The 144,179-nt window shown below is 39.7% G+C and overlaps 1 pseudogene; it reads left to right on the top strand.

Annotated features, from left to right (window-relative positions):
• The first annotated feature begins 24,934 nt into the window (after nt 1-24,934).
• On the top strand, nt 24,935-139,293 carry LOC100599004 (annotated as a pseudogene).
• Nucleotides 139,294-144,179: the final 4,886 nt, after the last annotated feature.

Here is a 144,179-nt window from a genome sequence, read left to right as displayed (position 1 = left end):
TTTGGGGGACATATATTTTCAACTCCTTTAGGTAGATACCAAGGAAAACAATTGCTGGATCATATGATAAGAGTATGTTTAGTTTTGTAAGAAACTGTCAAACTTTTCCAAAGTGGCTGTACCAGTTTGCATTCTCACCAGAAATGAATGAGAGTTCCTTTGCTCCACATCCTCACCAGCATCTGGTGGTGTTAATGTTCTGTATTTTGGCCACACAAATATATACATAGTGGTATCTCATTGTTGTAATTTGCATTTCCCTAATGATAAAGGATGTGGAGCACCTTTTTGCATGTTTATTTGCCATCTGTGTATTTTCTGTGGTAGTGTCTGTTGAGGTTTTTGGCCCCTTTTCTAATCACGTTGTTTGTTTTCTTATTGTTGAGTTTTAAGAGTTCCTTTTATATTTTGGATAATAGGCCTTATCAGATATGTTTTTGGCAAATATTTTCTCCTTGTCTGTAACTTGTCTTTTTATTCCTTCACAGCATATTTCACACCACAGAAATATTTAGTTTTAATGAAGTCCAGCTTATCAATTATTTCTTTCATAGATCATGCCATTGGTGTGATACCCAAAAAGTCATTGCCAAACTCAAGATCACCTCAATTGTCTCTTGTTATCTTCTTCTAGGAGCTTGTGTTTTACATGCAGGTCTGTGATCCATTTTGAGATAATCTTTGTAATGGTCTGTGTCTGGATTTATTTTTTTACATGTGGATGTTCAGTTGTTCCAGCACCACTGTCAAAAAGACTATCTTTTCTCCACTGTGTTGTCTTTGCTCCTTTGTCTATTAGTTGACTGTATTTATGTGGGTTCATTTGGGGGCTCTTTACTCTGTTCCACTGATTTGTCCATTCTTTCACTAATACTACACTGTCTTTATTATTGTCATTTTATAGTAAGTCTTGAAGTCTGGCAGTGTCAGTCCTCCAATTTTGTTCTCCTTCAATATTATGTTGGCTATTCTGGATCATTTTGCCTCTCCATATAAACACTAGAATTTGTTTGTCAGTATTCACAAGATAACTTGCTGAGATTGTGACTGAGATTGCATTGGATCTATAGATCAAGTTGGAAAGAACTCATATGTTTACAGTATTTGGTCTTCCTATTCGTAAACGTGGGATGGCTCTCCATTTATCTAGTTCTTCATTGACTTTTTCACCAGAGTTTTGTTATTTTCCACATACAGATCTTGTATATATTTTGGACATATAGACTTTATGAAGCATATTCCCTTCTATTCCAGTTCATCTGAGAGTTTTAATCATAAATAGTTGAACTCTATCAAAAATATTTTATTCATCTATTAAGATAATTAGATGATTATTATGTTAGTCTATGAAAAGAGTAAGTTGCATTGATTTATATTCTATGATTGAGCCATCCTTACACTCCACATATAAATTCTACTGTAAGCACACATTATTCATATTTTAAAAATATATTTTGTTTTGAATTTGTGCAACAGTGATCATAAGTAAAGGGAGTATTTTCTTTCATTGCAGTAGTATTTCCTAATCTTAAAATCAAAGTTTTACTAAGTTCAAAAAAGGTGGTAAACAGTTTTTACTCATTTTCTGGTTTCATTTTAATTTGAATAACCTAGGATTATCTATTTGCAAGTTTAGTAAAACTCGCCCATGTAAACATCTGATCCCTTTATTTTTTTTCCTTTCTTTCCTATAATTGTCTACTAAAATTCCTTAATTCCCTTTTATCATGGTTTAGTGATATAAGTCCATTTTAATTTTTTTAGTTATTACCTTTATATTTTCTTTCTTTCTCTCTCTCTCAATTGAGACAGAGTCTCACTCTGTCACCCAGGCAGGAGTGCAGCAGTACAATCCCGGCTCACTGCATCCTCCACCTCCCAGGTTCAAGCGATTCTCATGCCTCAGCCTCCTGAGTAGCTGGGACTAGAGGTGCATGTCACCATGCCCAGCTAATTTTTTTGTATATTCAGCACACGGGGTTTTGCCACACTGGCCAGCCTGGTTCTCAAACTCCTGACCTTCACATGACTTAACAATGTCTGAAATTAATATTTATGTTATCTTCCTGAACCATATAGCCTTTAATCTTCCTTTACACCAAGGATGCCCAACCCCTGAGCAGTGGACCACTAACTAGTCCGTGACCTCTTAGGAACCGGGACATATAGCAGGAGGTGACATGCAGGTTGGTGAGTGAGTGAGCATTACCACCTGAGCTCCACCTCCCATCAGATCAGCAGCAGCATTAGATTCTCATAGGAGCGTGAACCCTATTGTGAACTGCACATGCAAAGGATCTGGGTTCTGTGCTCCTTATGAGAATATCATGCCTGATGATCTGACGTGGAATAGTTTCATCCTGAAACCATCCCCTCCACCCCACACACTGGTCCATCTGTGGAAAAACTGTCTTCCACAAAACCAGTCCTGGGTATCAAAAAGGATGGGAACCACTGCTTAACACCAAACCCTCAACTTCCATCATGATCACTACAAAATATTTTGCTTCTACCTTAATTTTAACTGTCACTCAAATGAGCTTCATTTTTACAGTCAATGCTTTATTTTACAGTCAAATTTACCAGTGTATTTAGCAACATCTTAGTTCTCCCATTGCCTCTTGATTCTAACTCCTTCTTTTGGAGTTCAATTTCCTCTCTCCTGAAGTATGTTCGTTAGTAGTTCTTACAGCAAGGGTCTTTTATAGGCAAAAATTCTCTGTTCTTGTTAATCTGAAAAATGTCTGTATTTTACCTTTTTTCTTGTGTTATATTTATCTTGGAATACAATTCTAAGTTAACCGGTATTTTCTCTGAAAACTTTCAAAATATTATTCCATTTTCCTCTGCAGTATCCTGCTGATGCAGTTATCAATCACCAGGCAATTGGCCTTTTCTTTCTGCTTGCTGTTATAGTTTTGTCTATGCTCTAGACGGTTCTGCAGTTTTCACCACAGTGTCCATATTTAAATTTTTTTATTCTTTAAAACATGTGCTCCTTCAATATGAGGATCGATATATTTCTCCAATTCTGTAAAAATATCAGACATTGGCCCAGGCACGGTGGCTCATGCCAGTAATCCCAGCACTCCGTGAGGCCAAGATGGGCTGATATCCTGAGGACGGAAGTTCGATACTGGGCTAGCCAACCTGATGAAACCCCATGCCTACTAAAAATACAAAAATTAGCTGGGCATGGTGATAGATGCCTGTAATCTCAGCTACTCAGGAGGCTAAATAAAGCAGGAGAATTGCTTGAACCCGGGAGGCGGATGTTGCAGTAAGCCAAGATCGCGCAACTGCACTCCAGACTGGACCATAGAACAAGACTCTGTCTCAAAAATAAATAAATATCAAACATTATCACTATTCAGTGTGTGTTGGGCCATCTCATACTCTCCTCCATGTTCTTAGCCTCTCTTCCATACTCTTTGTTTCTCTATCTTTTTATCTTTTGGGTGAGCACCCCGGGTAACTTCCTCAATTCCATTTTTTTGTTTGTTATTCATCTCTTAATTGTAACTAATATGCTATTTAAGCAATTTATTAACTTTACAATTTTTATAACATTTTTATTTCTAGAAGTTTTACTTGCTTTTTTCACACCTACATCTTTTCTATACTATCAGTTTATTATGATTTCTATTCCTTCATTAAGCTCTATAAGCCTTTTAAATATATTTATTGTGTAAAATCTTTCAGATTATTCTATTTTATCTAATGACGTACTAACTCTCCTATATCTTGCATCAGATAATTTTTTCTCCTAATGCACTTAATTTTCTCACATAACATAATTTTCATTGTGAGCTCATTTTCAGAGAGGGTAGCATTTTCTAGGATGTCTCAAGGCCTCTGATTTATGTAAGTACCTATATAGAATGGTTTAACATTTGCTTCTCTGAGGACCTGAAAATTATCTGAACCAGTTTTATCAATAATTTCTTGATTTATGGCTCCAATACTATAATAGTAAAATAAGCTAAATTCAGGGATTTGATGTCTTGCAACTGACTTTTTACCTCACCAAAACTCTAGGTACCCAGAAAGCTTCTTTGATGCATCCTTGGTTTTCCTAAATCTCCTTTCTGTAAATAAGACAGCTGTCCAAGCCTCTGCTTTATGCAAGAGCTCCCCGCAAGCTCCCTGCAGCCTAAGCCCATATTTCCCGTTCTCCTGTAACTCTGGCTTTATTTTGCACTTAGATATATTGCTTTTTAGGTTCAGTTTTGATTATGTTGTTGTTGTTTTTATTCAGTGTGTGTGTATGTGTGTGTGTGTGTGTGTGTATGTGTGTGTGTTTATGGCATCAATTTGGTTCACTTTGTTGCTTTAAGTTTCCATTTGTATGCCTTGTTAAATACAGCAGTTAAGATGCTTTAAGTCCTAGTTCTCTAGTTATGAACTTTAGGTCTCAAACCCAGTCTTGATAGGAAATATCCCACTTAGTCATTCCTCACATGACTCATCTAATTTGAAGACACGCTTAGAGAAAAGCAAAGCCAAGTACTCCAGGTGACGGCTGTAATGTTCCTTGACTTCTTTGAATCTCATTTTCTTTGTACTCTTCAGTGCCTATGTTTTTCAACTCCTTTAAGAAAATTAATGTTTTACAAAGAGTTACTGTTCTTTTTTCATTCAGAAATATATCTTTGTTGCCTCATTCAGTCTGATGCACAATCACTGGACATTTCCATTTCCCTTTTGTATGGTTACCTGCCTAATTAAGAGCACTTCAAGACCCAGAAGATAGGAGATGTGCTTCACAGAGGGACCAATTAAAGGATCATTTTTAGTGTTTCATTGAAAATACCATCAAAAATTAAAATGATGATCTAACCTCATATCCAAAAGGAGGTTCTATTTTCAATATTCCACTAAAGTATGATGCCCTTTGGTCACCTTTAGGGGAAAAAGGCCTTTGTTAATATCAAATAAGCAAGAAAAAACTATGTATTACATATACTATATATTATGGATGCATATATATATAATACCTTGTTTTGAAAGTAAAGTTGCTGTGTAGTCTACCCAAAGACAGAAGTAAGCTGGGTTGTGAAGTAAGGTATGTAAGAAAAAGATCAGTGTGAAATAGGCAGATCACTCTACAAATCTATTACTCTTCAGTATGGTAGTGGAAGACTTTGTATTTCAGAAAAAATTTCAGTGGCTTCATCACTTATTTTATTATTTGCTTATCTTTAACCTTTTAATATTTGAATGAGGTCATTTCTTGGTAAAATATAAATTATTTGGTTCATCTTCTGCAAATGAATAATCACTACGTATTACGGTAAGATCAGATAAGAACTTTTCTTTAAAAAATATCTTTTTAGTGCTCTTTAAGCATTCATCTCCCCCTGCCATCACCACATCAGTATAGAAAGTGCAAATTGCACAGATACATAGGTTGTCCTGACTCACATATCCTTCTATCTGCCCACCTACATTTCCTTTTACTAAAATATCAAGTTCTTGCTCAGAAAACCTTAATATTACTACTGCCATCAAAGACTTCTAACATCATCCCTTCGCCCATGCTTTGTTCTAGACACAGTAGAAAAGGAATTAAATTTAAAGGCATAGTCAAATGGAAGTTGCGAGACAGGGTGGGCAAAGGAGAAAATCGGTCACCTCTCTCATCCTCTACTCATTCATTTGCCTCTCCAACTCCATTTGTATTTGTCTCTCTCCTATTTTTTTATGGGACTACAGGTTTATTAACAGTGACTTTAAAGATTAAAAATAGACTGACTTTGGCTCTCTAGATGTACCTCACTTACGAGCTTTTAATGTTTGCAAAGAAAACACAGATTCTTTACCTAAACATAGCAAAAACTATATTGCTAGAATATAACCCTATTGTTTAATTATTCAACCATTACACTCTTCCCAAAAGAGTAGCTCCTTGCATATATTTTCTAGTAGCAAAGAAATTCTCGTTGTTGATTTAGCAGGTGAAAAGCATGACAGTTATTATAAATAATATAGAAATCTTATATCCCGGATAAACATACAAGGTAATCAAATTCCTAGTTTGAGTAACATGTCAGAACTCAACATCCAAATGATGTTTTTATCTCCTTTGAAGTAGTCAGCTTGGAATGTGCATTCACCCATTCTCACAGCTAATGCTATCTTTGTTCAGAACATTTTTGGAGCTTCTGTTTCAGAACTCTTCTCATGCCTGGTACACCCCATTTTGAGTAGCCTCTGTGGTTGCAAATCACCACCACAGAAGAGTGGTTCTTGTTCCCTTTTGTTTTTAAGATATAAAAGTTCACTTTGGGAGGCCGAGGCGGGCAGATCACAAGGTCAGGAGATCAAGACCATCCTGGCTAACACAGAGAAACCCCGTCTCAACTAAAAATACAAAAAATTAGCCGGGCGTGGTGGTGGGTTCCTGTAGTCCCAGCTACTCAGGAGGCTGAGGCAGGAGAATGGTGTGAATCTGGGAGGTGGAGCTTCCAGTGAGCCAAGATCGGGCCACTGCACTCCAGCCTGGGCAACAGAGTGAGACTCCATCTCAAAAAATAAAAAATAAAGATATAAAAGTTATTTTGAGCCAACTGAGATAGGTGTTCATGTTAAATAATATATTTGGTTTTGCTCAAATACCAGATAGTGAGGCTACGAAGTAGCGGGAACATTTCCCTAATGTACCTTATAAATTGATCCTGATGTTACAATGAATTTCAGATTTAGTTGAGGTAACAACAGCCTCATAGCAACAAAAACAGATCCTTCCCTAGCAAACCCTCTGAAGGGCAACACTCCTCTTATTTAGCAGCTTAAGTACGGTTGCATTTCTTGTGTGAAATTACTTTTTGTACATGGCTCATATGTTCTTTCTCTTTAAAAAAAAGTTTCAAGAAATTTGCTGAAGATATTTTTATGTTTGAGTTGTATAGGATTTTTTTTTTAGATTGCTTTCAAAATAGGCTTGGGCACTATTCAGGGAAGTTAAATGTTTTCTGAGGGAAATACAGAATGTAATTATTAGAGTTTTATTTATTTGAGAGTAGGTTTCCTTGGTCTCATAAAGCATGCAACTATTTTTTTTATTTTAAGTCTTTCATTACACTCTTCCAAAGCTTATTAGCATATCAGAAGTCCTATGGAAACTTCAAAATTATTACTCTGATGAATACTGAACATGTTTTCTAAGTTCTCCCATTTAAGATCTGTAATTCCACATAAGCCTACTTTGATCAAATTTAGCATTTCTAATTCATATTTGGGGAGCCGTGAACACCTTTTTTCAGCTTTCTTGAAGTATCATTGACAAATAAAAATTGTATAGATTCAAGACGTATAATATGATACATACATACACATTGGGAAATTATTTTCACATTCAAACTAATTAATATATCCATTGCCTCACATAGTTTCCTTTTTGAGTGGTAAGAATACATAAGATGGATTCGCTTAGTAAATTTCCAGTATATAATACATTATTGTTAACTATGGTCACCGCCCTGTACATTAGGTCTCCAGAATATATAGCTGCAAATTTACACCCCTGGATTAGGCAAATATTTGTATAATACTCCCTTTCTGCAGGCAGAGAGGTGGAGTGAAGTAACAGGAGGGAGAGTGGTCTTGGAGTTAAGGGTATCAATTCTAGTCTTGACTGATCTTTTGGGTACCTGGCTTAAGCAGCCTCAGTCCATTTTTCTATCAGTGATGCTTAATAGCCTGTAAAGATTGTGGAAATTAAGTAAAGTGACTTTTGAAAACATTGTAGAATCAGGTTGCAGCAGGAGACAGACCCCTAGAGCTCTGAATGGGGAAATCTAAAAATACCATGATGAACCGATAATTAGAGTCTACCTGCCTTTTAGTCTTTGACTAATATATGCATATATATTTCATACCTTATATATGTCTATATATATACACACACATATGCACACATATATGATAGTATGTAACTTATTTACACATGCATTTTTAAAATCTGAGTGTGTGTGTGTGTGTGTGTAATGAGAAAAAAGATAAGAAAGCTATCAGTGAGTTGGAATTTTTTTCATCTTTTTTGTTTATCTGTATTTTCTAAAATGAACCCACAGGACGATGAGTAACTAATTCTCATAATAATAAAACACTCCATGTAAATAGGAGGACTGTGCAGAAGTGACACCAGAACGTAAGTCTATTTCCAATATCTACTTGCCCCTTAATGGGCTGCAAAAACTATCTGGCACATATGGTCCTGGGCAGCACATGATGCTTAGCAAAGTTTTCAAATCAGTCAATTGTCCATATAAAATTTGATTAAAAGGTTCATCTATTATGCTGAATTCAAGGTCATTTATCCCTGTGTAACTGGAAAACAATGAAAATAAAATACACAGACTGAATTGCTCCCATCATTCATATCTGTCTGAGCTAATTAAAAATAAATTTTTCCCATTGTTTTGAACTCAGAAAAATTAAGACTCTTGTTTTTTCTCCATGCATATAAAGGTTGCCAACTTTTAAAAAATGGTGTACTTAAATCTTAGAAAGCCTGGAACTAGATTTAGTGTCTCATTTTTCCATCCTTATTGTCATTGCTCAATGCTAAAATGTTCTTTGGAGAGCACACAGAATGAAAGACCACATCCATTTCCAATAACCTACAGGAGGGCAGGAATTACTATGTGTTTTTGCAAAGGGCACAGTGAAAGAGAAGTACTTTTGAGTGAATTACTGTGAAAAAATATTGCAGTATGTGAGGACTTTGGTTTGACAATTTTTGACTGGAAAATTACAAGGTATCCATGTTATTTCTTAAGGTATTTATTTTCTTCAAATTAGACATTGGTTCAAATACTCTTTATAAATGACATTGCTTGGAGATATGCTTTTTCTGGGGGAAAAAAAACACTAAAATGTGGCCTGGCATTATGACTGTCCTAATGGTGTCCATTAGCTTTGCACTCCAGAGTTTAATAAAAAAATTAAAAAAGAAAAGATTTTTCAAAAACTTTCAAACAACCTGGTGTGCAAGGAGGTGGGAGGGTGGTTGAAGGATGGGGAAGAATAAATGGCTCATGCTGTTTGTCGATATTATTTTAGCAGATTTTCCTAAAGAAATTATTTGAGCTCATTCTTAGCCTTCAAGTCATCATTTGGAAAATACATGTTGCGTTTTAATGGGGCACAGAATTCCAGACTAATATGTAACTCCTTATATTACAGCAATTTTTTTTTAAATCTTAGTTTCTGTAAATATCATACATCTATAAAACTAGTGTTTTGGGAGCCACTAAGTCCAAGAGATCTTGCCTAAGGCCACTGTGGTAGGCAGAATTTTTGCTCCCATGACCTCTTCCTTTGGTGTTACTCCTGTGAATTTATCTGCATTGTTACAAAATTACATGGCAGATGTACTTAATGTTATTAATCCATTGAACTTAAAACATAGAGGTTGTCTTGTATAATCTATTCACATGAGCCCTTAAAAGCGGAGATGTTTTCCTGGCCAGTAGCAGAAGAGGAAGTCAGAGACTCAAGGAACTCAAGGAGCTTGCCCTTTGTGGTCTGAAGAAGAGGACACATGTCAAGTAAACAAGGGTGTCAGTCCAACAATGGTAAAGAACTGAATTCAGCCAACAACCTGAATGAGGCTGCAAATGGATTTTTCCCCTAAGCCTCCAATAAGTGCCCAGCCTTGCCAACATCTGAGTATAGGATGCTGCTGAGCCACACTGTCCCTTAATGTCTGACCCACAGAACTATGAGATCGCAAATGGAGGTAAGTTTATACAAAGTGCTACAGCATCAACAGAAGACAAGTACAGTCACACAGTGAACAAGGGGTTGATTCAGCAACGTGGGTCAACCCTAGGCTGTGTGACTCTCGAGCCCACACTCTTAGCCACCATGCAACACCACGAACTGCTCTTCTAAGTGGGTCGGCACACACCACCACCCACATGACTGCCCACGGGTGCCTCTCACAGCCAGTGCCACTGTCCCGTTATGTGGCCAAAGGCATCAGTGCAACTGACTCCTCAGGGAACCCCGAATGTCCCACACCAAGGCACAGTCACATGCTCGTGAGCATCCAAGTCACTGCTTTTGACTACCAAGGCAGCCCTAGTTCCCTGGATGTTTAGCAGTACCCACAGTGCCTTTGCTGGTAGCTACTATTGCAGCTGTGGAAGGATTCAGGACTCCTCACTCAACCCCAGTATTGGACATTGTAGCTTCTCCAGAATTAGGCGATAGTTCAGTCTTTGGAGCATAAAGGAAAGAACATGGGCTGTCATATCCTGCTGTCTTGGTTCCCATCTGGACTCTACCCTTTGCCAGCTATGTGACTTGAAAAAGTTACTTAACATCTCTGACACTATGTTCCCACCTAAATGGGAATTTTTACCTCCAAAGGGGGGATAAAAATGGTTCTTCCTCAAAGATCTGTGGGGAGCACTAAACGAAACACACAGAGGTGCTTAGTGCAGCTACTGGCACATAATAATGCAGTTATATGGCTTTATTTTCTTCCTGCCAGTCACCATTAGGAACATTATGCCCCTTGCTCTTTTGCTCTCTATTCAGTTAGTTAACCCGGTCAAAACTCACACCCCCTGACTACCTTAGAATGTGTTTCACCTTTCCTTTGGTTCAGTGACTCCCAAACTAACTTGATTTTGAGAAACATCTAACATACTTGTTAGAAGTACAAATCCACAGGCTCCCCTGGAACTTCTGTTTCAGGAGGGCTAGAATAAGCTCAAGAAATCTGCATTTTATCAAGGCCCCACATTAGTCTTACAAGCTGTCATAGTTAGGGAATCAGATATACATAATCCTGAGCATCTGTAGTCATTGATGCTGACTGTAGGGAAAGACCCATGTGCCAGGGTATCCAAGAAAGCCAGGAACTTTCTGGTGCCACCGCGGGATGGGCACTGTCACAGGATAGTGAGATCTCATAAGAAAAAGACAAGCATCCCCCAGCCGAGGGCAGAGTTTGCAGCAGCAAATTTATATGACCCTCTTCTTAAGGAATTGTCCTCTCCACCCCACTTCCTGTCATATAAAGTCATTAAAGTTAAGGTTCACATTATGTTGGGAAGAACATAAAGCAACAAAGCACTAGCCATGGCACAAAGCGAATGCTCAGTAAATGGCCACTGGCTTACGTAAATCTTGATCAAACGTCAACTTAGTGAGTGACAGTCTAGAGGTGCTGCTCTACTCGTCTGCCATGTGGTTTGTTGGCTGCATGAGGTTGATAAAAATCACAATGCTAAGCATCTTGGAAGTGTGTAGGCCCCCAGGGTCACGGATAAAGGTGAATTTATGTGAAACTAATTAAACATAAGCCCTAGCAAGGTATTCACACAGTCATTCATTTTTATAAAATTTGCAAAAAAAAAAAAAACAAAACGATGTTTTGTAACTCTTTTCCCGAAATTCTACAAGCTTCAATTTCCATAAAAACCTGGATTTACCACTGCGGCTCTTCAAAAGGGGGCTTGGAACTGCCAAGAGCACCGGGAGGTAGAATGCTTTGCTTCCAACAGCCAACGCCCTCCTTGCAGTAGTGGAGCCTCTCAACACCAACAGGTTATGTTCCCAGGGAGACAACAAGCTGTGATCCCTGGCCTCAGGCCCAGCTGATGCCCTCGCCCCTTTGTGCCTGGCCGCCAGTACAGAGCTCCCCTCCCTTGCCAGGGCCCTGAAGCATGGAGGAGTCAAGGAAGACCTTCTGCCAGCCCTGCAAATCAAGCAGACCCCTTTACATGGCCCCAGGGGTTGGGATTTCTCATTACCAGCCCCTCCCACACACTCCAGTTCCACTTCAGGCCCAATCTGGGCTCTGCCACTCCATCCCCAACTCAGTGACATGCTGCTTAACCATAAACAGCAAAGTGGCAATAAAACATGCTGATGCCTTTTGCCCAACACATGCTCAATAAACACTCTGATTTAATTTGAAATATTTGTTTTAAGTAATTTGTGGATTTTAGCTATTGGACTAATATCACTCACAGAAATGGATTGTAATTTACTGCTGTTTCTTCATTTTTTTATGACTACATAATTAAAACCTACTGTTAGCTAGCACTGTGGAAAAATGTTGGTGTTATGCAGTATGCATTTCAATTGGCTGCACAACCACCATATCTTCTTCCAGTGACCCTGCTTCTCTGTAGTGATGTGGGTGCATAATTCTCAGACTCCATTAGGTGGCTGTAATCCATGGCCTCTCAATGAATCTACATTCTGATTCTCCGATTGTCAGCCCTGCCGATGCCTCAGAGTGAAGGACCATGAACTAAGGGCATGAGGGCTTGGGGAAGTTGGGCATAAGTGTGAGCAGGAAACATAAAGGAAGCACAGAGCGGTGCTGGGGTCTTTCTCCTCTGTTTGTGCTCCCTGCAGCTATTGTGGCTGATGACTCTTTTACAAAGATGTACACATGGGAAGGCAGCTGTTCCCTTGTGATGCTTTTCAGAGGAAAAGACAGAGCAGTCACGTGGGCAATGGAATGAAAGAGGACTTCAGATTCTTAATAGGAGAACTGCCATCCCATTTGATAGGTTCTTTTAGTCAACAAACTTACACTAACAGGGCTTGGCACTGGGGCACAGGGTTGCAATGAATAATACACAGTCATTGTCTTCAATAAGCTCACATTCTCATGGGGCAGTCAAATATCATATAAATCACTGTGTTTCACCACCATGGGTTTTACTAGAGACAGAAGGAACTATTTGATATAATGGAAAAGGCTTGAATTTGGGAATGAGAGATATGACAGTTCGAATCCCACTTTTGCAATGTGTTCAGCTCTGTCGCCTTTGGAAAAGCTACTTCATCAAAGAACTTTAGTTTCTTTATTGAAAAATAGCAACAAAACACTACTTTGCAGGTGCTGGGAGGCTCCATGGCTGCAAGGAGGAGTGGCTGCCGGAAGCATTCTGCTCTCCCTGTGCTCACTCATACTAGTTCCAATCCCTGCTTTGAGGAGCTGTGATGGAAAATCCAGGGAGGAAGATTAGAAATGACAGAGGTCAAATGTTTGGTACAACAGCAGCACGTGATAGGAATTTGATGAATGATAGCTATCATGGTTGACAACTATTAGGAAAACAAAACACCATTTTTCATGTCCCTGTACTATTTCAATAACCACAGAACTCCAGTCTCTTCTCCCTCTGTGCCTCCTTAGAGTATTCCAAGTGAGCTCTTTCTACAATGCAGAGCTGATCTCATAAAGCTCTATTTCAAACACTTAGTAGCTCCACCCCTCGAGAAAGATCCCATCTCCTAGGCAAAGACTGTGGGCACCAACACATGTCCGTTGCAAGCCCCTCTGGCTCACTGACCAGCGCTCTCCTGTAAACCTCTGCCCCTTTCACAGCCAGTCCCCCTACCACATCGTCTTTTCTCTTGCCTCTTGGTTTTGGACATTCTGTTCCCTTGGCCTGGACTTTCCAATCCAACCATGTTCACTTGTGCAAATCCCTCTGAGGAGCCACACCCCAACCACCTTCATGCCCCACTTGGATCCTAAGTGAATCCCCAACTGCCCTTTCCCATCTATTCTCTAGATTGCAGCGAGGCTGCTTTGCACACACAAAGCCCATCATTGGCACTCTCTTTCTTAAAACCTTCAGGGGCTCTCCTGCCATCACACTTGAATCAAAACCAACCCCCAACCAAGGCCTCCAACGCCTGCCTGATCTGACCCTTCACATCCTCCCCTTCTCCCTGTGCTCCAGCCACACCGACTGGCCTGCAGCTCCTTGAACCCTGAGCTCTTTCTCGCTTCATGGGCACCAGCCCCTGCTGTAGATAAATGCTGTCTTGCACTCCGGTCCTCTGCAGAACACCCCCTGGTCAGTCTCCTGGCTTGGCTCAAGGCCACCTCCTCTGGGGACACTTATCCAATTCCCCAAACAAAATCATGGCCCTTTTATTCTTTCTTATGTAACCTGTTCTTTCCCTTCACAGTATTAATTACAATCTGTAATTATTCTTTATGTGTTTAGGTATTTGTACGTTTTTTACTTAATGACCTTCTTTCTCTCTAGACTGTAAATTCCATGATGACAGGGACTTTGCTCCAAGCAGGGAGCCCAGATCCCTTCACAAATATCCATGAAGCAGAAGCTTCCATGCAGACCTCCTGAAGGCCTCTTTTCCCTCTACCCACACGTCAGCTAGGGCCTGCTGGCCTCCTCCTGTACCCAGCAATATGATACACTGTTTTGTAGCATTTTATTTATATGGCCAAATCTCCCCAAGAATGTGAGTTTTTTCCCAACACCCCCCCGCCAAGATGGAGTCTTGCTCTGTCACCCAGGCTGGAGTGCAGTGGCGTGATCTTGGCTCACTGCAACCTCCACCTCCTGGGTTCAAGCAATTCTCCTGCTTTGGCCTCCCAAGTAGCTGTGATTACAGGTGCCCACCACCACACTTGGCTAATTTTTGTATTTTTAGTAGAGATGGGGTTTCACCATGTTGGCCAGGCTGGTCTTGAACTCCTGACCTTGTGATCCACCTGCCTTGGCCTCCCAAAGTGCTGGGATTACAGGCATGAGCCACCGTGCCCAGCCAGATGTGAGCTTTTTGACACCAGAGTGATTCTTCTGTGTGTTGCCAGCATAGCAAGGCCTATTCCCCCAATTCGTGTCCAGCATAAAAAATAGCTAGTAAAGGTAAAGTGCTCCTAAACTTACAGAGAAAAACATTAACAGCCCTGCCTTCAGATAGCATCGTGGCTAAAACTTCACTCTAACTTCAGAGTGGAAAAGATAATAAGGAAGGGATAGAGTGAATGCAGGTATACCAAATGGAAGGTCCCTGTAAAAATCCAGAGGAAATTCAGTTAACATAGACAAAAGAGTGCTGATACAGATAATAATAAAATATGAGACAGATTTGAGAGATGTTTTGGAGAAAAAACTGACAATATTTGGGCAAAACACAGAGAGAAATGAGATGTCAAGCATGGCTCCTCAGGACCGGGCTCACAAACTTGAAGGATGGTGGAACCACTCACAGAGATCAGGCACCGTGCAGGTCTTCATGGGGCACCATGCAGGTCCTCATGGGGCAGCACGGAATGAATCACAAGGTGGGGGTGCCATCTAAATAACCATGTGTGTGAATGATGAAGGGAAGGGACTCTTGGGGATCTTCTCTTGGAAAAGTCATTTCACCTATCTCTCTCCTATTGTTCTGAGGCAGACAAGGGGAACAGCTGATCACTCAAAAGTCATTTCTATTTGGCTATGAAAAGCAGTGATTTGAGAACAATGTATACTTAAGCTGTTCTTTCTATCCCAAACACTCCTCTGTCTCACTCCCTTCTCTGCAGCCTGAGACCAGCATGGAGATAAAAAATAAGGTTCTAAACTAGATGATCCACTGAAGCAAAGAGTTAACTGTACTTTCAAAGGAACATAAGGACAAAACCAGATTCTCCTTGGTGTACAAAGAATCCAGGTGAATTGTCATGGGAACAGTCAATGGATGTTAGATTATTTCTAGCTACCTTTGGTTGAGTACTTGCTGTGTGCCAGGCATTTCATGTACATTGTCTATCACCTTCACACAGAACCTACAGGGATGGGAAGAAAGATTCCGAGACAGTGACTTACCCGAGGCTGCCCAGCTAGTGAGTGATAGAGCAGGGGTTTGGACTCAAGTCTGCATGACTCTGAAGCTAATCTTTTTTTAACCCTAGTGAATTTCTAGGTATTGAGTGAGCAGTACTTCAGCATTGACCCCCATATGCAAAACAAGCATTTCCAGGTGGTTAAACATATATAAGGTGAGGCCCTCGGGCACACTACAGAACAAAGCTAATTGGGCTCAGCAGAGATCAAAACCACGACCTTGTCCTTATTTTATCTTTCTGCCACTGGCGTGCTTAAGGCAGACAAACACTTGCCATCAAATGGCTATAAAGCGTTTTATTTCCCTTCATATTGTGTAGGTTGCTCATTTATTAAAAGAACTCAGCCTTTCAAAACAAGCCACTGGCAAGAAGAGAGAAAAGGGATGTTCCTATAAATTATCCAGTGGAAAAGCTTTTACAGCATTTGACCAGGACTTGAAAGGTGGGAGGTAGGACGCTGGAAATCTACCCTGAAGATGTGCAGAACCAGCGGCAGGTCCTGGTCCTCAGGAATGGGGGGTCGGCGCGGGGAGACGGGGGGCGGTCTCTGTTTGTCTTGCTGCGTGCTCACACTGCCACCTGCTGGCATAGCCCACATCTCCACTTCCCCAGCTCCTGTCCACCTGGAGACCCTGACAGATTGCTCACATTTTAGCATCTCCCTTCCTCCTTGGAAGGTGTCATACTCAAGAGGAATTTTTATTTCTAGCCAAACACTCTTTTTAGCCTGAGAGCAAACAGCTAGTGGGAATCCATGTGCAAGGGAACTCTGTGTGAGGAAAACAGAGAGGGAGGGGAGCGAGGAGGAGTCTATGAGCTGGTGGCTGGGAAAACCTGCTGCACCGGTGAATCCAGTTGTCATTGTCAGAACCTTCAAGGCTTTTTGGCCATGACTCTAAGAACAAAACCTCCCCAAATCCCTTTTAAATACAGTGGGGTCCATTCCTCCCTACATATTTTCTTTTCCTACAAGCACGGAGTGCGTATCTAAGGGCGGGGTGGGCTTCCAGCTTGAGCACACAGCGCCATTATTTGACGAGACCACAGGAAGCAGCCTTCATTTTAAAAGAATTTCAGTCTTTAACTTTCATTCACTCACAGCATGAAAATAAATCACTGTGCTTGAGGATTTTAAGAATTAAAGGCTTAGATATTAAGCTGCTCAACGGCTGATCTTCAAATACCTATTTCCATTAGCTATTACGGTTTTTAACTTTTCTTTTTCATTATTTGTATTCGCTTCATGAGGCATTATGTAGATGCAGCAGACTGAAATGATTTTCTCTCATTCCAAACTAAAGAGGATGATGAACTCCATTCCTTTGGGGTAAGTTTGGAATAAAAAGGTGGGCTACAGAATATTGGAGGTAAAAGTCAGGGATCGATCTGGTGACTTGACTCTCATATATGTAAGGTTCAACAACTCAATAATAAATAAATTTAAATCATTCCCTGATTCTACTTTCCAAAGGAAGACACTGAATGCTTCACTGAAAGATTCTCACTCGCCCAAATCTCCAGTTTCTTAGTAAGGGAAGATAACCTGGAATTTCTCTTAACCTTTGTCTGGTTTTCAGATCGTCTACGTCATTCACTGCATCTACCTCCTGTCTTCTGCTTTCTCATGCAGAACTGAAACATATATACCCCTTCCCCAGGTGGTCTCGTTTACTTCCATGGCTTCAAGCACACCTGAGTGCCAATGATTCCCAGGTCTGCATCCTCAGTTCTGAACACTCACCCGAGGTCTAGACCCACCTCTCGAGCTGCCCACTAAATATTTTCTCCCTGAATGTCCCACGAGCACCGGAAGCTCATTGTGTCTAATCTCAAGTCTTGGCCACCCTGGCCCCATCTTCCAAACGTGCTCTTTTCTCATATAACAGCCCCAGTTAATGGGAAGACTATTCACACAATCATGTAAACCCAAACCCCAAATATCACCTGATACCCCCACGCTTCCCATATGATATTGATCATGAAGTTCTTTTAGGTCTACTACCTTTGTCTCCAGCTATACTGACACTTCAGCCCTTTCCAAATGGACTGTTGAAATAGCATTGCAACTACCTACATTTCCCCATATTCAGTGATCTCTTTTTCATCCTTCACATGCAAAAATGTAAAACGGATCATATTCTTGACAGCAAAATTCTGTATGCTAAATTGGACTTTATCAAAATTTAAAACTTCTGCCCTGCAAAAGACCCTGTTAAGAGAATGAAAAGATAAACCATAGACTGGGAGAAAGTATTCGCAAATCACACATCTGACAGAGGGCTTGTATCTAGAATACATAAATAACTCTCAATGCTTACAATTATAAAAACAAACAATCCAACCTAAAAATGGCCAAAGGACATTCACAGGCATTGCAGAGAAGAAGATACACAGATGGCAAAGAAGCACATGAAAAGGTGTTTAACACCATTTGCCATCAGAAAAATGCAAATTAAGACTACAATGAGATATAACTACACCTATCAGAATGACTAAAATTAAGAAAAAATTGGTAACATCAAGTTCAGGAGAGGATGTAGAGAAACTGAATCACAGGTGAGAATGTAAAATGGTAGAATCACTCTGGAAAATAGTTTGGCATTTTCTTTTAAAACTAAAAATAGACTTACCATACAACCCAGCAATTGAACTCTTGAGCATACGTCCCAGAGTAATGAAAATGTATTTTCACACAGAAATTTGCACATGGATGTCATAACTTTATTTGTAATAGCCAAAAACTACCCAAACGCCCTTCAATATGTGACTGGTTAAACTGTAGAGCATCCGTGCCATGAAATACAACTCAGCAATAAAAAGGAATGAACTCTTGATCCACACAACAACCTGGATGAGCCTCAAGAAAGTTATGCTAAGTGGAAAATGCCACTGTCAAAGAATACATACTGCATGATTCCATTTATGTAACGTTTGTGAAATGACCTAATTATAGAGGTAAAGAACCATTAGTGGTTGACAGGGGTTAAGGATGGGGCAGGAAATGGGTGTAGCTATAAGAGGGTTACACAAGCGAGTCTTGTGGTGATGAAAGTTACATAACCTGATTATGATAGAGGTTATATGATACTACACATATAAGAAAATTGCATGGAGTCCAGGCACAGTGGCTCACGCCTGTAATCCCAGCACTTTGAGAGGTCAAGTTAGGAGGATGGCTTGAGGCCAGGAGTTCAAGACCAGCCTGGGCAACATAGCAAGACCCTATCTCTAAAAAAAAATTATATAATAAAGAAAAAGAGACTTGCACAAAGCTGCACACACACACACGTGATACAAATGAGTGCATATATTTACCTGCCAGATCTAAATAAGCCCTATGGATTATACCAATGTTAATTTCCTGTTTTTTATATACTACAGTTATGCAAGATGTTCACATTAAGAAAGGTTGGGTAAAGAGTGTGTGAGACCTCCTTGTGCATTTTTTAACATCTTCCTGTAAATCTGTAATTATTTTTAAATAAAGTTCTTAACTGATCATGCCACTCCTTTCTTGCAGTTATTTTTAACTCTCATTATTCATAGAATAAAACACATTCATCTACTCATAACATAAAGTGTCCTCCATTCCAAACCTCATTTCCTATTAAGAGTTCTGGTTAATTGTTAACATTGCTATCTTACATCTCTTTATTGACTATGCTAAAATGTCCACCATTTTTTAGACAATGTTGGCCTTTACTTCTAGGATTATAGAAAATATACTCATGCAACCTGAAATTTCTCAAATTTGCCAGAGTTGGACATTTTAAGCATATTCAACAGTCATTTAGTAAATCGCTGCATGTCCAAGCCAAATTAATCTACCAAATAGTTATCCATTCTGGATACCATAGTTTTTATATAATTTCTCCAAAAGGAAAGGAAAGATGAGGTACTGTGGTAGGGGCAATAGCTGAGTAAGAGCTGTGATAGCACGCAAAGCAAAAGAAAGGGTAAAAGGAGTCCACAGACGCAGAAAATCCCCCTTCGCTGATGAATTTGCTCATTTCATAAGCCCAGTGTATTCGCTTCCTAAAGCTGCAGTAACAAGTACCACAAGCTAGGTGGCTAAAACAACAAAACTGTATCACAGCCCTGAAGTCCAAATCAAGGTGTCGGCATAGGTTGTTCCTTCTGGGGGCTGTGGGAAAGAATCTGTTCCATGGCCCTCTCCTAGCTTCCAGTAGTTTGCTGGCAATCTTTGGCATTTCCTGGCTTGTAGAAGCATCACCCCAACCTCCACCTTCTTCTTCACATGTTGTCCCTCCCTGTGTGTGTCTCTGTCCAAATTTCTCCTTTTTATGAGGACGCCAGTCATTTTGGATTAGGGGCCACCCTACTACGGTATGACCTCATCTTAATTACATCTGCAACAACTCTATTTCCAAATATGATTACATTCTAAGGTATGGAGAGTTAGGATGTCAACATAACATCCTAATTATGATGGAAATTTTGGGGGGGTGTAATTTAACCCATAACACCCAGGGAGCTCTAGTAGCCAAGAAAACTCCATCCTTCTTCTGTTTGAGTGAATACAATAGCTACACGTCACTACCATTACCTGTATTAGAGGGTGCACAGGGCCTGATGTGGAAACTGGCTGGGAATTACTGCGAAGATTCTTATGCTCATCATGTGAGAAGACATTTAACAAGCATTCAAGTGTGCCCGACGCTCTATTAGCAGATATTTGACAGCTTGCCGAATACGCAGGTCAGATCATTCTACAATCAAGCTGCTAATCACATGGTAATCATATTCCAGTGTATATAGTTGACTCACCTTGGCTCAGAGTCATAAATTATCTATAAAAATTTTCACTGTGAAAAAAATACTTTTGCAAACAAACCATAGTTAGTGATTAACTTTTATAAGAGCCAATTTACTTAATCCAGACATTGTAACCAATTGTGACCAGGTGTGAGAAGCAAGGAATATGGCTATTCAAACACTGCCTGGGAATTATTTAGTGACTCTTTGGGGTGGCAAGGTGTCATGCCAGACTCCTATTAACTTCAATAGGGGTGGCACCAGGTTCAAGTGGCCAAAGAAGAGACTTGGAGCCAGTAAATGAGACCTAGAGTTTTATTAGGGGTAATTTACATAGAGGGGTGGTCCAGTGGCAGCAGGCTGAACAGGAGAACCATAGCCACTTGCAGAAAGCATGCAGTTGATATAGCATTTTCACTTAACACCCTTCCCCTAACAACTTCCACCTGGCAACCTTCATTTAACCTAAAACAAAGGGCCTCAATCCACTGTACGGCCCTCGTTCCTTGAGACAGGGGCTTAGATATTCCCCACACGTAAGGAATAAATATCTGCTTTAGCCACCCCCAGATTCCTTAGCTCCGAACTCTGAACACACATTCAGTTGCATCTGCCATACAGGGTCATTCTCAAGGTATGCTTAAGTTATTGCCGTCAGGTGTTGTCTGCCATGCAAAAAAGAGAATAAAATAGACTCTCTCCAAAGTAATCCTCTGTACAATCCTTCATTCCAACAACCTAACCCTTTCAAAGTAGATGAATCAATCTAAACAATTCCTGGGCACCCTATTTGAAACTGTTGTCAGATAATTCCTGATATCTGATACCTTCTGGAACCTGGCACATCAGTCTGAACCTCCAATTTAATATCCTGTCTGTGTGTAAGCATGCATATAAAATGTATGCATATAAAATGTATACATATATGTATCACATTACAGTGATAACATAGAATCTCATGGTTAAGAGACACAAAGTATTCAGAATTATCACTTAAATACCCACATTATATCAACAAGAACAAGAACAAGGCCTAGATTCCCTTCAATACCTGCCTTCCTCCATTTCTATGCATACAAATGTATGCATATATGTATATGTATACCTATAAAATGGATATGTACAGATAAAATTATGCAAACACACATATAAACATAGCCATTGCATTTTCATTTAATCTATGAAGCAAATGTAAATCTTTTTTTAATTAATTAGCACTCAAATTTTGTGTCAATATTTGATAGGAGACTACTCGTTCCCATCTCTGTCTTTTCACTGAATTCTTCTTTATCCTTCTGTCAGGTTTACGGTTCTAGAAGAGTGCACTCCATATTCACTAATCATAAAGTTTGGTAACTTAACAAGGTGTAAGTTTCTCCCAAAAGCCAGGTCAATTAAAAGCTGCAATGTGTTATTGTATCAGCCAGAAAACTTTATATAAACTGGAATTTCTGGTCTTTCTAATAAATACTGCAAATCTAGAAACACTTAGCCAAAATATATTACCCTTAGCAAACTAACGCAGGAACAGAAAAGCAAATACTGCATGTTCTCACTTATATGTGGAAGCTAAAAAAGAACTTATGAACACAAAGAAGGAAACAACAGACACTGGGGGCTACTTGAGGGTGAAAGTAGAGAGAGGGGAGCAGAAAAGGTAACTATTGGGTACTGGGCTTAATACCTGGGTGATGAAATAATATGTACAACAAACCCCCGTGACGTGACACATGTTTACCTATGTAACAAACTTTCACATGTACCCCCAAACCTAAAATAAAAGTTTAAAAAAAGAAAGAAACCACTTAGCCAGCACAGACCTTCATGGATTTTTCTTTACTCACCAAGCTTTAACTGAGAAAAAAAATTAAAGGTTTCTGATTGCAATTGTAACACTACTTTTTATATTGTGAAGGTCTTAAGAAGAGGGAAGGAGAGATTGCAAGCCAGGTTGATGAGGCTGGTAAGCGCTTCGCAATGAACTCAGTCAACGGCAAGAGCAGTCCAGCCTCCTGCCCAGCACTCCCGCTTACCCCACCTGGGTGTGCTGGTAGCAAACATAACTTGTGCTATCGATCTCTACAGTCGTTTTAAAATTCCTTTTAACTTTCAAAATTTCAATCCTGATTAATGTTTTATAAAACCATTGGTTTTAATTACTGCGATTCAAAACACTTCTGTATGTTCCTTGCCCTTGCTTAAGTACTTCAATGATGGTTGAAATGAGCAAAACTAAAAAGGAAGACACTAAAAGAATCTAGAACAGAGCTTCTTCAAATAGAGGAAACGATAATGTCATTACTCATTTAGCTATTTCTCTTGGTTCTACTTAAGACCACATTATTAAGCCTACTTAAATAAATGAGATTTGGCATGAAATTTATAAAATACTTAAAACAGTAGAACAAAATTGTGTAAATTTAAAAAGAACCAGAAAGCATCTCTTAAGGTTACAACAAAATATTTGGAATTCAAATGCATTTTGATATACCCCAAAAAAAGCAATCGCTTTCTAGTTATGCACATTACTGTGATTACATAGAATCTCGTGGTTAGGAGACAAAAAGCACTCAGAATAATCACTTACATACTTACATTATATAAACAAGAACAAGCGCAAAACCTAGATTCCCTTCTATACCTGTCCCCCTCCTTATCTCAGCCAGTGATTAATGCAACGCTCTGAGCTTGTGCTCATAATAGATACTTGCAATGTTTACGTGCTTCTCTCTCTCTGCCCCTCATTGCTCCCTGATAGTCAGGAGGCAAATGCTAAAGTCACGGCTTGACTGGAAGATTTGTACAACCAAACTAGTGTCGTTGTAATAGAAAATATTTTGCCAGATCTAAAGCATTGGGTGAGGAAGATAAAGATGTACTTTTATAAACATTTTTATTAATTCAACAAACATCTGAGCTCCAACTGCATGCCAGGCCTTTTGTTGGGTTCTGGAATTATAAAAATAAATAGGACATGACCTCATATATGGAGAAATACCATTATCATGGTCATGAAATTCAGAAGGCATCAATGAAGATGGTTTTGTAAACATCTGAGAGAATGGCTTTTTATAAAAAAAAAACTGATTAAGAGAGATCTGTTTTACTGTTTATTTCTTTCCATGCAGATTTCTCTGTAGCAATCATGGGCTGCAGACTGAGTCATCTATTTTCCACTGCATTTGATATAGAATTATCTGTGCTTTTTAGAAACACCCTTCACCTACTCCAGAAGTTTAAATTTGTATCAAGATGTTACATAAAACATCCATTCATTTAGGACAGAGTACGAGTGAAAAATTAGAATACAGGGAGGTTTTGTGGGAAGGTGTCATATGAGACAGAACTTGGCTTATATACAGTAAACAGACTTGCAGAGATGACAGGAAGTTACATTCCAAGGAAAGGAAAGAGAATCATGTGAATGACATCATTGTGTCATGCATGGTATAGCCCAGTCATGGATCCCGGAGCCCACTGAGAGCTCCTTGAGGAAAGAAGGAAGCAAACAGGCCCAAGTTAGGAAAGAGATTGAAAAACCATCAGGAAAGAAGGGATTGCCAAGTGAGGGGCTCAAGTCCAAATCTTAATTCTGCAGAGCAGGCTGGCACTAATGCCCAAGAGATCCAATCTGAGGGAAGTGACATGGATTCTTTGCACCTATGTGGATGTCCAAGTCATAGAGGAAGATGGTCTAAGTCTGTGAAAAAGATAATGAGTGGGAACGATTTTGTATTTTAGCCATGGAAACCCACACACATTCCACATTATGAGAATCAGGAAGAGTTTCCCTCCTCTGAGTGGGATTGAACCACTCAGTGGAGGGGCGGACCCAAGTTGCTCAAGCTGTTCGAGATGAAACCAAGAAAAACCTTAGGAAAGGGGCATGACAGCATTAGTATGTACAAGCAACTGACCAAGTATGTGTGAAAAAACAGCAGCCACTGTCGAAGTCATAATGTTATCACTAACATCATCATCATCATTGTCATCATCACTAATGCTTACAGAACATCTACCAGTTGTTAGGCACTGCTGAAATCACTTTACATAATACAAATCACTTAAACCTCACAACTCTATTAATAACTTCTTCACAGAGGAGGAGACTGAGGCACACACAGGTTAAGTAACTTGCTCAGGATCACTACCTAAAACATAATAGAGCCAGGATTCAAACCTCAGCCGTCTTGCTCCACAGTCTGTGTGTGAAACCCCATAACCTGCCATGGTCCCCCCGTATTCTAACAGCATCATTTGTCTTGACTTCACCGTCACATCCTCCCTCTAATCTTTATGCCTGTATCCCCTGGATCTCTGCCTCCTGCTGCCACTTAGGCTAGCAAACAGTACTTTGCACACGTTAATGAAACTGTATAACTTGTATTCTGCAGCCAAAAGAACCAGAAGGGGCCCAAGGCAGGGTGGCAAAAGGATTGTCAGCTAGACTGAGAGTCCACCAGCTGAATGACTAGCACAAGCCCAGTTTTTCTTTCTATGTGCTACAGATGCAGTAAAATCGCAACAATGGAGGTAAACAGGGTCTGCAAGCAAACCGATGAACACTTTATCTTTGTCAGTGAACATACCACGCTCTCTTCAACACTGTCAAACTACTGTCCTACTTGCTAGATGTAGTAGTCTACTAGGGATGCCGTAACAAAATACCCAACTGGGAGACTGAAACAATAGAAATGTATTTCTTACAGTTCTGGGGCTGGAAGTCCAAGATCAAGATGTCAGAAGGTTTGGTTTTTCTTGAGACCTCTCTCCTCGGCTTGCAGATGGCCATGTTTTCACCGTGTCCTTACATGGTCTTTGCTCTGCGTGCGTGCCTCTCCGGTGTTTCTTCCTCTTCTTCTAGGGACACCGGCTCTATCAGATGACAGCCCACCTGTAAGAGCTCTTTAAGTATCTCTTTAAGGCCTTATCTCCAAATACAGTTACACTGGGGGCTAGGGCTTCAATGTATCAATTTTGAGGGAAGACAATTCAGTCCATAACACTGGAGTTAAGTTGTGCGACTTCAGAGCTCATAAACCGAAGGCTGCTTTTCATGGATGGTTGAAGACTTCTCTAGAGAGAGAGCCCTGGGTGAGTCTGTTCTGCATCAAGGAACTCAGAGGCTGAGATACTCACACAGGCTCTCCAGCCACACTCATAGATCCAGGACACAGGGTAAGTCTGGGGCCTAGGAGTACACTTCTGCCACAAACCCAAATACAATATAAGAGCTCTCCAGCAATCTCCTGCATGCCTTTCCATATAAATAAACTACATCATAATAATACTACTCTAGTGATGCAAGTATTCCTTACAGGGAAAGGAATACTAGTTTTCATCTCTTAAAACAGCACTGATTGTTATATTTTATAAAATGGTACAGGAATGTAGCATAAAACTATGGGGAAAAATCTGGTCCCTACACTCATGAATTTTATAGTTCATCAGGGAATATGGTCATAGTGATCTTCTCTAGCACATCCACTTGCAACTAGCAGAGGAAAAAAGCATACATCTGGTGCTTGATACAAAACAATATCAAAGAAACTGTACTGCTCGCAAATGCAAAGCACTTTTTTTAACGTTTATTTTAGGTTCAGGGGTAAATGTGCAGGTTTGTTATATAGGTAAACTCATGTTATGGGGGTTGTTGTACAGATTATTTCATCACCCAGGTACTAAGCCTCATACCCAATAGTTCTTTTTTCTGTTCCTTTCCCTCCTCCCACACTCTACCCTCAAGTAGGCCCCAGTGTCTGTTGTTCCCTTCTGTATGCATCCATGTGTTCTCATCATTTAGCTCCCACTTAGAGAACAAGCAGTATTTGGTTTTCTGTTCCTGTGTTAGTTTGCTAAGGACAATGGCCTCCAACTCCATCCATGTTGCTGCAAGGAACATGATATCATTCTTTTTTAGCTGCAGATTATTCCACAATGTATATGTACCACATTTGCTTTATCCAGTCTATATTCATGGGCATTTAGGTTGATTCCATGTCTTTGCTATTGTGAATACTGCTGCAATGAACATTCACATCGTATGTCTTTATGGTAGAATGATTTATATTTCTTTGGGTAAATACTCAGTGATGAGATTGCTGGGTCGAATGGTAGTTCTGTTTTTATCTCTTTGAAGAATCACCATACAGTTTTCCACAATGGATGAATTAATTTGCACTCCCACCAACAGTGTATAAGTGTTCCCTTTTCTCTGCAACCTTGCCAGCATCTGTTATTTTTTGACTTTTTATTAATAGCCATTCTGACTGGTGTGAGATGAGTATCTCATTGTGGCTTTGATTTGCATTTCTCTAATGATCAGTGATATATATATGCTTGTATGTCTTTTCTTGAAAAGTGTCTGTGTCCTTTGTCCACTTTTTAATGGGGTTGTTTGTATTTTGCTTGAAAATTTGTTTAAGCTCCTTATAGATGCTGGATATTAGACCTTTATCAGATGTACAGTTTGCAAATATTTTCTCCCATTCTTAGGTTTTCTGTTTACTCTGTTGATAGTTTCTTTTGCTAGCAAAGCACATTTTTTTCTTTGCACAATAAACGTAAACTTTTTGATAGGCTTCCACTTTTATAAGCCTAGAAAGGGAGCAGAGATTTTTAAATGCCATTTAATTGTTTAAAATGGCATGCTCCCTGTATTTTACAGGTTTTCTACTTTTGCTTTTTCTCACAAGGGTTCCTTAAAACCTAGCTGCAGTGGACAGCGGCCTGACACAGGAAGGATGGCGGACAGTGCACACAAAGTACCCTTCAAAGCCAAGCGTGCAATGCAAACGAGCCTCTTATCTGTGAGGAATATGCAGCTCACTCTCCATTTTCATTTATCCAAGATCAATCATCGAGCCCTTGAAGGTCACTGGAGATAAGTGGTGGCAATGCTGTGGCATGTTTTCCTTTGAGCAAGACACCGAAACAAGCAAAATGTCTTTAAGATTCAAGAGTAGACCTAAAGCACAAAAAGTCCCTTAGGGCCAACAGCAAATAGATTAGCCATGGGGAAAATGTTGGTAACAAATTATACATGTAGTTAAATGAAAAAGCTAAAGGGTAATGCAAACTTAAGGTTGAGAAAGGGAACTCAGAATTGTTAGGGAATTCCCAACTTTACGTTCCATATTAGTTTAGCAATGTGACTAACCTGTAGGAAATATTTAGCAATACAGCCCGTTTTATAAAAGTGAATCATCCTAACTAATTTTTCTGAGCCAGATTCCTTTTAACTCACCTGCTCAGCGCTAGCCCTTGGAGTTTGGAGTCTCCCCTTTCCAAACCATTCGTCACACACTTCTGCCAGAGCAGTCTTTCAAAAGAGTGTGACCAATCACATTACTTCAGAGATGCCACTGACACATACAACACTTTTGAGCAAATTAGAAAGATGGCACCTCCTTCTCAAGCTAAAAGGAAAAAATATACATCCATGTATATGTGTGTGTATGAGTTAGTGTATGAATGCACAACTTGAACAGCCCTGCCGTTCTCACCTAGTCACACATCCCTAGCATGCTTAGAAGCAAACATCACTGGTGGCATGCACAGAAGATGTCTTTATGCATGTGCATGCACACACACACACACACACACACACTCCAACCCCACGGTGAGATGCTATGGGAGATTCAGAGTGGGGTAGGGGTAGACATTAGACCACCTACAGCAACAGACAGAGCAACCTGAGGGAATGCAGAGCACTGACAGTACTGGGCATGTGAGTGGGTGTGTGAGGGCTTCTATTGGGAGAGTCTCTCCTACAACTGTAGTACTCGCCTGAGACCCCTGAATCTTCATCCCTGCTCACCTGCTCTTGAATCAGTTACCACAGTGGCTCTCAAAATGTGGTAAGGGGCCCTAGCAATTCTCCAATGTGCTTTTAAGATACCACAAGGCAGAAACTCTACAAGCCAGAAGAGAGTGGGGGCCGATATTCAACATTCTTAAAGAAAAGAATTTTCAACCCAGAATTTCATATCCAGCCAAACTAAGCTTCATAAGTGAAGGAGAAATAAGATACTTTACAGACAAGCAAATGCTGAGTGATTTTGTCACCACCAGGCCTGCCCTAAAAGAGCTCCTGAAGGAAGCACTAAACATGGAAAGGAAGAACTGGTACCAGCCACTGCAAAAACATGCCGATTGTAAAGACCATCGAGGCTAGGAAGAAACTGCATCAACTAACGAGCAAAATAACCAACTAACATCATAATGACAGGATCAAATTCACACATAACAATATTAACTTTAAATGTAAATAGGCTAAATGCTCCAATTAAAAGACATAGACTGGCAAACTGGATGAGGAGTCAAGACCCATCAGTGTGCTGTATTCAGGAAACCCATCTCATGTGCAGAGACACACATAGACTCAAAATAAAGGGATGGAGGAAGATCTATCAAGCAAATGGAAAACAAAATAGGGCAGGGGTTGCAATCCTAGTCTCTGATAAAATAGACTTTAAACCAACAAAGATCAAAAGAGACAAAGAAGGCCACTACATAATGGTAAAGGGATCAATTCAACAAGAAGAGATAACTATCCTAAATATATATGCACCCAACACAGGAGCACCCAGATTCATAAAGCAAGTCCTGAGTGACCTACAAAGGGACTTAAACTCCCACACAATAATAATGGGAGATTTTAACACCCCACTGTCAACATTAGACAGATCAACGAGACAGAAAGTTAACAAGGATATCCAGGAATTGAACTCAGCTCTGCACAAAGTGGACCTAATAGACATCTACAGAACTCTCCACCCCAAATCAACAGAATATACATTTTTTTCAGCACCACACCACACCTATTCCAAAATTGACCACATAGTTGGAAGTAAAGCTCTCCTCAGCAAATGGAAAAGAACAGAAATTATAACAAACTGTCTCTCAGACCACAGTGCAATCAAACTAGAACTCAGGATTAAGAAACTCACTCAAAACCACTCAACTACATGGAAACTGAACAACCTGCTCCTGAATGACTACTGGGTACATAATGAAGTGAAGGCAGAAATAAAGATGTTCTTTGAAACCAACGAGAACAAAGACACAACATAACAGAATCTCTGGGACACATTCAAAGCAGTGTGTAGAGGGAAATTTATAGCACTAAATGCCCACAAGAGAAAGCAGGAAAGATCCAAAATTGACACCCTAACATCACAATTAAAAGAACTAGAAAAGCAAGAGCAAACACATTCAAAAGCTAGCAGAAGGCTAGAAATAACTAAAATCAGAGCAGAACTGAAGGAAATAGAGACACAAAAAACCCTTCAAAAAATTAATGAATCCAGGAGCTGGTTTTTTGAAAAGATCAACAAAATTGATAGACCGCTAGCAAGACTAATAAAGAAGAAAAGAGAGAAGAATCAAATAGATGCAATAAAAAATGAAAAAGGGGATATCACCACCGATCCCACAGAAACACAATCTACCATCAGAGAATACTACAAACACCTCTACGCAAATAAACTAGAAAATCTAGAAGAAATGCATAAATTCCTTGACAAATACACCCTCCCAAGACTAAACCAGGAAGAAGTTGAATCTCTGAATAGACCAATAACAGGTTCTGAAATTGTGGCAATAATCAATAGCTTACCAACTAAAAAGAGTCCAGGACCTGATGGATTCACAGCCGAATTCTACCAGAGGTACAAGGAGGAACTGGTACCATTCCTTCTGAAACTATTCCAATCGATAGAAAAAGAGGGAATCCTCCCTAACACATTTTATGAGGCCAGAATCGCCCTGATACCAAAACCTGGCAGAGACATAACCAAAAAAGAGAATTTCAGACCAATATCCTTGATGCACATTGATGCAAAAATCCGCAATAAAATACTGGCAAACTGAATCCAGCAGCACATCAAAAAGCTTATACACCATGATCAAGTGGGCTTCATCCCTGGGATGCAAGGCTGGTTCAACATATGCAAATCAATAAATGTAATCCAGCATATAAACAGAATCAAAGACAAAAACCACATGATTATCTCAATAGATGCAGAAAAGGCCTTTGACAAAATTCAACAACTCTTCATGCTAAAAACTCTCAATAAATTAGGTATTGATGGGATGTATCTCAAAATAATAAGAGCTATCTATGACAAACTCACAGCAAATATCGTACTGAATGGGCAAAAACTGGAAGCATTCCCTCTGAAAACTGGCACAAGACAGGGATGCCCTCTCTCACCGCTCCTATTCAACATAGTGCTGGAAGTTCTGGCCAGGGCAATCAGGTAGGACAAGGAAATAAAGGGTATTCAATTAGGAAAAGAGGAAGTCAAATTGTCCCTGTTTGCAGATGACATGATTGTATATCTAGAAAACCCCATCGTCTCAGCCCAAAATCTCCTTAAGCTGATTAGCAACTTCAGCAAAGTCTCAGGAAACAAAATCAATCTACAAAAATCACAGGCATTCTTGTACACCAATCACAGACAAATAGAGAGCCAAATCATGAGTGAACTCCCATTCACAATTGCTTCAAAGAGAATAAAATACCTAGGAATCCAACTTACAAGGGATGTGAAGGACCTCTTCAAGGAGAACTACAAACCACTGCTCAATGAAATAAAAGAGGATACAAACAAATGGAAGAACATTCCATGCTCATGGGTTGGAAGAATCAATATCATGAAAATGGCCATACTGCCCAAGGTAATTTATAGATTCAATGCCATCCCCATCAAGCTACCAATGACTTTCTTCACAGAATTGGAAAAAACTACTTTAAAGTTCATATGGAACCAAAAAGAGCCCGCATCGCCAAGTCAATCCTAAGCCAAAAGAACAAAGCTGGAGGCATCACGCTACCTGACTTCAAACTATACTACAAGGCTACAGTAACCAAAACAGCATGGTACTGGTACCACAACAGAGACATAGATCAATGCAACAGAACAGAGCCCTCAGAAATAATGCTGCATATCTACAACTATCTGATCTTTGACAAACCTGACAAAAACAAGCAAATGGGGAAAGGATTCCCTATTTAATAAATGGTGCTGGGAAAACTGGCTAGCCATATGTAGAAAGCTGAAACTGGATCCCTTCCTTACACCTTATACAAAAATTAATTCAAGATGGATTAAAGACTTAAATGTTAGACCTAAAACCATAAAAACCCTAGAAGAAAGCCTAGGCAATACCATTCAGGACATAGGCGTGGGCAAGGACTTCATGTCTAAAACACCAAAAGCAATGGCAACAAAAGCCAAAATTGACAAATTGGATCTAATTAAACTAAAGAGCTTCTGCACAGCAAAAGAAACTACCATCAGAGTGAACAGGCAACCTACAGAATGGGAGAAAATTTTTGCAACCTACTCTTCTGACAAAGGGCTAATATCCAGAATCTACAATGAACTCAAACAAATTTACAAGAGAAAAACAAACAACCCCATCAAAAAGTGGGAGAAGGACATGAACAGACACTTCTCAAAAGAAGACATTTATGCAGCCAAAAAACACATGAAAAAATGCTCATCATCACTGGCCATCAGAGAAATGCAAATCAAAACCACAGTGAGATACCACCTCACACCAGTTAGAATGGCCATCATCAAAAAGTCAGGAAACAACAGGTCCTGGAGAGGATGTGGAGAAATAGGAACACTTTTACACTGTTGGTGGGACTGTAAACTAGTTCAACCATTATGGAAGTCAGTGTGGCGATTCCTCAGGGATCTAGAACTAGAAATACCATTTGACCCAGCCATCCCATTACTGGGCATATACCCAAAGGTCTATAAATCATGCTGCTATAAAGACACATGCACACGTATGTTTATTGCGGCACTATTCACAATAGCAAAGACTTGGAACCAACCCAAATGTCCAACAACGATAGACTGGATTAAGAAAATGTGGCACATATACACCATGGAATACTATGCAGCCATAAAAAATGATGAGTTCGTGTCCTTTGTAGGAACATGGATGAAACTGGAAATCATCATTCTCAGTAAACTATCGCAAGGACAAAAAGCAAACACCACATGTTCTCACTCATAGGTGGGAATTGAACAATGAGAACTCATGGACACAGGAAGGGGAACATCACACTCCGGGGACTGTTGTGGGTTGGGGGGAGGGGGGAGGGACAGCATTAGGAGATATACCTAATGCTAAATGACGAGTTAATGGGTGCGGCAAACCAACATGGCACATGGATACATATGTAACAAACCTGCACATTGTGCACATGTACCCTAAAACCTGAAGTATAATAATAAAAAAAAGATACCACAAGGTCAAAACTATTTTCAGAATATTTAGACATGTTTTTCCACTGTCTCTCCTGAGTGTACAGCAAAAATTTTTTGATGTTACACAATGTGTAATGACCTCATCACTCTAAGGGCTAATGGAATGCGTGCTCCTATGTTATAAAATTTTCAGTGTTAATTCTAATACAGTAAATAGCAAAAGATATAACCTATCTAAACAAAAGCTCTTGGAAATTCTCCATCATTTCTAGGATTGTAAAGGAGTCTTGATATCAAAAAGTGTGTGAACACTGAATTAGCGTATGTCCACAGTGCAACTGGCACCCCCTGAGATGCAGCAGCCACATGTGGTGGTCATGATCACTCCCCTGCTCAAAGCTTGCACTGGTTCAGAAGTAGGGAGGCAATGTGGAATCATTCTGGTTTTAGAGACAGACCTATGTGCAAACCCCAGTTTGACCACTTACTAGTCATGTGACTAAGACAAGTTACTTAATCTTTCTAAGTATGGAAACCTATCATCTCTTAGAACTGGATTTTACATCCTCCCCATTCTTCGTCTATAACTATTGATTCTCAACCAAAAGAAACAAACCCACAAAAAATCAATAGCCAAATGAGAAATAAGTACCAATTTTATCAATAGTTGGGCAAACGCCCAAAACCCAACTCTTGAATTGGAAAATGAGGCCGTGAGTTCAAGCTAGGCTTCCTCCTCCTGATTCTCTGAAATCTAGAATGATCAGCTTTCTGAGTAGACTCCTAGTCTATTTACAAGCTGCCTCGACAGCAAGCCCAGCTGGTCTTATCCACGCAAGTACAGAGAAGACATACATGGTGGCACACTGCAGTCAGAAAAGGTGCAAAGGTCAGCAGAATTTCAGAGTCCTGCAATTCTGTCCCCTGGAGAAGTATGACCCAAGGAACATTTCAGATACTGACCTATGGTATTAGCTATGCTCCTACTGGGAGTGATGAGTAACTGGTTAGTGGCAAAAATATCGGCCTAGCAATGGAAGGATCTTTTATTCTCTTTGACTGTAACAACTACGGGACCTGGCACATATCAGTCACTCAGGAAGTCATCATCAGTAGGTGCATATACTGGAATTAATAAGAAAAGAGTCTGAAAAATCAGAGCCCCAAAAGTTTTATAGTCTCTGTTTTCTGCTCTTATTTATGGGAGCATAGGAGACATTGGAAGCTATGAAGGCCACCTTCTTCCAAAGCAAGTTTCCCTCCGTAGCATTCCTCCAGCCTCTGTGCACTCGAAGACATGAGGTGCTCAGCAATCTTGGAGGCTTCCAATTCAGTTGAATGACAGTTCTTTTTTACTTGAAAATTCTACCACAATATCCAACACCATGGTCACTTTCATGATACGCAAAGAAAATCATGGCTTCCAAATTATTTGGCTAAAAAAAGGGACTACTGTCTTCTGTTATTAGCATGGTCTCAGGATTGTCACTGAAGAGCCAGGAAAAGATGTGAAATATATAGAATTCATTCAAATACATGTAAGTCCCAGCCCTGTCAGTGAGGGAAGATGAGAAAAAGAATTAAGGATGGACTCTAACTTTAAATTAGTTCACTGACTACCATCTCGTCAAAAAGCAACTTGGGTAGGAGTTACAGAATTTTATTTACCAAGATCAAGCAATAAAGGTGCAATATATCACACAAGAATTAAGAAGGCCTTAATTCGAACTCCTGGGATCTAGGTTGCAAAACAATTGGAATTTACATATCAGAGCCTTGGGCAAATAATATATTTAATCGTATATTTTATTTAATCTAGTATATCCAACATATTATCATTTCAACACAGCCATAAAGATAAACCTCCCTTAACGTCTGCAGCTCCTACTCTTGCCATAACCCCAAATCTCTGGTCAATTAGCCTTCTCAGCCAGTTGAAAAGTAACCCTAATTCACTCACGATGGTAACCCTGTCCTCAGTGGGTGAGGGCTTTTTAATGCCAGGAATATTGGGAGATAAATAGTGGTGACAAAATAAACAAATCCATGGTATCGATATTTTTAAGTGGCTTAAGGAATCTGATACATCAAAGCATCTGGCAGATTAGTCTGATGATTCCAATTTATATATAAATAATTGATTTTTAGATATGATTTTAAGTTAAAAGGTAAAAATGATTTGCTTATGTTTGTATATACTATTAGAATATATCAAAGAACTTGAGATTTATACTATTTATAAATGTACTAAATTAACTAGAGCATTTTAGGTACTTAGAGATGAATAACTTGTTAAGTGTTTGGCTCTTCAGAAAAGCAAGTCCATTAAAGTTTAAAATGTTTAAGGGAGCAAAATTAATCAAGTTAATTAATAAACTCTTTTAAAGTGATTGGTAACATTTACTAGATTTATAAATAGTAATTATGAGTTGAGTAATCATTGTTCAATTGAAAATATTTTTAGTTGGTAATTTTAATACACCAAATTCTGATTTAGAAAACAAAAGTAACTGCAAATACTCTTCTCTGTGAACATCAGCCCCAGTGCCACTAAAATTCGAATACATGACCTCTCTGACCCTGTGTTTCCTTTGATTCTGGGGTCTCAGCATTTGATCTCTGCAGACCAATAATCCTGATCCCTAAGAGTTAGCTTTTCAGAAGGAGGAAAAATCATTTACACATCAAATGTGAATCTACTTCCTTACTATATTCAATCTCCAGGAATGGACTCATAAAATAATAAAAGCCCCAGTTCAAATTAATATCTGGTATTTCATTCCATTATCAAAAACCATGACCACATAATCTACTGGTTGGTAGAAAGGAAAGTCCTTCTCTGTTTGAACTTGAGCTCTGTGTAGATCAAGTTATGGTTGTCTGGATCGCCATCTGTATTAATCAAAATTAATACACAGAGGTTCTCTCACTCCATGTCCATTTAATTTTTTAGAAAGGCTAAAACACATGGTTGCAGAATCAAATATAAATGTTTACAACTGGAGTCCAATATAAGCAGGGCTGATGGAAGATGGAACTTAGACAGAGGAAGGAAATGTACAGAATGTGGTAGGAATGGTAACATCCTAAAATGAGGAGTTAAGAGATATAATTGAGATATTATTGAAGCTAAAGAACCAGAAATAAAGCTTCAAGTACATTATTTAAAGTTATAAAAGTAACTGGCTGGGTGCAGTGGCTCGCACCTGTAATACCAGCACTTTGGGAGGCAGAGGCAGGTGGATCACCTGATGTCAGGAGTTCGAGACCAGCCTGGCCAACATGGTGAAACCCCGTCTCTACTAAAAATACAAAAAATTACCCAGGCATGGTGGCAGGCACCTGTAATCCCAGCTACTTGGGAGGCTGAGGCAGGAGAATCTCTTGAATCTGTAGGCAGAGGTTGTAGTAAGCCAAGATCATGCCATTGCACTCCAGCCTGGGCAACAAGAGTCAAACTCTGTCTCAAAAAATATAAATAAATAAATAAATAAATAAATAAAATAAAGTTATAAAAGTAACAATAAAAGAACTAAAATTATAAGCATACATTATATGTAATACAAATACACATATGTATATATCTAAAAACACTAGAAAGAAAACATGAGGAGAGAGTTGTGTGTAAGCCACCTTATCTTTCCTGTCAAAGAGGAAATACATGTTATTACATAATATATATCTAAATAACTACACACTATATATTATAAATCAAGAAATATTACCTGGAGGGCCACTGCCCAATATAGTAGCCACCAATCACATGTGGGTATTGGGCACTTAAATTGACATCTGCTACAAGTTTAAAATATACAACTGATTTCAAAAACAACATAAAAATGAAAACTATCTCATTAATAATCTTTATATTATGTGTTGAAATAATATATTGGATATACTAGGTTAAATTAAATATATTATTAAAATTAGTTTTATATGTGTACTTTTACTTTTCTGGTGTGCCTATAATTTAAAATTATATATGTGGCTCACATTAGATTTCCATTGGACAGGACTAATCTAGAGTTTTGGCACTAAACATCAGCACTAAAAATACACGTAGTTACAAGAATTGGCCTCAAGGAGCCAGAACTGAGGGAAGAAGCTACACGGGACTGGAGCCAGTTGCTTTTCTCAGAAACCCTTTTGTAATGTTTGAATCATTATCTTAAGCATACCTTTCTTTGCAAATTTAAAAAGATTAAAATGTCATAAATGTAGAAAGCAAATAAGGCCATAAAGGTAAAAAGAATAATAATAATTGTGATGAGAGGGCAGGAGAGGGGGTGGGAGGGAACGTGGCTGTGACGGACATCATCCACGTGCAGGACAGAATCACAGAGGCCGCCCTGTAGGTCAGCCTGGCAGCATTCAGCATCCTTGTGGGCTGGCCCATGTCAGTAGCTTTCATGAACAAAACACAGTCACCCAGGCCAGGTGCAGTGGCTCACACCTGTAATCCCAGCACTTTGGGAGGCCGAGACAGGCAGATCACTCGAGGTCAGGAGTTTGAGAGCAGCCTGGCCAATATGTCAAAGTCCAGTCTTTACTAAAAATGCAAAGATTAGCCAGGTGTGGTAGTGCACGCCTGTAATTCCAGCTACTCAGGAGACTGAGGGAGGAGAATCTCTTGAACTCGGGAGTATGAGGTTGCAGTGAGTCTAGACTGTGCCACTACGCTGCAGTCGACGGAGGAACATTCTGTCTAAAAGCCTGAGTGACAGACCGAGACTTTAAAAAAAATAAAATAAAATAAAAACACAGTCACCCAGCCTCATTTCAGTTTCATCTTTGTCAGGCCCAGCCTTGGTCTCCAGTCCTGGCTCTTATAATGACCTTTCTCTCCACCCCACGGCCCAATAGTCACATCTTCAGCATTGTCCTAGAAATCATGTCATTTCCAATTTCTAGAAGGTCCTTGGCACCCAAAGCAATTGTGAGGTCCTGAGTCAACATCTTCCTCCTATAACCTCTTTCTCTTTTTCCTGTTTTCCCAAAAGGAAACCCAAGGCTCCTAAAAGTACTTTCTTAAGCAAGTTCTCAGTTGTAGAGAGCTCTGAGTCCCTAACATTTGGAACTTTTACTGTTTTCTCACATGTTAAACACTGTATCCCGATGTCTAAAATAGTAGGAAGGTCAATCCACACAGAAAATGCATTCGTGCAATAAAAATTTATGAGTGCCTACGGGTGCTGAACACTGATCCAGGGAGCGGTACTCCAGGTAATATTTCTTGATTTATAATACATAGTGTGTAGTTATTAGATATATTATGTAATAACATGTATTTCCTCTTTGACAAGGAATGGCAATGAACAAGACATCATCTGCTCTCTTAGAACTTACCTTTTAGTTGAAGAGACAGATAAAAAGTAAACAAATATATACATAACTTTAAGTAATACATGCTTTTTATATTTTTATAATTTCATCAGAAAAATATGTAGGTTAATGAGACAGAGGGTGATGGGGTGAGGGGCAGAGGTGTCTATTTTAGAGATTTCTTACTGAGGAAGTGTGATTGGAGGGGACAGTGAATGGAAAGGACCTAGCTACGCAAAAACCTGTAAGGAAGGTAAGCAACATTCCAAATAAAGGGTGGCAGTGTCACAGGACTTCAGACGAGAATGGACTCAGAGTATACAAAAGCTGCACGAAGGCAGGTGGGGCTGAGAAGAACAAGTGAGGAGCAGAGTGGAGCCAGAGAGGCACAGAGGCAGCCTGCAACGAAGGGTTCTGTGGGCCCTGGTGAGGACTACAGATTTTATTCCAAATACCATGGACTCTAGCAAGTTTGGAGCAAGGAGTGAATTGACAGGACTTTTGACTTACTGACTGGTTTTCTTGTAGAATTATAAGTAATTAGTAAAATAAATAAATTTTTTTTAAAACCCTTCCCTTTTTTCCTTCTTTACTTTCAAAGTTAATTAAATAAGAAGCATTAAGCCAGGCACAGTGGCTCATGTCTATAATCCCAGAGTTTTGGGAAGCCAAAGTGGGATAATCACTTGAGGCCAGGAGTTCAAGACCAGCCTGGGCAACATAGCAAAACCCCATCTCTACAAAAATAAAAATTGGCTGGGCATGGTGATGTACACCTGTAGTCCCAGCTACTAAGGAGGCTACAGTGGGAGGATGCTTGAGCCCAGGAGTTCAAGGCTACAGTGAGCTAGGATTGTGCCACTGAGACCCTATCTCTAAAATAAAAAGTAGTAAAAAATAAGAATTATTAAATCAGAATTCATTATTCAGAATAAATTTTGAATTACCCTGGATCAACAAACAGACAGCTGACACTTATAGGACTGTCATTTGTCACTGCTGTATGCCCTTTGCAGGAGAACTTGGGTTTCGTACCTAATGTTTTCCAAGTTAAGTTTTTACTGAGCCCTTTCTACAGAGCAGTACTGTGCTGGGCACTTGTTTACAAGACCCCGTCTCATCCTCAAAACATCCCTGTGATTAGTAAAATTACTCCAGTCCATATTTGAAGAAACAAATGCAGAGATTAAACTACTTGTCTCAGATTTTATGTCAATAAATGGCAGAGCCTAGATGCACACAGCTTTTCTGATGCAAAGCTCCACGCTACACTGTTTTTTATGGCTCTCTTATCAGCCATAATAGGTTTTTCTAGCGTTTTAAAGGACAAATATCAAAATGAATCATCTATTTCAAGTTAAATAGTGGTTAATTGTTGTCAGTTCCTGACAGTAAGTTAGAGATTCAGCAACGTAGAATAATTTGCTTGCAATTATGCAGTTTGGTAGTGGCCAAGCTGGGATAATTATTAGATCTTTCCAAATGCTCCCGTTGTTATTCAAGCCCATCTTTGAAAATTCAAAAGCAGAAGGACATAAATTAAACCTAAGGAGGAATCTGAGTTTCAAAGGAATAAAGGTTAATGAAGCTGTAGATATGCTCACAAAAAAAGCAGTTGCATCCACAAAAACGAGAATATTCAAAGTGTGATGCTAAAGCAGAGATGTGGGAGAGCATATTATGAAGTAGAGGCAGCAACTGGGTGGGCAGATGGACATGCATGAGCAGGAAGCCTGGTACCACCCCAGGCTAGTACGTCAATTCAACTGAGTAATCAACGTTCCTACAGATTAGTCATTACAAACTGTTTACCGGGACAAACTGTGCTTTAAATTGATTGCATGCTTATCTTGTGTATTACCTGTAATTTTTCAACAAGATTTGTGTCATATTGACCAGAGTATATCAATCTTGAAAAAGCTGATAAAGGCCGGGCGCGGTGGCTCACGCTTGTAATCCCAGCACTCTGGGAGGCCGAGGCGGGCGGATCACGAGGTCAGGAGATCGAGACCACAGTGAAACCCCGTCTCTACTAAAAAAATACAAAAAATTAGCCGGGCGTGGTGGCGGGCGCCTGTAGTCCCAGCTACTCGGAGAGGCTGAGGCAGGAGAATGGCGTGAACCCGGGAGGAGGAGCTTGCAGTGAGCCGAGATTGCGCCACAGCACTCCAGCCTGGGCGACAGAGCGAGACTCCATCTCAAAAAAAAAAAAAAAAAAAAAAAAAAAGAAAAAGCTGATAAAAAAGTATATTTTATTAAGATTTATAAAAATAATATATTGCATATGACAACTGCTCATACAACTCTGTTGAAGCATTGCCACTGAGGTAAATGGAGAGAAAAATTCTATTACAATACTACATGCTTTACTGCACTAATATTTTCCCATTGATTTTAAGCTGTATTGAAAAGCAAACTGGACCCTTCAGGAGTCATTTGTTGCAGCATTTGAAAAAAGCATTGATTTTAACATGGGGGCATATAATCAAGTTTTAGAAACATTCACATTGAGATGAGCTCTGAAAGGTTATTTGTCAGTGTTTCATTTGTCCAATCTCTGAATATTAAATTTTTAAATCTTTCTCCCTTATCCTCTATCTCATGTCTAAAGTAATTTCCTTTAGAATTATGTCATTATTTTAAAATTACCAACTTACCATGTTTCTTATTTCATCTTTCACATACGGAATTAAAATAACTAATAAGGTAAAGAAATATGGAGAATTTTTAATTGCTTAAATTATAATGGCTTTGATGACAAAAATAATTATGGAATAATTAAGAATTTTAAATGACCCAAGGATTACGTCTCCATGTATCTTTTGATATTGTCATCATCAACACACAGCCTTTCACAGAAGGGGAAAGAAAGTGTGAAAGACTGCACAATGGGTTTTGTGACATGGCCTTAAACCAGCTGCAAGGAATGAGAACTGCAGTCTTCCTGTGTACCCAGGAAAAGGAAATGGAATTTATTAATATCTAGCAAGTTTCTAACACAAAAATTAAATTAATAGAATTTACACAATAGTAAAGTGCTCAGATTCCCTTTTATTACTTATAAAAGTAGTTCAGTGTTTCATCCCACAATCCATTTGCCTGTGTATAGTTTATTTTAACCTTATGAAGAAAACTCAGGGACAATGGCACAAAAGAAAAGCCTTTGCTGATGACATTCTGAGAGAAAAGTAAACCTCTGAATCTATGGTTCAACTCATCTCAGGAAGCAGTTTTTTAAAAGCCAATGAAGGCCAGGCACAGTGGCTCACACCTGTAATCCCAGCACTTTGGGAGGCCAAGACAGGCAGATCACTTGAGCTCAGTCATTTGAGACCAGCCTGGGCAACATGGTGAGACTCTGTCTCTACAAAAAATACAAAAATTATTGGGCATGGTGACACATACTTGTAGTCCCAGCTACTTGGTGGGCTGAGGTGGGAGTATGGCTTGAGCCCTGGAAGTGGAGGTTTCAGTGAGCCAAGACTGTGCCACTGTACTCCAGCCTGGACACAAGAGCGAGACCCTATCACAAAAAAAAAAAAAAAAAAAAAAAAAAAAAAAAAGCTGATACAGTTCTGGACACATCGAACTTAACTAGTATCAAGTCAAGCCCAACCACAGACAGACAGTCCCCACCCCTACCCACAACTCCCATTCTATAGTTAAATTTAGAGAACAGCATCCTCTATGTTCACCTATGCTACTGCAGCCAAGTCCAAGGCCAATTGGAACATCTAGGAAAAAAAACTAAAATATATGCTGACCATTTCCTCAAATCTATGATATCCCTGGATTCACTTAGCAGAAAGCAGAAGCAGCACAACCTGGTACCATCAACAGGAGTGCGCATGGTATGCACAAAAGAGCTTCTAATTTCTACCCTGGGGCCTACTTTCAGATCACATCAGTGCCTTTGCCCACACTAGTAACAGTGCTCTGTGAAGACTGGAATTCAGTAGTTAATTACAACTTTTATAATAAAATGTGCAATGCCATAATGGGCATGCTGCCTCTTCAAGTAATGCGTCCTCCCTCACCAGAAGCGTCCAAATCGAGAGTGTGACTGTCTGATAGAATGCTATAAAGGGCCTCATTAAGGAGTGTGAAGGTTAAATGATACCCAGAGTACCATCCAATGCTCAGATTTCAAGGTTCCATGCATTTAAATTTCTCTGCCGTAAAAAAAAAAAAAAATTTAAGGGTGCTTATTTACCAAGCCATACCTTCAGCTCTGCACCATCAGTATCCTTGGTTCAACAATTATGTAGGAAATTCACAAAACAAACAAATCAAAACTTGATTATAAACTACAACTTAAATGAGTGTTTTGTTTCTCTTGCTTCAAATTGTTTTACCAGCTACCACTTTCTGGTAAATAAACAAATCCAGAATACTCCATTTAAGTTATTTTCAACTCAAAATAGCATTCTATTTTGCCACCCAAGGGGAAGTAGAAGGTTAGTTATAGAGAGACTTGGAAATGAAAACTGAAAGTACAACTGTGGTGAACAATAGTTCTGAAGGCATGGTCTTTTAAATTATGCTTAAACATCCACAATTACTGATTTTTTAAAACCTGTGTATATCATTATACCTAGAGTATGATAGATTGAATCATCAGGTTTTTAATGATTAAACCAGGTTAAAACTAGAAATAATAGAAAAACTTGATCTGAAATAAAAGGACCAGCAGTTTCAGAAGGCTAGGGACTACGTCTTGTTAGCATTATTGGAGTTAATAATTCCAGGAGGACAAAACATAACCATGACTCTCAATTAAACTTAGTGTTTCTTGCTGACTACACTCTGCATGTTGCAGTTTAAAATGCTTGTTTCTTATCTAGCAAAACATCTGCTTTTTGGTGCTAAAATCAGGATCCTGAGGGAAGCAGTGATCTTCCCCAAGGCAACTTGATTAATAGTGGCTTCCAAATTTTAGTTAGAAGACATTTTGATGAAAGCAGCAGTACCAAGTAATTGTTTCCACAAATTATCTTGATACACATTTCCTTTCTCTCCAGAATCTTAGGCAGTGGGATCTGGAGATGCACTGTTTTTCTTCTGCATAGCTCCTGCTCCTGTAGTTATCTACAAAGTTAGCGGGGTTTGCCGAACACCCACACATCTGAGCTCTGTGCTGCAAAACATCCGTATCCACTGGTCCCTGGGAGTTTGTGAAGAAAAATCATCTGAATGTGGAGAAATAATAAACAAATGAACATAATGTGTAAAACAAGGACTAAAATGTTTGCCCCGAGGAGTTAATCTTATTGCAATAAAGTAGAAGAGAAAGAATAAAACTGTGTTCTCAAATACACAGATGTGGGTGCTTGGGAGCTGGACAAGAATAATAAGCATAATAAAAATTATCATTGAGGGTGAATAATCTTTATGCAAGATGAGTAGAAAGTGCTTCAAGGACAAACAGGGTTACCGGTTGGTTTTATAAATACTAAAATTTAAGGATGAGCATGGTGGCTCATGCCTGTAATCCCAGCACTTTGGGAGGCCAAGGCAGGCAGATCACTTGAGGCCAGGAGTTTGAGATCAATCTGGCCAACAAGATGAAACCCTATCTCTACTAAAAGTGCAAAAATTAGCTGGGTGTGGAGGCAGGCACCTGTAATCCCAGACACTCGGGAGGCTGAGGCACAAGAATCACTTGAACCCAGGAGGCGGAGATTGCAGTGAGCTGAGATCACGCCACTGCACTCCAGCCTGGGCAATAGAGGGAGACTCTGTCTCAAACATAGACAAATAAATATTAAAATTTTATTAAAGTTTTATTAAGAAAGTAAATGTAAACTATCCTATGGCCCTTATTTGTGGAGCTTTTCATGAGGTCGTAGTGCTTATTATACACTTCTTACTTCTCCTGTGTGTTTGGTGTTTCCTGAACTCAGCTGCTCAGATTCCTGTGTTCAGTGAGTTTTCTTCAATTCTCATAACTAAGGTGTCTATGGATACTCAAACAGGATACTCTCTGTTTTGTAGGGTGGCTGCAAGGTAGTAGACATTATTGATTGCCTATATGGTAGGCACTCCCTTCTTTCTTCCTGACAAAGCTTGAACCAGAAAAATTCCTGTTGCCAGAGGAAGATCTTCAATCCACTCTAGTTCAAAGTAAAGCTTTTTTCAATTACAGCTGATACTGGCTTGAAAATATAAAATAAATTATTAAAACACATCAGAGGAGGTGCATAAAGAAAACAGGGAAATGGGAAGGAAAGGGAAAAGGAAATGGAGAGAAACAAAGGAGAAAGAAACTATAGAAGTCTGCTGAATTTGGGAATTAAAAGGCCTGAATTCCTGTCCCTGACACCTCCTGGCCGTGTAATCAAGCGATCCTCATCACCATCACCATCATTATCAGAGCTAGGATTTATACAGTGTTGACCATGAGCTCATTTCTTTACACAATCCTCATAGCAACTTTAAAAGTAAGATCCTATTACCCCACTTCATGGATGGAGAAACAGATTCAAAAAACAATCAGCCCCGGGTTTTACAACTAGGAGATCTCAGAATTAGGGGTTTCCCTGGTCTGAAAGTACATACATGATTTGAAAGCATCCCCCCTTTCCACAATGGTGGGATACCTCCTAAATGTAACCTCTCAGAACCTCAGTCTCTTCATCTAGAAAGGAATTATTATAATTACTTCTATAGTCACATGAGGATGTGTATTAATTGTCTTTTGCCACAATAACTTAATGGTATAAAACAACTCTTATTTGCTATTTCTCCACGGTCTGTGAGAAAGCTAGGCAGTATGATGATCTTGGCAGGACTTGATGGGGTGGTTCTAATGGTCTGAGCATGAGTTTGGTGGTCAGCTGGATATTGGCTGACCTAGGATGGCCTTGCTGGAATGATTGGCTGTGTTGCACGTGGCCTCTCATCTCTAACAAGCAAGCCTAGACTTGTTCCCATAACACAGGCAAGGCTTGTAAGAGAGGAAAGAATGCAAGTTCTCTTGAGTTCTGGGGTCAAAACTGGCACATCACTTACACTATATTCTGTTTGTTAAAATAAGTCTCAAGGCCAGCCCAGATTCAAGGACCAGGGAAATTGACTTCAAAATCACCTTGTAAATGGCATGTATAGAGGGAGGAGTGTAGAATTGGGGCCATTGTGCAATCGCTCTACCATAGGAGGTATGTCAATATGCTTTATAAATTGTCAACTGCCACTCCACTGGCTCTCTGTCTAAAAATCCACTCTTACTGAAAAGCACCACTGCTACTAATCCAAGGACAGCTCGTTTTCATTGCTGTCATCTCTTCTAGCTGAGCTTGTGAAAAAGAGCTAGAGAAAGCCATGTAATGAAGATCAGTGTATCGGGCTTTTCTCATGCACCCTGAATTCAGATGAGATTTTCCCCTATGCCCTTACCTTGAGACTTTATCCACACTTGCATTCCACTAAATTAGGAACTCTTCTAGAAATAAAAATTAAGAAGAAAAATTTCCAGCTTGGTGTTATTTATTCTCAGCCTTTCTGAAATTGTACATTCCATCATTATTGTATCATGCTTCCTTTCTAAAGCAAAATTCCAAATGCTAGATCCCAAATTCACAGTTTGAAATGCTTTAAAATCACACTCTAAGTCCCTAAGAAAGATGGTCTGAAAGGGCATCAAATGAATATCAGCATTCAGAGTAAGCCATGAAAGTTAATGTGATGTGGACAAAAGGCTGCCGTAACCTGAAACTCCAGGGATTATGTCTTTTCTGTCTCAGAAATATTTATCTGTATTTTTCAAGTCCTCCATGAACCATATTCAGATGAGCTGCAAGAGGATGTCAACCCTTTATCAGGACATCATATAAGCTCCTTAGGCCAGTTGCTCTCAACCTTGGCTGGCTGCACACTAGAATTACCTGATCAGCTTTTAAAAATCCCTATGCTAAGTGGCACCCCTGGATAATTCATTCAGAATCACTGGGAATGAGACATAGCATGAGCATTTTTCAAGCTTCCCGAATGATTCCAACGTGGCCCCAAGACTGAGAAACATACATGGGGCCCTTGCCTCCCTGCCTATAAATGGAAGGCTTCATACTGGATTCCAATTTGTACTAGGTTTCAACTCTATTTCTCTCTTTGAATTGCTGACAAAATAGCTTGACTATTTTTCATTAAACTCTTTTGAGGCAGCATATACTAGAAAGAACCTCTGGAGTCAGAGCTGTGGCTAAATCCCTGATTAGTTATTTATTAGTTATACGATTTGGAGCAAGTGACTTAACCTACTTAGTTCCTCTTATCCTTAATTTCCTCCTGAGTCAAATGGTATAATAATTTCTACCAAACGGGGTAAGTTATAGAGAGTAAGTGAGATAAAGTGTCTAAAATGCTCCACAGTAGACAATCAATAAATACCCATTTCTTTTCCCCTAAGGATTCTTAATTAAGCTGTTCAGCACCCTCAGGTGGCCTGCTGTTGACTGTTGAAGAGGAAGGAAGGACATTCAATGTGTATTACATGCATCTGTACATAGTGACAGAGTCCAGTTGTCTGCTTTTACAAGCATCAGAAAATCCTGCTACGAATTTTCTTGGGGCAAAATATCATTATATATCTGCTTGCTAGGTCTCACTCCACAGGGAGTCAAAATGTTACTTGCTCTTTGTCCAGACACATCAACGATGGGGTCTTTTTTTTTCTCCATCAGCCCAACAGGCCTGATGCAGATAACGTATGGGGCAAAGACCACATGAGGATTTATGGCCAAGGACTCAGCCAGCCTCCCTCTGCACCAGACCAGCTTGCCACAAAAACAAAAGAACCAAAAATGACTGAAGAGAAAGGCAATGTCACTATTTCAGCTACAAGAGCAGCAAAATCATCTCTGGGTAGCGGAATTATTTTTATTGCTAATCGTAAGTCTCCTGGACAGATCCGTAAGTACACTTCTGCACAAAGGAGTATCATCAAATTGCTGTCGTTTTTTAGCGACAGCAAAAAACCCACAAAGCAAATCAGCCTTTTTTTTCCAATCTTTACATTGGTAACAAAGAGATAAATTTAGATTTTCCTAAAATGTGCTAGTGGATGTTGTATCTCACATTGATCTTATTTCTCAGGGAATTTGGCCCTCATCTCCACTTAAAGATTATGTATCTATTTGTTTATGTTTATCGAATGTCTTCACCATCTCACTTAGAGATCGGCAAACTATAGCCCATTGGCCAAAGCAGGCCTACCACCTGTTTTTGTAAATAAAGTGCTGTCTTAAATACTAACACTCACTCATTTACACATTATCAGTGGCTGCTTGCCCACTGCAATGCAATGACAGAGTTGAGTAGTAGTTTTGATAGACTGGCCTGGAAAGCCAAAAGTATTTACTATCTGGCTTTTTACAGAAAAATGTTGCCAACCCCTGCTCTAGACTATAAGCTTCATAAGGACAGGGACTTTGTATAAACTCAGTGACCTGCACACAGTAAGGATGCATTCAATAAACATTCATTGCATAAATAAATAATGTTAAATAAGTTAATCAATTCAGCCACAAAGCTACTTTTCTGGTACAGGTCTTCATAAAAAGGAAAAGCAGACATGTGTGCCCAATTTAACGATCTATAAAGCTGAAAAGATCCTAAAGATGGACAAAGACAAACCCTTAATATTTCAGCTGAGGAAATTGAGTCCCAGAAAGCTGAAGTGATTCTGCCAAGGTGAACCCAAGGAGAAGAGAGAACTATTCCAACAGCAGATTTGTTTTCCCTTCAATTAATAAGGCACTCTGTGAAGTCAACCTATTCCCAGGAGGGCCAAGGGTTTAAACACGACATGCATGCAATAATAATTACCCTTGTTTGAAACTTTCATTTCTGGCTTATTCCCTGAAGTTCTTTAAATGCTCACCGTCCCAATCCATTTTCATAAATTTGGTTAGGAAATGACATGCATGCATTAAAGAACAAAAAGTACAGCTTTAAAACAAACTTTGTTAATTAAACAGGCACCCAGAGAAAGTTCCAGTGCACACTGAATGATTCCTCCAGCTACCACTATCTGTTTGGAGAAAAATTTATCCAGATCTGATATCCCAAACAGCGCCCTGGTTTAAATTTTTAACTATCCACCTATTCCCCAAAGGGCAAGATAGAGAATAACTTAATTCTGCCAAATCATACTAAAAGGTAGATAAGGATTGCCCAAGTCAGCTTAGTTTCTCTGTCATTTGCCAGTACTAGCTGAGAAAGAAACGCAGGGTGACTTGGTGTCTCCAATGCTCTAAGGCAATTTTTCTTATGTCATAATTTATTTTTCCTTAGAAAGGTTTTTATAATTCAGTCCTGTACAGAAAGGGTCAGGGACAGAAATAAATCAGGGAACAAATGCATGTTAGGACTGCAAGCCCTAAAGCCCTCAGTTGCAGCTCATTTTACTCATTTAACAATCATGGAGTAGGCCCCTAGTCTGCCAGCCTCTGTGGCAGAAACTGGGAGAAATGAAGAGGCAATAGCCACTATCCCTAGACCCTAGAAGAGCCACGCTTCATATGAGAGATAGACAAGGAAGCAGTTACAGCACCACGAATCCTGAGTCCTCTGAGACACATGCATGCCCAGAGTGCCTTGGAGCACACTCGGGGGACACCCAGGCCTGACTATCTTGATGGTGGAGTTAAGAGTTCACCATTTGAAAAAGCAGGGGAAAAAACTTAACCATGAAGTTACATGTTCAAAGACCAGGAAGTGAGAGAGAATAGGACTTAGTTAAGGGAGTGAAAACACTTCTGTATGTCTGGAGTCTTGAGTGGGAAGTGAGCTTGGAACAGAAGGCCCAGACCTTTAAGGTTCAACAATGTACTCCGTACAGCAAGCACTCGCTCTAAGCCCCGTCTGTCTTGGGTGCTGGGCTAGGCACCAAGAAATGCATTTTATCTTTAAAAAAAAAAAAAATAAAAATAAAAGTAAAGAGATACCCTGGATTTTAATCTTCCATACAACAGGGACCTCAGTAGTTTTCTACTCTAATTGTCCATCCAATGCAGAAATCTGATTCCAATACCCTAAATAAAAGAGTATCTGGTCTTAGTTTGAACACTTTCAATGACAGGGAACTTAATGGCCTCAGAAATCAGCTTATTTGAAAGTTCTTCAAGTTGAATTGGAAATCACCTCCCTGTACCTACTTCCTGACTTCAATAACACATTGGCTATCAACTCTCTCTGAAGAAAGGCCCAAATCATGGTAAACAGAGCCCAGAGATCAGATTCCAAAATGTATATGGTCTCAACTTGATGATCACGGTGTTGAATATACCACCAACTCCATTCCAAGATGCAGTTTCCTTCTATCTCTCCATGGGACCCAGGCCGTACCAGGACCAAAGATCTCCTGAATGAGGATGCATCCCTAGGGAAGGTAGGCATCTGAACCCTGAATTTCTTCATGCAGTGGGGCAAGGAAGGCCAGGGGAGCAAATAAAAAACAGATCTTGAACAAAGCAAAATATGGAAGCCAAAGCACATAACACCACAAGTAGGAGCTAAACAGAGAAAGTCTAGGAAGAAGCACAGTCATGACCCAGCAGTCCAGCTTCATAACTCAGATCTGCAGGGCATCAGGACAGCCTTGTACAGCATGACAGAGACAATCATAAAGCCACTGTAAGTTATATACCAGAAGGGAATAGGTACAACCCTTGAGTCAGAAAATATAACATTACCCAGTGGCAGAGAGAAGGCAGAATTATGCAAATCCTGCTTACTTTCCTCTTCACCATTAAGAAAAATGAAGATGACTCTGCAGAGAGTAGAACACACACTGTCAACAAACAATGGAAGAAGCCAGGGATGGATGAGAAGACACAAGATCCCATAACAGCTGCTTTATGTGAGTTCAAGGACCTAGCCCAGATAAATTGATTCCAAGACACTGAAAGAACCTGCAGATGTTATCAGAGCCCCAGAGCTGCAAATCTCTGTGAAATTATAGACAACGAGGGCAGAGTCAAAGACTGGAGCTAGGTTAATACTGTCTCAGTTACCAAAAAGAGAAGCATCTGCAGTCTGTGGAAATGGGAAATTATAGACTGAGAGGCTATAGTAAGAATAGGTCAACAAAAACAGTTCAGAAGCTAGTATTGGAGTGAGAGGGGCAAGGAGTCATGATTAACGCATACAATTAGTTAACAGTGTGACAAATAAGTTACTGCCGAGAGCAGATTGTGCTCTCCATGCCAGGCACTCTTTTAAGCACTTACTCCTCAACTCTAAGAGGTAGATGCTATTATTACCCCATTTTACAGACAAGACAACTGAGACACAGACGTTAAGTCTTAATATTGCATAGCTAGTAACTGAGAGAGTCAGGATTTGAACCACTATAAAGTGCTGCCTCCCAGAGCAGTTCAGAGGTTGGTGTGGAGATGACCTTGAGGAGGAAGCAGAAATTGGACAAAGTTGAAGAACTAACAAAAATTGGAGGATGAGATTGAGGTAGGAATTGGCAAGGCAGGTAGAGGACATATAGGAGAAGCTCCTGGCTGGAGCTCAGGGGCACGTTGAGGACAGAGAGGAATATGGTGGGAAACCTGAGGCCAGACTCAGAGCACCTCGAATGGGACAAAGAAGGGATTGGCTTTCAGTTTCGTTCTCAGGCACTTTACCGTTTCATTTAAGCCTTTCAATACAGAATCATGGTGTGGAGAAAGAAAAAACAAAGTAAGCCTTTCAAATTTGCTCCTTATACCCAAGATCTCTCTTCTTATCTTTTTTTTGTTGCAAAGAATATAAATCTCTTCAAGGTATTTTTGGTTGCAAGGAATGTAAATCTCTTCAAACATGCACATGAAAAAAAAAAGATTCTGAGAGAAACTTATTGGGAAAAATCCAAGGTCAGGAAGAGCAGTTGAGACTCACGGTGGCCATGAACTCAAGGCTGTCTGTCAACAGACGAAGCCCTGTGACCTTTCACTTGGCAGTGCTCATGTAACCTGTTATCTAAAACTTGAAAGCTCAAGTTACATGTGTGTCTATCATCTCCCCATCTAGACAAGTATTTTCCAACTTCTTTGACCATGACCCACAGAAAGAAATACATTTCGCATCACCACCTAATCTACACACATATATAATCATAAGCACCATTTGATCCCCAGTAACATACAGTCTAGGACCTTTACTCATAACCACTGCTGGCTCACTGCCTGGCCTGTTGATTGGTGGCTATACTGACTTCCTAACACCTTAGAATAAAATAATAAAAGTTCAGACAAAATAATATATAGAGATTACCTTGTCCAGTGACTTTCAATATATTCTTTTAGCAAATAACCCTTTTTTCCAAATGAAATGTTCAGGGTCATAGATTTACTTATGACCTTTTCACGGTCTTGCTAAGAAAATGTTGAAAGGCACTGGACAAGGTAATCTCTACAGATTATTATACTCAGTGCAAAGAAGACGTAATTGTTTTATTTTCTGCAATGGGTTTGAATGTCTGCAGCCGTCAGACCACCAAACTCACCCCGCCACACACACACACACACACATTTCACACTGGGTAGGTGGGCAGAAAATAGGAAAAGGCAAAAATCAAGATACATTTCAATTCAGTAAACTCAGTGTGATTTTGACTGACTGAGCCTTTTTTGTTTTCTCCTTATTCCCAGGGCCTCTCCAAGATGGTCTCTGTGTGTACAGGGCATACATGTGGTCTTGGCATCGGGGCTGGGATGGTGAAGAATGAAGCCCCTCCTTTCCACCAGCTCCTTATCTAGTTCTGGGGTGTGTACTGGCCGGGGTCCACACAAGGTATGGTTGGTCAGCCCTGCAACCCCACCCTGGGCATTCTGCTGCTTCCACTGCTGCTGTCTATGTGAGATAGAGCTCACAGACTGTGCTTTCTTGACCTGCTCAGGCTCAGGATCCTCCCTTCTATCTTGGCCCCATCTCAGTTCTCACCAGCTCTGCAGTGACCTAGCGTTTGGCAGTAACTCCTCTGCAGTCCTGATCCCAATGCTCTACCCTGCAGCCTTGGCTACACAGCCACCCACACGACCCCATCCCCTCCCACTGGATGACACCTTCTGGCACGTTTCCCAACCAGGCTCCCTAAAGAAAAGGTCCTTCAGTCTATAAGATAAGGGAACTACAGTCAGGCCCCCACTCTGCCAAAACAATCAGCCATGCAGTCGAGCTATGGATACAAGTTAGTCTCCCAGGCCTCACACAGGAAGCGACAACAAAGCCCAGTTTGCCTCAATCTACTACCTCCATCCCCTTACGTGGCTTTAGCCAGGGCGGTAAAGGGGAGCACATGTGCCTCACTGCCTCCTTCCCGTTCCCCTCTCTCCCCTCTTCTTCCCACAGTTCTTCAGGCTGGAAGGGGCAGGTTTTCTTCTTTCCTCTTTCTCCTTGGTTAGAACATTGCCCTATTCTTTCCTCCCATCCTCCTCTAGAGTTGTAATGGTGAACACAGTGTGAAGAGACAGTAAAGAAGAAGGTGAGAGAGGGAGAGAGCCCAGGTTTAGGTCCATAAGGAGACCTACATTTTAAAGTGTTTCAAAAACACCGTATCCATTTTATTCAAAACAGATGAAAATGGAGGTCCTTCTGTTGAAGCCAGGATAAGGGACTCAGAACCCCATCTGCTTGTTGGGTCCCCCTTGCTCTTCTCAAGGCCCCTAAGGAACATCTAAGGAATCCTGATAATTTACTGAAACACATCAGGACAACCACTGATATCACCTCGGCAAACGTTCTCCAAAGGAACTTTCTGTGGTAGTGAAAATGTTTTATACCTACACCGTCTGCTATGGCAGCCACTAGCCACATGTGTCTATCAAGCACTTGAAATGGCGCCAGTGTGACTAAGGAACTGAATTTTTAATTTTAATTAAGTACCATATTGGACGGTGCAGCCTAGCCCATTTATTTTATAAATAGGACCTTGAGGCCCAATATCATTCCGTATGCTAGTGACAGAGTTAGCATGAAGATGCAGGTTCCATGTTCTCTGCTGCTTTCTTCTTCAGCTCTCAGGCCCAGGTCACTGTTAGCCCAGTGCCCATCTGGCTGCTTCCACATTTAGCAAAGTGCACCAGGATTTAGTTATAACAAGCACTATTGTGCCATGAAACTCAGTTTGGCTTCAAACTGTTTTATGTGTGTGTGTTTTGTTTTTGTTTTGTTTTGTTTTGTTTTGTTTTAGAAAGGAACTTGACCCCGCTAGAACCTCATCCAGGGATAAAGACCTTAAGAACACTGCTATAAAAATTCCAAAATAGTATGGTCTCAGCTATAACAATATCTGGAGTAGTGGCCCTCATAGATCTAGTATTTTGAGTTTCCATAAGTGCAGGTGAATTTCTTCATCTCAAAATGTGCCTTCCTGACATGGCTTGATGACTACAGCAAAATGGCACAACCTAGTGAGAGGACATTAGGTTAGGAGACATAGGAGAGCAAGGAAAGGCTTTTCACTAAGCAGCTGTGCATTCTTAGGTGGGGACTTTGCCTGTGCTGGACCTCAATTTCATTTTCTATTAAGCATACACTGCAATACTTCCTCCTCCCTTCTCTCAAGGATGTTAGGAAGATAAATCAGCAAAATACATGAAATGTTCCACGTTCCTAAGAATAAAAGCACTCTATAAATTTTCTAGCATCTCATTATTTAACACAAAAACCAAGCTCCCCTGAATGTAAAGTAGTTAAAGTCAAGCTTCTTGTATCACTTTATACCAAAAATTACTACACCATTAACACACCATTAACCACGGGACTACACTGGTGTCCATTTTAACTAGAAATTCCATGTTGGAGTCATTCTTTTACTGTTATTTGGTAGAAGAACAATGACTCAAAATGACAGAAGCCAAATTTCTATACGATTTTCCATTTCAGGGAGTGATTGAAAGCATTAGATTTTTAAAGGACACTTTCATAATGTGTGCAGATGCTGACTTGCCAGCTAATACACTGAAAAGCTTAAAGGAAATAGGTTTGGTATAGGATATCAGGAAAACGCAAATATAAACTCAATTATCTTTAATTTTTGCTGATACAGTAACAACAATAACAATGACACTCTGTCCTGTTACATCCGAAGATGAAACTGCAGAAACTCAGCTTTGGGGTATGTTGGTCTCACCCCAAATAACATTCCTTTGAGCTATGGGCACACCCATGTCAGCCAGGGGGCTGAAGAGCAGGGCACCATTGCCATATGGAACAGAACAATGGAATCTATCACCTCAGTATTCATCAGCATTATCTTCCTCCATACTGAGACTTAATCCACAAGTATCCTGATTATTTTTATCTAGTTTGGAGACTGAATTCACTTATAGGAGCTTTCTAATTGGATGCTGGTTTCTCAGAAGCAAAGAAGTAAAGACACAAAAGGTAAATTCCAGTAATAAGATGCCTTTTAACCACAAAGTGTCAATACTGATAGAGACTTTTGGGATTATTTGGTGTACCTCTTCATTTTATCAATAAAGTGATTTGGCCAATGTTACACGGCTATGTAGTGGCAGAGAAAGGACATGACCTTGGAGTTAAGGGAACAAACTGTCCTGGTTTGCCCAAAACCAAGGGAGTCTTGGGACATGGAACTTTTTGTTTTTAAAGCAGGACAAGCCGAGGCAATCTGTCTATATTTGCCTGGGACTGAGATGTTTCCTAGGATATGGGACTTTTGTGTTAAAACAGGGAAAGTCCCAAACTGGGAGCAGTTGATCACCCTAAATCCAGTGCTCTCTTCACTACATAAATCTTCTCCTTTTTTACCAGTCTCATAAAATGTTACAACTTCTACCTCAGATTAATCCCAGCAAGAGCCCAGGGATAAGAAATGGAGTTTGATAGTTATTGCATTGCTGCATCCCCTCTAAGAGGATAAAACTTTATCCATTAATTATAACACATAAATCATCAAAATCAGAGCCTCAAGAATCACTATATATTTTTTAAAAATGAATTTGGGGGTTTTTAAATAATTATACTTTAAGAAAAACTCAAAAGGAAGCAAATGAGTATCATGAAAATGAGCATTAGGAAGCCAGTCCTTGTTTAAGTAGCAAATTATCATTATATGTCCGAACTAATCAAGTTGTCACTGCTAAGAAAAGAAGGCCACAGTAGGCTCACAAAGTTATGCTAATTATCCTGAGAGTCAATTCAGAATGCAATCATTACTCAGGAGGCACTCCTCTGACTCTGTAATTGGCCTACAATTCCTGTGATTCCAGGGAAGACTTCAGAGTCTGTGTTTAAAACTCTTACAGCACTTCCCACAAAAGGGAGCTGGAACTGCTATTTCAGGTGCTTTGAGGGGCTTTGGGATTCTGGGTACATGAGATCTCCATTAATAACAAAGTCAGTTTTCTTCCCTTAACATCCATCAACAACCTCACAAAACCAGGCTATTAGGGATATTTGGCAGGAAATTGTTGCTGGACTGGACCAATCCTATATCTAGGAAGTAATAGATTAATAGATTAACTAACCAGACACTTTGTTGGGCACTTCATACACAGACATTCATATCCTCACGACCATTCTTCTAGGTGATTGTCATTATCCCACATTTATAAGCGAGGAAGCTGAAGCTCTGTGTACCCACTCACTGGCTCCAAGACCACAGAGCTAGTGGGTGGGAGAGCCAGTTTGAGTTTGGGTCTCTCTAGTCTCTTTCTGTGAGTTGATGCCTTCCCTGACATATCATCAGAGAAGCTGCTCAGCATCCATGCTCTGAGAAGGTTGGGTTTGTATAGGATAACTTGTATCATACTGAGCGTGTGGATGCAAGTCTCATGGGTAAAGGGAAAAGTCAAATTGCCCTACTAAAAGAAAAGGAAATTGCACCTTACAGTTAAAGAGAGAAAAGGTTAACATATTTGCCAAAATCCTACACACTCACTAAAAAAAAAAAAAAAAAAAGAATAAATCAATTAAGGCATTTTCCAATACAGCTACAGTTAACAAACTATAAAACACAATGAACTTAATTTGATCTGCCATTTAAAAATCTCTTCCCCAGTTATGGGTGGCTAATGTCCCCAAACAAATTCCTACAGTCCAAAAGGACAAGTACCTGCAGTCCAAGGAACAAGATCTCTCGTCCCACTGAAAGTAGTTCTCCGGACATTTAGACTTTTAGGGGAAATACAATAAGAGACAACAAGCAAATTGTAACTCACCAGGTGACAGGAATGGAAACCTGGAATATATGCTTTCCTGAAAACAGCTTATAACCTTTGGCTTTCCTCCTTTTTTATTTTCTCCCTTCAAAAACAAAACGAAATAAAACCAAAAAGAAACTTCCAGTAATTTCAGCTGGAAAATGAACACTCCAGATCGCTCTCCTTCTCAAGGATGATGATGATATGATTCACCACCTCCTTGCCTGGTTTGTATCAGTAAAAAACATCAAGTACATCTTCTCGATATTTTTAAAGATAAACTTATGATTCAAAGGGCGATGCTGCACACAGCCAAAGGTTTCAATGCCCTAGCTCTTAATAAATCCCCTTGAGTCTTTGAAGCTTTTACAGCATGAGCATCTAAATAGCAAGTCCTCAACCTCATGGGATTAAGCACTATTCATTTCCAACCCAGAGTTTTTGTCCTGTTAACTTTTCCATTTGTGCGTTGGCCAGGTGTTTCTTGCCTCCTTTGTCCCAGCAGAGCTCTTGGGATAGACTTCTCTGTCATCATTCAGTATCTCCCTCCCTGCAGGGGGTCCACTGGTGAAGACAGGGCCTTTGAGAAAGCCAGGAAGCATGTCCAGAATTCCTACAAATTCTACCATTTTGTACAGAAATTACATGGCTATTTTTAAAAACAAGATTTGAGAATTACAAATCCAGAATTTTCAGGAGTTCTCACAGGACAAAATTGAAAGCAAGACAGTGGAGGGAAATTTCCTACACTCTAAATAATTGGAAGTGTAATCTTATAAAAAGATAATTTAAAACTGATTCATCTTACTTCTAAAAGGGCTCAAAGAAAAGCTCTTAAAAAGCAATTCTCCCCAGTCCATTGCAAATACAATTCACATCTCAATTCAGTTAAAACAGGAAGCTTCAGAAATTTGAGTCTTACAATGGAACATTGTGCTTCTACAAACTTCAAAACGTTTGCACCAGGATGGAAAGTTCTTTGTGTATGGGAATTCGTCTGACCGAAATGACCAGAGAGAAGTGGGCCTGTGTAGCTTTGAGGATGGGAAGGAGGTGTATGAGCAGTTCCCATGCCTCTGTGTGGTACCAGCTGCTCCTCCACCTCAAACCCAGGGCCCTGGTCAAGAAGCTCCTCTCTCCTACTTTGCCAGCTTGTTTTTAAGCTCATCCACTAGTTTATTTGCAGTTCCCCTCAAGGTAGGTAGAGGAAACAGTACAAGATAAAATCAAAGCAATCATTGCTGCTGCTTTTGAGTAACTCTGATGAAAGACTTACTACATGAGAGAGGCTGTGGTCAACACTATCTACAACAGGGACTTGGGATTATATGTGAATTTCAATTATTCCTACTAAATCTATCTCCCTCTAGTCTGACTGCTAAGTCTCCAAAAAAGACAACCTGTTCCCTTCAGAGTCATGATCTCTGATGCTCTCAGCTCTTCTCTTTCTGCTGACGAGAAAACTGCTGAATCATTGGCCTGTTTTCTAGGCAACAAGACAATCTGGTTGCAAAATTCCTAAATCCTGAGAGTGCATCCCCTCTATCCCAGTCCAACAAAACGGTGGTTCTTACCTCCTTCTTTGTCCAGAGAGAGAGGACACTTATTCTTTTAAGCACCTTATTAACTTTCTCATCATTTTTTGTCACTAAGGAGTCACTGTACACCCCTGGTACTAGCACTTCTTCAAAAAATAGTCAGAGCCAAGGAATGCTAAGGCTTCCTGGAACCATGCAGGGCCAGGATTCTACTGTTTAGAAGCTGGCCAAATGATCATCAATTATTCCCAGGCCCTGCATTGATGATCAACCCTTTATTCACATCTAGCAATTTCCAATTATCTGTCCAAAGGGCTGTCTAGGTCCATATCTGAAAACACGAAAAGCAAGATGTGGAGAGGAAGCACAGAGAATTGCCACAAGCACTAGGCTGGGAGTCAGAAAATGACATTTGTCAAATGGTAAGGCAAAAATCTGAACTTAAGTCCATTTAGCCCTAAACCCCATGATCTTAACCACAATTATCCTACTTCCTATATTAGTAACATGCTAATGTTATCACACATGAACTGTACGCTGAGTGCATGACTGGGCATTGCTATATCCAATTTTTAGAGAAACTGACTTAGTTAAGTGCCAGTAAGTGGTGATACCGATATTTGAGCCTAGTTTGGTCAGACTCCAAAACCAGCTGTGGCACCATTCAAACATCCAATGAGCAGAGGCAGACTGGAATGAGAGAAGGGAAATAAGACTCTAAATAGCACCTAGGGCTCTAGAGGATCAGTGATGACTAAGCCAGAGCACAACTGACTATGCTGGGAGAGGTATGGAGACAATGATGGTGGTGGCAGCTGCAGGCTGGGAGCAGATCAGCAGTGCTTCTGTATTCTATGGCATGCCTTGGAAACTTCAAGAAGCAAAGAGACATTCCACACTCTCAAGGAGCTACAGTGGGAAGAAGCTAGAGCAGACTCGATTGGCATCAACAGCAGGAGACTATGCCTAGGCAGCAGCCTGAAGCCAGGAGGAGGGTCAAAGCAAAGCCAGAGAGGCAGCTGTTTTGGAACACATGGGGCATGTCGGGTGGACAGGAGGTTGGTGTAGCACCAGGCAGTGTCTAGACCCAGCAGCCACAAGGCAGTGGACCATAAACTGCATCACATTCAAAGTCAGCATCCAACAAAACACAAACCAGTTAGCCTGGTTAAAAGCAGAGGCTAGAGGAGAAGGAAAGTGTCAAGACCCAGGAAATCTGAGTAGGAGCTCAAACTAAGGGGGCTCTCGACAAGAACAGAACCCCTGACTCCCAACAGCAAGCATAGCCTGACAGAAAGAGGCTCCCTGGCCCCAGGGAGGCCTCCAAGCAGACAAGAAGCCAGTGATGAGATGTGTCTAACTTAAAATCAGATGTGTCGCCAGGAAGCTCCAAAAAAACAAAAGGGCATGCCTTTTTTCAGCGATTCATCTCTTAAAGGTCATTATCTTGGATATAATTGAAAAATTTAAATACCAAATTATACATAAAAGCCTGCCTGGGATGCAAATCAGAATAGCGTAGAAGGTTAATCTCACTCCTTTTGCCAAAAATCGCATTATTAATGGTGATGTGTATAAAGCATTGTGGTGCATGACCTAGAGCCCAGGAGACCCGCAGAGTCTGGGAATAAGCCCTAGAATAAACCTCTGCTTTCTTTTCCCTACTTTAGCCCAGCCTCCATTTCATTCCCTACTATCTCCAGCCCCCAACCCTCAGACTCTCCACTTAATTCTGATCAGAGATCGTAATTTGAGTACACAGGTAGGCAGTATAGCAACTTAAATATTAAGAGGGAAAAGAGCAGGAAGGCACTATCTCATGTCCCAAGGCAATGACCTGAAAGGCAATGAGAGGGGTGCAGGTAAAGGTTGAGTGCACGGACACTGGCTCAGACAGGAGCTGATAGCCACCTTCTTCAGCAGCAGACATGGGATTTCTGAATCATAAATCAGCATTTATCCTGACCCCCTTGGATGTGTGGGGAATTAATTGGACAGAGAAAAAAGATGCTTTCACTGGCATTGAGGAAACTTCAGTTTTGTAAACCTTTATGGGCATTTATAGTTTCAAAAGCTTGTCTCAGAACTGAAGTCCAATGTCAGGGCAAGGCAGAAAAGGACTGTTCATTCCTAGGGGTACAAGTCTCAAAAATCTTTCTTCTCCCATTTGCTCCACACTGTGCCCCTTCTCAAATGGTACAAGAAAGTTCAAGGGAGCCGCAAGGAAAGTCTTAGCCTAGAGCTTACACTTGTGACCAGGACACTACCCGGCACTTCTGGGGTTACAGACTTTATCCCAATCATGAGTCATGGTCCCTTAGGATCACTTGAGGCCAAGCGTCTGGGAAGAATAGCAATAATAACATGTTATCATAAAGCCTAAAATACCACCAACTATGAAATGCATTCTGGTTTCAGAGATAAAATATGACAGAATGGCCTATGGTCATTATAAAATGATATTCATTGTAAAACTCATCTCAATTTCAGAGATACTAAAATGGAAGAAAGTGCATCTTAGCAACTATGAAATTCAGCAATACCACCTATGGTTGGTACTACTAAAGTTAAAGATGTTCTTGTGAAATACCTTCATATCTTCTAAAATTAGGTAAGACCATGTGACTGGTTTCAGCCAATGAATATGGGCAGAAGTGAATGTCACTTTTAGCCAACGTATATAATTGTCAATGTTTGACTCTCCAGAACCCTCCTCTCCTGCTGCAGTAATATGGAAGCACATGGTGGGTAGACATGGATCACAAATCACTAGAGAAAGATGGAATCTTCATCAGCTTGGATCTCTTAGAAACTTCAGTGAGAAGAGTCCCCCTGCCAATCCAACACTGCCATTTTTTTTTTAATGGAGTCTCATTCGCTCTGTCACCCAGGCTGGAGTGCAATGGTGCAATCTCGGCTTACTGCAATCTCCGCCTCCCGGGTTCAAGTGATCCTCTTGCCTCAGCCTCCTGAGTAGCACCTGCCACCACACCTGGCTAGTTTTTGTATTTTTAGTAGGCAAGGCTGGTCTCGAACTCCTGACCTCAAGAGATCCATCCACCTTGGCCTCCCAAAGTGCTAGGATTACAGGCGTGAGCTACCACGCATGGCCAACATTGCCATTTTTTAATAGTGGTAGCAAAAAATACAATTTTGTTATTTTGGCCGAGCACTGTAGCTCATACCAATAATCACAGCACTTTGGGAGGCAGAGGCAGGAGGATTGCCTGAGGCCAGGAGTTCAAGAACAGCCTGGTCAACGTAGCGAGACCCCATCTATTAAAAAGTAAGAGTTAAAAATTGTTGTTACATTAAGCACCTGAACTTCTGAAGCTGTTTGTCACCACAGCATAACCTAGCCTCTCCTGACTGAAATTCCATCTTGCATTTAAATAAGTCATTAGCTTATTTGTCTTTAAAACTATACAATAGGGCAGGCAAGGCATGCACTATTCTCATTTTAAAGATAAAGAAGTTGAGGCTCAAAAAGATTGACTGAATTGCCCAAAGTCACATAGCTAGCATGGACTAATGATTTTGGCACTAGGATTCATGTCCTCTAACTAAAAGAGTGAGCCTCACAGTGTCCCATCTGTCTCTGTCGTCTCCCCTGCAGCTCCAACTACTTGCTCCATTGCTTGGATGAATTGACATATAAATATACTTACCTTCTTTGGGCAAATGGATTTTGAATCTCAATCTCTTTCCTTTAAGCAGCAGAAAAACATTCAAGAACCTGGCCAACAATCAGATCTAAGACTTAGAAGAAGGCTGGGCTTGGTGGCTCATGCCTGTAATCCCAGCACTTTGGCAGACTGAGGCAGGCAAATCACCTGAGGTCAGGAGTTCAAGATCAGCCTGGCCAACATGGTGAAACCCTGTCTCTACTAAAAATACAAAAAATTAGCTGGGCGTGGTGGCAGTTACCTGTATTCCCAGCTACTTGGAAGGCTGAGGCAGGAGGATCACTTGAACCCAGGACACGGAGGTTGCAGTGAGACCAGATCATGCCACTGCACTCCACCTTGGGTGACAAAAAGAAAAAAAAAAAAAAAGACTTAGAATAAGAGTGACACCTCAGGCATGGCTGCGAATGCTAAAGTAATGTACGTGTAGCTGACCCAAGAATTGATAAGTTCTATAAAGGCAGAGAGATAAATGCCAAGATGAAGAGTATTTTCACAATCAGTGGGTATAGTAAGGGACGAAGGGAATGAGAGAGAATATAAAGAAGATAAATTCTTCATGTTCTTCATTTCACCTCGGTTTCTTGAAGATGCTTTACATTCTGAGTGGAAAATTTGATCCAGTCTCTAGTTGCTATAAATTTGGCAGCAATCACATGATCACACCTAGGAAATTCTAATATCTTGTGAAGACACGTAAGGCAGGAGACTCCCTCAATATGAATAGGCAGCCTCCTGGGGCTCCTGACCCCATCACTCACTCAGATTACATTCTGTGCCTAGAACTCCAAATTATACAGATGGAAATGATTTCCCTGAATCAACGATGTTACTTCATTTCTCAACTAGAGAAAGGAGCTTACCTAGAGTCAATTCCTGAGGCCAAAATACAAAACCACCAGCTGGTGTCAACAACTGGCTTCTGCAGTTTGCCCTTGGTGAGTGCCCCCAAGTAGTCTAATGTTTACATTCAAGAAAAGAAAATGAACTTCATCATTTTTATAATGCTCTTTTTTATCACACTCTGTCAATCAAAGGGCTCTGAGCCCTGAGCATAATGCCCTCCCACAGCAGTGGTTTCGCTTAGAGTCCATGCTTGGTTAAGCACCAATTGTGCTTATGAAACTGTCAGTGTGAAACTGTCCACAGGACAGGCATATTAGGAGCCAGAGTTGTGAGCATGACTCTGACAGCCCCTCTGAAATTCTAAGCAAAGAAATGCTTATAAAATTACTATGTTTCCATTTCCCTTGTCTGATACCCCAGCAACTGTGGCTGCCTTCAGTAACTCTGCTCTATAGACATCCGCATACAAAAAGAACGCATTCTGAGTTGTACACAGCTTCCCTGGGATGAGTCCACAGGATTTGGTTAATGCTGTGACTTTTCTTCTTAGAATGGCAGTCTTTCCCCTTATTATTTTTTGGCAAGATAGTAAATCTGGTCACCATGGAGCCTAGGGGATTCTCTAGGTTTATAAGAATGGATATTTATGTTGTTTTTTGTAGTAAATGTCCAGTAAGGCAGAAATCCTGCCCAAGAAGATTCTGTACCCTTTTCCTCTTATACAAAGTACTATTTCCACAGCAAAGCTTTGGCTATCAATTCCATAGGTAGAGTGCAAGATGATCTGCAGCTATAGAATCCTTGAACACTGGTGTTTAACCTCTTAGGAGTCTCCAGCCCCTTCAAAAACTGGACCTCTCTCCAGTAAAATGTACACAGGCACACACAAAGGCTGTTTGTAATTTCAGGATCTTCGCATTCTCCTAAAGCCACCCATGTCTTCCCTGCTTTGACCCTACTCTTATCTCCCCTTCCCCAAGAAAGGGGAATACCCATGCAGCAGATGCCAGCTCACTCCATCTGATGGTTTTGCCCCCTTTCTCCAGGTAATTCATTACCTACCACAACCAAGGGCATTCTCCTTAATTCCTCTGAAACTCAGCTCCCTCAAAAAATGGGAACCATAATATGTGTCCATCTACCTTATGGGATATTGTGCAAACCAAAAATGGGAAGAAGCATAAATACACTCTGAATTATAGATTAAACATTGCATATCTGTGCAATATTGGTGAAGAGTACATGTGTCAGCTATAATGGGCTCTGGTCCATTCTGTTTCCGGCCTCTTCCATCTACTTTTTTCTGAACATACCAAATTGCTGATATGGTTTTTTTTCCCTGAGGGCTTCTGGATTCACAGTGCATGCCTTTGAAAATGAGGATATGTGTGAGGGGAACTACAAGACTGTCAATTCTTTAATGACAGTGTATTGGCACCCAGGGAACAGCAAACGTTGCTGCAACCCCAATAATTCAGAAGCCTCCATAAATCATCCTGATGAGAAAGAAAAGCAAAAGCAGCAATAGTGCTTTCTGCCTTCTAGAAGACACAATGAATGGTTTAAAGGTTTCTTTAAGGGTGAACTAGTTTTCCAATAACCTATCCCTCAATACCACATCCCAAGCTGTCAAGTATAAGCAGAGACCTCAAAGTTAGGACATAGGGAAAAATAAAGATGATAAATACTATTCTGCATATAATAGAGAACCCAGAAATAATCCAAATACTTATAACCAACTAATCTTCTACAAAGCATACAAAAACATAAACTGGGGAAAGGACACCCTATTTAATAAATGGTACTAGGGAAACTGGCTACCCACATGCAAAAGGATGAAACTGGATCCCTATCCCTCACCCTATACAAAAATCAACTCAAGATGGATCAGAGACATAAATCTAAGGCCTGAAGCCATAATAATTCTAGAGGATAACTGATATGCTTTGGCCCTGTGTCCCCATCCAAATCTCATCTCGAACTGTAATCCCTACATGTCAAGGGAGGGACCTGGTGGGAGGTGACTGGATCATGGGGGTGGTTTTCCCCATGCTGTTCTGGCGATAGTGAATGAGTTCTTATGAGATCTGATGATTTTATAAGTGGTGGTTTCCCTGCTGTCTCTCTCCTGCCACTTTGTGAAGAAGTTGTCTGCTTCCCCTTTGCCTTCTGCCATGATTGTAAGTTTCCTGAGGCCTCCCCAGCCATGTGGAACTGTGAGTCAATTAAACCTCTTTTGTTTATAAAATATCCAGTCTCAGGTATTTCTTTACAGCAGTGTGTAAAGGAACTAATACAGTAATCTTGGAAAGACTCTTCTGGACGTTGGCCTAGGCAAAGAATTCGTGACTAAAACCTCAACAGAAAATGCAACATAAATAAACAAACAGGACCTGACTAAACTAAAAAGCTTCTGCACAGCAAAGGAAATAATTGTCAGAGTAAACAGACAATTCACAGAGTGGAAGAAAATATTTGCAAACTATGCATTCAACAAAGGACTAGTATCTATAACCTATAAGGAACTCAAACAAATTAGCAAGAAAAAAATAATAATCTCATCAAAAGTGAGAAAATGACATGAAGAGACATTTCTCAAAAGAAGATACACAAAAGGCCAAGAAACATGAAAAAAATGCTCAACGTCACTAATCATCAGGTAATATGGCTTAGCTGTGTCCCCACCCAAATCTCATCTTGAATTCCTGTGTGTCATAGGAAGAACCCAGTGGTAGGTAATTGAATCATGGGGGCAGGTCTTTCCTGTGCTGTTCTCATGATAGTGAGTAAGTCTAACGAAATCCGATGGTATTATAAGGGAGGAGTTTTCCTGCCCAATCTCTGTCTTTGCTTGCTGCCATCCACATAAGACATGACTTGCTCCTCCTTGCCTTTGCCATGATTGTGAGGCTTCCCCAGCCACATGGAACTGTAAGTCCAATTAAACCTCCTTTTTTTTGTAAATTGCCCAGTCTCTGGTATATCTTTATCAGCAGCATGAAAATGGACTAATGAATCGGGAAAATGCAAATTCAAACCACGATGACATACAACCTTACTCCTGCAAAAATGATCATTATTAAAAAGTCAAAAAACAACAACAACAGATGCTGGCATGGATCTGGTGAAATGGGGACACTTATACACTGCTGGTGGGGATGTAAATTAGTACACCCTCTGTGGAAAACAGTATGGAGGTTCCTTCAAGTACTAAAAGTAAATCTATCATCCAATCCAGCAATCCCACTACTTGGTATCTACCCAAAGGAAAATGCATTATATGAAAAAGACACAGGCACGCATATGTTTATTGCAGCACAATTTACAATTGCAAAGATTTGGAACCAACGTAAGTGCCCATAAGCCAATGAGTAGATAAAGAAAGTGTGGTGTGTATATATATATATATATACACCAGGGAATACTACTCTGCCATAAAAAGGAATAAAATAATGTCTTTTTCAGCAACTTAGATGGAGCTAGAGGCCATTATTCTAAGTGAACTAAACCAGGAAAGGAAAACCAAATACCGTATGTTTTCACTTACAAGTGACAGCTAAGCTGTAAGTATACAAAGGCATACGGAGTGATATAATGAACTCTGGAGACTGAGATGGGAAGGAAGGGATAGGGGTGCGAGATAAAAAAACTACATATTGGGTACAACATAACACTGCTCAGGTGATGGGTGAGCTAAAATCTCTTAATTCACCACTATATAATTCATCCATGTAACCAAAAATCACTTGTACCCCAAAAGCTATCCAAATTTCTAAAAAATATTCTAAATAAAAAATTATCCTGCATTTGTCTTATCCTTTTTTGCATATGAACTGCTTTAATAGATTAAGAGTATTTATTTGTACAAATTTTTTATTTATTAGGGTAGGCTAACTGCTGTAACAAATATACCCCAAGATGTGTAACAACTTCACATGCAATTAGAGTCTATTTGCCCCCTCAGATAAAAAGTTCAGGGTATTTCCTGTTTGGGTTCCACAAAATTGTATGGGGCTCCAGACTGATGGAGGCTCTGCCATCCTCACCATATGGTATTTTGTCCTAGCATCAATATGTTGTAGGGAAGGAGGAAAAGAGCAGATAGAATTAGGTTTAGGAGATTTAATGGGGCAGACCTGGGAGTGAGGCACAGCTCTTTCTCTCACATTCCATTAGCTACACTGAACTTTAAGAGAAACTCAGAAATGTAATCTAGCTATATATCTCGGGAAAAGAGGGAATGGATTTTCATAGCATCTAAATCTTTCTTCCCAGAAGTCATTTAAAATTAATTATTTTGAAATCAATTTCTGACCATTATTGGGGGCCATTATTCAGCCTGCCATGGAGCACTTGAAGAAACTCCAGTCAAGAGAGCTACTTTTCCTAAAATATGTACTGTTAATCTTGAAGATGTTGCTAGTTGTTAAATGAGTGGGAAAGTTCTCCTGAAAAAGTTAGCTTGGGAAAATTGGATTAAGCAAAATTAAGCAATTTTTCTTTACTTTTCAGAGCCTCAAGTGAGACTCTCTAAGATAAAACATAGTTGCAACTTATAGGAGCCCTGAATCATTTGTTTCCACAGAGTATCTTGCAAAACTGATATTCTATGTGACAAGTTCTAAGTGGCACTGCATCAGAGGTATTTGAAAAACTGACATGTAAAAAAATAAAGTAGACTTGTGCAAGGCCTTGGGTGTGAAACCAGGAACAAATGAGAAAGAAAATGTGTTATATATACACCATGGAATACTATGCAGTCATAAAAAAGAATTAAGTCATATCTTTTGCAGTAACATAGATGGAGCTAGAGGACATTATCCTAAGTGAACTCAGCAGAAAATCAAATATCACATGTTCTCACTTATAAATGGGAGCTAAATAACGGGTACACAAGGACATAAAGATTGTGTGAAAAAAAAAAAGAAAGTGACAAAAGGTCAGGGTTTGGCTCAATAATCAGCATTTTCAGAATCTGCTAAAAGAAGACAAACTTCTCCAAAATGCAGTGAATTTCAAATCACAGAAAGTATTCATGATGGCCTGTATCAGCATTTCTCAGATTTTCCTATGAATATGCATCATCTTGGGGTCTTGATAAAGTGCAGATTTTTACTCCACATATCTGGGTTAAGGCCTGTGACTCAGCATTTCTCACAAGAGTGATAGTGATGTTTCTGGAGGATGAAGAGAGATTCAAGCATTGGATACATGGTTAAGCCCAAGAATCTCTATTTAAAAAAAAAAATCCTTCTTCCAATTCTGAGGTCTCTGAACTATTAGATTAGCAAAGGCTTCCTGATTATTGAGAATTTATCCTTAACAGTGAGCATAAAATAATAAAACAGTAAACTATAGGATGCTTGATATTACAACATAAGAAGTACAACCAAGTCAGTAAGTTTTGTGTGGTAGAAGAGATTTCTTTCCAGATTTGTTAATACAGATATGTGAAGTTCATTACTCATTCAGTACCTGGGATTCAGACACAGACACATAGATACCTACGCACATATACACATAGACATAGGTATATAGATAGGGACATATAGACAGACATAGATGTAGATACAGAATACAGATATAGTCATAGACACACAGATATAGACATATAGACATATATGTGTATATAGACATACAGACATATATAGATAGGGACATATAGACTCAGATATACAGACATAGACACATAGAAATAGACACATAGGCATAGAAATAGACACAGACATAGACACACAGACACAGGCATATAAAGACATAGACATATAGATAGATAGACACAGACATATAAACAAAGACATGGACATATGGACATAGACATATAAACAAAGACACATAGATACGGACATATAGACATAGACAGACATAGCATAGACATAGATATATAATTTATATGTCTGTCTTAATTTTTATCAGCTATATACCTGGAAACCAGGTAAATGAGCTTCTTAGAATTGTGTATGGAATGAGGATAAACCCATTTTGAATTGCAGCATAAAACTGGCCTGATTTTATTGGGTCAGACTAATGATAAGCTAATATTGATTAATTCAATAAACATTATAGTATCTACTATGTGCCAGATAAGGCACTGGGCACTGCGGAGTCAGAAGTGGGCAAAGCAGCCATGATCTCAGCCTTCATGGAACTTAGTAGACCCTAAACAAATAATCACCAAGTTAAACAATAACAACCATGAAAAGTATTATGGACTGGATTTCATAGGGACACCTAAGAGTATAGGAAGCATGGGGATAAAAAAATTAAGCTATATCATATTAGACTAGGGAACGTCTTAGAACTAGCTAGGAAAGCTCAGTTCTATTTGCCTTTCAGAAATTTCTCCAGAAGGAATGGCAACAAAATCAAACCATTTTTCTTAAGTGGGTGAATGTCAAGAGACTGGCAAAAAGCCCCAGAAAAGAAAATGCAATGCCTCTGCCCAATATGTTGATTCTTTCCAGGGCCATAAGAGAGGGGAATTCTTCCCTTCTACTTCCAAATCTTCTGAATACTGAAGAGACATTTTTAAAGTAATAATAATAACGATGATGCAGAAGCATTTCTGCCTAGAGCACCTACTCCCTACCTAAAGGACCCACCCAGAGGGATAAAATGACAGTAAGTAGAAGGCTTGTTCTAGTTTCTCCCTGTTGTCCAAAGGACACTTTTTTGTTGCCACCATTTGTGGGTATATATGTTTCCTAGTGAATTATTGACCCATTACTATTCAAAAGAAATTTAGAAATTTGTGATTAGTCTTGCTGCTTTTGTGTGGGAATGACCAAACAGTGATTCCTTAATTTTTATTAGTGTATCGTATTATATATCACAATTTATTTATTCATTCTATTGATGGACATTTGGGTTGTTTCAGATTTGATGCTATTAAGAATAAGGTTGCACCAAACATTCTGGAACATTTAGTATACGATTATACACAATTGTTTGGGGCATATATACTGAGAAGCAGAATTGCTCTGTCATAGGATATACATATATGTTCAGCTTTTATAGACATTGCTACTTTTTCAAGGTTATATTACCAATTTACGCCTCCAACCAGCAGCATGTGAAAGTTCCACTTATTCCACATTTTCACTAAGAGTTAGTATGGTCTTTTTCACTTTAGTCTGGCAAGTAAGTAGAAATATAGCCTTATGATATGAATTTGCATTTCCCTGTTGATTAATAAGTTTGAGCAACTTTTCTTCTTTCTTGGGTGTTGGATATCCTTTTTGGGAAAGGAGTATTTTCATGTATTTTTCTTACTCTCTTTTGGGTTCTCTGTTTTTTATGGATTTGTAGGAGTATTTTGGTTTTGGTCAATATGAGTTATTTGCAGTCATATATATTGCAAGTACATTTTATCACTCAATAGCTTGCTTTCTGTCTTTCTTAATGGTTTCATTTAATGCATAAAGGATCCTAATTTTGTATAGTTAGTGCTCTTTTTTCCCCCATGGTTATAGTGATATTCTCCTATACTTCCAGAAACTTAATTTTATCTTTCGCATTTAAAATTATAATACACCTAGGGTTGGTTTTTTCACTTGTATGATTACGGAAAATTTCAAACTTATAAGAAATTTAAAGAATATAATAAATTCCAGTGAATCTCAGACCCACCCAAATTGTCAATCAATAGCCAATCTTGTTTCATTTATACCCACATTTACTTCTTTCTTATTTTGGGGTTATTTTGAAGCAAATCTCAGACATACACTTCAGTATTTACCTCTAATATATAAGGACTATTTTTAACCAAATAATACAATCATATCAACTTTTTAAATTTTTTTTAAGTTTTGTTATTATTACATATTCAGGAAATATTAAAATTTCTCCAATTGTCTCACAATTGTTTTTTACTATAGCTGCTTTTCTCAAATCAGAAGTCAGATAAGGTATACACATTTCATTGGGTTGATATGCCTCTAAAAATTATTTTTACTCTATACATTTTATTTCCGTTACTTTTTTCTTAAAAATGCATTTATTTAAGAAACTACGTCATTTGTCCTATAAAATTCCTTTCATTTAGATTTGATAATCTGCTAACATCATTTAATATGTCTCTGTCCCTGTATTTTCTGCAAACTGTAGTTAGACCCAGAGGCTTGATTAGATTTAGTTGATCTGGGGAGACAAGAATATTTCACAGGTGGTGCTGTGTGCTTCCTACTTCACAGCATTGACACGCCTGGATGTCTGCTTGCCTATTTTTGTGTGCCATTGAGATTGATCAATGGGTTTAGCTGTTTACAGCCTGATCCATCAATTATAGGAGTCCCTGCTTATGATGGGTTTTTCCATCAGCTTTTCATTTAATTGTTTTAGCCATGATCATTTCTTAGATTCATTATTTCATTAGAGGTTGAAAGTAGTGATATTCTAAGGCTATCTTTCTTCTTAATTTGTTAATTCAACTTATTCTAAAAGAAAAACTTTTTAGCAACTATTTGGTTACCCAAATAGAGTTATTACCAGAAATGTGGGACAAATGCTTGATTCTTTTCCTTTATATACCAGCTTACAGAACAAGGAGTTGGAGGCCTAGCATCCTCCAAGATAATGGATGAGGTAATTGGTACGCTGTTGTGTTGGATTTTTTTTTTAATCTTTAGAAATTCATGGTTTTTAATACTATTTTATGTTTGAAACGAATGTCATCTTGCTCCATCTCTGGCCAGTGGAAACATATTCAAGTTGGTTCCTGAGTCCTTAGCATAACCCCAGCAATTTTCATTAGTTTTCTTGCTTTCTCTTACCAGTTGTTCAAAGTTCATATTATGTGCTTTCTACCTTAAGTAGATGCTATCGGTGCCCTATCCAGATCTCTTTTATAGGACTATGTAAAAGAGAATGTTGCTGGTGGGAGTGTTGTCTGCTAATGGCTCACAGCTGCCGTCCTTCCCTGGAAAACTGCCCTTGGCTGATAGGAGCCACCTACCATAGAAAATTATGCCCCTCCACTCCCAACACACACAGAAGCCTATGGCTGGCAGCTGACCACAGGGTGTCAAATTCAGAGGTATCAAATCTGCCCCTCTTGTCTCAAAGGGGTTGACACTGACTACCACGAGATTTATGCTCTAGAACCAGCTCACATGCCCCCCCCACAATACACACACACACACACACACACACACACACCCCACCCCCCATACACACACACACACACACACCCCACACCCCCCATACACACACACACACCTCAGTGGACTTTTCCTGAGATGACATCATTTTTCAACTCTTTCCTCTGCCCCATCCTGATTCACTTTCTCCCTGATAGGTTTTCTTAAGACCACAATCTCCATAAATCACAAGCACCAAAAACCTCTTTCTCAGGCTCTGCTTCTGGAGAACCTGATATGCGACACTGCCACTGACCTAAAGTTATTCATATTTATTTCTTCAGAAGTGTAGGCTTCTCTTAATATGAACTGGCTTTTCAGGGTTGTAATCTGGATTCTAGGTTTCATGAGCATATGGGCATCTCAGAAGTGAAAGAACACCAAGATGAGAAAGAGATACAGAAACAGAAGCTATCTGGCTGGATTAAAGGGGAAAGGTTGAATTATTTCAGTTTTCCTTTTTTTTTTTTTTTTTGAGACGGAGTCTCGTTCTATCGCCCAGGCTGGAGTGCAGTGGCACGATCTCGGCTCACTGCAAGCTCCGCCTCCCGGGTTCATGCCATTCTCCTGCCTCAGCCTCCCGAATAGCTGGGACTACAGGTGCCTGCCACCATGCCCAGCTAATTTTTTTGTATTTTTAGTAGAGACGGGATTTCACCGTGTTCGCCAGGATGGTCTCGATCTCCTGAACTTGTGATCCGCCCACCTCGGCCTCCCAAAGTGCTGAGATTACAGGCATGAGCCACCGCACCCAGCCTTTTTTTTTTTTTTTTTTTTTTTTTTTTTTTTTTTTTGAGACAGATTCTTGCTCTGTCGCCCAGGCTGGAACTGGAATGCAGCAGCTCAATCTTGGCTCACTGCAACCTCTGCTTCCCGAGTTCAAGTGATTCTCTTGCCTCAGCCTCCCAAGTAGCTGGGACTACAGGTGTGCACCACCATGCTCAACTAATTTTTGTATTTTTAACAGAGACAAGGTTTCGCCATGTTGGCCAGACTTGTCTTGAACTCCTGGCCCCATGTGATTCACCCACCTCAGCCTCCCAAAGGGCTGGGATTACAGAGTTTTTCTTTTAATATTAATCTTTTCTCACTAGATATTTCTGAATTCATACGATTTTCTACACAAACTTCTAAAATTGCCCCAAGACACAATGCTGATTTTCTATGAACTGAAAACCTGCATCTAGAGAACGGGCTTCAATAAAGAATGTGTGTTGGAGCTTCTGTGAAGTAGCCCCTGGTAAATGGGATTTGCATGTTCACCTTAAAGCAAACTGTTAGGCACTGGCCTAGGTTAGGCGCTGCTCCAACTTCCTGAGGCCATTCCAGGATTGCCCAGGTACCCTGACATTGAAATCTACTTGAAGAGAAAATGCTTATTTTCCACTTAAGAAGATATCCAGCCCATCTCCGAGAATACGATTTCAATTTTCTTTCCTCCTTTTCCAAACAGCTCACAAAACCATGAAATGCCTAACAGTTTTTGAGTTTAGGGAGATAAATTTATTAAACAAACACTTCCCCAGAGGAACTAGTAAGAGTTTTCTTTCCCTGAAACTCCTGACAAATGCCCTACTTGTACCTGGGGATTACCACAATAAGAACCTTCTAAGAACAGGATCAAAGATGTTCCCAGAGGACTGAGAATGCTTTGAATCACCTCTCTGGCACCCTCACAGGCCCAGGAAATTTCATGGTCCCTCTAAGCACCCATCCTCAGCACTCTATGTTTCAAAACCCTATTTATAATTCCTACAGGATTTTATGGGATTAATCTACAAGTCTCTGGCTCAGTCAGTACTGTTTGGTACCTGGTGTGATAAAACTATAAGAAAGTTCCATGAGAATAGGGACATGGTTTATTCCCTGATGCAATCATGTCTAACACAGAGCATGTGCTCAATAAACAACTGTTGAATGAATTGAGTGAATGCTACTTTTGAAAATATTAATAACAGCTTTCAAGTCTCATCCATAGGAAATTATGGAGCTGAGTTTCGAGCCCAGATCTGTCTTGCTCCAAAGCCACTGTGACACAGCACCCAAATGTAAGTACATGAGGCTCTAAAAGTTGCAAAGAAGTGGTGAGTGCGTGCTAGGCCCAGGTGATAATTCCTTGTTCAGTAGGGCAGGCCCTTTTCAAAATTCCTTCAGTTGTGGGTAGGGCAGGGGTCATGTTTTCAGAGAGCTGGGAATTTTATTTGGTGATGGGTGGGTAGAGGAGCTAGTCAAAATTCATTCTTACTGACTTGTGGTTGAAGCTCCAACATGTTGAGGTTGAATGTCATCATACTCCTCCTTGCAACAAGAAAGAAAACTGAACAAACTAAATATCAGTGACTTTTCTTGGACCCCTCAAAGAATTGAGGTCTTAGGGCAAACCACTACCCTGAAGTCTAGAGAGAGAGATAAATACAGACATCACAATTAAGATCTGCTTACCTGAAGCAGAAGCTGTAAACTAGTAGGAACACTCTAATGGTCATTTTGATAAATTGCTGGAGGCTGAGTGTGTACTAGCTTGAGAACAACAAACTCCAAGGAGCTATATAGTCTTAAAGGGCCCCACACATTCATGGTTTTACCTCCAGGAACCCAACAATTTTCTCACTTTAAAGAACCAAGAAAGAGCTCCTCATGGGTCTGTTAGGGGAAGAGAAAAAGCAACGGTTGTGAAATATACCATATACTTTACAGCACAAAGAGAGAACTTTAAAGTATGATAAATGATAAATGAGTTAAAACTCATGTAGAAGGTTGACATATCCCAGGATGAAATGTAAACTATGTTAAAAGAATCTAAGTGTATTATTATGAAACAACCTCACTGAAGGGGGTGGAGGGAAAATAAGTAACAAACTTTGGAAATGAATGAAGTCTGTAAAACAAAATGTAAAAAGAAGTTCACTAGGCACTGCATAAGTCCTACACTGTAGTTCAGTGTCCCCAAACGTTTTGACACCAGGGGCCAGTTTCCTGAAAGACTATTTTTCCACAGACTGGAGTGGGATGGTTTCAGGCTGATTCAAGCACGTTACATTTATTGTGTACTTTATTTCTATTATTATTACATTGTAATATATAATGAAATAATTATACAACTCACCATAATGCCGAATCAGTGGAGCCCTGAGCTTGTTTTTCTGCAACTAGGTGGTCCCATCTTGGCGTGATGGGAGACAGTGGCAGATCATCAGGCATTAGATTCTCATAAGGACTGCACAACCTAGGTCCTTTACATGCTCAGTTCACAATGGGGTTCATTCTCTTATGAGGATCTAATGCAGCCGCTGATCTGACAGGATGGGGAGCTCAGGCGGAAATGCTTGCTTGCCTGCCGCTCACCTCTTGCCATGTGGCCCGGTTCCTAACAGACCACGGACCGGTACCAGGGGTTGGGGACCCTGCTCCAGTTGGTAAAATTGTTTCACATAGGGGTATGGGTTAACAATTCTGACACTGCTATATATGTACACTGGGATTGAAAAATTAAGTAAATGAGTGGTGCATAGTAAGAGACAAGTTTCTCACTGTTGGAAGATTACAGACAAGAAAGAGAAGGAAGCTACAATGATCTATGTGGATTAGAGTTGGAGACACATACATACAGATGGTTATATACAGAAATATTTGCATAAGCACTACACTCTAGTTCAGTAGTCCCCAACCTTTTTGGCACCAGGGACCGGTTTCATGGAAGACAATATTCATAGACACGTGTGTAGACACAAGGTAGCATACATACATATATTTCCTTGCTCTGCCATCTGAGAGGAGCTAGAAGCAATACCACCCTAGCAGCAACCAGCTACCAGCACCTAGATCTTTGTCTCTAATACCATTCTCCAATAAAAGTCTCCTTGGAGAAGTGGATAATTCTAGGACTAGGGAAGGAAATATATAAGATGAGCCTGGAATATTTTGTTGTGCTAGAAAATAAGAAAGTTTGAAAATAACAAAACCCGCGTGGATGGGGGTATGTCAAAGACTCAGAAGCCAAATGAAAAAACTCCCAATGGCCAAAGTGGGAACAATTCAAGCAAGAAAATAAATAAAATAGCAGTATCAGGTTATAAACAAAAGTATAAAATGAATATTCATTAGTCTACACTAACATAAAGAAATTAATAAATAGAGGAGAAGAAGTCAATCTCCCATGCAAAAGAATTCCAAGTAATTTATGTAGATGCTGCTCTCTCAAGGAAGTGAAGCATAATTTCTCATTCTGTCGTTTATATCTGGGCTGCATTTAGTACCTTCCTTTGAAAGAGTACAATATGAAAGTGAGAGAAAAAAGTAACTTTCCAGAAGAGATCTGACTAATACTACCTCAACCAGGAGATCAAGGTTAATATCACAACAGGAATCATTCATATTGATAGTTTGTATCCTTGACATGATGGTATGAGGATGATACTTGACCTCTGTGGTCTTTCTCCTCCCTCCCCCCCAAAAAAATTAAAATTCAAAAATAAAAATTTTTTAAAAACCAGTCATGAGAAAAATATTAGACAAATTCTAATACATTCTACAAAATACCTGACCGAAATTTTGACAGTCCTCCAAACTGTCAGAGTCATCAAAAACAAGGAAAGTCTGAGAAACTATCACAGTCCAGAAGAGCCTGAGGAGACATGAATACTAAATGTAATGTGAAATAGCCCATGTCACATGGGATCCTGGGACAGAAAAAAAAAAGATATTTGCTAAAACCTAAGTAAATTTGAATAAACTATGGACTTTAGTTAATAATGTATCAGCATTGGTTCACTAGTTGTAACAAATTGTACCATACCGTATTAGTCAATTTTCATGCTGCTAATAAAGACATACCTGAGACTGGGTAATTTATACAGGAAATAGGTTTAATGGACTCACAGTTCCACATGACTGGACAGGTCTCACAATCATGGCAGAAGGCAAGGAGGAGCAAATCACGTTCCACTGGATCCCTCCCACAACACGTGGGAATTCAAGATGAGATTTGGGGGTGGGGAAAGAGCCAAACCATATCGCATACTAATGTGAAGTATTAATAAAAGGGAAAACTGAGTGTGGGGTACATAAGGATTCTTTACAATTTTCCTGTAAATCTAAAACCATTTTAAAGGGTAAAATGTTATTATTAAAAATAATAATTCTAATTCATTCTGGGTTACCTATGTCTACTCTGCTTATTTGACAAGATTTTCATTTTGCACATTGTTAAATGGCATAAGGTGGGGAAGAAGGGATGGAAGAATCTGAAATCTGTGAACATACCTAGGGCTTATTCATTATATTCAATTTTTAACCTATCACAGAATTAACTCCTGCTCTTTTGACTACATAGCAAGTATCTAGTGTAGCAAGCAGTAGCTCACAGTTGGATAAGTACTATGTCTGAAGGCCAGGCTCTTGCCTCTAGTTTCTTTATTTTGATGAAGCCCTGGTTTTCCGTATACCACTGGGGAGGCAGCTTCCCACTGACATCTACTTTGGCAAAATATATTGATGCCTCGCTCTTTTTAAATAGCAAAAATAAAATTCCGTAAGGTGAAGTAGCCGGCAGACACCATATCTTTTATTTTTTGTAATTTTATTATATTGTTTTATCAGTTATCAGCAACTGTAACTCACATAATCCCAAATTCAACACCTAGAGAGCTTGATTCTCATCTTACAATTATAGAAAAATATAGAAAATATATTTTCCTGGCTCCAAATGGAACATAAGTCCATCTCAAAAGCAATTACTATGCCCAAGAATATGGTGACTGGTTGAATCCATACCTCCCAAAAGCTGGAGCTGAGGGGCAAAAATGATCCCCACCCAAAGCACATGAACTGAGATTCAGGGAGAAAGTAGTTCCTCCTGAAGAAAGACAGAATAAAAGTAACTGGAGTACAGAGAATGGATGCAGAGTAGCAAACAGCAGAGCAAAGCATGTCATGTTCATTCTAGGAAAATTAACAATTACATAAGATGAACATGAAGAATCCTCCTAATACCACTCACTTTCAGAGCCAGTCATTTTCTTAGAGCACATCCTCCCAGAGACCATCCTGTCTGCAGGCTTCAGGGGTGTATCCGATGGATCTGCCACATTCAAAGCCCTTCTCCCTTGTTTCTGCCTCACCCACACATGTGCTGCTCCATCCTCCTCATCTGTTTCATCCCACACTTCTGTCTCATTCGCACTATGTGCACTGATGGGGAGTGAGAAGAAAGATTATCCCTCACCATTAAGAATTTATGCTAGGATATTTTTGTGAAGACTTATTCTGGGTTTTTAGCATTAAAGAGACAAAAGGGAATTTAAAAAAGACATATGCTGGGAAACATGAGTTCCAAACCCAGTTTAGAATTCTTTACTTGGGTGACCTTTGAAGTCACTTGACCTCCTCTTAGAATTTGTTGCTTGTCTGTAAAATGAGGGAGTTAGACTACATTTATAAAGACCTGCAGACTCTATCCAGAAATAATGCTGTGATCAACTGAGTTAAAAAGCATGCCCACTCTTCTAAAACTCTCTATTAACTTTTCCAAGGCAGTTCTCTTTTTCACTAACAAAGAGAAAATGGTATACCCAACATAAATGTCTAGCATAAGCTCCTCAGGGGTAATGTCTAATTCATATTATAATAGTGCCCTCACTCCAGCACCAAGCTCAGTGCCATGCACATAATGGGCATTCAATAGCTGTTTGTTCAAGGATTAAATAATGATAGGAAGGGGAACCAAAGGAAAAGGATAAAAAGAATCATAATTTTAAAATTACTTTTTTGAGTTCTATATGCCAACCTCTGGCTGACAGATGTGTATGCTTCCTGAGTTTGGTAGCTGGACCAATGGCTGGGACTCTGGGGCCAGCCTCATAGGAGATACTCAGAAAGGCATCCTCCCCTTGGTTATGGGAGCTGACTTCCTTACAGAATGCTGAAGGTAGGCCACTAGGAAGGAAAGGGAAGACTAAACAGAGTCAGACCTCAGTTCCTACCATGAGCAATAGACAGGAGGGTTGGACACTGAGGCTGCATCTGCCAGAGTACCTACACAGTGTGGGTGCTAGGACTTCCGCCTTTCATCCAGACTTAGAGATTCAGGGGCCTTCGGTTGGGCCTCTGGTGGTTTCCCATTTCATCCAGTTGTCCCCACCCCTTCCTAACACGGATCTAGAAGTGATACTAATTAGTCATGTAACAACCATAAGTTTGTCACCTGTCATCTTCCTGGTCACCCAGGCTCCCAAGCAGTTTCAAGGCTAACCTATTCTTGGCTTTAGCCTCAGCCTCAACCATTACATACATTAAGCTGCCAAATTCTCTTCTGGAGTATTTTAGTCTTCCTTCCCATAAGCCCTCAGAAATGCAAAGGCCAGAATTCTCTTCCTCAAGCGCAGACCTAATCATTGTCACTCACCTGCTGATCAGTGTGAATATTTGTTCCCTCCCTCCAAATCTCATGTTGAAATTTGATTCCCAATATTGGAGGTGGAGCCCAGTGGGAGGAGTTTGGGTCATGGGGGCAGATGCCTCTTGAATGGCTAAGTGCCATCCTGTGGGTTTGAGTGAGCTCTCACTCTTAGTTCCCATGAGATCTGGCTGTTAAAAAGAGTCTCCCCCCTTTCTTTCCTACTCTCTCATCATGTGATGCCAGCTCCTCTTCCCCTTCTGCCATGACTGGAAGCTTCCTGAAGCCCTCACCAGAAGCAGATGCTGGTGTTATGCTTCTTGTGCAGCCTACAGAACAGTGAGCCAAATAAACCTCTTTTCTTTATAAATTACCCAGCCTCAGGTATTCCTTTACAGCAACAAAAATGAACCAAGATACCTGCTTTAAAAAAAATGGCTACCAATATTTTATAGAATAAAACCTAAACAACTCATTCAGCATTCAGGCTTAACCTACTTGGACTTCGGGCTTCTTTTCTAATGCCCTCCATGCAGCCTGTTCCTGGAAAGCCATCCTGATAATGTGACCCCACTGTTCCCTGTGTTCTCCAGTCCCTACGCCTGGACATTTGCTCTCTCCTCCCTCTGGAAAGTCTCCCCACCTCCCCACCACTAACTCTATCCACCCATCCCAACTTCAATAAAGTATCCAGATTTCTCCCTAGTCAAAATTCATCACGTTCTGTTTTTCTAATCACTTTGCTTTATAGCACATTAAACCATTTGCATTATATTTATAGTAATTATTTGTCTACTTACTTCACTGCCAAACCTAAGGGGAAAGGGACTTTGTTATCATGATCTTGTGTGGCCATCTCACCCTTTGATGGTCCTGAAGGCACACAGGAACAAAGAATCTAACTCCATTCCAATTAGTTTCACATTTATTATCTCATTTAACACCCACAATGACCCTACAAAGTATTATTATCATTACTATCATATTATTCATTTTATAAAGGAGGAAACTGAGGCATGGAGAAATTCAACGTCTAGCCTAAGGGCCATGCAGCTGGTGTGATGAAGCTAGCCCACAGAGCCCATGCTGCTGCCACATCATACCGCTGAGTGCAAGGCATAGCAGATGGCCTAGACTCCAAAAATAGGTGCTAAGATACATTTCCATCCAAATACCACATGCACGGTTATAACTGTTCAATTGCTTAATGTCATACAGACCAACTCTATAAGGTATCTGACAGTGGCTCTAACCTCTATTGCACCAGATTTTATTTGTGTTGTTCACATTTCCTGTTTTTCTACTCATATTTAAAATAGGAAACTAATGAGACGTTAGTCTGACTTGTCCCTGTAGAGAACTGGCTTTGCCTTGCTTCTTTCCAGAACCTCTTCACCGTTCCTCTCCCAGCCTAAGTAGTCCAGTTTTACCAATACAGACAATCCTATACAGACAAAGATGCAGAGGTAAGATTAAAAGGAGCGAAGTTCTCACATCAAGAGCCTTGCAGTACTCAAAAGATGGGTGCAAGGCCCATTTACCAAGTTCTAGGCCAGAGTCCTTCATCTCTCCAGGTCCACCATCTGCTTAACTCAAACATTACATCAGATTTTTTTCAAAATGATTGAATAGTGACATATTTTTTTTCTTTTGTCACAACTTGCATTGAAATGATTGTGCTTTGGACCTACAGGTGAGTGTATACTCTCTGGAAATCCAAAAAGCTGACCTTGTTTGTTTTGTGTGGGAAGCATTTCAATGAAATGAGAGAAACAAGCCCCATCAACTTCAAACACTAAGAAGAATACACAATGAATGGTGCTTCTTTTCTGCTGGAACATTCATGAATCAGAGTTGACAAGGATACGTGGGCTCACAAGGCGGGGGAAGCAAGGGTCCCTGCTGTTTTCTAATCTGTCAAATCAAGTGCCTCGCCCTGCAGCCTGTTCAGGGGCAGTACTTAGTTGCTTTGAGTACTAACTCCTTTTCTAATGTTGTCATAGCAACATACATGTTTGTTATTTTCAGGTCTCCAGGTGAAACATTTGAGGGAAAATCACCTTGTTGTCATTTCTGCTGAGACAAGAAAAGAGGAGCTTTTAGTCTTTAGAAGTACGAAGACAGTATCTTCTAGTTCGATAGTCCCTTCTACAATAAAGGACTTGGATGTGCAGTATCTCCATGCAGCCTCACAACAAACCTGTGAGCAAGGGTGTGGCTTACATCCACGTTACCATGTTTACAAGCAGTAAAACTGAGAAACAGAGAGGGACAACCATTAGAAAGGCAGTAGAAGGAAAGATTGGAAAAAATGTAAACAGCCTCGCGTTCTAAGCTAAGAGCACTAAACTTAACAAATTATTTCATCATTCCTAATGATATTGATAAAATAATGGCCCATTTTACTATTACATGTATTTTTACTATTACATGCATTATCTTACAGGATTGTTACCAGAATACCAATTGTTATATCCTTATAACAATCCTGTGAGGTAAGAATTATACCATGCTCTGGTACTGGTACCACAACAGAGACATAGATCAATGGAACAGAACAGAGCCCTCAGAAATGATGCCGCATAGGTACAACTATCTGATCTTTGACAAACCTGACAAAAACAAGAAATGGGGAAAGGATTCCCTATTTAATAAATGGTGCTGGGAAAACTGGCTAGCCATATGTAGAAAGCTGCAACTGGATCCCTTCCTTACACCTTATACAAAAATTAATTCAAGATGGATTAAAGACTTATATGTTAGACCTAAAACCATTAAAATCCTACAAGAAAACCTAGGCAATACCATTCAGGACATAGGCGTGGGCAAGGACTTCATGTCTAAAACACCAAAAGCAATGGCAACAAAAGCCAAAATCGACAAATGGGATCTCATTAAACTAAAGAGCTTCTGCACAGCAAAAGAAACTATCATCAGAATGAACAGGCAACCTACAGAATGGGAGAAAATTTTTGCAACCTACTCATCTGACAAAGGGCTAATATCCAGAATCTACACTGAACTCAAACAAATTTACAAGAAAAAAACAAACAACCCCATCAAAAAGTGGGCAGAGGACATGAACAAACACTTCTCAAAAGAAGACATTTATGCAGCCAGAAAACACATGAAGAAATGCTCATCATCACTGGCCATCAGAGAAATGCAAATCAAAACCACAGTGAGATACCATCTCACACCAGTTAGAATGGCCATCATTAAAAAATCAGGAAACAACAGGTGCTGGAGAGGATGTGGAGAAATAGGAACACTTTTACACTGTTGGTGGGACTGTAAACTAGTTCAACCATTGTGGAAGTCAGTGTGGCGATTCCTCAGGGATCTCGAACTAGAAATACCATTTGACCCAGCCATCCCATTACTGGGTATATACCCAAAGGACTATAAATCATGCTGCTATAAAGACACATGCACACGTATGTTTATTGCGGCACTATTCACAATAGCAAAGAGTTGGAACCAACCCAAATGTCCAACAACAATAGACTGGATTAAGAAAATGTGGCACATATACACCATGGAATACTATGCAGCCATAAAAAATGATGAGTTCGTGTCCTTTGTAGGGACATGGATGAAACTGGAAAACATCATTCTCAGTAAACTATCGCAAGGACAAAAAACCAAACACCGCATGTTCTCTCTCATAGGAGGGAATTGAACAATGAGAACTCATGGACACAGGAAGGGGAACATCACACTCCGGGGACTGTTGTGGGGTGGGGGGAGGGGGGAGGGACAGCATTAGGAGATACACCTAATGCTAAATGACGAGTTAATGGGTGCAGGAAATCAACATGGCACATGGATACATATGTAACAAACCTGCACATTGTGCACATGTACCCTAAAAGCCTAAAGTATAAAAAATAAAAAAATAAATAAATAAAAAAAAAAAAGAATTATACCATGCTCTATTTTAAAAGAGGAAACTAGAGCATAGAGGAGTTGAGTCGCACAGCCAAGATCACAGGAGTGACAGGAGTCTAATCATGCAGGCCATGTCAAGGACTATAATGTGAAATGTGGAGCTTCTGGAATTTTTTGAGAAAGATGCAACATGATCTTTAAAAACTGTCAGTCTGGCTGCTGTGTTGGAAATAAATTGTGGAGACGCAAGGGTAGAAGCCAGGAGACCCTGGAGGCTACAGCAGGAGTCCATGCAAGACATGATGGTGGTGGCTTAGATCTAGGTGACAGCAAAGAGGTGACGAAAGTGGTCAGATTCTGGATAGATCTTCAAGCCAGCAATAGTTCCTGCCTGTTTAGACATGGGATGTGAAAGAAAGAAAGAATGAATCAAGGATAACTTCAAGTTTTTTGGCTTAAAAAAATGGAATAATGGATTGCTATCAACTAAGATCAGTGAAGTTTGCAGCTGTTATAGATTTGGCAGGAATCAGGGGGACAGGAATTCAGTTTTGGACAGTTTCAGTTTGAGAAGACAGTCATCCAAGTGGACATGCCAAGTACACAGTTGGATATAGAAATCTGGAGTGTAAAAGAAAAGTCTGGACTGGACATCAAAATTTTGAAATTGTTGGCATATAGAAGGCAGTTATAGCCATAGGACTGGATGAGATAACCAAGAAGGTGAGTATAAACAGCAAAGAGGAAAGGACCAAGGACTGTGCCCTGGGATATGGCAACATTAATAGATTAGTGAGAAGAGAAGGAACCCACAAAGGAGTCTAAGGAGGAGGCATCAGGAGAGTGTGGCCTACAGGAAGCCAAGCAGGGACAGTGTATCAAAGAGTGGAGGATGAATGACTGTGTCAAATGCCTCTCACCATTCAAGTAAGATGAAGACTGATAACTATGAACTATAACACTGTGGAGGTCATAGGTAACCTTGCTAAGAGCCATTTCTGTGGAGCCATTTAAAAACAGGACTGAGTAAGTAACTCAAGAGAAATCATGAGGAAATAAATCGGAGACGGTGAGCATAGGTAGCTCTCTAGGGATTTTGTTGTAACCAGTGCAAAGAAATGGGGTGGCAGCTGGTAGAGAAAGTGAGAGAAAAATTCTCTATTTTAAGGTGGGAGATTAATAATCTGTTCATAACAATGATCCAGGAAAGAACAAAAATGTCAATGATGTAAGAGAGGAGAGAGTTGCTGTAGTCATGTCCTGAAAGAGGAAGAGGAGAATGCCAGCTAGTGCACGCACGGAGGAGGAGCTGACCTTAGCTAGAAAAGATAGAGTGTGCAGGTGCTGAGGCACACAGGGGAGAAGCCTGTGGCAGCTTCTTCCAAACACTCTGATGCTCTCAATAAAGTAGAATGCAAGGGGACCAACTTACAGCAATGTTAAAGAAGGCACTGGAGGTTTGAGGAGAGAGAGGGTCTGAGATCATTGTCATTTTTGAGCAGGGAGGAAAAGGAGTATTTTACTGATATTTTAGTTTAAACAATAAGTACCTAAAATTCAAATGTAATATAATTACTTCTGGAAGTACTGGAAGTGTGGAAGGAGAGACAAGTATAGATGATTTTGTTAAAAGGGGTAGCTATGCCATTATAAGATATCATCTCATGTAGCAACATTTTTAGCAGATAGACTTCTATATCTAAGAACATACTGAAATACCTCCAAGTAAGGAGCTTCCTAACCATTGTCTATCTATGGTACAATAAAAGGATAGGACATCGGCCTGGAGAGAGAAAAACATTAAACTCCTTCTCCCCATGCTTTTAAGGCCAATTCCTGCCTTTTTTTTCTCTTGTGCCACTAGGATAGAGGTAGCTGGAGTCAGGATAGAGATGAAAAAGAATTTTAAGGAAAACTGTCAGTGTAAAAAGCAATTAAAAAGTGAAGTCACCTTAGGCCTGGTGTGGTGGTTCATGCCTGTAATCCCAGCACTTTGGGAGGCCAAGGCAGGTGGATCGCATGAGGCGAGGAGTCCAAGACTACCCTGGCCAACACGGCAAAACCCCGTCTCTACTAAAAATACAAAAATTAATTGGGTGTGGTGGTGCACGTCTGTAATCCCAGCTATTCAGGAGGCTGAGGCACAAGAATTAGTTGAACCCGGGAGGCAGAGGTTGTAGTGAGCTGAGATCACACCACCACACTCCAGCCTGGATGACAGAGTGAGATTCTGTCTCAAAACAAAAAACAAAAAAAACAAAACAAAACAAAACAAAACAAAGGTGGGGTGGGAGGGAGTTAGCTTAAAAGTCTGATGTCAGAAAACACTTGGTCAGGATCTAGGGCTACTGAAAAGCAATAAATATGGCTAACACTTCAAAAAACTGAGCACAGTTTACTACAGTAAGGACATGAACAGCAGAAGACATTGTCTGGAATGGAAGGAGTTGCCCCACCATCTGTAACAGAGTGGCAGATCGCTATACAGAGTACCCTATTGACCAGGGCTTGCCTCTACTTTTCCCTGGCCTAAAACTTGACCTTTTCACCACTAACTAACCTGCCCATTTCCTCAGTGGGTTCTAAACCACAAACCAGGGAATTCTCACAGCCTTTTACACGTAGGGGCTCAGGCAATCTAATAGGCACCATCAAGACACTGAAATGTTGACTTCCTCAGTTCTCTTTCCAGAGGTCATCAACATTCTTGACAAGGAGGCATTGGGGTGTTACATACTCAGGAGCAGCAACATCAAATAGTCCAGGAGCAGCTGTCTCTATACCCCAATGTTGCAGGGGTCTTTCCAGGAAGAGCCTCTTTTACTCCAAAGGAGTATGAATGGTGATGTGGAAATTAGTATAGTTGCATTAGTTATCTATTTTTGTGCAGTAAATTGCCCCAAAACATATCTTTTTTTTAAAGAGATAGGGTCTCATGGCCAGGCACGGTGGCTCATGCCTGCAATCCCAGCACTTTGGGAGGCTGAGGTGGGCGGATCACCTGAGGTCAGGAGTTTGAGACCAACCTGGCCAACGTGGTGAAACCCCCTCTCTACCAAAAATACAAAAATTAGCTGGGTGTGGTGGCAGGTGCCTGTAATCCCAGCTACTCAGGAAGCTGAGGCAGGAAAATCGCTTGAACCTGGGAGGCGGAGGTTGCAGTGAGCCAAGATCGTGCCACTGCACTCCAGCCTGGGTCACAAAAGCGAGACTCCATCTCAAAAAAAAAGAAAGAAAGAAAAGGAAAAGAAAAGAAAGAAACAGGGTCTCAGTTGCCCAGGCTGAAGTGCAGTGGTCCAATCACAGCTCACTGCACCCTCAAACTCCTAGGATCAAGCATCCTCCCACCTCAGCCTCCCCAATAGCTGGAACTACAGGTGTGTGCCAGTGCATCAGGCTAATTTTTTCATTTTTTGTAGAGGTAGGATCTCACTATGTTGCCCAGGCTGGTCTTGAACTCCTGGCCTCAAGCAATCCTCCCACACCACTGGGATTACAGGCATGAGCTACCATGCCTGGTCCAAAACTTAACATCTTAAACACACATTTTTTTCTGTCACATTTTCTGAGGGTCAGGAATCAGGGTGCTACTTAGATAGTTTTGTTTTGTTTTGTTTTGTTTCTGAGATAGAGTCTCACTCTGTTGCCCAGGCTAGAGTGCCAGGGCTTGATCTCAGCTCACTGCAACCTCTGCCGCCCTGGTTGAAGGGATTTTCCTGCCTCAGCCTCCCAAGTAGCTGGGATTATAGCCTTCTGCCATTGTGCCCAGCTAACTGTTGCACTTTTAGTAGAGATGGGGTTTCACCATCTTGGCCAGGCTAGTCTTGAACTCCTGACCTCGTGATCCACCCGCCTTGGCCTCCCAAAGTGCTGGCATTACAGGTGTGAGCCACCACACCCAGCTAAATGGGTCCTCTTAAAGTCACAATGCTCCAGTCAAGATCAACTAGGGATGTAATCACGGAAAGGCTCAACTGGGCAGATTCTCTTCTAAGTTCCTGTGGTTGCAGCATTCAGATCTTTGAGGATTGTTGGCCTCAGTTCCTGAGTCCTTCACTGACTGTTGACTGGAGGCTTCCCTCAGTTCCTTCCCATGTGGACCTCCACAGGGCAGCTCACAGCATGGCAGCTGATACCTCAGAGAAAGCAAGTGAGAGGGAAAGAGCAAGCAAGACAGAAGTCATAGTCTTTTTTGCAACTTTATCTTGGAAGTGATATCCTCTTCACCCCATTGTATTTGTTGAATCAAACGACTAGGTCTAGCCCACATTCAAGGCTGGTGTGAGGTGAAGTGTGGATTGCAATGGATGTGAATATTAGTGGGTGAGGATCGTTGGGGACCACTTTAGAGGCTGCCTTACCTTCACAGTGAACTTAAAAACTAACCAAATATGGCTCCTGGAAGTCTTTCCTTCAGATCATTTGCCCTCATTCCCAGCTGTGAACAAAATAAAGCTCTGAAATGGAAAGAGGCTGGCTGTTGTATTCTAAAAGGTTGCTTTGCTGAGGAGTAGTTTAGCCCCTGGGGCAGGGGGCTGTTTTATTTCCTAAGCACATGAGCCTCTAGCTGTAGACTTTGGGCCTGCTTTTGGCTCCAGGCTTTGCCTCCCCACACTGCTTAAGCTCACAGCCTTCCTCAGCTCACATGGTCCCTGGGGATGCATCCTTTTTTGGGTTGTTCACACATTGTCAGCCGCCATCATATTTCCCCCTCTGAGGGCCTTTCTCACTGCCAGAGACAGGATGCATTTTGTCTCCTGTCAAGAGATTTCCCCAGGAAGGTGAGCGAATGACTCATACTTCTCTCGCCTAAATTCTAGCCCATTCTGCTTCCACCAAGAGGAAAATGGATGGTAGAATTCAGCAGGCGAGAGATACTTCAGAATGTTTCAGACTTCGGTTTAAATACAAATTTCCAGACTTAAGTGTAGAGGACTGAAAGGTCAAATGATGAAGCATTCTTCCAAGAAAGGAACCATGAGGAATTACACCACACCAGGAATAATTGCCTCCCTGGGTATTGTTCACACTGCGCCCCTCCAGAGAGCTGGGAACCCGGGGATGAAGCCAACCAGCCACTTTCCTTCCCAGTGCCTTCTACAGCTGAGGAAGCTGGTAATATAGGGTAGAGACTGGCTCCTGCAGTTCAGCACCTCACAAACCTCAACTTGAATCCCAGCTCATTTTATTCACTGGGCAACCCTGGGCACATGTCTGAGACTTCTGTGCTTACTCTGTGGCCTTAGAGAAAGAATTAAATGATGCAATTATTGACATAGATCAGGGGCCAAGGAGCTACCCTGCCCTCTGGGAGATTTCTGTTCTCCCAGGGTCCTCACTGTCTCTAAATGCCATGACTGTCCTAACCCTCTTAGCTGTATTTCCCATTTTTCCTCGCTCCTTCCTATTAAAACTCATTTTTGAAAAGTACCCTACCAGAAAACCCCTCCTCTGAGAGGCTCTCTGGTAAAAGAAAGCTAATGAGGTCATCTGTCCTGTGGCACTCAAGGCTACAGTTACCCATCAAGGGGGGCCTTATGGTCAAATAGGGACACTAGAAACACCTTGAAGTCCCCCTCCCAGATCTAATCCCAGCCTTTAATCATTTTAATTTTGCCAATTCCAGCTCCAGCTAAATTCAATCCATTTTATCCTCTCCTGTTCCCAAGCTGTTGAAAATTATAAAAGTCTACTGACCAGTTCCCATTATAAATCTATGCCATTCAACATCACTGCTCACTAATCCTTGTCTTCATCCTTATTAACTATCTATCCCACACCATATGGCAGCAATTTCAATCTATTTTACTTTTCTCTGATCCCCAAATAACCTATCCACTTCTTTCTGAGCCTCCTCCTTCGGTGAAAAACTTAATGTTCTCTCCTTCACCTACTGTTTCCTTCATCTCAAAGCAACTTCATTGCTTCATCTGGTTCCCTGGACTTCCTCAGTCTGTAAAAAGGAAGGACCCCAACCCTTTTCCCATATTAACAGTAAACTTTTGATCCCATGTTGTGTGCCTCCTCCTAGATTTTATCGCATTAATCATCTCCTCTCCTTCTCCTGCAGGTTTAACACCTCCCTTTATGCCTTAGGGTAAGACGCCCTTTCCATTCGTCCTCACCCTTGTCCCCACATCAACAACTCTGCTTCCATCCACCAAGCTCATACGCAAATCACACTCACCACCCACAGTTCTACATCACTCATGCACCTCTTAACTCCCTAGAATCAGACTTCCATCTCCAATATTTTACTAAAAATTCTTTCTCAAATGTCTCTAAGTGCTAAATCCTATGGCCTCTTCTCAGTCCTTTTCCAGTCTGACCTTTCTGCAATATTTAATGTAGCTATCCTCTCCTTAAACTTTTTCTGTGTCCTCTGCTCCTGCTTTTTCTACAGTTCCTTTTCAATCGTCATTGCCTGTGCATCTTTTTCCTGTTAGCTCTTAAATATAAAGATTTCAGATGTGGGCTACAAGTCTCTTTTCTTTTTATGCACATCCTTCTCTGTGCAATCATACCAACTTCCTTGGGTCTATTATCAGGTCAACACCAAAGACCCAAACCTGCCTCGCTAATGCTAAGCTCACTGTGAATCTCAGTGCCTTCTGAGATTTCCAACTTCATGCTGAACATTAACCAAAGAATGTCCTGCTGTCACTACCAGCTCACCTATTCTAGAACTGTTTAAGAACAGAATCAATCACCTTCCCCACCAGACCGCAAAAAATCTCCTTCACCTGTGTTTCCTCTTCCCACTATTCCTTTAATTATTTTCTCTTCTTTCCCTGTGTACACGCTTAGGTTTCTCCTTAGTTTACCTGCGTAGAACTCCAATCCCCCACATGACTGAATGCTGTGAAATCACCAAGTCTGTTGATTCTTTTGCATTTCCATTGGTACCATCTTTATCATTTTTCACTGGGATTTTGCTGCTAGTGATTCATCTTAAATCTCTCACCTCCCCAAATGATGTGCATTACATAGCAGTAACAGAGTCAAAGTGATGGCCACGAGGAATGAGACCAAATCACTGGACACACACAGAGAGCAGATATTCAGGGTGACTGCCACAGAGCACAGAGACATGCCCCCCAGGGTCTGGTTCCAAAGGGATCACAAGTCCCAAACACATCTACTTTTCAATTATTGGGGATGTGAGAATAAAGGTTATACTTCAAGGATGCTAAATAATGCCTCATCTGAAGGAAGGAGGGCTTCACGCCTTTAAGAAGAGTCATGATGAAAAAGGAGATCCCTGAGAGGTCTCATCAATGTGCACAATTGTCTTTTTTAATTTTCCAGAGCCATGACTGTGGCAGTAGACACAGCATTTCAGGGACCCTTCTCAGTTGAAAATCAGAGCTTCCCTTGCTGTTCCCCACCTGGTCAGGAAAGAAGATCCCTGTCTTAGTCTTACTGCAGTGGAACCAGCCTACCAAGGGACACTGATGGAGGACAGAATGAAGAGACGCCTTCTCCAGTCACCTTCAGCTGATTCAAAGGTTCTTGTGGTTTATCAAAACATCATGCGATGTTCCCATTCATAGGTGGGAATTAAACAATGAGAACACTTGGACACAGGGTGGGGAACATCACACACTGGGGCCTGTGGTGGGGTGGGGTGGGGGAGGGATAGCATTAGGAGATATACCTAATGTAAATGATGAGTTAACGGGGGCAGCACACCAACATGGCACATGTATACATATGTAACAAACTTGCATGTTGTGCACATGTACCCTAGAACTTAAAGTATAATTTAAAAAAAAAATCACGTGAGATAGGAACATGGTTCTAAGCTAAGCATGTTTCTCTACTGGCAACGAACTGGTGAAGCAGATGGGAAAGGGCAGAATCCATCAAACAGCCATCAGCCAAGCAAGGCCAGCTTTGCTAACCAAATGATTCAGACACATTTGTCATTCCCCGCCTTCCATGTGCAGGTGCTGCATCTTAAAAACTTAGGGCTCCCATTTCGGCCATCCCATGTAGAAATATGCAGCCTATTTCCACTTCCCATCATGTTGCATATATCATTTCTCTTTCTAGTTTCATTGTGATTTATAGGGATTGCAGGCAGCAAAGAGTCAGCAATGATTAACTGGAGGAGATACCTCTAAGTCACAGATCAATTCACTTACTTCTTTAGCAATCTGAAGAAGGCATCTCATTTCTCTCTGGTTATTTTAGTAACGTTGAACCTCAGTAATAAATGAGACTTCAGAGCTCACCTTTCTGGCTGAGGTTGAGTTTAAATCTTAGCAGATGAGGTGGGGAATGGAGGCAGAGAGGAAATTTTGCAAGGGGCCTCTCCTACCAGGCCACACACCCAGATAGGCTCACCCTGCACCATAAAGACTCATCTCATTTTATGACCATCAAAGGCTCTGCAGAAACTTCCCAAGTGTTAGGCAAAGATGTAGGTTCAAGGTGATTATTTCATGACTTACAGAATAAAGACTTGGGAAAGAGTACTCAACCCTGAAGTCGACACTCACCAAATTACCTTTTCCAGCTAAGGTAGAGAATAATCTGATTTTTTTAGTGCTAACTATAGACTATTCTCCTAAGAAATTTTTCGGTCCTCTCCACCAGTCTGAGAGCAGGCGTTTGCAAATCGGACTGATTTACTTGATTTTCTTTCCCTGATACAACAGTGCAGTTAGCAAGAAAATGGTCAAAAAGGCAAGCAAACAGATTAGCTGAAAGAAATTAAATTAGGAAAGAAGCACAGTGAGCCCATGGACTCTTTTTCCCAGGCCTCCAGAACGTCACCACACCTTGATTTGACTCCATTAACAAACTTATCTAGAGAGAGCTGGATTGCTTGCTAGGTATTTTAGTATGTATTAAGTATAAATTCAGAAATAAAAATGCAAGTCCATTTTTGTGCTAGTTCCAAGAGGTAGATATAACCATAACACACAGTACTTCCTAGGATATATTAGTTATTTACATCACTAAATAAAGCGCAAGACAGTAAAATGCGTATCCAATTTTCTGGCTATGGAGGACCTTTGGTCAATTACTTAACTTCTCAGTTTCCCCATCTATAAAATGAGTATAACAATAGTTCCTACTATTCTATATAGCAGGGTTTCACAACCTCAGCATTATCAACATTTGGAGCCAGATAATCCTTTGTCATGGAGGGCTGCCCTGTGCATCTTAGGATGTTTAACAACATCCCTAGCCTCCACCCACTAAATTCCTGTAGTATTCCCCCACCTCAGTTATGACAATTAAAAAAGTCTCCAGATATTGCTAGATGCCCCCTGGGGGCAGAAATCATCCATAGTTTAAAATCACTGCTGTAGACGAATAAATGAACCGATATATATTTAATTCTTAGACCTATTCCAGGCACACAGCAAATGCTCATGACTTGACCCAAAGGATAACAAGTCTGGAGAATAGAGAGAGAATTTGTTCTTTAACAAAGAAGAACTTCACTTTCCTTGTAGAGCCCCTAATAAAGTTAAAAATCACTCTCTGATACATTTCTCAATCATTCTCCATCCTTCAAAGACCTTGGTGAAAGGATCCAGGTGGTATGGACCACCTGACAAACTTACAAGCACTTATGTTATCTCCCTCTTCTCTATTGAATGATACAAGCAATTTGTTGAAAATTGTGTTTATTATCCCCCTTGATACTTGAATGCCTGACCAGCCAAAAACATTGTACACTATAGAGAATATTTTTATTGGATTTAACCAACAATAAAAATAACCCATCTGATCTCTTCTTATCTTCGTTTAAAAACTATTTTGTTATCATATCAAAAATGTGGTTTCTCTACTGTACAAAGGGAACTGTTGTCGCAACTCCCTGCCTCTTTGATGCCCAGCACTATCCCAGTGATAATGAGCACAGCCATTCCATTAATGGACAGCTCTCACTGAGAAAGTTTGTCCTCACCCCAAGCCTGACTCTCTCTCCTTGTAATCTCTCTACACACTGTTCAGTCAGTGAACAGCGACTAATTATGCAGCTGCTGTGTGCAAGGGCCCATGGCCTTGGCCCACACAGGAGTTCTATTCCCTTTCATGACAAAAATCCAGATGCGTGATGATAATGATGACTTCTTATTTTGGGCCTCTCTTCCCTAGCCAAATGTGCCGAGTTCCGTTCACTATTTCTCAAAGATTGTGGTATCCTGGCCCCTAACCATTGTGGTCCCCCTCCCTTTAGATAAGCTTGAATTTGTCAATGGACTCTCTAAATGAGGTATCTGCATTGCACACCACACTCCAGCTGTTATCTGACCCAGGAAAGAACCCAGCAGGGTTATTACATCTCTGAGCTACAACCATTCGACCTGCAGTGCAGCCCAAGATGGGCTATCTCTTTAGCAGGCAAAGCCTCTCAGACTCTTAAGCTTTAAGACAAAGTGAGATCTCAGGTTTTTATCATTCAAATTCCCTCCCAGCAAGTTAACCCCCGCTCTGTGTACTCACAGGCCATATTTTGAACCAAAAATGCATAATCACCTATTTATCCCTACTGTATTTAATCTTGGGGTCTTGAGCAGAGGCCAGAATGTCAAGATAGCTTTGCATGTTGGTTCTATAAACCATGGCATCAACTACTTCTTCCTCCCCCAATTTTTCCCAGCAGCTTTAGGCCCTCATGAATTTTAACTTGAATAAATTGTTATATGTGTTTCTAAAAAAGAGTATGCAAACTGTAGCCCACAGCCCAAATTCAGCCACTACCTGTTTTGCAAATAAAGCTTTATTGGAGCACAGCCATGCTCATTTACTATTGTCTATGACTGCTTTCCTATTACAACAGCAAAGTTAAGAAGTTGCAATGGGCTGGGCACAGTGGCTCACACCTGTAATCCCAGTACTTTGGGAGGCCAAGGTGGGTGGATCACCTGAGGTCAGGAGTTCAAGATTAGCCTGACCCACATGGAGAAACCTCATCTCTACTAAAAATACAAAATTAGCCAGGCGTGGTGGTGCATGCTTGTAATCTCACCTACTTGGGAAGCTGAGGCAGGAGAATTGCTTGAACCCAGGAGGCGGAGGTTGCAGTGAGCCGAGATCGTGCCATTGCACTCCAGCCTGGGCAACAAGAGTTAAACTCCATCTCAAAAAAGGAAAAAAAAAAAAAGAAGTTGTAGTGGAAACCATATAGTCCACAAACCAAACCTATTTACTATCTGGCGCTTTATGAAAAAAGTTTATGATCCCCCAACCTAAAGTCTTGAAATATATATAATAGACTCAAGCCAAAATCAGGGTGCTATGGACCTCCAGTTTATTTAAAATGACAAACCAGCACATTTAGGAACAGTGGCTCACACAGCTTTGAATTCATTTAAAAACGAGGCCGCTCCCAGAGCCTGTGCAGAACTCAAAATAGACTCTCTGCTATTGGCATTACTTGATCCTAATAATCCCATCAAAGTAAAAATAGGATTAATGAATTAACTGTGAATTAATTGAAAATTTGTTCTCTTATGATACAAGTAGATGAGGGGAGAGAATGGGAAACAGAACATGTAAATCTTGAAGAAAACAACAGGAGTCTGAAGAGAAAATTGATTCTCAGAAGCAGCCGGAAACCAAGAACCAAGAGGGGTTTTTGTAGAGATATATGGATTTGTTGTGATGAGGATTATGTTTCCTCTCACACTGGCCTTTTTTGGGGTTAACATTGCTCCTGAGGCAGGTAACGTGGAAAATTACCAGGGCTGCTGCCTAAAACCTGCCAGATGGGCTTCCTCACTGTTTTCCCCCATAGACAGCTGATTACTAACTAAACCCAACACTGTAATGGAATCCAAGGTTCTCATAGGGTAGTAAATTCTCACAGTCTTAAATCCAGGCAACTGAAAGCCATTTGTCCCCCTTTAAACTCCATGCCCTTTGCTTATTTCCAACTAACAGTTCCCACAGCAGGTTCTAGAGCCTAAGCACCGCAGGCTAGATTGTGCAATGTCAGGCTGACTGCTCGGGGGAAAAAATAATATTTGCATTTGAAAACACACACTGATACAGCATGGATGCCTGTCCCCTCCAAATCTCATGTTGAAATATGATCCCCAATGATGGAGATGGGCCCTAGAGGTAGATGTTTGGGTCATGAGGGCAGATCCCTCATGAATGGCTTGGTGCCCTTCCCACAGTAATAAGTGAGTTCTCACTCTATGAGTTCATGTGAGATCTAATTGTTAAAAAGAGCCTGGCACCTCTTCCTCTATCTCTTGCTCCCTCTCTCACCATGTGACACTCCAGCTCTCCTTCCCCTCCACCATGACTAAAAGCTTCCTGAGGCGTCACCAGAACCCAAGCAGATGCCGGTGTCATGCTTGTACAGTCTGAAGAACCATGAGCCAAATAAACCTCTTTTCTTTATAAATTACCCAGTCTCAGGTATTCCTTTGTAGCAATGCAAAACAGAATAGCCAGACCTTATTGTTAACAAATGTTAGGGCCAATGCACTGGGTCTGAAAATGATCTTGCAAATGGGTCATTTGCCAGGAGGAGAGAATATTGCCAAGTAGTTCAGGCCATGGACAAGCCTGGAATGGAATCTCGACGTCTTTGTTTCCTCCAAATCTCAGTTTCTTCATTTACAAAATAGAAATAATAGTAACACTTCTTCACAGGGCTGTTGAGAGAATTAATGATATAATGCATATAGAGCACATAGTATTTGGTATCCAGGAAACATTCAGGAAATGTTTAAATTTACAAGAATTTCTAAGACAATACCCAGTATCCCTCTCTGGACAACAACACTAAAATCACACACACCACTTAACAAATGAGAACACAAGAACATGCAAGCTTTTACATTTTTCCCAAGGCAAGAAAACAAGCACTGGTGCAGATGTGGAAAGAATGTTTTCAGTCTCCTGCCTACCTGTGATAACCCAAAAAAGAAGTCATTATCAAACAAGCAATTGCCTTTGTTTTATTGTTTTTCCAAATAAATTCACCCATGTTGAACCTAAAAGCCAGCCACATGTGACTCCCCACGTCCTCCAGCCTTGCCGTATAACCCTTACCTGTAATATTTGCATTAAGAGACAGGTTCAGCTCTAAAACAGAGAGACAAACACATACCATGGCTCAAAATAAATAGACATTTATTCCACACTTACGGTAACAGTCTGGAGGTGACACAAGAGGTTAGGTAGCTCGGCTCCACAGAAGCATCCAGGGACTCAGGCTCTTTCTGCTTTGTTGTTCTGCCATCTTCGGAGGTCCCTGAACCAGCAGGACCAGCATCACTCAAGAACTAGTTAAATATGCACATTTCTGGGATTCTACCTCAGACTTACTGAATCAGAAATTCTGGGGGCCCAGCCATCTGTGCTTTAACAAGCCTTCTAAGTACTGTCCTTACCCAAGTAGTCAAAATGGACTTACCACCATTTCCATGTTCTAGATCATGGAAAGGTAGAAAAGAAGAAATGAAAGACAAATCAGTTACTCTCAAGGAAGTAAAAGAGAAATTGCACACGTTGTTCATTCTTTTCATTCTCCCTTGGCAAGATGCATGGTCAAAACGATACATCCAGCTGCAAGGCAAATGCAGTCCCCGGCAGCATAGTTAAGGCAAACTGGAGGAATTGGGCAGGCAGCGAGTTCTATTAAAACCAAGAACAGATATTAGGGAAAGACGGCAATTAGAAGTCTCTACAACAGTATTTAAATGGAAATAGATACAGTCTCCCACCCCCCACACAGAGGAAACTCAGTATCACTGGTACCTCTCAGAGGTTGCATTATTCCCTTGACACTTCTAGATTTAATTTCCTCCTTCTCCTAAATAATTATCTTACTCAAGTCAGTCCTCCCCTCATATCTTTCCTTCATTTTCCCCAAAACCCTTACATGAGAGTAGTTACCTGGAACAATGATGGTGAAGGGATATTACTACCCAGAAGATCATTTAAAATCAAATCTGAGACCTCTTTGTTCCAAAGACCCCCTTACCCCTTCCAACCAGAACCTCACCCTGCTCAACTTTCTTACCCTTCCCATCTCTCAGCTCCTTACCCCTCACTTCTGAACTGCCCATGGGAATCTAAAATGGCTGCCAGCTCCTTTTAAAGAGAAATAATTCTTATCTCCACTATGCCAGCAGGGGCAAGGAGGCAGCGTGAGCAGGAACACCCTCTCATACCTGAAGAAGCTAATAGCAAACTTTTCTAAACAAAGGCAAATCTCATCCTCTCTTACCAGGTTTAAAACAATACAATTTTTTCCTCCACCCAGAAATAGGCCATGGTGCCACCCTGCATTGAAGTCAATCAAATCAAAAAGTCTTAGAAGAAGAGATTATGTAATTGTTTCAGAGGTTAGTTTTCTATCATTTAAAATGGGTTATTCAAAACTAAATCTTAAGTATGAGATGGCATTGATTTACTGAAGCATTATTTCTAGACAAGAATTCTCTCCCCTGCTCTTAATTAAGGTTTTTTCCCTTAATTACCAGAGGGGAGAAATGTTCAGTTATTTGAAATCTTAAAAGTAGATGGTTAAAAAGTCGAAACAGTACAAGTAAATAGAAAATCAAAAAGAAAAATCTCCCTCCCTATTCTATTTCTTTCCAAAGGTTACTTTGCTAGCAACTGCTTGTGTATCCTTCCAGGGGGGATAAAATTGCTTATTGTAATTACGAATATGTCTAAGAATTTATTGAATGCTTAACCCATGCTAGGCACTGTGCTAAGCATTTTACATTATAAGCCTATAATGCTCCCAACAACCCTATGATATAAGTACTATTATTCTTAGCCCTGATTTTACAGGTGAGGAATCTGAGGCACAGGGCGAGACTTAGGCAACTCACCCAATGTCACACACTAAGCAGTAGAGGTAAGAATCAGCCCATCCAGGCAGACTCCAGAGCCCAAGCTCTTCAGCACCATGCTTAGTAGGATCTTCTCCACCCAGTGAACCATACATTTCTCAAAGTAAAGCCACTGAGCCACTTACTCAAGGGATCCCAAGGTATCTGCTCAAGAGATGTTCTCCCTCTCATCTATGCATAGCATTCCTAATTTGTTCCCTGCCCAAGAATTAAAAATATATATTTAAAGAAAAATACAAAATGGAAAGAATCTTATGGAAATAGAGATCAGACCCAAGGAAATGAAAGAGATGGGGTGGAGTGGCCCTTTCCCTCACTTTCCCTGTGTCATCTCTCCTAAGGAAGCATTGGTATGAGCATTTCCAGGGAAACAGATGGAAGAGGGAGGGAACAGGAGTGGGAAGTGAATTGTGAATTCTTTCAGCCTAGAAGAGAAGCTGGTGGGGCATCTCCCAGGGAAGTTCCATCTAGGGAGAAAAGGTGGCTCCACAGAGGTGTCTTCATTCCAGATCCCAGAAAAAGGACTTGGATTGAGCAGAGTCAAAGCAAAGTTGCACCAGTGTTTAAAAGGCAAGGAAGACTTTATTCAAGACTATTGCAAGAAGGAGAGAGATGAACTCAACTGCTGAAACAAAAGGCAGGAGAGGTGTTGAGTACTGGGGTGGATTCATGCAAACGTATGGGAGGGCCTTGAAGGAGGTTAGTGATGAGATATCTGAGTTTGTTAACTGACACTTATCACAGTTAGTCTCCTATGTTCCCACCAGGACTGGGAGATGGGACACTATCTTTCTTGATGACTATATATCAAAGGGCTGGTATCATCAGTCCTAGAAAAAGACATTTGGATTGAGCAAATGGGTAATTATAAGCAAATTACTGGCTTATAAAACTGACTGGCAGCAGGGACAAGAGTTACATCTCAAAGGAGCAGAGAAAGAATTTACAATTAAGTTTTCTAAAGTAAATGCTCTAAGAAAATGCACATCTGGGGCCTAGAATCCTCAGGAAGAAGGTTGTTTATAACAAGCTGAGAGGACCTTAAACCCACCTTGGTTGGCAGGCTCCTGTTCAGTGACTAGGATGCTCTGGATGTTTTGCAGGCTGGCCCTGAAGCCCAGATCTGCAGCAACATTCCCTCTGTGCCCACTGAAGCAGTTCAAAGTTGATTTTTTCCTTCTGTTGTAAAATTAGCCCCTGTTTTTGGAATGTGATTTTTACCCCCTTTAGCTTTGGCTTTCTTCCCTCTCCTTTGGCATCTAAACTGTTAGGTTTTGAAAATCATTTCATTTAAAGAGACAGAATGGAATAGTGAAGCTTTCATAATCAGTTCTCTGTACTGCACCAACTTAGTTGACTTTGCATTTTTTAAATGCTGCTTGGCTTCCTGCAGAGGCAAGAGAGCAACCATTTAAACAAGGATGTTGCTAGTGGGCTTTCTTCTGCTTAATTCCAGGCAGCTTTCACCTGGATGGTTTAGGTATCGTTCTACTCGGAGACAAGACTCTCCAATGGGTGACCCTCAGCTACAAAGATGCTCAAACAGTGTCAACAGCAATTCATGCAGAAAGGAGAAGAAATTCTACTTAAAGCAATACTAGCAGCACAGTTCACAGCCTTGACAATAGGCAGTGCCTGTGTCTACCTCTAGAAAAGAAAGTGATTCATCTAAGCATCTTCAAGGGAGACTTCATCAAAGCTTATTAAATTCCTTTCTGCTGGGAAAGTTCTGAAACTGTCCCCAAGAAAATTTTATAAAATCAATGGATAAAAAATAAAATAAAATTCAACTAGGCTTGTAACACAACCCACAGTTATCATGAAGCCAGTTTGCACTTCAGCCCACCTGTGACTTGTCACTGCTTACTACCCCAGGATGTGTAGCCCTTGTCACAAAGACTTCTTTTTCTGTTCTACAGATGAAACCTAAGACGTTGTGAGATAATAAGCTTTCCACTGAGTTTCTCCGTTAGGCTCTACATACCCACAAAACTACCCATGCCAGCTGGTCTGAAGGGCCCAGCAAAAAGCCAGCTCGTTAAAAATAATAATAATGATTTCACCCTCCTTACTCTGACCAATCGATGACCTCAAATTTTCCAGACTCTAACCCTCCATGATCCCCTTAAAAACTCCTGCTCAGCACTTTGCAAGACCGAGCAGGCAAATCACTTGAGGTCAGGAGTTCAAGACCAGCCTGGCCGAAGTGGTGAACCTTTATCTCTACTAACAATACAAAAATTAGCCAGGAATTGTGGCATGCACCTGTAGTCCCAGCTACTCAGGAGGCTGAGGCAGGAGAATTGCTTGAACCTGGCAGGTGAAGGTTGCAGTGAGCTGAGATTGCATCACTGCACTCCAGTCTGAGCAAGACTCCATCAAAAAAAAAAAAAAAAAAAAAAAAAAAAAAAAAAAAAATCTTGCCCAGAATCCTTTGACAAAATGGATTTGAGGCTGTAACAATTTGTGGCGAGTCAGCCAGGAACCACACGCCTTCTGGGCATTTGTCTACATCCCTGGGCCCCCTTGCCTTTAGAGCAGACCCAGAGATAGCCCAAGCAGTTTCTTAGTTCTGCTGAACTAAGAGCTATCCCCAGGGGCTGCCCTATAGGCAGGATGGTGTCGACCTTCAGCGCATAACCTTGCCTGCAGCAGAAAAACAGTTTCTGGTCTCTGGAGACATCTCTGGTGAGCTTTCTCTGTGCAACCAGCACCCCCTTTTCTTCTCCGGATTTGTAGGCCTTTTTGGAGGTCTCACTGACCACCTACCTTACCAGTACAAAAACCGAAAACTAAGGAATATATATTTATACAGGATTTAAGGGCCATTAACCAAATTGTCAAAGACATCCATCTGGCAGTTCCCAATCCTCACACACTACTCACAACTCTAATCAGGGAGTTTTGCTGTTTTCAGTCTTACACCTAAAAAGGTGCCTTCTTCTATATTCCTCGAGTCCAGAGTCCCAAGAACTATTTGCCTTTAAATAAGAAGACCTTTACACTAAAGCTAAACAGTATTGCTACACAATACTTCCCCGAGGCTTTAAAAACTCACCAATGATTTTGAGAAAATTACTCGTTAAAGACCTTCAAGAAGTCAACTTAAAAATGAGATTTTGTTACAGGGTGTTGAGGACATATTAGTAGCCAACAGAAACTGACCAGAATACTACACCTGACTAGATGCAGATGTAAGGCATCCAGGAAAAGACCCAGATCTCAAAACCCTTCAGTTAGGTATCTTAGACTTAAACTTTCTCAGGCACAGAAAAAAATCTACTTCCAGACTGGAGAAAAGCTCTTTTCGTTGTGGCTAGACCCACAACACGGTGACACTGTGAGGCTTTTTAAGTATGACTGGATTTTGCCATATTTAAATTCCTAATTTTGGCGTTATAGCAAAACTTCTCTATAAAGCCACCCCCTGCTGCCAAAAAAAAGACACTGAACCCCTGGAATAGACTGGAAAATGTCAAAAGACCTTTCTAACCATTAAAAATATATATATTAACAACTCCAGCGTTGAGAGTCACTAACCTAAGAAAATTGTTGACTTGTTCATACACAAGAGACAAGAAATGAGTTTAGGGATGTTAATGCAAGACTTAAAAAATATCAAGAGGCCTGTAGCCTACTTTTCAAAACAACTAGACATTGTCACAAGGGATTCACCTTCTTGCCTCCGAGCCATTGCCACCATTTGTCATCTTCTCCAGGAGACAATAAAGTACACATTGGGTCAAACTACCCCAGTACACACCCCACGACCTGTACTCTCTTTGTTAGAACAGAAGGTGGGGCTACTGGTTTACTTCTTAACAGTTAAACATCTATCAGGCCGTCCTCCTGAAAAATCCCAATGTCACTTTAAAAATTATCTTCACTCCAAACCCCACTACCTTACCTCCCCAAACCATGGCTGAACCTATACATGATTACTTAAAAATTGTTAAGCAAGTTGTGTATTTCTCCTTCAGATCCTCCTTACCTGAAAATGCAGTGTTTTTTACCAACACTGTGGGGCACATCTGCCATCTAGTGGTAACACTAAAAATGACAAAGCATACTAATGGGAATTTGGCACGTGTTTGATATTCAGTTTTAGGAAAAGATTCAATTTTCATTTACTAGTGATAAGTAATTAAGTCAATTTTATAAAAGCCATTTGACCTGTGGCAAGTTTTTTGCAAATTTTTCCCCAACCCAACCAACACTATTCTAGATTGTTGACATTTTTCAGTCTCCTAGTTTCATAGGCTCACTTTCTGGTATCATTGCCAGAAAGAACATTAGGCACTCATGGAATTTTCCCTCCTCATTTTATAGAAAAGGAAATCTGTCTCTGGACTGAGGCCACTTTTTTTCATCAACAATACCATTCTACTTTCTAGAAATGTCCTACCAAGAGGCTCTGAAGCTAGCATCCAGATCTACATTAACAGACAAGCCAAACCAAGCAACATTTGAGGTCAGAGTCTCCAAAACTCATCTTTGGCATGATTTAATAGTGCACTGCCATTAAACTTCCCCATATAACTGGTAAGGTGTAAACTGAGTCCACTTCATGGAAGTCAACTTCCATAAGAAGCTCCTTGCTTTGAGATTTCATACACCGCCCACCAGATCCATCCTGTATCTTTGGGTGTTTTTACAAGCTGCATTACAGATTGGCAGGCCATTCCTGACACCAGTCAGCCATCAGTCATCTGAAGTTGTACATCATGGTCAGTTGAAGTTCTGAATTAACAACCGTTGAATCTGAGTGATGGGTACATGCAGGTTCTTTGCTGTATTCACCCTACTTTTGTGTATATATCAAACTCTCTCTAGTAAAAACTTTAAAGGAAAAAAAGAGGGGGCCTTTGCCACCAAGAAAAGGAAAAAGATGAATTTCCCCCAGCCACAACAATCAATACTAATCAGAGGTATTGGTTGTTTCAAACTCAGGCTACACATTAACATCTTCTTAAATATATCAATCACAGGTGCGGTAGCTCATGCCTGTAGTCTCAATACTTTGGGAGGCCGAGACGAGAGGATCTCTTGAGGTCAGGAGTTTGAGACTAGCCTAAACAACATAGCGAGACCCTGTCTCTACAGAAACTTAAAAAGTTAGCTGTAGTCCCAGCTACTTAGGAGGCTGAGGCAGGAGAATCCCTGGAGCCCAGGAGTTCGAGGCTGTAGCGAACTGTGACTGCGACACTGCACTCCAGCCTTGGCAACATAATGAGACCCTGTTTCAAAAAATAAGTAAATAAAATTTAAAATAGTTAAATATCAATCCCAATCATAGGCCTTACTCTAGACTGATCAAATCTGAATTTGGGGGAATTGAGCCCAAGCACAGGATTTTTAAGGGTCTCTAAGGGATTCTAATGTTGAGCCATGGTTGACAACCACAGATAAATATAATCTTAACTCCTTGTTGCTTTTCATGCCCTGTTTGGATGTTTTAACAGTTAGAAATCCGGCAAGAAACAGAACTCACCGTGTATGGGACTAACCACAGAAATGTAGACAGGATAAAAGAATGAACAGGCACCCAGGAGGAAGCCATTAATTTCCCTGGAGATGAAGGGCTCAGCAATACTAGTGTTACCAGAGCACAGTGAGGGCAGAAGTTGTCAAAGAACCCTGGTCCTGGATGTGACAAGGGGCCAAAGCAGGGAGGCAGCAGTGACAAGTGCCCTGACCTCCCTCTCCTCCACCACCCAGGCCTCCAGAGAAGCCTGGAGTGACACACTCTCTGGGAATAGACCCTCCAGGACAGCACAGAGCAGGGTAGAAACTGGCCAAGTGTGCACAAGGGGCGGTGTCACACAGTACACAAGGGGCAGTGTCCCGCAAGCTTAACAAACAGTCGGTGCAAGTGCCAACAATTCCAACCATTTCCTGCTGCCCGCCTGGCCTGGCCTAATGCCTATCTTCGCCACCTCCTCCTTGCCCGCTGGTGATTGGAGGAACCACTGAGTCACTTGCTAGGACCCAGCAATGAGGAAGCGCTCAGAGGCTGGTCTCAAGGATGGCCTTTCCGTTCTGCAGAAACTATGCATCAATCACAACGAATTTAAGTCAGCAGTCTAGATGAAGTGCAGAATCACATGTCATTTCACCAGCAGAAGATCAGCCTCTGATTTCCCTTTTCTGGACATTCTTTAAAAAAAAAATAAAAAAATAGTCCGGGCGCGGTGGCTCACGCCTGTAATCCCAGCACTTTAGGAGGCCAAGGTGGGCAGATCATGAGGTCAGGGAATCGAGACCATCCTGGCTAATACAGTGAAACCCCGTCTCTACTAAAAATACAAAAAATTAGCCAGGCGCGGTCGTGGGCGCCTGTAGTCCCAGCTACTCAGGAGGCTGAGGCAGGAGAATGGCGTGAACCTGGGAGGCAGAGCTTGCAGTGAGCTGAGATCACGCTACTGCACTCCAGCCTGGGCAACAGAGCGAGACTCCATCTCAAAAAAATATAAATAAATAAATAAATAAATAAATAAATAAATAATAAAGAACAGATTGTGCAGTGTTGTTTTCAAAGCATTTATCTATAAACACAGTATGAAATCTCATTAGTTGATCTGGAACAGTCGAGGGACATCATCTAGCCTATCCCATTCATTTTACAATAAACAAACTAAGACCAGAGAGGTGGAGTGACTTGCCTAAAGTAACCCATCTGCTGAGGAGCACAGTCCAAATATTCTGACTCCCAGCCCAGCGCTTTCCTCCCTGTACCATGCTGCTCCTTAAGGTGTTGTCTTCACCGGTCAAAACTGGACCATTAGACCCTGGGGCAGCAAGAGAATGTGAGTACCTGCCACTTACATTTTACCCTTCATCTCTAGATGTGACTTCCCAGATTATTTCATAGCAATTACTTGGTCTGTTTCAGACGACAGAGTTTTTAAAGCCAAGAAAGGAAATAAATACCAAAAAGCTTCCGCTGGCTCGCCTGAGAGACACCGGATCCAGAAGGCAGGTGCTGAGTGGGCCACCTAAGGCAGCACCAAGTTGTCACAGGCAGTCGTGCATGGGAAGGAAGCAGGCTTCATTAGCTTCCTGATAAAAATCTAGCTCGCCCCCGAAATCGTTGCTTGTAGAATTCACTCAGCCTGCAGGCCCGGGAGCTGCATGCCAGCAGCTGGCCCGACTACTGCAGAAATCGGCAAAGTCGGCTATAGTCTTCTTCTCTGCCTCTATCCCTTCCCTCACCCCTGCATACCCCTGACAGGACCCCTGTGGCAGGATGAGGGCTTATGCAAGGGCCTGTTCCCCCTTGAATTGGGAGCCTCTGTCTTCAGCTGGGCACAGGTGGTGGGAGACACAGAAGTGGCAGATCCCATGGCCCAGAGATGCTTTCCCCAGCTCGGGTGAAAGGCAGGCAGGGGCGGGCCAATGGCTCAGGGCAGCTCTTCTAAAATAAGATGGGCTGGGACACTTGAGTGGGAGGTCCAACCACAGATGAGAGGGAAGACCAGAGATGCCACTGAGTTCCTTGCAGCTCAGAGAGCCATATCCTACAGAAGGCCACCAAAGACAGCTCCCTGCAGCCCACATCACTGAATTGTCTACCACAATCCTGTCAGCTCCCTTCTAAGCACATCGCAATTTGGAATTATGATTCAATTGTTTGTGTACTTATTATCTCTCTCCCTCACCTGACTACTTTCCAGGAGGTCAAGGATTACTGTGCCTGGTGCCCAGGACAGGACCTTATATTTAGTAAGCACTCAAATAAAGATCTGTTGGAATTGTTAAATAAATGGTTGGCTCTACAAAACATCCTTATGCCTAAAGAGGGGCAAACCACTTGCAGAGGCAAACAAACTCTTGCATTTGTAAGATGTACAGATTGCAATACATTCTTGTACCTCCACGTCTTGCCTAACTGGGACTCCACTGTGCCCCATAAGATAATAATAACAGTTAACATCTGTATAGAGCTTTACTGATCTGAAAGCCCTTCCATATCCATTATTTCATACTCACAAATACTCTCCTAGTTTTTTAACTATTACTTATTTTAAAAATGGGGAAATCATTGCTTAAATAAGGTAAATGACTTACCCAAAATAACTGCATTAATAAGTAAGAAACGCTTATTCTACTTCCAAATCCAGTGCTCTTCCTGCTACCCCTATCATAATCCTAGTTCTGAACATACACCCAGGAATGTATTATTGTTCCATTTTTGCAGAAGCTAAATAGGGGCTTTGAGAAAATACTTTGCTAGTCACAGTGGCCTAGAGCAAGAACCAACACTCCTCCTTAGATCAAAGGATTCGAAAGGAGAAAAACGGAAATTGAAGACTAAAGAGGCATGTCATCTTCCCCCTGGCAGAGAAAGAGGAGAAAAGCAAAGGAGAGAAAAGAAAGAGAGAGAGGACAAGGGAGGGTTTCTGGCCTTGTGATTAAACAATGACTCAAATGGCAACTAATCCTCCATGTTGCCCCAGAGAAAGAAGGTGTGCACTGGTCACTGGGAAATCGCAGTGCCCTCCAGTGGGAACTCATTTTTGCCGCTACTATACTTCTTTGTACTCGCAGAACCTTTTTCTTTTGAAGGGCAAAGTGCTTGACACATAGTAAAACTATTGTTGTCATTAATAATGCCAACACTCTGATTCGCATAGTTACATTCCTCCTAAGACTTTAAAGTCTTCCTCACATATCATCTAATACTCCCTTAGAATTCACATAAGCAAAACACTCCCAAGGTGCTCTGTAAATACATTTAAAAGCTCTTTAAAACATTTAAACACGTTTCTGCCTCATCTGTACCCTCTTTCCCCATCCCAGCTTAGCACATTTCCATTTTGATTATCTGTCTTTGAAACACCAATTTTCCAAACAGAAATCTAAAAAAGCAACTGTAAACCTCCCATCTCTGGCAAAATTCTTGCTTCCTTTTCATGCCTTTGTTACAAGTGTCATCTTCTCTCCCCAGGGCTTCAAAAGTAGCACAGGACTCACCCTACCCCACCCCACCCTCTCTTTGCTATCCTTTCCCTTTCTGATGTAAGTAAAGGGTGGAAACAGTGGTTGACATACATCAAGTACCTGCTCTACCCTGACACTGTGCTCATTGCTTTACATACATTGTCTTATTTATTCCTTGTGGTAGAGACTTCTAGTTGTCTCCCAGTATCCATAGTAATCGAAATTTTAGCTGGGCATACAGCCATCCAGAGTGAAAACTATATTTCTCAGCCTCTCTCACAGCTAGGTGTAGCCCGTAAGTAAAAGTATCCTGTGGAAGCTTCCAGGAAAACAATGCCATCCTTAAGCATGTTTTTCCTCTCTCCTGCTTTCACAGAGATTCTGACAAATCTTTATAGTTAAAGAATCTAAAGCATAATCCATTGATAACCTCCACTTTGATTTTTTTCCAGTGATGGTTCAAGGATTACTCACTATTCCTTGATTTCTCTATCTCACCCTTTATACATTGATGGTCTTTGTTCTCTTCTTCTTAGGTAAGCCAATCTTAAAGGAAAGAAGTTTACCAATTTCAAACAGGCTAGAATAATTTTCCTCTTGCCTTCTTCTTTCTAGACACTGCAGATCCTCCCCTTCTCTCTCCTTTTTCTAATTCATATATAACACCACTATTCACCAGGACCCTTCAGCCTCCCAGAAGAGACTGCCAGGATAGAATCCCTGTGAGTCCTCCCACATCTGCATCTGCTGACACCACCCATACATCCCCTCTCCTCGGTTCCATTTCTTCTCAGAACTTACCTCCTGGCCTACATTATTTTAACCACTTCACATGTCCTCTTCTCTCGTGACTGCTGTAGCAATATTGGCTTCTTCCATAACCCTCATTAGATTAAGACAAATATTTACTATTATTACCATCTTACCAATGGGAAAATGGAAGAAGAAAGATATGTGGGGATTTGCCCAAGTTTACACAAAAGGTGGCAGGTGACACCATATCTTTGGATTCCACTCTGGGATCCTACATCTTCCCCTGCATTCCTTTTTTCTCATAAACAGCCTCCTAGGTTCCCCAAAGGCCATCCAAAAGGTACAAACTCTGACTTTCATTTATACACACATATATAGTGACTTATCCATGGTCCCTCACCAAGTTTGCACTGAAATAGTGGTCTTCACTATACCAGCCCTATGCTGTATTACAACCTGATAGCAGAGAGCCAAGTCTATTTATATAGACTGCAGCTTATGGAATTCCAGGTGTGAGGAGGAGATGGATACAGTTTTAAACAGTGGGTCCCTCAATACTAGAGAAGATGCACCCATGAAAATTCATGAGCACCCATGTGTTGGAGAAAAAAGAGCCTTGGCCTGAGCCCTACCAGTCACCAGCTCAGCAGAAGACAAAGAGCTCAGGAGGCAATAGTAAATCATCTGTGTGGCCTTGAACAAGGCCCTTCCCTTCTCTGGAGAGTGCTTTCATTCTCAGCATCACAATCCACTGAAACCAAGCACTCAGGCACTCAAGGGTTGCTGAGTATCATTCAGAAGCTGCAACAGCAGCAAGAAGGCATCCTTTAGACATGGAGGTGGAGACTCAGGGGCTAGTTTATTTCATTTTACTAAACCTAGATTTGTGAAGTAAGAAGAAGTGGAGGGAGACAGAGAAGTTGCTACTTCATAAGACCAAGCGTCTTAAATGTCTTTGAACCCCTGGTTTTTGTCACCCACAATAGGTCCTAAATATTTGATAATCAAAAGAAGAAAATCAGTAAAATGGGAATGGGGCCAGGAAGAATTTGACCAGATATCCCATATTAGGTAAGATGGCACCAGATTCAATCTTGATATTTGTGGCTACATCATCAGTTCCAGATACTCGAAAGGCTGAAACTGGAGAACAGCAGATTTTCTTTATTTCACATGGTTTCACACATTGCATTTTAAGTGCATTTTCATGCATTATCTTATTTATTATTATACCAAAAAATAGCCAACAAAGAAGGTCACAAAAATCACTGTGGTACTATGAAAGACCTGATGCTCAGAAATATTCAAGTAGCAGATTCCACATATTCTGACCCCAAACCTGTGCTTGTGCCAGGATCAGATACACAAGAAATTGGACACTGTAGGGCAGTCACCTACAGAGCGATTGAACCACCCGACATCACATAGTGAAGAGGTGCATAACACACATTGATTTCCATTTTTTGGACAGTGATGCTAGACATATAACCCTTCCTATTGGCCTCCTGGATGGCCCAAGGCAGCCCAGCAATGCACTTGAAAATGGGACATGCAAATGAGTGTGTCTAAGAGCTGGCCAAGAGTGGTGAAGATAGGAAGTCAATAGGTAGTTATATTCCCAACTTGGTAAGGCGGGGGAGAAGAAAGAGCTGAAAACTAACATTTCTTGAGTAGCTGCTATGTGCCCGGTTCTGAGAACATACTTTATATACATTATGTCTTAAATACCCACAACAATGCTCCATAGTCAATAGCATTAATCTATTTAACAGATAAGGAAACGGAAGCTCAGGGAGGTGACCTCACTTTTCTGAAGAAGACAGCAAAGCCACTGCTGAAATTCAGGTCCATAGGGCTCCCAAACCCATCCTCTTTGAACTCTTTACTCTGCCAAATTGTAGTAGTATTACCAAAGTTGTAACAAGGTTATTGCCAAAGTACTAGGGCCATCACAGAGATAGAGAAATAGCATAAAATGGAGTTATTTTTGTAGGGAACTGTCAGGTGTCTACCTGGCCTCCATTCCCTTCTTCCTCTTTCCTAAAGGAGTCCCAATTTTGTTCAACTATCAATCATTTTCTCATGTAGCACATGGGACTCAGGGAAGTTTACTCCATTTCCAACTCTGAGTTTGATTCTGATTAGTCTAAACAAATCAACGACTGCATTTTCCTGGTGATTCTTACTGATCAGAGTGAGCATATGACCAAAATTGATCCAATAAGATTAAATGGAAGAAATTACATTCGTATTTGAGGAATAATTTCTCCCTTCCTCTTCCCTCTCTCTTCCTTCATGTCTCTATCTTCCTCTTCCTCTCTCTTTCTCCTAATGGATTAAATCAAGGGCACAAGTGTTTCCCAAACACAAGTTGGGCAGCTATCTGTGACTAGAAGAATTAGAAGGTGAAATCATGTATGGATGATATGACACAGATGTGGAGATAATCTGGCTTCTTGCTATTTCTGATCCACTGAGCCAATCAACTCTAAAGCTTGCCCTATTTATGGACCTGCTGCTCTACAAGATGATAAATGTCTTATTTGTTTAAGCCAGTTTGGATAATAATTTATGTTACTTGCAGCCAAAATCCTTCTAACTGATAGCTTGTTTTACATCTTATATCTTTACAAAAAAACATGATTCAAGTTGGATGGGTGTGGCTAAGGAGGAAATGAGAATTTGACTCACTAATACTTGCCCTATAATTGAGTACAGATGCTTCTCAATTTACAATCGAGTTATGTGCCAATAAACCCATTGTAAGGTGAAAATATTCTAAGTCAAAAATTAATTTAATACACCTGAACACCAAACATTGTAGCTTAGCCTAGCCTAACTTAAACATGCTCAAATTTGGGCTCAAGTTGGGCAAAATCATCTAACGTGAAGACTATTTTATAGTTAAGTATTGAATATTTCATGTAATTTACTGAATACTGTACTGAAAATGCAAAAGCAGAATGGCTGTAATGGTACTTAAAGTATGGTTTCTACTGAATGTGTATTGCTTTTGCACCATCATAAAGTCGAAAAATTGAAAGTGAAACCATCCTAAGTCAGGGACTGTCTGTACTTTAAAGTTGTACTCATCAACATGAGCACTGCTGCAGCACCATGGACAGCATCTCTCTGACCTCTTGCTTATTGTCCTGATGTCTTCCTAGTAATTTTGGATTTGACACACACAAAAAAGCCAAGACTCATGCCATATAGTCATGGGAGCTATGAGTGGTTCAGTTAAGCAATTGGAGGCTGAGATGAAGCCTATGGTGAGTTTGGAAAATCCTCCCACTTCATGGTTGTGTAAGACAGTGGTTTGGCTCAGCAGAAAAGAAGCTTCTGAGTGAGTGTGTAAGAGGAATAAGACCACACCCTCCATGATGTGGGTTAGTATGCATGGGGATTTTTTGTTATCTGCTTTGTAGGTTCAGGAATGCTTTCGAATAGTAAAAGAGGGAGAAAAGAATAATGGAAGAAAAAGCCTTCCAGTATAGGAAGAGTGCAACTGAGTGTGTCTAAGAGCTGGCCAAGAGTGCTGAAGGGAGCCCAGGAGCTAAAGGACTTTGTGACTCTGACCACTTTTAATAACCTGAAGGCTTTGGGATCTCCCAGAAGAGAAAAACTATCCCCACGAAAGCAACAGAGAGGCAAGGTCTGGGAGTGGGCCAGCGTTTTACGGACACTTCCAACAACAGTGGCAGGATAGAGGCACTTCTTTAGGCAGTTTGTAGACTGCAAGCCACTGCCAGGAAGTTGAAGAGGAAGGAAAGGAAAAAGAAAACAGAGAGAGAGAAAAGCTCTCCTTTATGGATACGAATGAGTCACTCTCTGGAGACTCCTACAAAAATCTGAGAGAATTTCAGGACACTAAGTGCTTGCCATTGTAAGATGGGGGACCCAGAGCTATCAATTTTTAGGTATTGATGGCTATGTGGTCATATTTGAGTTCACATGCTGCTGAATACCAAGACATTTTGATTGCAATAGTATTCCTAGGGTGACAAATTCATCCCGGTTTTCCTGAAACTTTCCTGATTTTAGCAATAAAAGCCCCAGTCCCAGGCAAGCTAAAATGATTGGCCACCCCCTGAGCATCCACCTACCCACCCAACTCTTAGACTCAACATGCCTCACATTGGTCGTTCTCTTAGTCTACCTCAAAGTGGTTCAACAAGATCCAACAAAAAATAAAAACTAATGATTCTCACTGCCCTGAGCCTCACTTGAGCTCCTAAAGTTATGTTGTTAGCATTAGAAATCAAAGTGCATTCTAAGAGGTAGACCTAGACCCAGAGAAGTGAGAGAAGAAATGGATATCAAGGAGAGGCAAAAATCCTCCATGTACTAAGTCAACCCTTGCTTACTTTGGGAATCTGCCAAGCACCTAATGAGCAAAAGAAAGGCTAGTTCAAATGTCTCTTGAAAAGAAATGAGCCAAGGAACAATTAAAGCCCTTGAATGAGCAATCAGCCCAACTGGCAAAGATGTATAAATCCTTCCTTGATCAAAACAGTTAATTAAAATTATCAGCCTTTGGAGGCAAATTACTTTTTTTTGAAATTAGTGAAAGTGTCATTAGAGTGATGAAGAGCTACAAGAAAAAGCTTAGTAAAGCACTTATTCAGAAAGAAGAGGTCTAAATTTTTTATTCAAAACCACAGTAATTAAATCAACAATATATTTAGTCAACATGGGTATCCTTGAACTATTGTGTTGAATATAATAGTCTGTTCCAAGTTATCCTGGAGCAGACAGGTTATACACCAAACCCAACCAAGGAAAATAAAAGTTTATGTGAATCAAATAGTTTGCTATGGTCACCCAAATTCAGTCCTTGGAATGAGCACTAGCTAACATCAAATTTGGTCTATTTACACACTGACTCTGATTTAAAAGCATCCTTTCTTCCATGTTCATTGTAGAATATATGGTCAGTAAGACTTGGTCATTTTAATTGCTCTGTTTTGGATATTCCAATAATTTAGACCACTGGTTGTCAAACAGAAGCAAATTTGCCAGGGGATATGTAGTAATGCCTGCAGACATTTTTATTTGTCATACCTGGAGAGGGGGATGCTATTGGCATGTAGCAGTTAGAGACCAAGGATACTACTAAATATCCTGCAATGTACAGAATAGCTCCCCACAATAAAGAATTGCCCGAACTAAAATGTCGATGGTGCCACTGTGAAGAAACTGATTTAGACATACGCTAATTTGAAGTTCAAATTTGAAAGGCTTTCTTGACAAATGAATGGCACTAGCATAGTAAACAAGAATGTTATTTTAATTGATTAATCAGATAACAGTATTTGAGAGACATTCTTGCCTGCTAACTTTGAGTGTAACAATGACAATATAGTTTTTCTATTCCTTAAAGCCAATCTGTCAGGATTTTTAATTGGCTATTTGTCATTATTATTTCTTCAGAGTATTTACATTATGTATTCATTCCATTTCTTCTTTTTTTTTTTTCTTTTGAGACAGAGTCTCACTCTGTCACCCAGGCTGGAGTGCAGTGGTGTGATCTCAGCTCACTGAAACTTCTACCTCCCGGGCTCAGGTGATCCTGCCATCTCAGCCTCCCCAGTAGCTGGAACCACAAGCAGACACCACCAAACTTGGCTACTATTTTGTGTGTTTTTTTGTAGAGACAGGGTTTTGCTGTGTTTCTCAGGCTGGTCTCGAACTCCTGGGCTCAAGCAATCTACCCAACTTGGCCTAATTTTTTCATATTTTAAACATCTTTAGCTATTAACTGGATTTCCCCATGCCATTAAGCCAATTACTCAATTAGTGTGGTTATTTCTTATTGTAATATATTTACATTAAACTCCAAGTAGAAAAAGAAATAGAGATATATGATGCAGTTATCCTAAGTGCTCCCTTCAGCAGCACATATACTAAAATTGGAGTAATACAGTTATCCTAAAATGAGCTAATATACTCATTTTTTTATTTTTAAGCAAATTTCTCTTCAATGAGAACTCAACTAAAAAGATATAATTTTAATATATTTATATTTTATTTTTATCTAGTTAACTAACCATCTAGAGTTTTGAAAAAAAAAATAACGAAATAGCCACTGTCTCTTTACTAAAAGCTTGGCTTTAGGAGCTAATTTTTTGGCCGAGGTTTAAATATATTCCCTTTTTCCAAGCATTCAACATTTATTACCTGGGAGACTCCTTTGTCAACAGAGCACATATCAAATCAGTTACTGGAAGTATATTAAGATTATATATGTTAATTTGCATTTGACAAACATGCCTGCTGAGACACTAGCTAAATGCTCAGCCTGACTTGTATTATTGAAACTCACATAAACAGAAAAGCCAAATCCCCACATGGGGCAAAACAACATGAATTACACGATCCAGTGAGGGTTCCTGAGGGAAATGGCAGCTTCCAAGAAAAAAAAAAAAAATTCTTCCAGGGCAAGTCACAACCTTTGATAAGTCATGTGTTTTTTATCTTGTTGGCTTTCTCCAAAGGGGTAAAGGAGTGCCCTTAGAAACAACAAGAATCATATGTAACTAAAAGCCTAGAGTGGCATTGTCAGAACTTTGAGTTTTGGCATGGCTACTTAATTTGTAGTATATACTCTTCCTTTCATCCCCTGAAAGCAAGAAAATAACTTCAAGAGAGCAAGCCTGGTGTGTGTTAAAGTCCCAGATTCTAGTGCCACTCTGTCATGGTGGCTGGGATGTTAAGTGAGACCCACCCTCCCAACTCCCCCCAACTCCACCCCCATCCCGGCTTCTCAAAGTTCCTATTTCAGGGCCTATCACGGACTGGGTCCAGGAGGGCAGTTTGGCCCAAACTAAAGATCCACAAGTCTCTTTGGCATATTCTTACAGACTTTATTTTGGGAGGGGTTTTAGGTTTCCAGAAAAACTGAGCAGAAAGTACAGAGAGTACCCATACGCACTCTCTCCCCTGACTCATTTCCCCCAAATATTAACATTTTCTACTGGTGTGATGCATTTGTTACAATTGATGAATCAATCTGGGTACATTATTATTAATTAAAGGCCACAGTTTACTTGGGTTCACTATGTTATAATTTTTGCCAAATGCATAACGTCATGTATCCACTATTGTCATATCACACAGAATAGTTTCACTGCCCTAACAATGCCCTATAATCCGCCTATTAGTCCTTCCTCAATCCCTGGCAACCACTGACATTTTTACTGTTTTTATAGTTTTGCATTTTCTTAAATGTTATATAGTTGAATTTATACTATATGTTGTCTTTTCAGGCTGGATTCTTTTACTTTACAATATGTATTTAAGTTTCTTTCATGTCTTTTTGTGGCTTTATAGTTTTTAAATCATTGAATAATATTCCATTGTATAAGTCTATACAATGGAATATTATTTAGTGATTTTAAAATGTATCCATTGTATAGATATTGTTTCTCCATTCAGCTATTGAAGAATACCTTGTTTGCTTCCAAAACATCACAATTATGAATAAAACCACTATTAATACTTGTATGCAGTTTTTTGTGTAAATGTAAATGTTCAAGTCACTTGAGCAACTACCTAGAAGCCCAATTGCAGAGTCATATGGTAAGACTATGTTTAGTTTTATAAGAAACTGCCAAGGTGTCTTTCAAAATGGCTTTATTATTTTGCATTCCCACCAACAGTAAATGAGAGTTCCTGTTGCTCTACATCTTCACCAGCATTTGGTATCATCAGTCTTTTGGATTTCAGCCATTCTAATAGGTGTGTGGTGGTACCTCACTGTTGTTTTAATTTTCAGTTTCCTGATGACTTCAATACTAAGCATTTTTTCATATGCTTATTTGCCATCTGTATATTTTCTTTGGTGAAGAATCTATTGGATTGTTTTCTTATTGTTGAATTTTCAGAATTATTTGCATATTTTGGATACAAGCCATTATCAGATATGTGTTTTGCAAATATCTCCTCTCAGTCTGTGACCTGTCTTTTGAATCTCTTAACAGTGCATGAAATTAATTTTCACAGAGCCAAAATTTTTAATTTTAATGAAAATTAACTGGCCAGTTACAGTTGTTCACACCTGTAATCCTAGCATTTTGGGAGGCCGAGGTGGGTGGATTGCCTGAGCTCAGGAGTTCAAGACCACTCCCTGGACAACGTGGTGAAATCTCGTCTCTAGTAAAATACAAAAAATTAGCCAGGCGTAGGGGTGGACTCCTGTAGACCCAGCTACTCAGGAGGCTGAGGCGCAAGAATCACTTGAGCCTGGGAGGCGGAGGTTTCAGTGGGCCAAAATCACGCCATTGCACTCCAGCCTGGGTGACAGAATGAGATCCTGCCTCAGAAAAAAAAATAATAATGAAGAAAATTAACTCAATGTTTTCTTCCATTGATTAATTATGCTTTTGGTGTTTTATCTAAAAACTCATTGCCAAACTCAAAGTCAACTAAATTTTCTGTTACTTTCCAGAAGCTTTACAATTTTGCATTTTAGATAAGACCTGTGGTCCATTTTAATTTTTGTGAAAGCTATAAGGTCTGTATCTAGTTTTTTCTTTTTTTTTTTTCATTTAGATATCCAGTTGTTTCAGCACCAATTGCTGAAAAGACTATTCTTTCTCCTTTGTATTACCTTTGCTTCTTTGTCAAAGACCAGTGACTATATTTTGTGGATCTATTTCTAGGCTATTTTGTCCCATCAATCTGTCTACTCTTTTACCAATAAAAAAGAAGCATGGCTAATCCAAAAATTCAAAATTTCAAATGCCTCAAGATCTGAAACTTTTTAAGACTAACAAAATGCTCGAAGTTCATGCTCAAAGAAAATGCTCCTTGGAGCACTTCAAATTTCGGATTTTCAGATTAGGTCTCAATGTACCTATATGCAAATATTCCAAACTCCAAAAAAACTCCAAAACTCTAAACACTTCTGGTTACGAGCATTTTGTATAAAGCATACTCAACCTGTACCACACTGTCTTGATTACTGAAGCTTTATAGTAAGACTTGAAGCCATGTAGTGTCAGTCTTCTGACTTTGCTCTTCCTCTTCAATATTTTATTGACTATTCTGGGTATTTTGTCTTTCCATATAAAACTTTAGAATCAGTTTGTTCATATCCACAAAGTAATTTGCAAAGATTTTTATTGGGATTGTGTTGCAGGTATAGATCAATTTAGGAAGAACTGACATCTCAACAACATTGAGCTTTCCTGTCCATGAACGTGAAATGTCTTTCCATTTACTTAAATTTTTTTATTTCTTCTATCAGAATTTTGTAGTTTTCCTCATATAGATCTTATAAGCATTTTGTTATATCTATACCTAAGACTATTTTGGTTCTAATGTCAATGATTTTGTGTTTTTAATTTCAAATTTCAGCTGCTGATAAAAAGAAAGCAATTACTTTTTATATATTAACTTTACACCAATAGCCTTGCTATAATCCCTCATTAGTTCCAGGAGGGTTTTTTGTTTGTTTGTTTGTTTTTTGAGATGGAGTCTCGCTCTGTCACCCAGGCTGGAGTGCAGTGGCTCGATCTCGGCTCACTGCAAGCTCTGCCTCCTGGGTTCATGACATTCTCCTGCCTCAGCCTCCCGAGTAGCTGGAACTACAGGCACCTGCCACCATGCCCGGCTAATTTTTTGTATTTTTAGTAGGGACGGGGTTTCACCATGTTAGCCAGGATGGTCTCGATCTCCTGACCTCGTGATCCACCCACCTCAGCCTCCCAAAGTGCTGGGATTACAGGGGTGAGCCACTGCGCCCGGCCTCAAGGAATTTTTGTTTATTCTTTGGTATTTTCTGAATAGACAATTATGTCATCTTCAAACAAACATAGCTTTATTTCTTTCTTCCCAAGATGCATACGTTTTATTTCCTTTTATCTTATTTCATTAGCTAGGACTTCTAGTACAATGTTGAATAGAGATGGTGAGAAGGGACATCCTGGCCTTTTTCCCAATCTTAGAAGAAAAGTGCCCAGTTTCTCACCATTAATTTTTATGTCAGCTCTATATTCGTTACACGTGCTCTTTATCAAGTTGAGGAAGTTCTTCTCTGTCTTGGTCTGTTTTGTGTTGCTATAACAGAACATCTGAGACTGGGAAATTAAACAAAAGAGGTTTATTTAGCTCATGATTCTGGTAGCTAGAAAGTTCAAGATTCAGCATCTGCACCTGGTGAGGACCTCAGGATGCATGAACTCATGGCAGAAAGTGGAAGAGGAGCCAGCATATGCAAAGAGATCACATGCTGAGAGAGAAAACAAGACAGCAAAACCAAAGAAGTCAAAAAGTTTAACAACTTACTTTCTCAGGAACTAATCCACTTATGTGAGAACTAATCCATTCTCACCAAAGTGAGAACTTACTTGCTACTGTGAAGAATGACAAAAAACCATTCATGAGGGATCTACTCCCATGACCCAAACACCTCCCACTAGATCCCAACTCACAACATTGGGGATCAAATTTAACATGAGTTTTGGTGAGGACAAACCAACCATATCCAAACCATAGCACCTTCTATTGCTACTTTGCTGAAAGTTTTTATTATGAATGAGGTGTTGGAGTTTGTCTAATTTTTTTTCCGCATCTATTAATACGATTATATAATTTTTCTTCTTTAGTATGTTGATGTGATTTTTCCAATGTTAAACCATACTTGTGCACCTAGAATAAGTTCTACTTGGCATTATATTCTTTGTATACATTGCTAGATTTAATTTCCTAAGAGGGATTCTTTAAAAGTTCATGGAAAATATTTATTATGACAAAACTATTCAGGCATTTCAAAAACTTTTACATCAAAATCAACTCATGCTAACTTCTTACAACATACCTAAACAGGAGCTAGTTTAAGGAACCATTAATAAAAAGGATAAGACATCAGTTTGAAAAGAGCCCCTATCACAGCAACATGAATTCTGCTAAAATTGAAACAAGAACAAACATCAAATTTATGGTGAAACTTGGGTGGAAGAATAGTGAAATCACTGATGCTTTATGAAAAGTTTATGGGGACAACGACCCAAAGAAATCAGCAGTTTACAAATGGATGACTCATTTTAAGAAATGATAAGACCATGTTAAGGGTGAAACCCACAGTGGCTAGACCACCCACATCAACTTGTGAGAAAAAACTTAAACTTATTCACATCCTAATTGAAGAGGAACAACAATTAACAGCAGAAACAATTGCCATACTATAGACATTTCAATTAGTTCAGCATACACAATTCTGAAGAAAAATTAAACTTTTCACTTAATGAGTGCCAAAACTATTGTACCCACATCAGCAGCAAACAAGATTAAAACTTTTGATGGAAATTCTAAACAGGTGGGATCAATATCCTGAAGCATTTCTTTGAAAAACTGTAACAGAAGATGAAGTATGGCTTTACCAGTACAATCCTGAAGACAAAGCACAATCAAAGGAATGGATACCAAGAGATGGAATTGATCCAGTGAAAGCAAAAGCAGACCAATCCAGAGCAAAGGTCATGGCAGCAGTTTTTTGGGATGCTTAAGGCATTATGTTTGACTTCTTTGAGGGCAAAAGGGTAGCATCTGTTTATGTGACAGTGTTTTGAGAAAGTTAACCAAAGCTTTAGCAGAAAAAGGCCCAGGGAATCTTCACCATAGAGTCCTTCTTCACCACAACAATGCTCCTACTCATTCCTCTGATCAAACAAAGGCAATTTTGTAAGAATTTCTATGGGAAATTATTAAGCATCCACTTTACAGTCCTGTTTTGACTCCTGACTTCTTTTTGTTTTCTAATTTTAAAAATGTATTTAAAGGGCACTCATTTTTCTTCACTGAATAATGTAAAAAATACTGAATTGACATGGTTAAATTTCTGGGACCCTCAGTTCTTTAGAAATAGACTAAATGGCTAGTATCATTGCTTACAAAGGTATCTTGAACTTGACGGAGTTTATGTTAATAAAGTTTATATTTCTTGTTTTTATCTTTTAGTTCCATTTATTCCATGAATTTTGAAGTTTCCCCATATTTTCCTGAGGTTTTTTCCATCTATATTCACGATGAATATTGGTCTGTAGATTTTCTTTCTTGAAATGTCTTTACCTGGTTTTGGCATAAGGGTAATCTTGGCCACATGGAATAAACTAGGATGTGTTCCCTCTGCTTCTTTTTCTCAAATAGATTATAGAGTATTAGTATTTTTTCTTTCTTAAATGTTTGGTAGAATTCACCAGTGAAACAATCTGAGCATTGTGCTTTCTTTTTTTGAAAGATTATTAATTACTAATTCAATTTCTTTAATATATGTAGACCTATTCAGATTATCTATTTCTCCTTGTGTGAATTTTGGTAGATTGTGTCTTTCAAGGAATTGACCCATTTTATGTAACATCAAATTTGTGGACATATAGTTGTTCATAATTTTCTTTTATTATTCTAATGTTCGTGGAATCAGTAGTGATGGCTCCTCTTTCATTTACGATTAATAATTTGTGTCTTCTCTCTTATTTTCTTGATTAGTCTGGCTAGGTGGTTATGAATTTCCCTGATCTTTTCTAAGAACCAACATGTGGATTTGTTGGTTTTCTCTATTGTTTTCTGGTTTTTAATTTCACTGATTTCTGCTCTGATTTTTACTATTTCTTTTCTTCTGCTTAGTTTGGATTTAATTTGTCCTTTTTTTAGTCTACAAGGTGGAGGCTTAATTTATTGGATTCTTTTCTAATACATGTACTCAATGCTATAAATTTGCCTCTGAGCACTGCTTTTGCTGCATCCCACAAATTTTGATAGATTGTAAATGAAAATGTTTTTATTTAGTTCAATACATTTTTTAATTTCTCTTCACACTTCTTTGATCATGTGTTACTTAGAACTTTTTTTGTATACAAATATTTTGGGATTTTCTAGCTCTCTTTCTGTTAGGGATTCCTACTTTAATGCCTTTATGGCCTGAGAGCATTCTTGTATGATGTCTAATCTTTTAAATTGGTCAAGGTTTTTTATGATTCAAAACGTGGTCTACCTTGTGAATATTCCCTGTGTGCGTCGGAAACATATGTATTCTGCTGTTGTTGTATGAAGTATTTTCTAAAATGTCAATTAGATTCATTTGACTGATGGTGGTGTTCAGTTCAACTATGTCCTTACTGATTTTCTGCCTGCTGGATCTGTCAATTACTGACATAGGGGTGTTGAAATCTCCAACTGTAATAGTGGACTCATCTAGTTCTCCTTGCAGTTCTATCATTTTTGCCTAATGTATATTGATATTCTCTTGTTAAACACATACACATTTAAAATGATTATGTCTTCTTAGGGAATAGATCCCTTTTGTCATTATGTAATGCCCCTCTTTATCCATAACTTTTCTTGCTCTGAAGTCTGAAATTAATATAGCTACTTCAGCTTGCTTTTGATTAGTGTTAGTATATCTTCATCCCTTTATTTTTAATCTATCTGTGTTATTATATTTAAAGTGGGTTTCTTGCAGATAACATAGAGTGGGATTTTTTTATCCACTCTGACATCTTTGTCTTTTAACTGATAAATTTAGACCATTCTTATTTTAAGTAACTATTGTTATCATTGGATTAATATCAACCACATTTGTAACTCTTTTTTACTTTTTGCCCTTGTTCTTTTTTGTCTCTTTCTGCCTTCTCCAGTTTTAATTGAGCATTTTATATAATTCCATTTTCTCTTCTCTCTTAAAATATCATTTATACTTTAAAAAAACATTTTTAGTTATTGCTCTAGAGGTTGCAAAATATGTTTATGACTAACTTCAGTTCCCTTTCAAATAAAACCATACCACCTCATGTGTAGTACAAGTAATGTATAACAGAGTATTACCAATTCCTTCTTCCCATCTCTTATACCATTGTTGTTATTCATTGCACTATTCCACAAACTACAAACATTTTTCTGTTGGCATTTTAGTCTAGGAAACTTCTACTTACATAATTTCAAACTCATTAATTCTTTCCTTTGCCATGTCCAGTCTACTGATGGATAAGCCCAAAGGCATTCTTCATTTCTGTTACTATGGTTTTGATTTCTAACATTTCTTTTTGATTCTTAGAGTTTCTGTCTCTCTCTGCTTATATTACCCATCTGTCCTTGTATGTTGTACACTTTTTTACTGGTGCCCTTTTCATATTCATCACAGTTATTTTAAATTCCTGGATAAAATAATTATTTAGTTAATTGCTGGCTGAAACTTCAAAATCTGTCATATTTGACTGCTTCTAATGCTTGATTTGTCCCTTCAAACTGTGATTTTTTGCCTTTTAGCATGCCTTGTAATTGTTTATTAAAGCAAACATGATATATCAGATAAAAGGAACTGAGGCAAATAGGCCTTTACTGTGAGGTTTTATGTTTATCTGGCTAGGAGTTAGACAGTGTTTACTGTTTGCTGCAGCTGTGGTGTCAAATGCTAACACTTTCTCTAGTGTCTTTTTTTTTTTGCTCCCTGTTGTCCTTGGGTGTCCCTAGAAACTCCTTAATTAGGATCTGAAGTTTGCAGTTCTTTCAGCTATAATACCCTGTTGTTATACAAAAGCCTTCCTGATATGGTGGTAGGATGTGGAGGAGAGGAAGAATTCTATAGTCATATGATTACGTGTCAGTCTTTTAGTAAATCTGGGATGAATATTTCTCTTCCCTACCCCATCCATCCCACCCACTATTCTTTGGTCAGGTAGGCTTTGGTAAAACTCCAATCAAGCTCTGACAAAATAGTTTTCCCTGACAGCAGGACTTGTTAAAGGGCACAGAGAGTGCTCTGCACCCCTTAACAAAAAAAGAGTTTTTGTATATTTCAGAAGGGTTGTTTTTCCATTCTGAAAATCTCTTGAAGCAAGAGATTTTTTTTTTTCAGTCCTCACAGTGAAAACTTGGCAGGGTACCTGAGGGTGAAATTGGAAAGACTAGAGAGGTCCTCTTAAGCCTGTAAGTCCTTGGAGTTTGTAACTCTCAATGAGCCTCCAGCAATTGGTCAATTACAGTTTAAATTGCTCCTACCAATAGTGGCTTCCACTGTGGATTCTGTTTCTGGTCTTCTGCTACTAGTAAGCTGTGATAACTATATCTGCCAGATTCTCTCTCCATTTTAGAAAGCAGTTTGCCCTGTGATCTCCATTCTGTGAGGGATCCAAGAAGAGTTTTTGATTTTCAGTTTGTTCAGCTTTTTTTCTTGTTGTCAAGATGCAAGTGATGACTTCTGAGCTCTTTACATGTCAAACTAGAAAACACCTTTTGGCATTTTTAAGAGTAATGCATATAATTAGAGAAATATACTCAAAGCACTGACAGAAAAAACATTCAAACTAGTGTCTTTCTAGGGACCCATCACTTGTCATGCAATTTCATATAAACCTTGTGGCTAACACAATTATATTAAGAATTTGGCAGCTTTTAAAACCATTACTTAGTGAAATATAATCATGTAAGCATGTCACAACTGTTTCTTCTTTTTTAACCTGTGAACTTGCCCCCAGTTAGAAGTAGTCAGAGCTTCTCTGGGTATCTGCAAGGTTTTGCCTCTATTCAAATTCACCCTCTCACCTCTAGAAGCCCATCTCCCTTGATATTTGTATGAGACATAAAAGATAATGGTCACTTGAAAGCAGAAAGCACAATCACTCATGTGAAGTACATGAACCCCCATACAAACATGGTTTACCTACAACCTATAACATGTATAATAAAAATAACAAGAATAAATGCATTATTTCAACTTATTCATTCATAAATCAGAGCACATGCTATATTGTCTTCAAATCTCCAGAAAATTTTGGATTGAAGATATTAAGGATATTTAGATTCATTATTAATCATGATTAAACTATCCATTTTACATTTTAAAAAGCAGGAGAATTTGTCCCATTCAATATAGTCTCTGTTGTAATCTTGAGAGGTTTTGTATTGTGTTGCTGTAGTCTGCTCTGCTCTCAGTACAGTGCAAAGGGAGACTAGAAACAACAAAACACTGATAAAATCATCTACGAAACAAAGTCCCACCCTAGTGGGGAAACACTGAGATCTGGTGGATCTAAGATCTACTGAGGAATAGAAAGGCAGTAGCTTGAAAGTGCTTCAGACAAGAGTGGGCAGCCTTGAGAAGGCACTAATCCCAAGGGAACATGAGGTATTCTTTGGAGACTTCGTGATGAAGGAAAATAAGCAATAAAGTTTGAAAATTAGAAAAAACTATTTTAAAATTCATATGGAACAAAAACAGAGCCTGAATAGCCAAGACAATCCTAAGCAAAAAGAACACAGCTAGAGGCATCATGCCACCTGACTTCAAACTATGCTACAAGGCTACACAGCATGGTACTGGTACCAAAACAGACACATAGACCAATGGAACAGAATAGAGACCTCAGAAATAAGACTGCACACCTAAAACCTTCTGATCTTCAACAAACATGACAAAAACAAGCAATGGGGAAAGGATTCCCTATTTAATAAACAGAGCTGGGAGAACTGGCTAGCCATATATAGAAAATTGAAACTAGACCCCTTCCTTACACCTCATACAAAAATTAATTCAAGATTGGTTAAAGATCCAAATTTAAAGCCCCAAACTGTAAAAAACCTAGAAGAAAATCTAGGCAATGCCATTCAGGACATAAGCTTGGGCAAAGATTTCATGATGAAAATGTCAAAAGCAACTGCAGCAAAAGCAAAAGTTGGCAAATGGGATCTAATTAAATCAAAATGCTTCTGCACAGCAAAAGAAACTATCAACAGAGTAAACAGACAACATACAGAATAGGAGAAAATATTTGCAATCTATCCATCTGACAAAGGTCTAATATCCAGAGTCTACAAGGAACTTAAAGAAATTTACAAGGAAAAAACAACCCCATTAAAAAGTAGGCAAAGAACGTGAACAGACACTTCTCAAAAGAAGACATATATGCAGCCAACAAATATATGAAAAAAAGCTCAATAGCACTGATAATTAGAGAAATGCAAATCAAAACCACAATAAGATACCATCTCATGCCAGTCAGAATGGTGCTTATTAAAAAGTCAAAAAACAAGAGATGCTGGCGAGGCTGCGGAGAAAAACGAACGCTTCTACACTCTTGGTGGGAGTGTAAATTAGTTCAACCATTGTGGAAAATGGTATAGCAATTTTTTGATGATCTAGAGGCAGTAATACCATTTGACCCAGAAATCTCATTACTGGGTATATACCTAAAGGAATGTAAATCATTCTATTATAAAGTTACACTCAAGTGTATGTTCATTGCATCACTATTCACAATAGCAAAGACATGAAATCAACCCAAATGCCCATCGATGACAGTCTGGATAAAGAAAATATAATACATATACACCATGGAATACTATGCAGCTGTAAAAAGGAATGAGATCATATCCTTTGCAGGGACATAGATGGAGCTAGAAGCCATTACCCTTAGCAAACTAACGCACGAACAGAAAACAAAACACCACATATTCTCATTTATATGGGCGCTGAACAATGAGACATGGGGAGGAACAACATGCACTGGGGCCTATTGGGGTGGGTGGAGGGAGAGCATCAGGAAGAATAGCTAGTGGATGCTGGGCTTAATACCTAGGTGATGGGATGATCTGTGCAGCAAACCACCATAGCACACATTTACCTATGTAACTAACCCGCACATCCTGCACATGTAACCCTGAATGTAAAAGTTGAAAATTTTTAAAAAAAGAATTCTAAAAGAGAACTATAAAGTCAAATGACATGCCAATGCTCTCACCCACCACCAAAAAAAGGGCCTTCTAATGGAGAAAATGTATTTCATTATGCCAACAAAAGAGGGCACTCCTGCACCACATAAGCCACTCAAACCTCTCACCCTCACTTATATAGAACCATTTGCTATAGTTGGCCCAGGAAGGCATAACATTTCAAAATGAACAGAATACAGCAGTAAAATCATATTTTTAAAAAAGCATACAAAAAATATAACATTTCAGCTGATGATCTTTTAAAAACTCCCAAAAAACTGACTTTACACAGAGGAACATTGTATCACAATGCCTCAACCCAACATGAACTACATAGCCTTTAAAATTTTTTGTATGGTTTAAAAAAAACACTCCAAATTAGAAATTCATAAATTCCCCAGACCTGAGATCCTGGACTCTGGAATGAGCATGGATGAGACCAGAGAAGGTGTGGGTGGAAACAAGCTCTATGGAAAATAAAGCGTAAGGTAGGATGGTGAAGAAAAAAAAGGAATTCCTAAATTCAGAAAGGGAGAAAAAAAACAGGAAGATGTGAAACAAGAATTAACTGAAATCAGAAAATAAAATGGAGGAAAATATCAAAAAATCAAGCCAGAAATTGTGCTGAGTTGTACTACTGTCATTTTAGTGGGTGCTACATTTTCCAGAATCCCTTTCCCTGAGTGCTTCCATATTAATTTATCAAAAGATGAGCATGCATGATAAATGGAAGGTAGAGGAGAAGCAGCAGCCATTATTCTCTGAAGGTCCTTGTGGTCAAACACAGTGGCAGATGCAAGACTAAGTTCTAGTTTGTCTTTGTTCTCCTTTACTCCACCTCAACCTCATTTCCTAACCCTAGTTCCTGCTGACCAACAGTAGCCCTAAGCACACCACCAGATAGTTGGCTATAGACTATCAGTGCCAGTGGCTACACAGAGGCAATAAATTTTCACAAACTGTTCTACGACCTCCAGCTTTTGGTCCCACTTCACTGGCTGGATATGCTTGGTTTTTCAGATTTCTCTGCAAGCTCTGAGTTGTCTACCCACACAAATGCTTCAGGAGGAATGGTCAGTAACTCCTGATCTTCCCATAGTCACCCCTTCCAAACCAAATTACAAAGTACTCAATAGAGAATAAATTAAGTTGGAAATATTATGAGATGAACGAATGATGTACTGGAGCCAACTCATACCAACGTGGCAGAGCAAATTCTGTGTGTATCTTCTCAACGCTGTGTTCAGTGACATCCCATTGGTAGCTGGACATTAGTCATAATGGGAGTATTTACACCACTGGAATTTGCAAATGCTATAAATCAGGGATTTTTTTTCCATAGGTGGTATTAAACATTTAGCAGCACTTAATTGAAAAGGGAGAAAAACTCAAATGTCCAAGATTAAAAAAATACAAATTAGAGAGAAAAAAGACCCTACAGATATAACTGTGGCCTTGAAACAGGAAACAAACCAATTTTAATATAGCAAAACCAATATATAAAAGTGGGATCCAATAATACTTTTCAGAAATAAAAGATGTGAATCAACACATTGAAATGGCCCACTGTGTAACTAGGAAAATTGACCTCAAACAGTCATCTCTAAGATATTACACATCCAATTAAAATCAGCAATAAAAAAGAATGAGATCATATCATTTGCAACATGGATGGACCTGAAAATCATTGTTAAGTAAAATAAGCCAGGGACAGAGGGACAAACATTACATGTTCTCACTTATCTGTGGGATCTAAAACTCAAAACTGTTCACTTATAAAGAAAATAAATTAAACCTCTGCCCCTTCATGTAAAAAAAGACCAAATATTTTACAAAGGAAAGAAAAGCCAGGTTGGCATTGAACTTCTAAATAGCAACATTCAAATCTTGACAACTTCAAAGCAACATTTTAAAGATTTTTGATGAAAAAAGTATCTGACCCCAAATTTTTCTATTTAGCCAAGATATTTTATATTCTATAACTACAGAATACTGCCCTCAAGAGCTCATTTTGAAGAATCTACTAGAGGACGAACTTCTTTCAATCAAGAGTTGACTGGGGAAATTTGACCAAATTCAATTGTAGTATTGCATATAATTAATTATAAATCTAAGACTAAAACAAAGATGAGGCAAAGTTAAAAAAATACTTTGTAAATGTTATATATCCTAACAAAGAAAAAATAACACAACTTTATAAATTAAAGCAAACTGGAAACAGAGAAGAAAAAATAGAATAAGTTTATTGATTGCCACACAGAGACCTGACAAAACAGTAGTTGCTTAAAGACGGGGAATATTTTGATATTTTGAGTATAAAAGGCATTGATACACAAATAATTACTAGAACGAAAATACGAACACTGTGTGTGTGTGTGTGTGTATGTGTGTGTGTGTGTGTGTGTGTGTGTGTGTGGTGGAGTTTCATTCTTGTTGCCCAGACTGGAGTGCAATAGTGCGGTCTGGGCCCACTGCAACTTCAGCCTCCTAGGTTCAAGAGATTCTCCTGCCTCAGCTTCCCAAGCAGCTGGGATTACAGGTGCCTGCCACCACACCCAGCTAAGAAACATAGCAAATTTAACAAAACACACAGTAAATATAATAGTAAATAATATCATGGAGTTGAAACTAAATATATCAGTCATACCAATAAATGTAAATAATCTTTTTATTGCCTTAGGTTATGTTCCCCTAAAATAATGGTATGAGAATTCTTGTTAAAGTGAATTCATAAAGATGTGCTCTCAAGAGAAATCTGTAAGAAGAAAAGGAAGCAAGATAGAGCAGAAGAAGAAGCTAAGTAAATATGTGGATTCATAAAAAGTCTAGCTTCAGCCCATCCATACCACAGGAAGTTCTAGATCATGGACTGCACCACAGGGCTTGTCCCACCTAGAAACAAGAGTGCTGGATTTTTATATATCAACATCAGTGAGTCACTGTCTGGCATTGGAGGCAGGGGTCATAATTTCAAGGCATCTCCCAACTAGGTGACTCCCACCCACCAAAGGCAATCCTCCAAAGAAAGGTGAAGGTATGCACCAGTATTAGGCAAGACTTGGAGTAGCTGGAAGATAAGTGCACTGACCCAGTTAAGGGAATTGGGTCCAGGCACAAATGTCAATGCCCATGCTTACCACTTAAAGGAAAAACATTTCAGATTGGATCACAAAGCAAAACTGAACTCTATGTTGTATACTCAAGAGACAACCTAACACTGACACAAAGACAGATGAATAGACCAATAAAACAGAATAGACAGCCAAGATATAAACATATGTATACATATATACATATATGTTCAGCAAAGAAAACTGGGAAAACTGGATATTCACACACAAAAAAAAACCAAATTGGATCCCCTATCTTACACAAAAAAAATCAACTCAAAATGAATTAAGGTTTTAAATGTAAGACCTAAAACTATAAAACTCCTAGAAGAAAACATAGGGGAAAAGCTTTTTGACATTGGCCTTGGCAATGATTTATTGCATAGACACAAGAAATGCAAGCAACAAAAGCAAAAGTAGACAAGTGGAATTGCATCAAATTAAAAAGCTTCTGCACAGCAAAGGAGACAATTAGCAGCAGGTGAAAAGGCAACCTATGGAATGGGAGAATATATATGCAAGCTATATATTTCATAAGTGATTAATATTCAAAATTCATAAAGAACTCACAGGACTCAATAGCAAGGAAACAACCCAATTTTTAAAATGGGAAAAGGACTTGCATAGACATTTCTCCAAAGAAGATGTATGAGTGGCTGATAGGTGTATGAAAAGATTCTCACTATCACCAATCATCAGGAAAAGGCAAATCAAAACCCCAAAGAGATCGATATCATCTCATACCTGTTAGAGTGGCTATTATTACAAATATATATAAGATAAGTGATGCTGAGTATGTAAAGAAATTGGAACACTTGTGAACTGTTAGTAGGAATGTAAAATGGTGTAGCTACTATGGAAAATAGTATGGAGGTTCCTCAAAAAAAAGTAAAACTGCCATATGATCCAAAAACCCCACTTCTGAGTATATATTCAAAAGAATTGAAATCAGGATTTCAAAGAGATATCTGTACTCTCGTATTCATTGCAGTGTTATTTGCAATAGCCAAGATATGGAAAAAATCCAAATACTCATCAATAGATTAATAAAGAAAATGTGATGTATTTATAAAATGGAAACTCATTCAGCCTTTAAGAAGGAAATCTTGTCATTTGCAAAAATGTGGATGAACCTGGAATATATTTTGCTAAGCGAAATTAAGCCAGTCACAGAGGGAAAAATATTGCATGATTCCACTTATATGAGGTAACTAAAATAGTCAAACTCATAAAAATGTTAAGTAGAATCGTGGCCTCCAGGGGTTGGAAGGAAGGGAAAATGGGGAGTTGCTGTTTAACAGGTGTAAAGTTTCAGTTATGCAAGATGAATAAATTCTAAAGATCTATTGTTCGACATAGTGTCTATAGTTAATACTACTATATTATGCACTGAAAAATTGTTAAAAGAGTGGATCTCATCTCAAGAGTTTTTACAACAGCAACAATAAAGAAAAAGGAAACTTTTAAAGGTGACTGATATGTCTATCACTTTTATTGTGAATGAAGGTTTCATAAGTATATTCATCTGTCCGAATTCATCAAGTTGTAGCCATTAAATATGTAAAGTTTAACAACTATACCTAAATAAAGCTATTTTTAAAGGAGACAACCTAAACAAAATTATTCAAAAAGATTAAAATTAAAGAGATAGGCAAATGTATACAAGGCAAATGAAAAACACTAGAAAACAGTGATTGCAGTCTTGATATCACATAGTGAAACCTCAAAAACAAAACACTATGTGAAATAATAAAGGACATTTTAAAAGTCAAACAATGCACTACAGTAAAAATATAGTTAATAATATCTTTGTACCAAATAATATAACAACCATATTTATAAAGGAGAAACTACAAGAAATTCAGGGAGAAATGGGCAGAAAAACATTAACAATAGGATACATTAACCATTCTCAGTTAAAAGCAGGTCAAACAGACAAAAAAATAGTAAGGATATAGAAGATCTAAACAAAATAATTAGTAAAATATAGATTAAAATGTATATTAAGCTCCCAAATACAACAATGGAGAATGTAATTTTTTTCAAGTGTACACGGAACATTCACAAAATTGACCATACATTAAGTTACAAAGGAAACCTCAATAAGTTTCATTTAAAAATAGAGACATAATAAAGTATGTGTGGCAGACATATTCTAATGATCCCTAATGATCCATACCCTTGTACAATCCCCTCTTCGTGAGTATGGACAGAACCTACAATGTGCTTCTAGTCAACAGAATATGACTTGGGGATGGGATGTCACTCCCATGAGTATACTACATTATGTAAGACTCCATATTAGCAGACTAGAGTGAGAGATTCTTCTGCTGGTGATATGGTTCAGATGTGTGTTTCCTTGAAATCTCATGTTGAAATGTAATCCCCAGTGTTAGAGGTGGGGCCTAGTGGGAAGTGTTTGGGTCATGTGGGTGGATCCCTCATGAATGCCTTGGTGCCCTCCCGATGGTAATGAGTACATTCTCACTCTGTTAGTTCAGACAAGAGCTGGTTCTTTAAAGGAGCCTGGCACCTCTTCCTCTCTCTCTTGCTCCTTCTGTCACCTTGTGACACGCTGGCTCCCCTTTGCCTTCCACCATGATTGTAAGCTTCCTGAGGTCCTCTCCAGAAGCAGATGCTGGCACTATGCTTTGTGTGCAGCCTACAGAACCGTAAGTCAAATAAAACACTTCTTTATCAATTACCCAGTCTTGGGTATTCCTTTATAGAAATACAAACAGACTAACATAGCTGGCCTTGAAGTACACAGCCATGTATGAATTGCCTATGGAGAAGATCATGTGTCAGGGAACTGTGCAACCTCCAGGGCCTCCCACCAACAGCCAGTAAGAAATTGGGGACGGCCATCATACAGTCACAGTAAACAAATTCTACCAACAACCTGCAAGAGCTTGAAACAGATTATTTTCTAGTTGAGCCTCCAGATGAGAATGCAGCCCAGTTCACACCTTGCATGCAGCTTTGTGAGACTCTGAGTAGACGCTCCAGCTAAGCCATGTTTACATAGCCTCCTAACCCATAGAAACTATGAGTTAACATGTGCTGAGCTTGTAATGAGGTATTACAAAGCAATAGAAAACTAATACAGAAATAGGATGGTGCTATAACAAATACCTAAAAAGTTGGGAGTGACTTTGAAACTGGGCAGTACACAGAGGCAGAAAGAATTGAGTGGCATGATAGAGAACACTTAATTGCCTTGAACAGACTGTTAGTAGAAATCTGGACTTGAATCTGCTGGTGTGGACTCAGAACGAAGCGTAGAACATGTTACTTCAAACTAAAGACACAATGATTCTTGTTATGTAAGGCATAGAGCTTAGTAAAATTATTCTTTGCATTTATGTGGAAAGCAAAACGAGCAAGTGACAAAGTTCAGTTATACAGCTAAGATTTCTAAGCAAAATATTGAAGATGCTACCTGGCTCTTCTTGCTGCTTATAATAAAATTCAATATGAAAGGGATAAATTGAGACTTGAACTGTTAAACAAAAATGGACCAGAATTTGATGATTTTGAAATTTCTCAGTGTCTCCAGACACTAAAATTAAGAGATTCAATATCAGGAAAGCAAGCCCTAGAGAAAAGACCAAGAGTATGGTTACACAATCTTTTGCTAAAGCCTCAGAAAGAGCAAAAAATTATATTACTCAGTCATGAGAGGACACTTTCAAGAAATTAAAGGTGTGCCTCACAGATCTTCTCAATCAACCAGAGGGCTTAAGTGTAGTCCCTTAGCCATCTCAGCAGAAGTCAAGAGACAGAAGGGTTTATCTCAAAATGATCTGTCAATATGGCTTTTGTCTGGTGGAATGAACCCCAGGGAAATCTACAGGAGATACACAAAGTTCTTATGGGAAACTGTTTCAGCAGAAATACCACCGGCTTGAACAAAAAAGAAATAGAAAGGGTACAAAATACATAAAGACTATCAGACTCCCAAAATTCTACTGGCAGTGGAAAGGCTGACAAAACTACTCACCTGCATACTTGTGCTGGCTTTCATAAAAAGGAAGGGTGGCTCAGAAGGCAGAACCAAGAGCTCAAAGGACAGAGAGAGGGAGCTATAGAGAACTTTTCCATTTCCCGCAGGTTTGAAGTGTTTCAAAAAAAGTGTTGAGAAGAAAAAGAGAAATAGAGACAGGCTTAAGAGTCAACAATTAAATGCAACAGATTTGAATCCTGGTTTGAAAACAAACAACTGTTAAAGACATTTTTTAGATAATCAGGAAAAACTGCAGCTAGTATTACATAATATTAAGTAGTTATTTTAATCAGGTAGACTGTGCTAATTATATATGGTTATATATTAGAAAATACATATATGCATATAGATTTTATATGTGTATACATAATATATCCACAGAGTAAGAGAGTAATAAAGCAAAAGTGATTACATTTTAATTTTGTGTGAGTCTGGACAAAGGGATATGTAAATTCAGTGTACTACTATTCTTGCAGCTTTTCTGTAAGTCTGAAAATATTTCTAAATAAAAAGTCGAAAATAAACATATGCAGTGTTTTGCAATTATAAACTTAGAAGCTATTTTGTTTTCAAACCACATGTAGATTTTGTGTCATGTTGAAAACTAAAATTTAAATTACAAAAAAGTAAATACTTCTGAAAAAAACGTTTGAAAGTAAATGGAACAAGAGTAGCAAATGTTGATAACTGAAGCTACATGAAAGGTACATGGAGTTCATTATACTGTTTTCTTTTGTGTGTTTGAACTTTTCCATAATAAAATATTAAAATAGGCCAGGCACAGTGGCTTATGCCTGTAATCCCAGCACTTTGGGAGGCCAAGGCGGGCGGATCACCTGAGGTCAAGGGTTCAAGACCAGCCCGGGCAAGATGATGAAACTCTGTCTCTACTAAATACAAAAAAAATTAGCCAGGTGTGGTGGTGCATGCCTGTAATCCCAGCTACTCAGAAGGCTGAGGCAGGAGAATCGCTTAAACCCGGGAGGCAGAGGTTTCAGTGAGCTGAGATTGCGCCACTGTACTCTAGCCTAGGTGACAAAGCAAGACTCTGTCTCAAAAAAAAAAATTAAAATTAAAATTAAAACATAAATTGTAGCTCAGAAGTAAGCAGCAGAAAACAATGTAACACACAGGTCACCTGGAAATCAAAACAGTGGCATCTCCCTCAAATGTTCTCTGTAAACTGGTGTTATTGTCCCCATTTTACAAGTGAGCAGACTGAGAATTTAAGATGACAGGACCAAACTGCCTTGCTAGCTTGTGCTGTCAGTGGTAATCTAAGCTGCCACCAGCTTGATGCACTGCAATAATAAATACTCAACAGCCTGGCTGTCCAAGGTGAAAGTGGTAAAACAGCAGCTCATTGGAGGGGTTTTAAATGATTTGTCCAGCCACGCAGATCCCCTGACAATCCAGAGGGGAATAAAAGCTCATCAAACCTAACGGGGTTACTCTTTTGGAGTAACCTCCCATGGTGACACGTTCTCACACTCCGCCTTACATCTTCTCTTACCCAGCCTGCTTCAATATCTGTGTGATCAAGATAGCCAGAAGCAGCTTGCCTTTTATAGCCACTTTCCGCAGGAGCAGTTGTGCCTTCCAGCTCATTTAGAGGGTGGTTAACCAAAAACTAGAGATAGCTGAATTTCTTATTGGTCTTGGCTCTGAGATATCAAACCAAAATTAAACATGAACCAAAGTCTGTGGCCCCCACCCCATAAAATGTAGGTAATATATGTTTTGGTATAAGTGCAGAGTCACCAAGGTAGAGTATGACCTACCAAAGTCACCTACAGAGTTTTAAAATATAAATGATCACACCTGAATCTTCTCTTTGTCCTCCCTAAGGCATGTCAGCACCTCCACAAAGAGAGGCCCAGACACGTATATTGTACTTTTTTAAAGCCCCCAAAATAATTCTGAAATTTTCCACATATCAAAGTGGCCTCAATGGCTCTTGGAAAAAGTTCAGAATATAAGATGGAAGATATCATCCTGGGATGAGCTGTGAAATTCCTGGTTGGAAAGTTTTAGAACCTCATCTATAATGGATTTGGTGATGGTTCCAAAGGCCATCTAAGAACCAGCACCAGGATGTCTGCATAAGAATCACTCAGAGCTTATCAAACTACAAAATAATGGTAGATAAGAGCTAGGAATCCGGATTTTCACTGACTTCCCAGGTGATTCTGATGTGCAGTCAGGTTTAGGACTATATGTATATAATACTTAAAATACCATGTTGGAGCCCTTTATGCATTCACTCATTCATTCAACAAACATTTACTGTGTACTCACTGTGTGCCAAGCACTAAAGATTAAATAATGAATACAACTCAATGCCTGCCCTTGAGAGGTTCACAAGTCTAATGAGGGACACCAATCCTTTTGACATGGACCTTATAACACAGTGTGGCAAGTGCCTTCACAGACTATATGCAAATGGCTGTGGAGAGAAATTATTTAATTCTACTTAGCGAACCAAGAATGGGCTTCACAAAAAAGGTGGCATTTGAGCTGAGCCTTGAGGAGAAGCGAGGAATTTGCCAGTTGAAGAGGGAAAGGGAAGTTCCAGGTAGAGGTCCAGAGAATGAAAGTGCGTGCCATGTCTGGTGACAAGCATGGCCAGAGCAGAGGGAGTATGGGGAAAGTGGCAATGGGCTGGGGGGACAGGTGAGAACCAGATGGGGAAGGGTGTGGTTTCATGCTAAGGGGGTCGTTTCTTGTTTTTAAGCATAACATGCTCAGATCTTTATTTTAGATAATTTTGGTGTCAGTGTGCATAGGAGAGAGATATAGACAAAAAAATTAATTAGGATGATATGAAAAAGTGTCCATGACAGATGAGGAGGTCCTGAAATGGGAAAGTGGCCATGGGAATAGATTTGAAAGATATTGCCTAGGTAGAATCTACAGAATAAGTAAGTGTTGCTTGAAAAAAAAACCCACATATACATACACACACAAAAACAAGAACAACCCAAAAAAACCTATTACAGAAATATGTCCTTTCTCAGTAATCTTTGTCTCTTCTCTGCTTCATTCTCACCTGATCCTGTCATCTCACCCTGAAGAAAGTCAAGTTTCATTTGCCCTCAGTCCTCTCACAATTTGTGAAAAATGAAACCAAATTTCCACTGTCCCAATCCTTTCAAATGAGCTCAGGAATGAAAACTGTCAATTGCTGTCTACTGAGATGGGAGGGCCCTTAGGTGATCCTCTTTAGCCCCACAACCTCCTCATTGTACACAATGAAGAAATGAGGCTCAGAAAGAAATAAGTGAATTTCCATCATCACACAAATGGCTTTTAAAAAAAAATACCTACTATATCTTCTGTTAGTACCATTTGAACCTTTCGAAAGGCATGACATTCACCCCCTGTGTAGGGCTCCTGTCTGCCTTTCTTTAAAGATTATAACATAAGCTAAAATCTATTATTATCTCTGTTCTCTGTTCTGTTTGATAATCAAGAAATGCCATGGTTTCTCTCACACTGAAAAGGAGTCCAATGGACATCTAGTGGTTTATTTAGATAATTGAATATTTCTTTGATAGTATTATCTATCATTGTATTTAATGGGTTAAATTTGGTTAGCTTATTGACTAATTGCACTAGATTAGTGGTCTCAACCCTTTCAGGTCTAATTATCTCTTTTTATAGCTATTTTGAATCACCCCCCCTTTTATATCCTGAAGTGAAATTCATGTTAAAATACAATCTACACATGTAATTGCAAAATTTCAATATAGTGCCGTTTTATTTTCCTTTTACTTTTATAGAAAATAAAAGGAAATTAATTGCTAATAAAATAATACAGCTTTCATATTTAAGTACTTGGCATGGTCACACCTGAAAACATGATGAAGTAGTCAGATGCTTATACTTATATGTGGAATTTCTGTGAATACAACACTTGCAAATGTAGACAGATACAAGTGTGTGAAGTCAACAACTACAATACTGTGTGATGTTGTTTTCTGAAATGGTGACCAACTTTTAGTAAAATTTAGAACAAAACAAAGTACAATCTTTCCCTTGTTTTATGCAGCATTGCATTTTTAGAAAATTACTAAAAATAATTTGTGACAGATGTAAAGCAGAATTGGAGTCTAGGTTCTGTTCACTGCAGTTTTTTCACTACAAGAATGTCTGCTAAGTTACTGAAAGCCCTAAGTGAGAATACCACTTCTGGGAAGATAGAGTAGATGTACTTTTCCTTATTCCTCCTGCTAAGTAAAAATAGAAATCCTGAACCTTATATATAAAACAAGCATAAGGCTACTTTGAAAGGTGGAGAGAAGAAAAGGATACCAATTAAAGCCCTTGGAACCTAAAGAATGACATGGTGGTAAGTTATCTGGGTTTTCCTTTTGCCTCATATATCCCAGACTGGATGCTGCAGTAGCTGGCAACATGGAAATGCCAGTAAGCGCAGAAAATAAAGTCTCAACAAAAGCCTGCTCTCTCTAGCTAAAGGAAATGAGAAAGCTAGCAATCCATAAAACTTTAGATCAGGAGTTTGAGACCAGCCTGACCAACATGGTAAAACCCCGTCTCTACCAAAAAAAAATACAAAAAGTTAGCCAGGTGTGGTGGTGGGTGCCTGTCCAGGCATGGTGGTGGGTGCCTGTAATCCCAGCTACTCAGGAGGCTAATGCAGGAGAATCACTTGAGCCTGGGAGACTAAGGCTGCAGTGAGTCAAGATCATGCCATTGCACTCCAGCCTGGGCAACAAGAGTTAAACTGCGTCTCAAAAAAAAAAAAGAATATAGCCACTTTACTGCATTCAAAAATCACAGAAAAAAACTATGATCCCACCCAAAATTCATACCAGCAAAGGCCAAGTGGGGAGCCAAGACTTTCACTCTCACCAGACTATAATGAATTACCCCAAACCCCTCATGGGAGTAGAGTCAGAGAAATCCACACCAAAATAGATCTTGGTCAAAGGTCTGAAAACTAAAGACAAAAAAGTCTTGAAAGCAGCAAGAGACAAATGACAACTTACCTGTAGAAGAAAAACAATTAAAATCACAGTTGATTTCTCATCAGAAACCATGGAAACTAAAAGAAAGTGACACAACATTTTTCAAGTGCCGAAAGAAAATAACTGTCAACCCAGAATGCTTTATGCAGCAAAAATATCCTTCAGAAATGAAGAAAGATCAAAAAGTTCTCAAATGAAGGAAAATAAAGAGAATTTGTTGCCAGCAGACCTACCCTAAAAGAATGACTAAAGGAAGTTTTATAAATAGAAAGGAAGTGGTTAAAGAAGTTTCTTAAAATATTAGAAAAATGGAAAGCTACTCGGGAGGCTGAGGCAGGGGAATCACTTGAACCTGGGAAGTGGAGGTTGCAGTGAGTGGATATTGCACCACTGCACTCCAGCCTGGTGACAAAGCAAGACTCTGGAGAGGGAGGGAGAGGGAGGGAGAGAGAGGGGGAGAGAGGGAGAGAGAGAGAGAGGAAAAAAGGGAGAGAGGGAGAGAGAGAGAGAGGAAAAAAGGAAGGAAGGAAGAGAGACAGAGAGAGTGAGGGAGGAGGGGGGGGAAGGGGGAGGGGGAGGGGGGAGGGGGAGGGGGGAGGGGGAGGGGGAAGGGGAAGGGGGAAGGGGAAGGGGGAGGGGGAGGAAGAGAAAGAAAGAAAGAAAAGAAAGAAGAAAAATGAAAAGAATACAATAAGCAAAAATATAGGTGGATATCGTAGATTTTCCTTATCCTCTTGAGCCTTCTGAATTCTGTTGATGGTTGGGGCAAAAAATGTAATAATGTTTAATATGGTCTTGAATGTATGTAGAGAAAATATTTAAGACAATTTTGTTATAAATAGGGAAGGGAAAGGGACATAAAAAGAGGTAAGTCTCCTACACTTCATGTGAAACTTGTAAAACGATGACACCAACAGACATTTGTGTGTGCGATAAGATGCATGTGTGTGTTGGGGTGAGTGGGTATGAGGTAATACCTAAAGCAACTACTAAGACTCAAAACACTATAGACTAATACACTCAAAACACTATTGGAAAATCAAAATGAAATTTTACAAAATATTCAAGCAGCCTGCATTTTGAACAGGAAAAAGGGAAAAGAAAATTGAGAAATAAAGTCAGAGAGAAAACACAGCAAAATGTCTAATGGCAGACTTAAACTTTAATGTATCAATAATCATATTAAAGGCAAATAATATGGTTTAAAATAAATGGTTAAAAATACATGGAAGTGCTGGAGCCGTTGCCACCAAGTCCAGGTCTCACTGCCACACGCCCCCGATACTTGCCTGACGTGCATTCCCAATTGCTTTTGGTTCCAAGTCCAATATTGCAACTCTCAAGGATCAGCTGACTCATAATCTTCTAAAAGAAGAGCAGATCCCCCCATAAGATTACAGTTGTTGGGGTTTGTGCTGTTGCCATGATCTGTACCATCAGTATCTTAATGAAGGACTTGGCAGATGAACTTGCTCTTGTTAATGTCATGGAAGACAAATTGAAGAGAGAGATAATGGATCTCCAACATGGCAGCCTTTTCCTTAGAACACCAAAGATTATCTCTGGCAAAGGCTATAATGTAACTGCAAACTCCAAGCTGGTCATTATCACGTCTGGGGCACATCAGCAAGAGGGAGAAAGCCGTCTTAAATAGGACCAGCATAACATGAACATCTTTAAATTCATCATTCCTAATGTTGTAAAATACAGCCCGAACTGCAAGTTGCTTATTGTTTCAAATCCAGTGGATATCTTGACCTATGCGGCTTGGAAGATAAGTGGCTTTCCCAAAAACCGTGTTATTGGAAGTGGTTGCAGTCTGGATTCAGCCCAATTCGGTTACCTGATGGGGGAAAGCTGGGAGTTCACCCATTAAGCTGTCATGGGCGGGTCCTTGGGGAACATGGAGATTCTAGTGTGCCTTTATGGAGTGGAGTGAATGTTGCTGGTGTTTCCCTGAAGACTCTGCACTCACATTTAGGGACTGATACAGATAAGGAACAGTGGAAAGAGGTTCACAAGCAGGTGGTTGAGAGTCCTTACAAGGTGATCAAACTGAAAGGCTACACATCCTAGGCCATTGGACTCTCCCCATTGGACTCTATGTGGCAGATCTGGCAGAGAGTATAATGAAGAATCTTAGGCGGATGCACCCAATTTCCACCACGATTAAGGGTTTCTATGGAATAAAGGATGATGTCTTCCTTAGTGTTGCTTGCATCTTGGGACAGAATGGAATCTCAGACCTTGTGAAGGTGACTCTGACTCCTGAGGAAGAGGCCCGTTTGAAGAAGAGTGCAGGTACACTTTGGGGGATCCAAAAAGAGCACAATTTTTTTATTTTTTTATACATTTTTTTTTTAGATGTAATTTCACTCTTGTTGCCCAGGCTGGAGTGCAATGGCAAGATCTCAGCTCACTGCAACCTCCACCACCTGGGTTCAAGCGATTCTCCTGCCTCAGCCTCCCAAGTAGCTGGGATTACAGGTGCCCACCACCACGCCCAGCTATATTTTTGTATTTTTAGTAGAGAAGGGGTTTCACCATGTTGGCCAGGCCGGTCTTGAACTCCTGACCTCAGGTGATCTGCCCGCCTCAGCCTTCCAAAGTGCTGGGATTACAGGCGTGAGCCACCACGCCCAGCCAGAGCTGCAATTTTAAAGTCTTCTGATGTCATCCATTTCACTATCTAGGCTACAACAGGATTTTAGTTGGAAGTTGTGCGTGTTGTCCTTTTTTCTGGTCTGTGATTATAGCAGTAATATTAAGACGGACTGGGAAAAACATCAATTCCTAAAGTTAGAAACAGAAATGGTTTGTAAAATCCTGCAGCTATATCCTAATGCTGGATGGTACTAATCCTGTGTAGTCCCAAACTGGTTAGTCTGAAATAGTTCTATGACCTCTGAGGCACCACTGCCAATGCTGCACATGCTGCAGTTGCCCCTTGAGCCAGATGGATGTTTATCGTGTGTTTTATAACTTGCTGGCTCCCTCACTGAACAATGACTAGTCCAACATTTTTCCCAATCAGTCACATCCTGGGATCCAGTGTATAAATCCAGTATTGCATGTCTTGTACATAATTGTTCCAAGGATCTTATTTTGTGAACTAGATATATCAGTAGCGTACATTACAATATAATGTAAAAAGACCAACATATAAACAGTGCAACCAACTATCCAAGTGTCGTACCAACTAAAACCCCCAATAAACCTTGAACAGTGAAAAAATAAAAATAAAAATGGAAGAATGGAAAAAGATATATCACACAATCAAAAGAAAGTAGAAATGGCCATATTGATATCAGATAAAGTAGATTTCAGAACAAATAAAATTACCAGAGACAGGGAAACATCATACAATGATAAAAGAATCAATCCACCAATAAAATGTAGCAATCTTACATGTGTATGTAAACAATAGAGCTGCAAAATATGCAAAGAAAAAATTGATAGAACTGAAAGGAGAAATAGACAAATCCACAATTATAGCTAGAGGTTTCAACACCCCTCTGTCAACAATTGATAGAACAACTAGACAGAAAACCAGCAAGGATATAAAAACTCCACAATCCATCAACCAACAGAATTTAGTCAGTGTTTTTGGAACACTCTAGCCAACAACAGCAAAATATACATTATTTTCAAGTGTCCATGAGATATATGCCAAGATTACCAGGTTGCCCTTGGTCACAGAACAAATTTAAAAGAATTTAAAAGAATTAAAATCATGTAGACTGTGTTCTCCAACCAACATGGAATCAAACTGGAAATCAATAACAGAAAGATAGCAGGAAAATCTCCATGCACTTGGAAACTAAATAACATTCTTTTAAATAATCATAGGGCAAAGAGGAATTCTTCAAGGAAAATTTTTAATACATTTAACTGAATGAAATAAAAATGCAGCATATCAAAATTTATGGAATGCATTCAAGGCAGTACTGAGACAGAAATGCACAGCACTAAATGCATACATTAGAAAGGAAAGATAACAGATCAATACTATAAGCTTTCACTTCAAGAATCTAGAAAAGAAAAACAGCAAAACAACCTCAAGGCAAGCAGAAAGAAGGAAATAATAAAGAGCAGAAATGAAATCTCCAGGCCCTGATGGCTTCACTGGAGAATTCTCCCAAACATTTATTTTAAAAAGAATTAAAACCAATTTACACATTCTCTTCTAGAAAACAGAAAAGAACAGTTTCCAACTCATTTTATGAAGACACTATTACCCGAAAAACAAAACCAGACAAAGACTTTACAAAAAAGACAACTAAAGACCAATAACCCTCATGAATATAAAAGCAATAATTCGTAATATTAGCAAGTAGAATTCAACAATATAATAAAAGAAGTACACACCATGATCAAGTGGGGCTTATTCTAGGGATGCAAGGTTGGTTCAGTATTCTAAAATCAAAGACTGTAATCCACTATATTAACTGGCTAAAGAAGAAAAATCACAGGATCGTATCAATCAGTACAGAAAAATACTGGACAGAATTCAACACCCATTCATGATTTTAAAAGAAACTCAAAAAAATAGGAATAAGAGAGAACATCCTCAACTTAACAAGGAACAAAACACCTACAGTAATATCATACTTTAGTAAAAGACTGAATGTCTTCTAAGATGAGGAATGACGCAAAAAATATCCACCCTCACACTCTTATTCAACATAGTGCTGAAAGCTCTAGCCAACGCAATATGGCAGCAGATGAAAATAAAAGAAATAGATATCAGAAACAAAAAAATAAGACTGTTCCTATTTGCAGTAGACATAACTGTCTTTACAGAAAACCCCAAGGAATCTGCAAAAGAAAAACTCCTAGAATGTGAGTTCAGAAAGGTTGTAGGATATGACAAACATACAAAAATCAACTGTATTTCCATACGGTAGCAATGAATACATGAATATCAAAAATTAAAAATGCAATGTCACTTAAAATCACTCAAAAAATTGAATGCTTAGATGTAAAACATGTATTATAACTCGTATGTCAAAAACTATTCAATGCCAATTAATCAATTATTTAAATAGAGAAACATATCATGTTCATGGATTGAAAGATCCAACAGAGTAAAGATGTCAATTCTCCCCAAACTGACATAGAGATTTGACATAACTATCAAAAATCCAGCAAGATTGTTTTATAGATATGGACAAGATTATTCTAAAATGAATACATGGAAAGACATGGAAAGACAAAAGAGCTAGAATAGCTAAAATAAAAATAAAGTGGTAGGAATCAGTCTTATTTTCAAGACTTATAATATTGCTACCATAATCAAGACTCTGTGGTACTGGTGGAAGGAGAGACACATAGATCAATGAGACAGAATAAAGACTGCAGAAATAGAACCAGGCAAATATACCCAACTCATTTTTGACAAAGGAACAAAAGCAATTCGATAAAGAAAAGACAGCCTTTTCAGCAAATGGTGCCGGAAGAATTGGACATCTGTAGGCCAAAAAAAGATCCTCGACCTAAGTCTCACATCTTATACTGACTCAAAATGGAACAAAGACCCTTAAATATAAACCATAAAACTATAAAACTTTTAGAAAAAAAACTTAGGAGAAAATCTTCAGGATCCAGGGATAGGCAAAGAATGTTTAGACTTGTCACCAAAAGCATGATCCATTAAAGGAAAAAATGATAAATTAGACTTCATCAAAATTTAAAAGTTTGCTCTGCGAAAGACTGTTGCTGAGGGGATGAAAAGACAAGCTACATAATGGGAGAGAAAATATTTGCGAACCATAATCAAACCAATAGTCAACAAACGACTATTATCTAGAATGTGAAAAGAACTCTCAAAATGTGACAGTTAAGAAACATCAGATAAGAAAATGAGAAAATTACATAGACATTTCATCAAAAAGGATATACAGATGACAAATAAGCACATAAAAATATTTTCACATCAGTAGCCATTAAGGAAATGAAAAATTAACACCACACTGAGATATCTCTATACACGTATCAGAATGCCTAAAATAAAAAATAGTGACAACACCTATCTGGGTGTGGTGGCTCATGCCTGTAATCCCAGCACTTTGGGAAGCCAAGGCAGGTGGATCACTTGAGGTCAGGAGTTCAAGACCAGCCTGGGCAACATAGTAAAACCCTGTCTCTATTAAAAATACAAAAATTAGTCAGGTGCGGTGATTCATGCCTGTAGTCCCAGCTACTCAGGAGGCTGAGGCATGAGAATCACTTGAACTCGGGAGGCGGAGGTTGCAGCGAGCAAAGATCATGCCACTGTACTCCAGCCTAGGTGACAGTGAGACTCCATCTCAAAAAAAAAAAAAAAAAGATAGTGAAAACACCAAAGCTGGCAATGTTATGAGGAACTAGATCAAGGTTATGAAGAAATCTTCAAGGTTATGAAGAAACCGGATCACTCATACATTGTTGGTGAGAATATAAAATGAGTACAAGCCACTCTGGAAAACAGTTTCTCTAAAAAACTAAACGTACAACTACCTTGTGACCCAGCAATTGCATTACCAGGCATTTATGCCAGAGAAATGAAGAGCTATGTTCACACAAGAATCCATATATGACTGTTTATAGCAGCTTTATTTGTTATAACCCTGAACTGAAAACAACCTAGATGTCCTTCAATGGGTGAATGGTGAAACAACTGTGAAATATTCATACCATGGAATACTACTCAGCAATAATATTGATACATACAACAACTTCGATGAATTTCGAAAAAAAAATGAACTGAGTAAAAAAAAAAGCCAATCTCAAAAGACTGCACATTAACCTTTTATATAACATTCTTGAAAGGACAAAATTATAGTAATGGAGACCAGATCAATGGTTGCCACATATTAAGGAGGGACGAAAGAAGGGAAGTGGGTGTAGCTAAAAAAAAAAGGCAGCACAAAGGATCATCGTAGTGATGGAAATGTACTGTATCTTGACTGTGTCAATGTCAGTATCTTGGTTGTGATATTATACTCTAGTTTTGCAAGATGTTACTATCGGAGGAAACCGAGTAAAAAGTGCATGGACCATTCAGTATTATTTCATGTGAATACACAATTAACGGAAAATGAAAAGCTTAATTGTTTAAAGAAGTAATACTATTTAGGGCAGGGGGAGTCATGTGGTGTGGAGATGGGAAAAATCTGTGAGACTGTCAAGTGGATTGTAAGATGTCCAGAATTCCTGAATCTCCTTCTGCTCACCAAAT

This window comes from Nomascus leucogenys, chromosome 19 (assembly GCF_006542625.1).
Source record: "Nomascus leucogenys isolate Asia chromosome 19, Asia_NLE_v1, whole genome shotgun sequence".
Taxonomy (NCBI): Eukaryota; Metazoa; Chordata; class Mammalia; order Primates; family Hylobatidae; genus Nomascus; species Nomascus leucogenys.
This window is presented reverse-complemented; position numbering and strand designations above follow the sequence as displayed.